This window comes from Aquarana catesbeiana, linkage group LG02 (genome assembly GCF_042186555.1).
Source record: "Aquarana catesbeiana isolate 2022-GZ linkage group LG02, ASM4218655v1, whole genome shotgun sequence".
Classification (NCBI taxonomy): domain Eukaryota; kingdom Metazoa; phylum Chordata; class Amphibia; order Anura; family Ranidae; genus Aquarana; species Aquarana catesbeiana.
The window spans coordinates 444323826-444468004 of NC_133325.1; the positions used below are offsets into that span (position 1 = coordinate 444323826).

At 43.7% G+C, this 144179-nt stretch overlaps 2 protein-coding genes across 3 annotated transcripts; one reads left to right on the forward strand and one right to left on the reverse strand.

Moving 5' to 3' along the window:
- The first annotated feature begins 19284 nt into the window (after positions 1 to 19284).
- Positions 19285 to 76816, forward strand: LOC141128327 (putative transmembrane protein 244). The gene is made up of 6 exons (XM_073615562.1): positions 19285 to 19324; positions 19835 to 19920; positions 29966 to 30039; positions 42538 to 42663; positions 44393 to 44437; positions 75584 to 76816. Exons 1-6 carry the CDS (start codon positions 19289 to 19291, stop codon positions 75673 to 75675), a joined length of 459 nt encoding a protein of 152 aa, XP_073471663.1. The 5' UTR covers positions 19285 to 19288; the 3' UTR covers positions 75676 to 76816.
- Positions 76817 to 89691: 12875 nt separating this feature from the next.
- Positions 89692 to 138735, reverse strand: MECR (mitochondrial trans-2-enoyl-CoA reductase). 2 transcript variants are annotated; one of them, XM_073615564.1, is made up of 10 exons: positions 138548 to 138735; positions 110916 to 111013; positions 108573 to 108704; positions 105261 to 105404; positions 105069 to 105171; positions 103313 to 103415; positions 103164 to 103237; positions 99885 to 99945; positions 95025 to 95097; positions 89692 to 92089 (listed from the first exon to the last, which is right to left on the reverse strand). In XM_073615564.1, exons 1-10 carry the CDS (start codon positions 138640 to 138642, stop codon positions 91923 to 91925), a joined length of 1050 nt encoding a protein of 349 aa, XP_073471665.1. In that variant the 5' UTR covers positions 138643 to 138735; the 3' UTR covers positions 89692 to 91922. The 2 variants fall into 2 exon arrangements, with proteins under 2 accessions (XP_073471665.1, XP_073471664.1); XM_073615563.1 differs by having other exon boundaries at positions 89692 to 92092.
- Between the last annotated feature and the right edge of the window lie 5444 nt (positions 138736 to 144179).

The following is a 144179-nucleotide window of genomic DNA, read 5'->3' on the forward strand; positions in this document are numbered from 1 at the left end:
CATTTTTGTTTATTTTATCATGTATTAGCTTATCTTTCTAGCGCATACACAATTATTTATTTGATTTTGTCACATACACGGTATGAAACGTGGTTAGTGTGTGCAGCTGATTTAGGTATTGGAATTCACTTTATAGGCATCTATCCATTTGTGGCTCACAAGATCTTTGTGCAATTATAGGGACTACAATGTCTTTCCTCTCGCACAGTGATTTGAACCCGAGCATTGGAAAGGACTGGTTATATGTCTTTTTGGGAGGAAGCTTGGCTAAATCTTGCAAAACTAGGTCCCTAAAAATGTTGACGGCAGGAGCTGCAGGTACAGGGGGGCTGAATAAAGATGGATTAGACAGCCCTGAATGTACCATGCCTGAAGAAGCAGCTCTTTGAAATTGAGAAGACGTATTAGAAGCTAGATAACGTTGGATATTAATCTTCCTAATAAATTTATGGACATCTATAAAGGTGTGGAATTTGTCTAATTTAATTTAATTTACAGTACTGTTATTGAGATTGGTTTATACTGCTGCAGTCTTTTGTAAGTTCATACACTTGCACATTTATTCACATTTTTTTCAAATAAGATGGATGTATTCGAATATCGAGCAGCACGCACGGTTAATACTGAGGGCGTGTTCACCGTTGCAGGTAATGATATGGAGATAGGCGGTCTTTTTATGAGACTTAAAAATGCCATGGTCTCTGAGCTACACTTGCAATGGGATGTTGCCTTCTTGGAGCAATACATATCAGAACATATGGTCCCAAGAAGTCTGAGATGGGACATCCATCCACAGCAAGGAGATCCAGACTTGGACTCTTGGTACAAATATTTCAATGATGCGGGTACCGAATTTTTGGGGTTTTTGAATTCCAAGAAGAAAAATAGACTCCAAGTCCTGGATAGAGAGATAAAAGAACTGAAAGATAAGCTTTTACAGTTAAAAAATTCCCAAGAGTTTCATTCTCTTTCCTCTAATCTTCAGTCTTTTCTTGAGAAGGAAGATAGAGAGCAAAAGAATAAAAAACACAAAAAATACTCTCGAGATGCGGGGGATTATAAATCACGGTTGGTTTTTGGTTGGCAAAAGACATTGTTAGCGAACACCAATTCTGAAGTCTCTTCTATGCCTATCGTAAATGGTCCCCATGCTGTCAATAATATGTTGAACACCAGCCATTCCAGTCACACACAACCTAAACCCCCACCTACACCTAGAGGGTACTTACATGAACCTGTAGGTCATTTAGGTCCACAGAGAGGTAGGCATCCTAGTTATCATACCCCTCCACCACCACATCATGGACGGGCCAATAATCGGAATAAGAGGGGAGGTAGATGTCACTCCAGAGGCAACCAACACTACCATCAGACTCCTCATTATGTTGATTATAGAAATTATGGATACAACGGGTCCCCTGTGAGAACCTATGATAATCCACCCCCCTATGACTCTCGTTTTTATGACCATCCGTCAATCCCAGTGTACAACAGATTTTCTCCACTCCGTCATAGAGAGGATCAGTCATATAACAGGAATGAATATAATCGTTCTCCATTAAGTTAAAATCGATATGATTTAAATCCTAATGGAAACCAGGATTTTCGTCAGGGCACACAGGGAAGAAAAAGGTCTTCGGACCCAAAAGAGGTTCTAGAGGGGGGCGGAGAATCCAGAGAAGAAAAAAGAAAAAGGACATGATAGGCAATGGAGTTTTTAATTTAAGCACTAAGGAATTGACCACTCAGGAAATGATGATATTGGACAAGGGTTTAAAATTTGCCCCCCAAAAGAAATTAGACAAATTCCACACCTTTATAGATGTCCATAAATTTATTAGGAAGATTAATATCCAACGTTATCTAGCTTCTAATACGTCTTCTCACTTTCAATGAGCTGCTTCTTCAGGCATGGTACATTCAGGGCTGTCTAATCCATCTTTATTCAGCCCCCCTGTACCTGCAGCTCCTGCCGTCAACATTTTTAGGGACCTAATTTTGCAAGATTTATCCAAGCTTCCTTCCAAAAAGACATATAACCAGTCCTTTCCAATGCTCGGGTTCAAATCACTGTGCGAGAGGAAAGACATTGTAGTCCCTATAATTGCACAAAGATCTTGTGAGCCACAAATGGATAGATGCCTATAAAGTGAATTCCAATACCTAAATCAGCTGCACACACTAACCACGTTTCATACCGTGTATGTGACAAAATCAAATAAATAATTGTGTATGCGCTAGAAAGATTAGCTAATACGTGATAAAATAAATAAATAAACTAAAATGGTTATGATCGAAATAAATAAGCAAATAAATGCGATATTGTAAAATCTATAAATCACAGTGAAAAATATTCAATATTAAATGTTGTAAGCAATAATCAGTGCCATTCGCCTGTGAAAAAAAGTGAATACAATACATATATAAATATATCAACATGCAACATGCAAAACGTGGAAAATCCAGGTTCTAATTGTAAAATAATGCAGTGTCCAACAACTCGAATAAAATCGATTCATAAAAAATAAAAAATATAATATGAAAAATATAAAGTGCAAAAACTAGTGTCCAAAAGAATAGGCATTCCTCATGTTCTTCCTATATGGTGTGCAAATAACGGCATGCTTCAGTGCCCTCCAGTGACCCCCAATTGCTCATGCGCTCACCTCTGAGCGTGTGACACAGTGGTTAAACAGTGTCTAAACACTCAATAGAGCCACTCCTGGGCTCATATAGGATCTGTTGGAAATGATCAGTACCTCGCTCAGATAACCATCAATGGCAACATGTATAGGAAAGAAGGAGACTCCTCTGCTGTCACTTCCAGCAACGTCTGCTCTCTACTTCGTACCTGGAGGTACTTACAACATTTAATATTGAATATTTTTCACTGTGATTTATAGATTTTACAATATCGCATTTATTTGCTTATTTATTTCGATCATAACCATTTTTGTTTATTTATTTATTTTTATCACGTATTAGCTTATCTTTCTAGCGCATACACAATTATTTATTTGACATTGTAGTCCCTCCTGCCGATAATTGCGGAGGCATAGTCGTGCAGGACAGACTGGACTACATTCAAGAAATGTATAGGATATTAAGCGAGCAGGACACATATAGGTAACTTACCAGAAACCCTACTGCCCAATATAAAACAGAGATGGACCAACTAGTTTTAAAAGGTTTTAACGACAGTGAGGGGGAGGGGATGACGTGAGACGGCTGGAAGGGAGGAGCTGGCGGTGGGTCGGTAAACTGGCGTCCAGGCTGCCTCGCTTCTAATGGCTGCTGAAGCGGATGAGGTAGATTCTGAGGTGAGGCGAGGAAGCAGTGCGCGGTGTTTACACCGCAACTAAGCGCCGGGAGCTCGGAGTCCGGGGAGAAACGGGCTCAGCGGCGCGATCAAGAAGGACGAAAGAGAAGCTCTCGCTTCACTCACAGGGTACCTCCCTTCTCTCCTCCCTCCCCCACCCCCCACTGGAGCCTGTCAACGCTAAGGCAAGCAGACGGGACGGACCCGTCAATAAGGGATCAGCTGACCAGGGTTCTCCTTAGGCTGCAGCACTCCTCGAACGTTCTCCCCTTCCGAGAACGCATGTACCCGGCATCAGATCACCTTACCTCGAGAAAAGACGTAGGTTCTGTCGGATGACGGTAAGAGGTGCTTTTTCCTGCTCATATTCGTTGAAGGTAAGAAGAATATTGAAAGTTGACTCCCGCAGGGGGAAAAAAAATTAAAAAATCAAAGGAAAAAATGCTAAGGTATAAGAACTGTTGAATAAAACTACTTGGGCCTCCATAAACAGCCAGGTATATTGTGCGAAGGTTACTGGCAATTATAGATTGAACATTATTTCTGGACAACAAACAATGCTTATTGCTGCTGATGAAATGTGGAAAATGAAATAATTTACATTTAACTATATAACATTGTTAACACACCTGGAAGGAAACTTTAGTCCCAAGTGAGACTTTACAACATCAGCTTGTTACCCAGCATAAGTTTAAACAGGGGAGACGTGTAGGGGGTCTAAACTATCGTTTGCTTGTGCAATCAATACTACATTTGTTCAGTGTCCCTATACAGATGTGGATTGGTGAAGATTTTAGAGCTGAAACATTGGTGTGGGTGAGAAGATGGGGCAATAGGCAATAAAGCATTGATTTGTCTGCCCAGTCATTAACTATTTATCTACCACAAAGGACATCTTCCTGATTGGCATATGGGGTACTAAGGTCCAAGATCATACATAAATAGTCCAAACCATTTCTTACGGATAAGACCCCAAAAATCTACGCATAATAAACAGAAATTCCCGGAATCAGTCCGTCAGGTGGAGACTTCATTACACCGGAGGCAAGGGCTGGAGGGGCATTATAATCTTGATTAGTTCTTAACATATCTTTAATTGATAGAGTCAACAAGTTGCAGTATCAATATTAAAAGAGTGGGACATGGGTACACCATTCGATGTTCATTGTTAACACCATCTAGGTAAAAAAAAATAATAAAAAAAACAAAAAAACAAAAAAAAACAAAAAACTGCAAAGGTTGACGGTAATTAGCGGATGTAAGCTTCTATTGACCCGAGTAATACGACTACATATGTATTAAAGGGGAAGGTGGTCAGGAAGCACTAGACATCCTTAGTCCCTAGTAGTGCTCAAAAGCCTTAAGGTGCACCTTAAAAGTATATCACGATTGTTAGTCCTGGAACCACTTGCGGAGCAACAGAAACATAGATACCACTCACAGCAGAGATAACCATCAGCATAAATAGGAATGGGACAACATAAGCATTAAAACCTGCAAACCCTGGAAGAAGTGGCCAAGGTGAAGAAACTAGAAACAAGTAAAACCTCCAATAAAGTAATTATCTCGCAGATAAACCGATTAATTTTTTTTTTGGTTCCTAACCCGGAGAAGAACTTTGGAGAGAACACAAGAGTAAGAACAAAAAAAAAAAAAAAACAGCCTTGGGGTCGGAAAAAAGAAGTTCTTTTGGCTCTACTCGGATGGGGCGATTAAAACTCTTGCCATACAGTCCCCGGGTATAAATAATGAGTAGAAATACATCAAAACTGGGGAAAGGGGGCCCTCCGAAGACACCCAAAGACAACGTAGCTGGAAGTGCCAGCGGAAGCACTATTAAACAGTACCTAGCCAGAGGGGGGAGCTCGGGGAGCGCCCAGCAAGAAACCCAAACGTCAACTATGTCGGATAAGAGGAAAAAGGGCCAAGAAGGAAGGGGGGATCAGACCCCCACTCAATCCAGAGAGTCATCACTAATTGAAAGTGCGCATGAATCAATTAGTATGATGGAACATAGGCATGAACCAGAATTCCCCTCTAAAAACAAAATTGCAGAGATGTTTAAAGCATTAGAAACCTCAATCAAAACGGAGATAAATATGCTTAGGACAGACCTAGGCAACTTGCTAGCCAGGGTGGAGAGAGCAGAAGATATAATCGAGCAACAGGAGCAGGAAATCTCCGACTTAAAAGAACAAATCAAAACAACTCAACAAAACCAGATGAAAATCTGTTATAGATTAGAGGACCAGGAGAACAGAAATTGCAGACAGAATCTGAGAATTCGTGGTATCCCAGAAAAGAAGGGCTAAGACCTCAGGAAGACCGTGGCGGCTGTCTTCTCTCCCCTTTTGGAGATAGAAGGGGAAGAATTCCCAAAGATTGAGCGGGTGCACCGAATGGGAAGATTTGACAGTAGTCGAACAGAAAGAAGTCGAGGTTCAGATATTACGAAGACAAGGAAAAAATATGGAAAATGTTGAGGGGGCAAACTCCATTGCAGTACGAGGAAGCAAGGATCCAAGTATTCGCAGATCTAGCAAAAGACACATTAGCGAGAAGACGTCTCCTGAAGCCACTCTTGGTACAAATGACAAATCAAAATATAAAATACACATGGGGATTCCCAGCATGTCTACTGGGCAACAAAGAAGGCAGAACTGCCAGGCTAAGTGTCAGGGAATCTAATTGACCAGACTGTGTGGACTGCACAGAGGAGACCAGAAACACATGTAAGTGAAATAATGGTGTTTATTAAACAAGTGATAAATTAAAGGAATATAAACAGTGCAAAACCAACACAACAAACCCACTACAAACAACAATATATACAAGTAAATGGAGATACCGTAATCGTAAACAAAGCCAGGCCAAGGTCATACACAGGGAAGTCAGCAGATGGGTAAGGACGGGAAACCAGCAGGAAGGGGAGAGGATGGATGGTAAAGCTGCAGGGTAGGGATCCAAGGGAATCAGGAGGGACAAGAACAGGATGGGCCTGGGATAGGGATCGGATCGGATCAGAGCAGAGCGGGACAGAACAGGTTCACAATCAGGATACAGGCAGCAAGGTCAAGGCACAGGGAGAAAGATACCAAGGCGAGCATGTGAGGGCTTGCCGGGTATTTATAGGGCTGACTCTAATTGGCTTCAAGTCACACCTGAGCGCAGGGAGTGTTGTCTGCTCCATACTGCCAGGATCCATCTGCTGGTGGACATCAGTACTGCGGCCAAAAGATGAAATGACACCAGCAGGGAAATATTCTCCTGACAGTTCAACACTGCCAGGAGACACCTGCTAGTGGACCCCAGTACTGCATGCCAAATGATATATCTTACCAGCGGATGGACCCTTTCCTGACAGTACCCCTCCCTAAAGGAGCGGCCTCCGGACGCTCCAACTGGTCTTAATTGTCCATGGTCTATGGCATCAGGCAGAATGGTGGAAGAAGGCATTTCAGGCTGGTCATCAGGCACATCCGGCATGTCAGAGTCATTGAGCTGGGCAGCGGACAGGAACAACTTGAGCTGGGCAGCAGACAGGAACAACTTGAGCTGGGCAGCAGACAGGAACAACTTGAGCTGGGCAGCAGACAGGAACAACTTGAGCTGGGCAGCAGACAGGAACAACTTGAGCTGGGCAGCAAACAGGAACAAGCCGAGCTGGGCAGCAAACAGGAACAAGCCGAGCTGGGCAGCAGACAGGAACAGGCTGAGCTGGACAGCAGACAGGAACAAGCCGAACTGGGCAGCAGGCTCCGGGTCATCGAGCTGGGCAGCAGGCTCCGGGTCATCGAGCTGGGCAGCAGGCTCCGGGTCATCGAGCTGGGCAGCAGGCTCCGGGTCATCGAGCTGGGCAGCAGGCTCCGGGTCATCGAACTGGGCAGCAGGCTCCGGGTCATCGAGCTGGGCAGCAGGCTCCGGGTCATCGAGCTGGGCAGCAGGCTCCGGGTCATCGAGCTGGGCAGCAGGCATGGGCACTTCAAGCTGGGCAGAAGGCATGGGCACTTCAAGCTGGGCAGCAGGCATGGGCACTTCAAGCTGGGCAGCAGGCATGGGCACTTCAAGCTGGGCAGCAGGCATGGGCACTTCAAGCTGGGCAGCAGGCATGGGCACTTCAAGCTGGGCAGCAGGCATGGGCACATCAAGCTGGGCAGCAGACACCCGGACATCAGGCTGGAGGGCAGACACCCGGACATCAGGCTGGAGGGCAGACACCCGGACATCAGGCTGGAGGGCAGACACCTGGACATCAGGCTGGAGGGCAGACACCCGGACATCAGGCTGGAGGGCAGACACCCGGACATCAGACCTGGCAGCGGGTACTGGAACTTTAGACTGGGCAGCAGACACAGGCGCTGGCACATCGGGCAGAACAGCAGGTGCTGGCATACCAGGCTGATCAATAGGTACATCGGACTGGACAGTAGTCACTGAAGCGTCAGACTGGAACATGGGCACTGAGATGTCAGGCTGAGCAGCAGGCACTGGGACCTCAAACTGGACAGCGGGCACAGGCATTGGCACAACAGGTTGAGTAGAAGACACTGGCGCATCAGGCTCGGTAGCAGGCACTGGACTGTCAGGCTGGGTAGCAGGCAGAGGTTTGACAGAATCAGGTGGGTTAGTTGGTGTGGAAGTAAGTTGGGTTACTGGCAGGATCGTGTGGGTAGGAAAGAATTTTTGTTTCTTTTTTGGTTTAGCCCGTGCAGTTTTGTATGTAGGTGCAGGGCTGAAAGAAAAGAAAGTAGCTGGATCGAAGGAAGACCAAGGAACTGTAGCTAGAGAGGGGTTTTGTGGGACTGTTACAGGTGGAGGAGAAGAGACAGGTGGATTGAAGGCAGGATAGGTGCTACACTTGGAGACTGGGTAGTAGTATTTGGTAGGGGGTTGAGCAAACTGGGCTGTAGCTGAGGTTGCCATAGGCGACGGGGAGATACATTTTTGGGAAGACAGATGATTAATGGCAGGGCTGGAATATTGTGGCTTAGCTAAAGACAGGAGATCTGACCATGCCTGCAGCACAGGTTGAACAAACGCTGATTCACACACAGCCTGACTAATCAAGGATTGCACCGACTGGATGCAATTAGACAACACTTGCCATGAACAGGAGGAATAATGTTCCATAAAATAGGCTGGATCATCCTCTAACAACCAAACCAGGGATTCAACTTGGCCATAATTAAAGGGGGGCGAAAAATCATCACTTCCCTCGGGAATGCATGACAGGGCTAGTTTTGCACATATCTGGATCAGGGGCTGAACATCTTCAAAAGACATATACCCCTGATCCACTAGGGAATGAGCTGATCGGATAGTTTCCATCAGCTGGTCACTAGTCCACCCCTTTAAAATCTGGCGACAATATTCATCATCCTCTTCTGCTAGCAGAGAATAATAAATGATTTCATTGAAATCCATATTAGCAGACCTGATAACCAGGATGGTTTCCTCAATGCAGCCACGTCTGGTCAGGGATGGCCTTGGTATACTGTCAGGGAATCTAATTGACCAGACTGTGTGGACTGCACAGAGGTGACCAGAAACACATGTAAGTGAAATAATGGTGTTTATTAAACAAGTGATAAATAAAAGGAATATAAACAGTGCAAAACCAACACAACAAACCCACTACAAACAACAATATATACAAGTAAATGGAGATACCGTAATCGTAAACAAAGCCAGGCCAAGGTCATACACAGGGAAGTCAGCAGATGGGTAAGGACGGGAAACCAGCAGGAAGAGGAGAGGATGGATGGTAAAGCTGCAGGGTAGGGATCCAAGGGAATCAGGAGGGACAAGAACAGGATGGGCCTGGGATAGGGATCGGATCGGATCAGAGCAGAGCGGGACAGAACAGGTTCACAATCAGGATACAGGCAGCAAGGTCAAGGCACAGGGAGAAAGATACCAAGGCGAGCATGTGAGGGCTTGCCGGGTATTTATAGGGCTGACTCTAATTGGCTTCAAGTCACACCTGAGCGCAGGGAGTGTTGTCTGCTCCATACTGCCAGGATCCATCCGCTGGTGGACATCAGTACTGCGGCCAAAAGATGAAATGACACCAGCAGGGAAATATTCTCCTGACAGTTCAACACTGCCAGGAGACACCTGCTGGTGGACCCCAGTACTGCATGCCAAATGATATATCTTACCAGCGGATGGACCCTTTCCTGACACTAAGATTCCCGGAGGAGACCGATGAATTCTGCAGGAAATTGGGCCTTCAAGCGCCCGCGATGATAGACTGGACAAATGGGCGATGGATAGATATGGGAATAGGATCGTTATAAAAAGAAGAGGAGATGCAGAGGGAGCCGGTTTGGGGGGGGGGGGAGGGGGGAACTAGTAAAGGAATCTAGGTAGACAGGAGCAGAAAGGTATTGACTAGTACATCTGGTTGCCAGGACATCTCTAACCAGTGAGTCAACTCACCAATAGCCCCACCTTTGGAGGTGGAGACCAATGGAGGGTTACAATGTTTGTGATCCTCATTGGCCTAAAGGTCTACATAAGACCAAAGGGTGGAAAGTATGGAGGGGGGTGGAAGGGAGGGGGGCAAGGACGGGAGGGATAAGGGAGGGGGGTTCACCTTAATTTCAATAGGGAGAACATGGGGCATCTCTCCAGGGTCTGGGGCTAGGTGGAAGGCCAGCAAGTAGAGAAATGACTTTGGATACAATAAAATGTATAACGTATAACGTCAAAGGCCTAAATATGGCCAATAAAAGACGAAGTATATTCAACGAGCTTGGACTGCTTGGACCAGAGGTGGTATTTCTACAGGAAACACATATATCACACCAATCAAGATTAAAATTGTTTTCAGGGGAATACCCGGTCTGGTACCAAGGAGACGCTATTTCAAATAGAACACGGGGGGTTGCCATTGGATTCGCAAGAAGAACCAGGTTTGAATTGGAAGAAAGGCTAGTGGATATAGAAGGTAGATACTTATTCCTCAAAGGTAGATTGAATGGAAGAGATTACACATTAGCAAATATTTATGCTCCAAATAAAAACCCGATGGAATACGTGGCAAAAGTTTTGGGAAAATTAACAGAGTTTAGGAAAGGGCATATGATTTTAATGGGGGATTTTAACTTCTGTATGGACCCGAGTTTGGACAGTACGGCCAGGGCACAGGGGAAGAATTGTATACATTTAAGAAGGATTAAACAAAAACTCCTCAGCCTTCAGTTGGTGGATATATGGAGGGTGCAACATCCACAAAAAAGGGACTATACGTTTTATTCCCCTGTGCACGGGTCATACTCCCGGATCGACTATGGGCTGATGGACCATAGGGATATTGACAAGGTGGTTGATTCCTGGATAGGAAATATAACCTACTCGGATCATGCACCAATGTCCATAAAAATTACAATAGGCGAAGAGAAGGGACATTTTGGGCAGTGGCGCCTAAATGAAGAGTTGATACGAGGGGAAGAGAGTTTTAAAAGAATCAGTAAAGAACTAGAGGATTACTTTGCGGTAAACGATTCGGGAGATATATCTGGGTCGTCCTTGTGGGAGGCCCACAAAGCCTATATAAGAGGAGTCCTAATTGAGCTAGGAACAAGGAAGAAAAAAGAGAGACGTGAGAAAATTCAAAAACTAACAGAGGAGTTAGGGAGTTTAGAGCAGAAACACAAAAGACAAATAGGCCACCTTCCAGCAGAGACGTATAAACAAACTGTCATCAAAAGAGCCGAGTTGAAAACATCATTGGAACAAGAAGTAAGAGCAATAGATAGTAAGATAGTAGGAGGTAGATACTGCTGGGCAAATAAACCAAGTAAACATTTAGCAAAAAGAATACAAAAGGGTAAAGCTACAGTAGGAATTTCATAGAAAAAATTCAGACCAAGGAGGGAAATCTAGTGCACTCTTCGAGACAGGCAGCTGAGGCTTTTAAAAATTATTATCAGGAGCTTTACTCTATCTCCAAACAGGGTATTCAGACTTCCAATAAGAGAGAAAGAAACTATAAGTAACTAAAAAAGGCAGGATTGCCTAAGCTCACAGATAATGAAAGAGAAGGTATGGAAACACCAATCTCCGAAGACGAGATTAGAAATGCAATAGCTGAAATGGCCTCAGGGAAAAGTCCAGGCCCGGACGGATTCACCCTTACTTACTATAAAATATTTAAGGAAATATTGATCCCGAGTTTGTGTCGGTATTTTAATGGGTTGGGAGTGGGTTACGATATGAGCAGAGAGGCCTTAAAAGCTTCCATTATGATCATTTTGAAAGACGGAAAAGAGAAAACATTATGCTCAAGTTATCGTCCCATCTCCCTCCTCAATACCGACACACAACTCTACGCAAAAATACTTGCAAAGAGGTTAAAGGGGTCAATGAATGCCCTGGTCAATCCAGACCAGGTGGGGTTTGTTCCCAAAAGGGAGGGGAAGGACAACGGGGTCAGAACATTGCTTCTGTTGAAAAAGGTGAGGGACGAGGGACCCCCAGGGCTACTACTGTCGATCGATGCCGAAAAGGCTTTCGACAGGGTAGACTGGGGGTTCATGTTCCAGACCTTGGAAATTATGGGGCTTGGCCCCAGAATGATTCAGAGAATTAAAACCCTGTACCATCATCCAATGGCAGCGGTGGGAGTGAATGGAGTAATGTCCCTGCCTTTTGAAATGGAGAATGGTACACGACAGGGATGCCCGCTGTCCCCGTTGCTCTTTGTCCTCTCTATGGAACCGTTCCTGGCAACAATACGTGCAGACCCAGATATAAGCGGCATAAAGATCGGAGGAAAAGAACATAAGGTCGCAGCTTATGCCGACGACGTGTTACTATATATATCGGACCCAGTGGCCACTATGCCCAATTTAATAAAAGTCATAAGGGAGTACGGGGAGGTATCCAATTTTCAAATAAATATGGCAAAATCAGAAATATTAAATATAAACCTAAATAAAACTGAAAGGGAAATATTGAAGAGAGAGTATAGTTTTAGATGGACTACAGAATTAAAATACCTAGGAATCAAGTTGGCTAATGCTACCGAAAAGATATTTAAAATAAACTACCTACCCCTGTTGGATACAGTTAGACTTGAATGTAAAAATTATGCTGGTAAGGCCCTTTCTTGGATAGGCCGTATAAACATCACCAAAATGGTTCTACTCCCAAAGATCACTTATTTATTTCAGATGATACCACTCCCACTTCCGCTATATTATTTAAGAAAATTAAATAAGATAATAATGAGTTTCATATGGAAAAACAAAAAACCAAGGGTCTCCTTTAGGACCTTAAAGCAGAAGAAAACAAACGGGGGTCTAGCAGTACCAGACATTCAGACTTATTATAAGGCCGTAGTTCTGTCTAGAATGATAGAATGGGCAAAGAGAGAGAATGAAAAAAGATGGGTTAGAATAGAGGGAGATTTAAGTAAAGCACCACTAGGAAGAATGATTTGGAACCCTCCACATACTAGAAATTTAGACAAAAATACACATGTAATAACAAGTAACTTATTTAAAATATGGGATGGGATATATAAGAAAGTTAACGGGGAATACAACTCACCTTTGTTGGCACTAACAGATAGTAATTTTTTCATACCAGGACTAGAAATCATAAGCGGAAAAGAAACACTATGGGGTAAGACACAATTAAGACACATAATTAAGGAGGGTAAAATTATGACACTACAAGAACTTAGATTGGGAAGGGTGGACACGGGGTTTAGATGAATGGCGGTATCTCCAGCTGTGCCATTTTGTGAGCAAATTACCAAATCCTATAAGAACAGGAGATAAATTGACGGACTTTGAGAAGCTCTGTGACACAGAGGATCCAAGAAACATAGTCTCAAAGATCTACAAAATTCTTATGAGAATGGACCAGCTGGAGACGCCCCGATTTATAAAAAAATGGGAGATTGAATTGGGCACGAAGAAAGATGAAATCACAATTAGGAGAGTCTTGAAAATGATTGGCAACTCTGCAATTGATGCTTGTATGGCTGAAATGAGTTATAAGTGCATAAGTAGAAGCTATTTAACCCCTGAGATAATAAGCAAATTCCAAAAGGATTCGGCATACTGTTGGCGTGGCTGTCAGGAAATTGGTACTATGGCGCACCTATGGTGGTTATGCCCCAAAATAAAAATTTTCTGGAGAAAGGTACTAGCCTTAGTCAAGAAAATAACAGGGAAAGAAGTACCAGAAGACCCTTGGGTGGTTTTGTTTCATGGGGGAGGTGGAGATATAAATAAATACAAGCGGTCACTGGTCCCCCACCTCTTAAACGCCGCGAAACGTATAATACCGAAGAGCTGGCGGAAGAGGGAGAGCCCAGAGACATGGGAGTGGATAGATGCAGTGGAAGAAACTTACAATATGGTGATTAAGGCAAGCTCGGTGATAGACATAGGAAGTGTGAACTTAGCAGAATGGGAAAGTTGGAAGAAATGTATTTATTTATTTTATTTATTTCAGGTACTTATATAGCGCCGTCAATTTACACAGCGCTTTACATATACATTGTACATTCACATCAGTCCCTACCCTCAAGGAGCTTACAATCTAAGGTCCCTAACTTACATTCATACATACTAGGGACAATTTAGACAGGATCCAATTAACCTACCAGCATGTCTTTGGAGAAATTCAAAAAAACATGGTGCTATGCCAAAGAACTGAAAGCCTTAGACTAGAAGAGAAGAATGTGGTTACCTAGACCTTGGAGAGATGGGGCGGGGGTGGATAGGGGTGGGTATGAGAGGAAGGGGACAAGGGGGAGTTGCATAGAAAAGAATTGGAATAATATCAATTAGCGTACACAACTCCCCGCTAGGAAATGTAATCTAATTCGGGGTGGCCGGGTGTGGGAGTTCATCATCCCGCTCCCTTCTTTTTGTATTTTGTTCTTTTGTCCTGTCTTTTTTGTCCTTCCTTTTGATATGGCAAAGAGTCACGATGATGAGACAAAGGAGAGAGGGATGGAAGTTGAATGAACTGCAAAGTTGATTTTTGCCTCTCTAAGTGTCGCCTGATGTGACAAAAAAAAAAGGTTTTAACGAGCAGATTCTAAATAAAAAAGAAAGGGCTTACCTAGTACCTACTGCACCTAGAATCCCAATCATGTACCATCTGCCCAAGATCCACAAGGATCCTGTTCACCCTCCGGGTCGACCAATCATAAGTGGAATCGACTCTGTAACATCATGTATCGGTAAATATATCGATTTATACCTTCAACCATTGGTCAAAGGCACTCCATCGTATCTTAAGGATATGACTGATACCATTAGGCTACTTGAAAGTGTGGAGATTGGGGATGACCTGCTGATGGCCACTGCAGACGTGGCATCATTGTACACCTGTATCCCCCATACCAGAGGTATAGAAGCGGTCACACATTTTCTGAACAGGGACCATTCCATTACCAATAAACAAAGTGAATATATTATTGAGCTATTACAATTTGCTACCAAACACAACTACTTCTGGTTTGACCAAAAGTTTTTCTTGCAACAGAAGGGTGTGGCTATAGGGGCTAAATTTGCCCCTAGCCTTGCCAACCTTTTTATGGCAAAATGGGAGGAGGATGTCGTCTATTCTGAGCACAGGCCCTCATTGGTACTGTGGGCCAGATATATAGACGACATCCTCCTCCTATGGGATGGTACCCCCGAATCCCTCATGGATCTTTTGTGTTTTTAAATGACAACGATCGGGGGATTTCGTTGACATATGAATTTAGCTCATCTAAAATTCACTTTTTGGATGTCGAAATCGAGATGGTCTCACGCCAATTTAAGTTTAAAACTTACTTCAAAAATACTGACCGCAATAGCTTTATACCAGTTGACAGCTGTCACCACTAATCCTGGTTACAGTCTGTGCCTCATAGTCAGTTCCTGAGATTGCGCAGGAATTGCACAGATGTAAACAACTATTTCACTCAAGCATCAACACTGAGGGACAGATTCATAGAAAAGGGGTATGACCCAAAATCGTTAACCTCAGAAATAAATAGAGTGGCTGCAATTGATAGAAATTCTTTGCTGACACCAAAACCTCCTCGTGAACAAGAAAGCTCCTTTAAATGCTCTATGCTCACCACTTTTTCAGTCCAACACAGAGAAATCAAAAACATCATTTACCGACATTGGGATATACTTAGGAATGACCGTGTTTTAAAGGAAATACTCATAGAACAACCTAAGGTCATCTTTAGAGGTGTGCCTTCTTTGCAGGGAAAAATTGCACCTAATATCATAAATCCCCCATACGACCTTCTTTTTTTCATAACTTAGTGGGTTATTTTCCCTGCAAAAAATGCACTGTATGTCAATACAATTCCTGTGGTAGACGTAAAAGCCTTGAGTTTAAATCGAACACTACAAACTGTACATATCCCATTAAAACATTCTGCACTTGTGCTACCACACATGTCGTTTATCTGATTACCTGCCCCTGCGGGAAGCAGTATGTGGGCCGTACAATTCGAGCTTTCTCTGTTAGAGTCAGCGAGCATATCGCTAAAATAAAAAGTGGTGACGTCAAACATAACGTGCCTCGACATTATAGAGAGCATCACAGACGAGACCCTACTGGTTCTCAATTTCTTGTCATAGATAAATATACACCTCCTTGGAGGGGAGGAGCTAAGACAAGGGGAGTCTCTCGCTTGGAGACTTATTGGATCCACCAATTGCAGACCTACTCCCCTTTTGGGTTGAACATAGACTGGGACATCAATGCTTTTATCAACCAAGCATGATGCCTTTTCTCTATTTCTGGTACTTTAGGGTCCAGTTGGTATTTATTAGAATATCTTTTATGAGAGGTTTTTTATAAGTATTTTTAAATGTTTTTATGAGGGTATTTTTATTAAATTCTTATAACATATATTTTAGAATGTATTTTGGATTTCTTATTTGAATATATACTGGTTTGGTCACTATCACAAATATCAGCTCGATCCAACCAATAACGTGTCCTTTCTGAGAGGTGCCATCATTTGTCACACCTTAGTATCATATATTTTTTATATATGTTACATAATTTTTATTTATTTATTTATTTATTTAGATGCTGGGTGAGAGTGCAGGCCACTACACCACTGCCCATGTTAAGGCTAGAGCAATGTTTGGATGTATTATATTGTTTTTCATTTTTGCTGCCAGAAGGGTGATACCTTGTGACTTAGTGTATTAATATACATGTCTCTATGACAAACAGCGCCATGTTGTAGGTTATATACACCGAACATTGTGCCGTTTTAAGGCACATTGGCCCTTGAAATGTTCCCGAGAATAGCGGTGCCATGTTTTTGGCTGTTTAAACCAGTCACTGTTCCACATGATGTCACATCCTCTTTCACATGTTAAAATGAGGCTTGGAACTCTTGTCCGGGCACCATTTTGGCAGAACCGGGATGTAATCCTCCTCTACATATGAAAACGAGGCTTGGAATGCAAGCCCGGGCGCCATTTTGGAGGAACCAGGAAGTAATCTCCATAATTTGCACTTTCAATCAGACGGAGCTGCCACTTGTTATGGGGGTAACCAGTATCTATAAATACTCAGCCAGTACAGTGGTCCAGCACCCCAGATGATGACTTCTAAGTCGAAACGCGTCGGGAGGATATGCTGAGACCACTGTCTTCTTTTATACAAGCGCTTGATTTTACTGCTAAACACGTGAGTGTATTTCCTTTGCTTTTTATGTATTAAAATTTCCATACGGAGTTACACTATATGCCTTCCTCTTTCTTTTAATGATGGGGCTGACTGCCTATATCTACTGAGTCCATCCATACCTTACACCTGTTCAGAGGTCCATCTGGAGGTCATATCTGGATAGAGCATCTGATCCCCTTGGTATATTATACCACAAAGCTTGATTGACTCACTAGGTGTACACCTATTTGAGTTCAATCCCTCTGGTAAGCAGCTTCTGGTGTCTTTGATGGTGGAGCTACTATTAACTGTTATTACATCATACATATTTGAAGTTAAAGACTGTCACTATATTATATCTACATGTGGTTGAGGATTATCATCACACATGATTGAAGCTTGTCACTGACTTTTTTCTTTTTTGGACATCACACGTCCAAGTTCCTCTGTTTATAGACATCATATGTCATAATAGAGGACTGCTTGGATTATTTTTGAGCACATCATTTATTATTCACGTTTTTTGTACTCATATTATTTGTTATGGTTTATATGATCACATAAGCGCTGCAAATTTCACCCAATTTGTCATTTTTGCAACTTTATCCACTGCTGTGCTGGCTGCTTTAGTTTTTTTTTGAGACAGCGCGGTATATATTTGTTTATAATTTACTGCAAACTGTTTGCAGGCTTTCTTGTGCATCATCTTTGGAAGAGGCTTCCTTCTGGGATGACAGCCATGCAGACCAATTTTATGCAGTGTGCGGCGTATGGCATGAGCATTGATAGGCTGACCTCTCATCCCTTCAACCTCTGCAGCAATGCTGGTAGCACTCATATGTCTATTTCCCAAAGACAACCTCTGGATATGACGCTGAGCATGTGCACTCAACCTCTTCGGTCGACCATGGCGAGGCCTGTTCTGAGTGGAACCTGTTAAACGGCTGTATGGTCTTGTCCACCATGTTGCAGCTCAGTTTCAGGGTCTTGCCAATCTTCTTATAGCCTATGCCATCTTTATGTAGAGCAACAATTCTTTTTTTCAGGTCCTCCTTTGCCATGAGGTGCCACGTTGAACTTCCAGTGACCAGTATGGGAGAGTGAGAGCGATAACACCAAATTTAACACACCTGCTTCCTATTCACACCTGAGACCTTGTAACACTAATGAGTCATATGACACCGGGGAGGGAAAACAGCTAATTGGGCCCAATTTGGACATTTTCACTTAGGTGTGTACTCACTTTTTTTGCCAGCGGTTTAGACATTAATGGCTGTGTGTTGATTTATTTTGAGGGGACAGCAAATTTACACTGTTATACAAGCTGTACACTCACTACTTTACATTGTAGCAAAGTGTCATTTCTTCAGAGTTGTCACATGAAAAGATAAAATAAAATATTTACAAAAATGTGAGGGGTGCGCTCACTTTTGTGAGATACTGTATATTTTCCAGGTTGCAAGCAAATTCACAGATGTACAAACAGTGAACAAGCCAAAACACGGAAACCCACTAATCGCTAGCATTTACCTTGATGGGAGGGCTAAATAACCATTCTACTTCATAATTCTCATCTGTCTTTCACTTGAAGAGTGTCTCTCTTTTAAAACCAAAACCAAAACTCCACTTTTGTTGAGAAAGAAACATTCCCTCCCCCCCACCCCAGGTGATCTATTTGCATTACAAGGATTTTAACAAAGGTTGTTGCAGATTTCTACCTTTTGTTATTCTGAAGAAATCCATTTGTGTTTGTCTGTGTGCATATGGAAAGTTAATCTAATGGGTGTGGTTTCATAATTATCAATCAGCTGTTGCACCTGCATGGCTCTAATGAGGAAAGCTGTCGGGCTTGCATCCCTTTAGACTTGATTTTCTATTGGGACTATCTCACCAAAAATGACATTTTTGTTGCAGAGGATGCCTGAAATCTGACATATTTTAGGGCAGACTTCTGGGAAAATCAGTGAGCCAATCACACAAGTAGTAAATTATGTTTCTGGGGGCGGTTCTGTATACAGTCTGTATACAGAATACCTCCTGGTAGCCATATTGCATTTTCAGAAAATTACAGCGGTTGCAGTTTGAAAGGGAAAGGTCATTTTTAATAACATTCAATTACAATATGACTTGTGTCGCAATTGTATACGCTATATTATTTTTTCTTTATTTGCCTTTTTTTTCCCCACGAAAGTGGAGTTACTCTTTAAAGCTCTGACAGGCTGCAGATGCACTGCCACGTTCTATAGAGTTAGATAATAACATGAGAGGATTGCAGAAAATCCCATAAACCCTTTTGGTCAAGTCATGGACATCAGGATTAGAGCTGAGAAGAGCAGTATGGTACAGTAGAATGTTTAGTTATGTAGCCGAATGACCATTTTTTACATGTATTATTTAAAGTATTGTACTATCTTATTCCCAGTATACAGTATGAACATAACCTTTTTATTTGGTTAGAGGGATTAGTAATATGTAGTCATAATGCCTAGGCCTTACAAAGTACTGGGAAGACTTGGAATACAAGCTCACAAATAACATGCACAGAACCTATACTGATGTGTGAAGAAAACAATCCTAAAATCAGAAAGGCATATAAAACACGTGTACACATAGCAAAAAGGTTGTAATTGAGGTACAGAGCAACAAAAATAAGAACATTTTACATCAATGGTGATTGCCCTGTTAACTTGTTATTTTTATCAGAATGAAATTAAATGTTTCATTATACTGTTTGTATATACATTTATATATTATTTATATACATGATATATTTTGCTTATACTGTTAGATAAGTGTTGCACTATCCAATATGCTGAATGTGCTCACCTATTTTTCTCTTCTTGTTCCTAGAACATTCATCTCTATATTCTCATATGTCTTTTAATATTCTATGCTGTATTTTACATGGCTTCCACTGTGTGTGCAGGATTTTTGAGGTAAAAGAAATGATATTTTTTTATAGTGAAATATATTGTATTTATGTTGACATCTGAAAACTGGAAGTATTAACTTGTGAAAAAAAAATAGTTTTCCTGTTTTCTCGCCCCTTTTACCACAGTGAGCAGAACTCTTAACAGAAACATAGGCAGAAATAAAAAAAAGCTTACTTTTTTTTTTTTTTTTTTAACATAAAGTTTATTTAAAGTTTCACAAAATAAGCATCTTATATCAATTTACAGATACGTACAGACACTTAGCAGATTTGTACTTACATAACCTTACAGGAGTAGTACATTAGCAGCAAATGTGACAATCATTTATTACTTTCTTTTTTCGTCCTCGCTCGACGCCTTTTAAAGTTTATTTTTATTTATGTATTTTTTTTTTCTCTCTTCTCCATCCATCCATCCTGTCGGGTTCAGCCTCTCCCGATTCAGAAGACCCCTCATATAGGCTGTAAATCTCCTGAGGAGGATTACGCTATGTCGATCCTTCTTTCCTTTTGGGGAACCCCTGAATGGTAAACTGTTCTGGTGCTTTGGAGGTGCGCATGGAGGGTTTCTTGCTGTAGCTGATCCTTATAGATGGTGTAGTGGATTATCGCCGTCCAATCATCCCCATTGGCTAAAGGCCCTGACAGGGTTAAGGTTACAGGCTTGTCTAAGCTTGCCTTGTGGTAAGCACATTATTGTACTGGTGTTAACACAGTGGTGCGGTGGAGGAATCAATTAGCTACATAACATTAAGAAGAATCTGATTTATATCTTTGGACCTTTTTCTACTTGCACTCAGATGGACTTTCCTAATGTTCACTTGCAGAGTTGTCGTTTTTACATTTGAATTCACGTGAACGGGGTTTACGGAATAGTCTATCACTATTGTTTATCACTAATGTATATGTCACATTTCATGTTATTATTCACTTATTAATATTGCAATTTTTGTAGTTTATTTAGCGCTGTTATCTATTATTATTTATTTGAACAGGTGTGTATCTCATAGCAGCAGCTTTTTTAGGTGTCACTAGTCATTTATTTTTGTTTGTTTCTCTGGTCAAAAACCTTTTTGGCCATCTTATCACAGTGCGGTATTTTTTGTTTATATTTATTACATTCCTTATGTCAAATTTTCTAAAAAAAAATAAAAAATAATAATAATCCCACAAGCATAATCCCTGAGAAATATAAAAAGAGAGAGAAAGGGGAGGGGAAGGGGGGGAGGGGCCCTGTTGACTGTCTTCCGTGCAATCCTCTCCACCTTCCAGTGTGTAAGATGTGTTTTAAGGACAATCGGTGGAGGCAACACATTCCTAGAGACATTAACGAATATTCTGTATACCTTACTCAATGGTCAGGTGTTTCGCTTCTACCCACGCTGCCCATATTTTATCACATTTTTGGGGGCAATTTCTTCCCAGGTATGTTAGTTTGTATAGCGGTAGTGCTGCATTTACTAGGGATTGCCATAGTTGTTTAGTGGGCGGTTGGGATTGATTCCATTGCAATAGTATTGCTTTTCTAGCATAGAACGCAGTGTAAAAAACAAATAGTTTATTTCCCCAGGGGGCCTCTAGGGAATCGCAAACACCCAGCAAAAGAGGCATCGGGCTGTATGGGACCATCAATTTCCCTATATTGTTTATGTCGTTGAGAACAATCGACCAAAAAACTGCCACTCCAGGACAGGACCAGACCAGGTGAAAGAAATCTGCACCGTCTGATCCACATCTGGGGCAGCTAGCCATACGGTCAGGGTATATTCTCGCTAAACACGCCGGGGAGTAGTATGCAGGATGCAGAAACTTCAGCTGTATGAACCTGTCTCTCACTGAAATCACCAGGGGCAGATATTGCTGAATGCCTTCCTCCCAGTCATCATCCGCCAACCCTGGAATGTCCTTCTGCCAAAGCTTAAACACCTGGGAGACCTTAGACATGTCCAGAGCCACAAGACTATTACACAATGTGGACAGCGTTCTCTCCCCCTCCGGAGAACCAAGCACATCCTCCATCTTGGACATTTCCAGAACTATCGGAGAGGGCAATTGAGAACGGAAGGCATGGCGCAATTGAAGAAACTTAAAGAACATGTGGTTCGGCAAGTTCCAATCCCTCTTCAGAGTGTCGAAGGGGATTAGTTGTCCCTGTGTCACTATATCACCCAGGGTGGTGACCCCATGCCTGGCCCACGCTATTGGATCAGGGATGGAGCGGAAGTGGGGAAAGCGAGGGTTGCCCCAGAGGGGAGTTGCTGGGGACCACTGATGATCCCATAAATTTCCTGTTTACCGTGTCCCATATCTTAAGGGTCGCACCCATAGGTAGGGTTACATGCGGGTTGGATCGGGGGCCTCTATGCACCAAATTCCTCAGTAGGAGCCAAGTAGCGCCGCCTCTAAGGTGGATGCAGGGTTGGCTGGGTTTTCGGAAAGCCACCACTTAACAGTTACTAGTCCCCCTAGAGTAACGGGTAGTTGTAAATTCGATTTTGCTATTCTAGGAGCCTTCCCATTCCAAACAAAGGAAGTAATAATACTATCCAAATGTCTAAAAAAGGTTGCCGGTATAGGGACAGGGGTCTGTCAGAAAAGGTAGGTAAACTTGGGCAATATTGACATCTTGATTAAATTAACCCGGCCCACTGGTGTTAGGGGTAGGGATTTCCAAGTATTGCATCTTTGGGATAGTTGATTTATCACCGGGCTGAGGTTAAGGGGAATAAATTGTTTTAGATCCTGATGTATATAAATACATAAATTGGGAGACTCTCTGGAGCTGCCCATCCGTCTGCGATGAGCCGGCTCCGGAGTGGAGCGGGAAGAGGACTGACTTTCCCCAGTTTATACAAATACCCGAGTATTGTCCAAATTTATTAACAACTGATAGGACCGCCTGTAGGGAAATACCGTCATCTCGAAGGTACAACAAAGTGTCGTCGGCATATAGTGACACTTTTTCCTGGAGGGTTCCTCTGACAATCCCTCTAACCTCAGGTGCAGCCCGGAGGAGATTGGCCATAGGTTCAATCGCTAGTGCAAAGAGTACCGGTGACAGGGGGCACCCTTGCCTAGTTCCCCTGCTCAGGGGAAAAGGTGGGGAGAGAACAGTACCTGTACGCACTCTAGCTGTTGGGTTCCTATACACTGCCCTGACCCAGGAGACGAAGACCGGCCAAACCCAAATCTGCGGAGGACCTCCCAGAGATAGCCCCACTCTACAGAGTCAAAGGCCTTCTCTGCATCCAGGGAGGCCATCACCTCGTCTCCACCATCAACCTCCCCAGAGGCCAGGACAGTATACAGTCTACGAATTTTTATATTAGTTCCCTTCCCCGGCATAGAGCCTGACTGATCTTCATGTATGAGGGTAAGTATTACTTCGTTTAGGCATTTAGCAAGTATTTTAGTCAGCACTTTCACGTCAGAATTAAGGAGGGATATGGGACGATATGATGAGCACAATTGAGGATCTTTCCCTAATTTAGGTATCACCACTATGATGGCTTGCACCATAGATGGAGGAAGATCACTGTCCCGCAGGGCCTTATTAAACATGTCGTGCATTTTAGTGGCTACCTCCTCTATGTACTGTTTGTAGAGTTCAGGGGGCAATCCAACCACCCCGGGGTCTTCCCTGTTTGCAAGGACCCTATCGCCTATTGGACCTCCTCTAGAGTAATTGGGGCGTCTAACCTTTCCTTTGCTGCTGTTGTAAGTACAGGAAATGCCACCCCATCTAGGAAATGTCCTAGCTCCTTCTGAGAATACTGCACCCTAGAGGAGTACAGGGCAGAGTAGTACTCAGCAAAGCAGGCATTTATTTTAACAGGATCTGATACTAGGGTCCCATCACTCCTGCGGAGACGGGCTATGGTAGAGACCAGGGATTGCTCCCTAGAGATCCAGGCTAGAAGCCTACCTGTTTTATCGCCTTGCTCGAAAATCCGCTGTGTTTGGGCCAGTTGGCATTTATTTGCCTTGGCTACTCTCAGCAGCATCACCTCCCTGTAGGCTACATTCATATCCTGGGCCGTAGTAGGATTAGAAGTAAGAATAAACCAAGATTCTAGATCTCGGGCTTTAGCTTCCGCCTCTTCTAGTAAAAACCTGTCATTCCTACATTCCCTAGCTATAGAGGACAGATAGCAGCCCCTGATATAGGCCTTAAAAGTATCCCACACAGTCCCAGCTGTAGAGGTGGTAGCATTAATCCTCCAAAACTGTTTAATTTCTTTGGCCATTTCTATATGTATGGTTGGGTGTTCGATCCAAAACTTTGACAGGCGCCACAGTCTATCCGCTTGGGGGGTAATAGTCTGCAATGTGCATATCAGCGGGGAGTGGTCAGAGATTCCCAGAGGGAGCATTTCAATTCCTGTTATCTTGGGGAGTATAGGTATACTAGCATAGGGGAGATCAATAGGGGATAGTGAGTTATATGAGGAAGAGTGACATGTGTACATACGTTCTGTGGGATGTTTCCACCGCCACACATCTTCCAGCCCAAATACTCGAGCCCATCGGGACAGTGTGGAATCAGTAGCGGAATCGGGAGTCAGTTTGTCCATAGACGGATTCGGAGGGACATTAAAATCCCCTGTGAGTATCACGTTATCTGTGGAGAATTGCGCAATAAGGGTAATTAATTTTTGTAGTAGGAAGAGGTTAGCTGGGGGCGGCAAATATAGACCCACCAACACCACGTCTAACGTGTCTATTATAGCGTGCATCACTACATACCGTCCCTCCGGGTCTATTATTACATCAAGGGGTTCAAAATTCAGGGACCTGTGTATTAGAACACTAACCCCCCGGGCATAATTGGAGTATGTGGCATGGTAGTGATGGCCCATCCAAGGTCTCTTCAGACCCATTATTCTACCTATAGTTAGGGGTAACAAAAGTAATCACCGGGGAACCCAGTGCACCTGAGACCCGGAGGGAGCGGCCCCCCATTCCACAGAGAGTCCCCCCGGGGGAATGTGAATGCAGGCATCAGAGCAGAGAACATGGAAAGACAATCATCACCTTTGCTGACATAGGTCTGTGTGCAATATAAGACACTTAACAATGGAAAAAAAAAACAAACTATGAGAACAAAAAAGAACACCCATCCCATCCCACACCCCGAAAACTGAACCACGGGGTGTTTGAGTACCCAAACCAAACTGAAACCAACTCATAAATAGGAGAGATCTCCTAAGGGGGCGGTGTGTAACAAGCGGCACACCTTGGACTTGTTTCTCAACTTAGGGGTACAGGGACTCCATTGCTCCCATTACCTGGAGGTAGTAAGGAGGTTCAGGAACCATTTAAAACACAGGGCACATGTGTAGTTATCAGCTAGCATCTTACACTTAGAGTACTCTAAGGGCACAAACTTAGTTACCGCAGTTTAAAACATAACCTGCATGAAAAAAAAAGGCAACGTTAGTAAAGTAATTAACCATTACTCCTGCTCCAAACCTGGAGACATCACTAATAGGGAAGATATCTCGCCTCCTCCATCTTTGGCTCAGTCCAGGAGTATCAGCGAAGACATCGGATGCATATCAGGGCCTGACCGTGGCCCTCAAGGAGACCAATCCAAACCCACAGTCTCAGCAGCGTGTCCAGAAAGTAAACAGAGGGCAGCCCCAACCCCTCACCCCCCATCCAAACATCCCGCATGGGGATCATGTCTCTTATTACGTCAGTTGGGGGGGATATGATATCTTCAGAGTACAGAGGTTCTGAGTCCTCCAGAGGACAAGAGGGGAAGGGGGGGGAGGCATGGGGCAGCAGCGTACAGTCAAGCGCCGCTGGGTCTTAAGAGAAGAATTAAGTCTTCATGTCAAGGTATCTGGCTGTCCAGCGTCTAGCACCACAATCCCAGGGATCAGCATATCACTGTAACAGTATATAAGGTATCTCCAAGGGGATTGGGGGATTATAAACCCTCTTGCCTCCCGGTCACATGTAAAGGGTAGGATAGTGGAAACAATGGGCTGTCATGCTTACCACCGGACATAGCAGGCGAATTGCTGCAGGGGGGCACTTGTAGTAGTCTTCCAAGGAAAGATCAGTGGCCTCGAGGCAAGGATTCGATCCATCTGGATGCCTCCTCCGGGGAAGTAAAGAACTTGGTAGTTTTGCCATCCACCACTCTGAGTTTCACTGGGAACATCATATTGTATTTGAGCCCCTTAGTACGTAACTGGGCTTTGACCTGGTCGAATGTTCTGCGTTGCCTCTGTGTTTCAACCGAGTAATCGGGGAACAACATGATCTTTACATTTTCATAGTGCAGTTCTCCCACCTTGCGTGCCTCCCTCAATACCAGATTTCGATCTCTAAAATTTAAGAGGCGGAAAATAAATGTACGTGGTGGCGCACCTGGCGGGCCCCGGACCGAAGGCATTCTGTGGGCCCGCTCCACCACAAAGGGGTTGGAAAACTGCGCCTGGGGGAGAATTGTGCGCAGTAAGCGCTCCGTTTAGGCTTCCGGGTCTCGTCCCTCAGCTCCCTCTGGAAGGCCCACCAGTCGCAAGTTGTTTCTGCGATTTCTGTTCTCCTGGTCCTCTGGTCGGGACTCCGGCGCCCTTACTTTAACCTGCAGAGTGTGGAGGGAGACAGTATGGTCTTGAACTGCATCTTCAGCGTCTCCTATTTTTCGCTCCGCCTCCGACAGCCTGTCTCTGTATTTATCCATGTCCCATCTTATTAGACCCATCTCCTGCTGCATCTGTTCTATTTTAGTGGTCAGCGTGGTTTGGCATCCTGTTATTGCCTGCATTAGCGCCTGAAATTGTTCCGATCCTAGTTGAGGCGGCTCAGCGTGCTTCGTTTGGGATGCCATGTTAGTGAGCGCAGCTCCTCTTGTGCCTCGTATCAGCGGCGGTGATTTAGGAGCCGAGTGCTTCTTCCTGTGTGCACCGGAGCTTCCCCTTCGCATGCCCGACTGCACTCACAGCCTTTCCGACAGCACTGGGAAAGTGTAAGTCCCTGAAGACCAGATGATTATGCCTGCCAGGCATGGAGCTCCCGTCCCAAGCGTCCTGCTAGGTCGCCATCTTGACCACGCCCCCAGCTTACTTTTCTTAAAGTGATGTTATACCCAAAAGCAAAGTGTAAGCTGAAGCTTGGTTTCAATGTATTAGTGTATTTAAACCTGCTAGTTCATCTAATGCTCTCCTCCTCCCAGACTGACAATGCTGTCCATAAGAGCCCCCTGTGTTTTTTCATCCAAAATGGGGGCACTCTAATGCAGGTGAGTTACTTGGCAGATCACCAGGTGAAAATAGAGGGGAAAAGCCTAAAAAATTTAAACTAATGCAGCCACCACATCTAATGATTTGGTAAGCTGCAATATATATATTGGGTTTAATATTGCTTTAATCTGTATTAGGACATTCTGATGCTAAAACATACTTCAACCTCTAGATATATATTCTCATTTCTATTCAGATGTCATACCATTAGTAACTTTTGTCTTTTAGGTGTTAAGCCCCGTACACACGATCGGACTTTCCGCCAACAAAACCGTGGAATTTTGTCCAAAGGGCGTTGGCTCAAACTTGTCTTGCATACACATGATCACACAAATGTTGGCCAACAATTATGAACGTAGTGATGTACTAGACGTACGATGTGGTTTTTCAGTTCTTTAGCGCCACCCTTTGGGCTCCTTCTGCTAATTTCGTGTTAGTAGAAGTTTGGTGAGCGTTGATTCGCGCTTTTCTTTTTGCATTTTTCATTTAGTGCTTTTCAGTTTGCGCTTTTCAGTTCGTTTCTGAATGGTTTGTCAACCTGACCTATTTCGGAGTCTGAGGAGATAACGTGTTATATATTATTGGCCTTGGAGTTATTGCTTTGACATTATTTATTTGGTTGAATAATGATTTGATTTGGTATATTTTCTATATTTTTGGATGCATAGAATGCACTATTTGGTTAAGTTCTATTGGCAGATAGCATGTCTAATTTTTTTTTTAATGCACAATAAAAAAATTGTGGAGAATAATACTTGGCTGTAAAATACTTGGCTGATGTAAAATTAACAAGGGACACCAACATAGTTGTATCTTTGATCTTAAAAAATACAGGATAATGGTGTTATAGTAACTTACCCAAATAAAAAAAAATATATATTATTTTTGATATCATTAGAAAAAAAAGCCTTTGAAAATCCGTTTGCAATAACTCCATCAGTATCACCAGCAAAGCAGCTTCATTATTATCCCATTAAAGAAGAAGAGAATTGTGCGCTGCATTTGGAGATTTCATAATTTGCCTCATCACGAATGTTAATTCTCCATTACAAACGCTAGTTTACAAGACCGACCGCTTCTGCTTCCAAGCATGCATGTTTGTACTTTGGACTTTTGTCTGGCGGACTTGTGTACACAAGATCGGAAAATCCAACAACACACATTTGTTGGCGGAACATTTGAAAACATGCTATCCAACAACAATTGTCCGATGGAGCATATACACAGATTTCAGATTTTCCGCCAACAGCCTGACATCGAACATTTCCCGTCTGAAAATCCGATTGTGTGTACAGGGCTTTACACTTTCCCTTATTATATATTTTATATTGTTATAATACAGGATTTATATAGCACCAACAGTTTGTGCAGTGCTTTACAAAATGAAGACAAACATTACAGTTACAATCCAATTCAACACAATAGGAATCAAAGGGCCCTGCTCATTAGAGATTACAATCTAAGGCCCCTTTCACCCGGGACGGATCCATTTTGATGGACTCTGCTAGCTCAGCAGGGGTCGCTCCGGTGATCCCCGCTGTACAGGCCAATGACAGGTCCGTCTCCGCTCACTGCAGAGATGGCCCTTTCAGTGTCCTGCTGTCCTCTATGGGGAGATTGGATGAAACTGGACAGCCTGTCCATTTTTATCCTATCACATCTGATGCGACCCACTGGACGAAAGGGTAAACGTATTGCTATACATCTGTTTTCAGCGGATTTTGTCAGATCGGATGCGCAGGTGGGTGTTAGCGGACACATGTCTGCTGACATCCGCCTCCCCATAGAGAATAATGGGTGGCCCCGATCGGGTCCACCTGAAAAACGGACAGGTAGACTCGATCGGTCCGATCGTGTGAAAGAAGCCTAAGAGGGAGGGTCGAGTAATATAAAAGATAATTACTGTGGGGGGTGAGCCAATGGACAAAGTAAAAACTCAGGGGTTGATTTACTAAAATTGGAGAGGGCAAAATCTGATTCAGCTCTGCATAGAAACCAATCAGCTTCCAGGTTTTGTTGTCAAAGCCTAATTGAACAAGCTGAAGTTAGAAGCTGATTGGTTGCCATGCACACCTGCACCAGATGTTGCACTCTCCAGTTTTAGTAAATCAGCCCCACAGTATATTAGTTATGAGGGACGAGGGCGTGAGAGAACAGGAGGTCTTGGGAGGACCGAAAATGAAGGATTGGGTTGATATTTTATTCTCTGGGTGAGCAAAAGCCAATGGAGAGACTTGCAAAGAGGGGTGGCAGACACTGCACAGTTGGTAAGGTGGATAAGTCTGGCAGCAGCAGCATTCCATTCATGATAGACTGAAGGGGGGATAACCCATGTAAAGGTAAGTCAAGGAGGGAGTTGCAGTAGTCGAGGCAAGAAATCCTTTTGTATTGTGTAGTATATGCAAAAGACATGTATTCGCACTGCGATTATAAATATTATATCCTACCAGCTTGTGTTTGTATTTGCACACCCATTATTGGTGCGATTGTTCCATTGGAGAGTTTTTCAGGTTAAAAAATTGATGGCTTCTTATCTTCAATCTTATTTGCCTTCAAATAAAATATATATATATTTTTTTTTTTTTAATAAAAAAAAGCCTTTTATTGCTTTTGGGTTAAGGCTAGAACCCCCATGACATTTTCTCTCACTTCTTCTCTTGGGAAAGCATTGTCAGCAGGACAGGAAGAGAGGGTAAACCCCTGTGCCCTAGATAGCAGTAAATACACGTTAAATATGCTTAAAGTCTTCTGCTAAATATATGCTTTCTCTCTTTTTTTTTCTTTTGGTTTTAGGATAGAACATTTTGACTGGACAATACCATTCAGACATAGAATTGTACCATCTTTAAAGAGCTCTGAATATCTTGGTGAGTACTGTACTGCTATTATTATGCCACAGTTAGGGTGTAATTCACAAAAAAAAAAAATAAGTCCACACAAACCTTGATTTGCAGCAAATTGGGTTAATCATTGGTGGATGTTTGTTGTAGGAAACCAATTTGCTGTCTTAGGTGAACCGTGAACCTCAGCTCTGTGGACAAAAGGATCCTCCTATACTCATTACCATGTGCATTTACAAACCCCTTCACATTTCTAATGCACAGACTCCAATTCCATAATTTGCAGAGGATGTAGAGATATACTGTATATATTTAAAAAATATTTCATTGTACTTCCCAGTGTAGCTCATGAATATGCATGCCTAGGCATTAAAGGCATTTAAACCACTACTAAATCACAAAATACCAGGTGGATTCTCAAGAATCACCCAGCAAGCCAAGTCTTGGTGTCTGTTCCACTAAACCAGGACAAGAGGTATTTTGTTCACGTTTAATCTCTAGTATTCACACTACACTACTTAAAGCTGACCGTTAAGGTCTGTATTAGGCCTGGGTCACACTAATGCTATTTTAGATGCAATTCGAGTCTCACAGTGAATAAGTTCTCAATGGAACTTATTCACACAACCAATATTGCTCCATTGGAAAGGCACAAATACATAGCATAATACATACATCATATGTAAAAAACATGTGTGTATGCAGTCTTGAAAGCTCGGGGCATTTCAGTGATTGTTCCACCTCATCAGGAGCAGGTGCATACAAAATATCTGTGAAGAAAAAATATATATAAAACGAAAATGGTTTAATAACAGCCCCATTAACAGGGAAAAGAAAAGAGCAAGAGAAGCCAGGAGGAGGGAAAATATCCATCCTCCTACTTACTTGGAGGATCAGAGTGTCAACACGTGATACTGAGTGGATGAGAGCCATCTCGAGTGTCTGTCCCGAGAGTTGTGGTGGTAGGGACGCTGACTGTGCACAGTAATGACTCCATGTGTATTTTTTACTAAAGACAAATCCACTCTGCACTACAAGTACACTGCAAGTGCACTTGGAAGTGCAGTCGCTGTAGATCTGAGGGGAAGATCTGAAATTAGGGGAAGCTGATTTTATCATCCAATCATGGGCTAAAATGCTGTTTTTTTATTTTCCTTGCATGTCCCCCTCAGATCTACAGCAACTGCACTTCCAAGAGCACTTTCAAGTGCACTTGCAGTGCAAAGTGGATTTTCCTTTATTAAATAACCCCCCCAAGTGTCTATAAAATAATGAATATGTGTGGCTGTAGAGAATTGAATGGTGGATAACCATAATTTGTAGACCTATCATGAATGTTGACTAGCCACACATATTCATTATTTTATAGACACTTGGAGTCATTATTGTGCATGATCAGCGACAACAGCATGGACATCCTGATCTCTATGGAGAGCTGTGGGCTATCCTGGGGGTAAAAAGAAGGAAGAGTGAGTAGCGCCACTCCGAGTGCAATATGTCAGTGTAAAAACTTTATGTACTTCAAAGGTAGACTCATATTTGAGTAGTGGCAAACATGCAATTGTAGTGGCAAACAGGCATGCGTGCTCCTTCATCAGGCATGATGAAGGAGCACGCATGCTCCGAACGCGAGCTCAATCACGCCCCCCCTGTTCACAAGTGCCTGACGTGCCTGGTGATATGCCTTGCTGACGTGTCTGCTGTGATACTCTTCAGCCCCGGAGCTACGGACACCACCGGAGCGGCCAGGGACTGATTCATCACCACTGCCCAGCTGGAACCGAGGGAACACCCAGGAACGCTAAAGAACCCTAAAACAAATGCTTGTTTGCCACTACTCAAATGTGAGTCTAATTTTGAAGTAAATTCAAGTTTTTACACTGACATATTGCACTTAGTGTGGTGCTGCTCTCTCTTCCTTCTTCTCATTGATATAGAGTCTCTTCTGCTCTCCTGAGCTGGCTGCCGCTACCAACACTGACCAGAACCTTTAACACAGGTCTGGATCCAGAAGGAAATGGACTTAGCCTCAAAATACTAACTGGAATTTCATTATTGTTTTATATATATCTCACTAGATGCTCCTGCTAGTGCTCCATTCTACCCTCCTTACTGTCTATCCTGGGGGTCCCTACCCAACAAACACTCGAGATGGCTCTCATCCACTCAGTACCGCGTGTTGACACCCGGAGCCTCCATGTAAGTAGGGGGATGGATATTTTTCCTCTTCCTGGCTTCTCTTGCTCTTTTTTTCCCGTTAATGGGGCTAATATATCAGTACAATATCTTTTCAAAACACATTGGCTCAAAAGTACAATAGGTGGAAAATAGAGCAGGTACATGAATGTACGGAGTAAACAACAGACCGTTAACACGTAATGCAGAACTGCCTACAGGTAATGCAGAACTACCTACAAGTTATGACAATAGGTAAAATAAGGTAAAACGGTAGAGTAAAAGAAGAGAACAGCAAACAACAACAAAAACACAAAAGAGCATACTTTGCAAGTTGTACAACATTTTTTCAAAAGGATGAAACCTATCATGTGCTTCTATGACAATATAAAAAGCGGACAAGCTTTTATCCAGACATAGTAGCCAGGGCTACTGATTGATTGGACCATGGGCAAACATTGCCTTTGGGCCCCCCCACCGACTTAAAATCAGGTCAGGCAGCAATTGAGATTGGTTGCCAGAGGTTACAGCATATCATTACTGCTCATTGACTGGATGCTAGAGGTTACAGCAAACATTACGACTCATTAATTAGTTGTTAGAGGTTACAGCACATCATTTCTGCTAACCGATTGGTTGCTAGAGGCTACTGCACATCCTCACCGCTCACTGATTGGTTGCTAGAGGTTACATGCTTACCGCTCACTCATTGGTTGCTAGAGGTTACATGTTTACAGCTCACTCATTGGTTGCTAGAGGTTACACGTTTACTGCTCACTCATTGGTTACTAGAGGTCACAGCACATCAATACAGCTCACTGATTGATTGCTGAAGGTTACAACACATCATCTTCTCACTGCCTGATGTGAGGGGACCCGCCAATAGACAGAAAATTCCTAGAACTTGCTATTAGCAATAAGCAGAGCAGAGCACACACAGCTATGAAGGTTAACTGAGTGCAGCTAGGAACAGAGCCCAATACGAGCAGTATCCCTGAGGACTGACTAACAGAAATAAATGACTAGTTAAGCCACCTGCAGTAGAGCAGTGTGGAGGGGTGAGTTACGTATAGAGTGCAGGGTTAAGGGGTGCACTATGGACAGAGTGCAGGATTTAGGGGTGAGCTGTGTACAGAGTGCAGGATTTAGGGGTGAGCTGTGTATGGAGTGCAGGATTGAGGGGTGAGCTATATACAGGGTGCAGGATTTAGGGGTGACCTGTGTACGGAGTGCAGGATTGAGGGGTGAGCTGTGTACAGAGTGCAGAATCCAGGGGTGAGCTGTGTACAGAGTTTAGGGATGAACTGTGTACAGAGTGCAGGATTGAGGGGTGAGCTATATACAGAGTGCAGGATCTAGGGGTGAGCTGTGTATTGAGTGCAGGATTGAGGGGTTAGCTGTATACATAGTGCAGGATTTAGGAGGATCTGTGTACAGAGTACAGGATTTAGGGGTGATCTGTGTACGGAGTGCAGGATTTAGGGTGGATCTGTGTACAGAGTGCAGGAATTAGGGGGGATCTGTGTACAGAATGTAGGATTTAGGGGAGATCTGTGTATGGAGTGCAGGATTTAGGGGGGATCTGTGTAAAGAGTGCAGGATTTAGGGGGATCTGTGTACGGAGTGCAGGATTTAGGGGGGATCTGTGTATGGAGTGCAGGATTTAGGGGGGATCTGTGTACGGAGTGCAGGATTTAGGGTTGTGTACATCCAAGTCCCCCCCCCCCCCAGCACAGAGCTCTCCTCTCCCCAGATTCCAGTTTGGAGCTTACCCCCGTCAATACACAGCATTTCTCTGGCATCAATCCCCCCCCTTTCAGTACTGAGCACATCCGGAGTCCTCACCAGCTAAATAAAGTCAGAGTGTGGCTGCAGAAGAGCAGCTGTAACTTACTGAATGTCCGTGGCTTGGAGCAGCTTCTGCCTGTGTAGATCTCCTGCCCCCCCCCCCCCGGTCCGAGATCGAGAATATGTTTTTCAGAGCAGGGAGGGATGTGAACGGATGCCGGGAAGAGAGCACTGTCACTTGTAAATACAGAAGCAGTGCTCCTGTATTTACAAGTGACAATAATGGGCAGCTCAGCAACCAGTGCCAGATTCCGGAGGTGGAGGAACTCCGGCTGAAAAAAAGCTGGCGGGCAGCACAGACTCCAGAGCCCCGGGGCCTTTCCTCTACCCATGTCTACACGGGCACTGATGAGCCAGGCAGCAACCAGAAAGTGTTCTTTAACCCTTAAGTTCTGCCCTAAGCCCATGGCTTTTGGCCCACCTAGAAACACCCCTGTCTGTGGCTAAATGAGTGTGTTTGAAGTTGGCAGTTACCTTTTTTGGGGGAAGATGGCCTTCGTCCCTTGCGGTGGCTTGGCTGGAGCATCCTTTTTTTGTGTCTCCCTGTTGAAACATAAAAAAGGCAATAAGTACAAAATAGAAATAAATGTCCAAAAACATGACCAAATTAGAATCTTCATATATGCTTTATATTTACCTTCATCTTTGGAATCCTAAGTCATACAAACAAAGATTTTCTATTCTTATATAGAATTCTATATAGCTACTTTGAGCAAGAACATATACAGACAGCTAATTTACACATATACATATTATTTAGATACAACTATTGCTTACTTTTTTTAAGGATATGATGTATGTGCTCCAGCTGGTCTTGTTCTCGATGTTTAAGATCGCACCATCGTTTCCGGATTTGATCCTTTGATCGGTCCACCGAAAATTCTTTCTTCAAAACAACGATTACCTTCTCCAAAATGCAGTCTTTTCGACTGTTGGGCCTCTGATAATTCTGCAGATTGCAATCGTAATTGTACTTCTCCAGAATGCGCACCATCTCCACCATCTCACCCTTGCTCAACAGTGTGGCTTTTCCCCTCTTATGAGCTCCACCACCGCGGGGCTGGCTGCAACTCGGCGAATCCGCCATGTCCGCCGTGTGTGTCGCATGCAGGATAGGAGAGGTGTTCACTCCCCAGCGTCGTGACACACATGAGAGCGGAGTTGGACGCATGCGCAGTGTATATTAAGTCAGAACACACGTTCGAAGGAACGATCTGTGAGTGGAGGACGATCAATCAGCAACGTGCGAAAGGTGGAAAAAAACGAAGGTACAATTGGAAATTGGGGCATAGGTGGTTAGTGGTCTATACTGGTTAGATTGGGGCTGACATGGAGGATTAATGGGCTATACTGCTTAGATTGAGGCCTATATTTGGACCAGCTTATGGGTTAGGCCAGACATTATGGTTTGTCTTGTGTTCTGTCTTGCAAGCATCATATCATGAATGACAAGTCACATCACCGGACTTTCTGCCCCATTTTATTGATATGTACCGGCAGCTGCCCTGTCTATGGCGGGTTAAGAGCAAAGACTACTCTAATAAAAAACTAAGGTTGGCAGGATTGGAGAAACTGGCCCAACTGTGCAAACCAGTTTACCCCAAGGCAGACCCCAGCCATGTCTGCCAAAAGATTGCTAACCTCCGTACCACCTTTAAAATGTAGCTTAACGGGGGGCGTGGCCCAATGTGATCGAGGCAGCACGTATCTCTCCACAGCTCCGTGTATCCTGACATAATCCGCTGCTTTGGAGCGTCTTAACCCGGCCATAAGCAGGACCAGCTTCTGGGGGAAGGTCAGAGGAACGCGGGGATGCAGTCATCTGCTTCTAAAAAGCCACAGAAGCTCACAAAGATCAGCGCCAGACCCGCTCCACCAAGGAGATGGACCGAGACTCCGCCCCCCGCCATCTTGTCTTCACGGACAGCCGAGGAGCGTGCCACACACACACAACAGGCCAAGATGGCGCAGATAGGGAACGCAGTGGAGCTGAGTGCTGACACTGACCCAGCAGATGACCAGCTGTGGACAGCTGAGGCGATCACAAGGCCAATCCTGGAGGCCATTAACGCTAGTAAGTCAGAGTTAATGGGGAGAATAGACCACTTGTCATCTGAATGCACATTAACCAGACATGACCTGGACAAAAATAGAGGCAGACTTAACACGGTTGAAGACACGTCCCACACACAGAGTACCCATATTGATGAGTTCCGTGACCTGTTGCCCTCCCTTCAGCGTAGAGCAGACGATGAAGAAGACTGCCAGAGAAGGAACAATATCAGGGGGGTGGACCTGCCAGAAGGAGCGGAAGGAGACAGACCAGTACTATTTGCTGTTCAAAAATCTACTCTCACTGAAAGATTTACCCCCCCACTTACGTAGTGGAAAGAGCGCATAGGGTCCCTACTGGTGAAAGACCCCCAGGAGCCTTCCCCAGACCATTTTTGCTCAGGTTCATGAACTACAGAGACAGGGACATGATATTGGCACAATCCAGGAAAAGTACAGAGCTGAAGCACGAAAATGCCAAGGTAATGCTGTTCCCTGACTTTTCAGCTGCCACACAGCAACAACGTCGCTCCTTTAATGATGTACGCAGAAGGCTCTGTGAAAAGGAGGTACAGTACAGCATGCTATACCCAAGCAGACTCAGGGTACAACACAAAGGCAACGTAAACTTCTGTGATAATCCTGCAGAAGCGTGCGACTGGCTGGATAAGGAACTTTCCTAACTACAGTCTGCTTAAATACACTCATGGTCTGCAGGAGGTAAGAGCAAGGAAGACTCAGGATTCTGATTGCACCCGTTGTGCAGGTTATGAATAGCTGCCACTGAACCCACACAAGGTTTTCTAGGACACATATGCAGAAGAAATGTTACTTGATCATTTAAAGGCAACACTTCACAGAGGCCATTAAGGTATACCCAGCAAAAGTCTTGTCCCGGTAATGGAAGGGTGTATGCCAAATCCAACATAGGCTGGATGCACAAGCGCGCTGGAGCTTCCCGCCGGGATCGAGGGGAAGGAAAAGGTATACTCTTTTAAGGGGCTGCCATTATATTCCTGACATTTTATGGCTCTTTTCTGTTTGACCCCTAATTCCAGGGGCTTTTATATTTTCTCCTGAACCATTTGTTTCATGCGGAGTATCATCTTTTTCTGGCCGTTTTATCCCATTTTTATTTTTGGTCTACTCTCTTTTTCTAATTTTTTAAAAATTTTTATTTTTCAATTCTATACAATGTGCCTTCAGGTTCTAAGGGCAAAAGGTTACTCTTGTAGCTTCATATAGTAGGTAAAGGCCTCCAACAGGGTTAGTGATTCCACTGGCCCTTATACATGTTTCAGCGTAAACTGATTTGCTTCAACGCTCCACCATGTGTACTGATAGGAGCACATGGAAGCTGAGATACCACCGAATAGACTCTGCCAGACTTTTGATCGATGCGGCCGAAACTCACCACAAGTTTTTGTTTCTTGGTTTTTGGGATGAAGCGACATGCCAGAACTTTTTGTGTTTTTTCGTTTTTGTTTTTTTTTTCTGGTATACTAGTGGGGGGGGGGGGGAGACATAGGTTTACCTGTCACAGCTCATATATTTGATACTACTCTAGGATTTAGTATTCCAGAATGCATTCAATTGGAAATGGTCATCAATGCAAAGGAGGGAGGAGTTTCATCCAAATACTGTAATGACATCCATACCGATGAAGCTGAAAAATGGCAGACAAATTAAGCATTGTATCTTGGAACGTTAGAGGCCTGAATCATATATTCAAAAGGGCCTCTGTGTTCCAATACTTAAAGCAGGCAAAACCACATATAATGTTTTTGCAGGAGACACATCTGGATGGAAGCAGGGTGATGACTCTGCGTAAACCGTGGATACAGAGAGCCTTGCACTCTACTTATTCCACCTTTGCCAGAGGCGTATCCATGCTTGTAAGCAAGGCAATCCCATGCAATGTCCACCAAGTTATAATTGATCCTGATGGAAGATATGTGGTGGTGATAATGAATGTGTATTATTGTCGGTTGTTACTGGTAAATATCTACATGCCTCCTCCATTTCAGGCTCAGTTGTTATATGACATGCTGACCCGACTGGCCCAGTTTTTGCACCTTCCCCTGCTCCTGATGGGAGATTTCAATGCCGTCTTGGGTGCAGCATTGGATTCTTCCAATCCTGGTAGGATAAGTTCGGCTGACCTAAATGGGTGGGCATCAATTGCTGGTTTGGTTGAGCTGTGGAGATGGAAACATCCAACATCTAATGCTACTCTCATGTGTCACTGACACACAGATCTGCAGAATTGATCTGGTTTTTGGCAATAATAATATTTTTAAATATGTGGAAAGTATTGGGTATTTAGCAGGTGGGGATCAGGTTTCGGATCACAATCCCCTTTGTCTCACCCTGTCCTTTCCGACCGAGGCGAGAAAGGGAAGCTGGCGCCTCTCTGTTGGTTGGTTACAAAATGAACAAGTGGCAGCCCAAATAGAGGAAAAGATAAAGACTTACTGGTCTACTAATGTAGATACCGTAGAACCACCAATGGTATGGGATGCCTTTAAGGCGGTAACTAGAGGTGAATGTATATCAGCCATAAAAACAGCGAGAGTCAATGAGAATGAGGAATTAAATACTTTAAAACAGAACGAGAGGCAGTGTGCGGAAGCTCATGCGGGATCCCCTACCAGGGCCTCGTATGAGAAGCTGCTGGAGGCGAGAAGGCGCCTTTCTCTACATATTAATAGTCTGAGGAGCTCTGAATTGACAAAAACTGCACACACAGTGTTCGCAGAAGGGGACAAGAATTGTAAGCTCCTGACCATGTTGGTGGCAGACCAACGACCCATCACTCATATCCCTGTCATCAGGGATGGGCGAGGTAATATGGTCACCGATCCATCTGACATTATGAAGGAGTTTATTGATTTCTTCTCATCCTTATACTCACCCGTCCCCGAATATGACTTAGAAACAATGCACTCGATGTTAGCGGGGTTACCTGTTCCGAAACCGACTGAAGAAGACTCTGATATATTAGAAGCTAAGATAACAATCAAGGAAATACAGGCAGCAATATTCGTCTTTCCGCCCAACAAGGCCCCTGGGCCGGACGGGTTTCCCGTAGATTTTTACAAAGCAAATGTAGAACAGCTGGCAATACGACTCAACTGGTTACTAGAATACTGCTTAGACAAATCCTCCCTACCAAACTCCATGTTGGAGGCATACATGATCCTCTTACTGAAACCAGGGAAAGACCCGACGGACTGTGCATCATATCGCCCCATAGCACTTTTAAATACAGACTTTAAGATTCTAACTAAACTATTAGCGACCAGATTGGCTACGGTCATCCCATCAATAGTCAATATCGACCAGACGGGTTTCATGCCGGGAAAATCGACGGATACAAACCTTAGGAGACTTTTCACCCACATGCAGCTACCGCCCACAGACTCAGATACCAGAATTGTAGTATCGATTGATATAGAAAAAGCCTTCGACTCTGTCGATTGGAACTATATGTTTAAGGTTTTGGAGGTTATGGGATTCGGTCCACAATTTAGAAAATGGATATCTATGCTGTACAGGAATCCCAAAGTGGCCATAAGACTGGGGTCAGCGGTGTCTGACTTTTTTGAGGTGGGCAGAGGCACCAGGCAGGGTTGCCCGTTGTCCCCATTCCTTTTTGCCTTTGTAATGGAGCCCTTGGCCATAGCTCTGAGGTCCTCCGGTGATGTACGGGCAATAAAAGTGGGAACAATTCATGAAACCTTGGCCCTATATGCTGACAACATACTACTATTCATTGAATTTACTCCCACTGCTCACATTTCTCAAACAGAAAGTGCATGCCTGGATGAAATTACCTCTGTCCTTGGTGGGTAGAATCAGCCTTCTTAAAATGAAGGCCCTCCCAGTAATTTTATACTTTCTCAGACATGCCCCAGTGTGGATCCCAAAAACATACTTCAAACAAATAGAAAGAATAGTAGAATCATTCCTCTGGGCGCCTAAACCCCCTAGGATAGGGTCCAAAGTGCTGCAGGAGCTGGGTGACCAGGGAGGGTTGGCTCTGCCAGATTGGCATAAATATTACCTGGCTGGGCAAAAGGTATTAGCCCATCGATGGCTTATATCAGATGATGGGGATGCTGCCACAATTTTAGAGGCGGCCCATCTGGTGTCCTATGAAAGCTTGCGTCTGGCCTTGTTCAAGGGTACCAAATCAGACTTGCCAATCACCCTAACGATGCTAGCCACAATTAGAGCATGGGGTCTAGTGGTTAAATTAGCATCTCCCAGTTACCAACGGATCTCCCCATCTTCTTCATTATGGATGAACCACACACTGTCTCAATTCTATAAATTGCCAGATCCAATGATTTGGGCAGTCAAAGGAATTAAAACACTTAAAGATATCACATCCTATGGTGAACTTCTGACTTTTCCCCAACTAAAGACCAGACATGACTTACCTAACTCCTATCTATTCCGGTATCTTCAGCTCAGGCACGCCTACCAGAAGCAGTTCAAAGAGTTTCGAGTGGAATCCCTGCCCTCAACACTTGAATCCATGCTATCAGAGAAGGACTTGACCAAAACTCTCTCACTGTCATACAAAGAATTTTTTAAAACAACACCTAAGGCAGTAACTAACTGTAGAAATAAATGGGAGGCAGAAGTTCCAGACATACAGGGTGAGGATTGGGATGACTTATGGACCCAGCCATTCAGACACTTAGTTTCAGCAAGGGATAAACTGATACAATTTAAATTTTTACATAGAAGCTGCTACACACCGGCCAGGCTTGCCAAGATATATGGAAATGACTCGGCAAAGTGCTGGAGATGTTCGTTCTCTCCAGCTAACGCTGAACACATATTCTGGTCGTGTCCGCCAATTCAGGATTTTTGGAAAGAAATCACACAGTGTATCTCAGCTCGTTTGTCGTTGCCCATTCCAATGACAGTAAAAGTATGCTTGCTGGGGTTGGTGGAAGAGGTGGTCCCGACGAGGGCTCTCAGAACGTTACTCACCATCCTCTTGTTCTATGGCAAAAAGGCCATTCCCTCTTAAATGGAAAAACACCAATGCTCCAGAGATTAGTTTCTGGAAAAAGTTGATTAACACTATGTTACCATTTTATAAATCCGCATACAGGGCAAGGGGGTGTGGAAAAAAGTTTGACAAAATATGGAAGGCCCGGTGTGAATCTGACACTACGGTGGGATAGGGGATGAGTACCTTAAAATATCTTTTTAAAGAGTGAGTTACAAATGGGCATGCCATACGATAAAGTGATGTTATTAAGGTGACATTTCTACTGACAAAAATGAGGGTGTGAAGATTAGTAATATATTATTACAACAAAGTATTTAGTGATGACCAGATGTAACATCGATGACAATGTATCACTGTTATAATTGAGCTGTGACAGGGCGGGAGGCGGGAGGAGGGGGGGAATCGGGAAGTTGGAGTGTTTATACAAGAGGTAGGTGACTATGTTAGTCAGGATAGTCATGTCCAGCCCTGCGTGGCAGGTTATTCTGGGTATTTGTCACGTTGCCATAACCCAGGTGTCTGTATGCTTTGATAAAAATGTTCAATAAAAAGAAATTTAAAAAAAAAAAAAAAAGGTAGCTTAACAAGATTCGGGAATTGGAGAGGTCAGGAGCAGCAGCAGATGACATCTATGTACTGAGGCGCTGGTACTATGACAGCCTGCGGTTTCTGACAGACAAGCTCATAACAAAGACCTCATTACCAGCTATTCTAAGTCAGCTAACTATAGTTCAAAGGCCCTTGCAGTGCATTATTATTACCATCAACAGAGGGCAGACAAGTTGCCCCATTATTGTGCCAGCACTGTGAATAGTTTGAGTTTACCTTGAACCCTGTCTGACCTGAACCTGAAGCTCACCTCTATTGAAGAACAGTCATTTACGTTTACTGCACCTAAAAATGTCTAAACCAGGGGTCTCTAAACTTTCTAGGCAAAGGACTAGTTTACTGTTGTTCAGACTTTGGGAGGGTCGGATTGTGACAAATGAAAGTAGAAAATGCCTTAGATTTGGTGATCAGAGGTGGTAAAAAAAAATACATAACGCCGCCTGTGGGCAGTAGAAGGAGGAACAGTGCTGCATCATTGGTATTAGTGGGAAGAATAATTTCCATAGTTGGTGTCAGTGGGAGGAATGGTGCCCAACTGTTGGTATTAGTGGGGGGAATAGAGCCCGATCCTTGGTATCAGAGGGAGGAATAGTGCCTTATCATTGGTATTAGTGGGAGTAGTAATGCCCAATTATTGGTATTATTAGGAGGAATAGTGCCCCATCATTGGTATTGTACTAAGCCTTTTCCCACTTTGCAAATTTTTCCAGCCGACCCCTTTTACAGTAGTAATTGTTGCAATATGAATCTGTAGAAGTTATCGAAGTCTCAGAAATTTTCATCTCATTGTATTTTTACTATATCCACAGTGCAAGTGATTTCAGCGGAAGTAACATTTTTCTGCAGTGGCCTTCTGTTTGTGCCAGTTGTTGGTTCAAGAGTGTGGGATTACTCAGCCACAGTAACCTTTCTTCACATCATTATTTGCTGCATTGGTAGGTAATCAACGCTATAATTTTCTTACTGGATTGTCCTCAGAAATATATTGATCAGCGTAAAAAAATAACAGGTGAATTGTTAAATGTTCCAAAAATTTGAAATCATTTAATTTCTTTCAATTTATTTACCCCCTTTTCCAGAAGATGATTCTTATTGTTTTTGATTTAGATCAGCTTGAGTTGGTTTTTCTGTATTGGTATTGTCAAATATTTTGCACTTTTTAAAGGACAAACGTTTTTTTTTTCCAGGAAAATTGAAATAGTAATGTGTCCCACACTTGCCTTTCCAAATATAAAGGACAATTTCTTGATATCCTGTAACTTGGAAGCAAGTTCGAACAAATAATGATGAGCAAAACATGCATGGGTTAGATTCACGTTCAGGGAACTCATCATAAAAATTGCACACTGTTCTCAATGGGGTTGGCATTAACAATTTTATTTTTTTCTGTAAAAAAAATGGTGGACCAGCATCAGCTAAACAGCAACAGACGTTGTTGCTTACACAGACAAAAAGGTAGTCCTAATCAGCACTGTGGGGTCGAGTCACTTTGAATATAAAAGTTGGTACATAAAAAAATTTAACCTACTACAATGCAATTCACAGTAATGTAGCACTGCTGCCTCTAAACAGCATAGTGAATACAGCGGGGTACACTCCCCTCTCTGTAGTGCACCAAACTAAAAATCACTGTAATGTAACAGTGGAAATATACAGCAATGAATATAACACATACACATAAGTTTGCTGTTTGAGTAATCCCCAAACAGGTACATTTTGCTGCAACTGCAACCCGGTGGCAAACCCAAACCTTCTGCCTACTAGCAACTAATGTTTGTTGACGTACCTGTAATAGTTAAAAGTAAATCATAAATGCATGTGACTTTTCACACAGCTACAATAAAAGGCCTGAGAAGAGTGAGAAGTGATATGTTCAAACAGGGCCGGAGCTACCACTAGGCAAACTAGGCAGCCGCCTAGGGTGCACTGCTTCCTAGGGCACCCGGCCACTGGTGTTCCTACTCTCTTCTCTCTGCAGCAAGCAACTGAGTCTCAGCATCAGCAGGCAGCCACCTCTCTGTTTGCACATAGTGTCAGAGGTGCATCGCCTGGCGGAGGACTGTGTCTGTGTCCTGACATCCGAATGAATGGAAGCAGCAAACATTAATTGATGGGCACTGGTAGGCTGCATTGATGGGCGCTGGTGGGCTGCATTTGATGGGCGCTAGTGAGGCTGCATTGATGGGCGCTGGTGAGGCTGCATTGATTGGCGCCGGTGAGGCTGCATTGATGGGCGCTGGTAGGCTGCATTGATAGGCGCTGGTAGGCTGCATTGATGGGCGCTGGTGAGGCTGCATTTGATGGGCACTGGTGAGGCTACATTTGATGGGTGCTGGTGGGCTGCATTTGATGGGCGCTTGTGGGCTGTATTTGATGGGCTCTTCATTAGGAAGGTGGGGTATACATGGGCATGACAAAGGGGATAGAGTCAGGGTTTGGAGCCAAGGAGGAAGGGGGGGGTGGTGGCAAAATTAGGTTTAGTCTAGGGTGTCGAAAAAAAGTTTATTCACTGAGAAATTTCAACACCTAAACAGTAGTTCTACCTACAAAAAAATAACCTAGAGTTCTGTGGGGAAAATTGTACAATTTTGTGCTTTGCTTGTAGGTTGATGTGAAAATATGTTACACTGTTGATAATACTGTTTTTATCTCTCACATCTGTAGTTACACAAGAATTTCCTGGGATGTGGCAATGGTGGTTGCAAATAGGTAATTCTAGTATTTTCTTCACATCTTCTGGTTATGGGCATATTTCACTGCTTGCATTTAAAAATCAATGAATGGAGGAGGTGGACCTTTCAATCATATATCCGTCCTCCATTCATAGATATTGTTTCATTGTGCTGATTTATTTTTCAACAAACGTTAGGCTTTAAACTATCTGAATTTAACCTGGTATCAGTCTTTTGCAATCTACTATACAGCAGAACTTAAAGTTGTTGTAAATCTCAGTCATAGATTCGGAGCAAAGCACTGACTGTATATCTGTAGTGTTTACTTGTCTCTCTCTAAAGCTCCAAGTGTAACTTTTCTCTGGTGCTTCGTTCCTCTGTTATCAGCACGAGTCACTTCTGACAAGTTTTCCTGACACATGAGATAAATTTGTGTTGGGAGGGAGGGGCAGGGGCAGAGTTTAGAACAAAGCTTGTCTATGCAGAACACAGTTTTTCTGCTGTGTGAAGGGGGGGGGGTGTTTCTTTCCTCCAATCAGCTCTCACACACTGTTACTGCATCCCCTCCGCCCTCTGTGCTCCTGACAGATGAAGAAAGATTGTAGGGATGTAGGGAAGAGAAGACAGCAGATAAACAAGTAACACCTATGAAGGATGATGTCATCTGAGGCTGTTCACTTCACTGGGTATATGTGAGGGTTTACAACCAAGGAGGAAGGATAGGGGGAAGGGGAAGCATTAGGGAAGGAAGTGGGGGGAGCCAGTCCAGTAGACTTGTGTGCTGAGGTTCAAGGAGCGATGCTGATAGGAGCAAAGAGTGACAGAGCAATAAATTCATTAGTATGCATCTTCTCCTTTCACTGTCCAGTCACAGTTCTCCTTACCAACCCACTCCCAACCTGTAAAGCCGTGTACACACGACCGGACTTTTCCACCGTACTGGTCCGATGGAAGAAATCCGTCGGACAATCCAACCGTGTATGGGCTTTATCGGACCTTCAGCTGACTTTTTCTGTCGAAAATCAGACGGACTTTAGATTTAGAACATGTTTCAAATCTTTCCGACGGACTCGAGTCCGGTCGAAAAATCAGTTAGTCTGTATGCTAGTCCGACGGACAAAAAAGGATGCAAGGGCAGCTACTGGCTACTGGCTATGAACTTCCTTATTCTAGTCCCTTCGTACGTCATCACGTTCAAACCAATGGACTTTCAACTGAACTTTAGTCCGTTCGTGTGTGGGCAAGTCCGGTCGTTCGAAAGTCCATCGTAACTCCATCGAAAGTCCGTCGGAAAGACCGTCAGACCTTTGATGCTGAAAAGTCCGCTCATGTGTATGCGGCATAAGTGAAATTATTTGTTTAAAGAAAGAATAGTCTCTAGAAGGTTATGTTGCTAGGGAAAGAAATCTGATTTGTCCATCCAATGTTCCAGGGCTGTAAAAAGAAGGGGACAAATCTGATCTGGCTGTTATGCACAGCATAGGGTGAGGCAATACTCTCAGACACAATAATGAGGCTCATTGTCATTTATTCCATTTATAAACTTGCCAAGTATGAGATCTTTCATTTCAGACTGAAAACTCAACTTTTCACAGATGGTATACAGTACTATTATTATTATAATTATTATTATTATTATTATTAATAATAATAAAAAAATATATACAAATTGTGCTTGTGTATTGTGGGAAAAATATAGTACATTAATAAGATACGAGTTTTGGATAGAGCTGAGCTAGTAGCTTTTTATATAGTTTGAGGATTTTGATGTTATAGAGGCACGTCACCCTTATAATTTTTTTACAAATACTGTAGCTGCTGCCTTTCAAACAGGTACTTACCAGTTTCTGGAGTCCAGTGCTGACTTCCAACAGCCAGTTCTTCTCACTGCTGCAGGTGTTGCCAACGTCAGTATTTTAACTGCCAGCCAGTAAAAAACTGTCACTTTTCTCCTGCCAGTAAATGCCAGTAACAGTAAAAGGTTGCCAGTAAAAAATATGGTGCTGGCCGAGATGATCCGAGTACCTGCTACAATGTGTTCAGGGGGCGCCGGTGTGGCGGAAGCGGTGCCCGAGTTGGTCGTGTGATGTCATGGTACAAGGAAGCTGAGCGGAGCAGCTGGAGCCTTATGTGCAGGTCTGCAAGACGGGAGCAAGGCAAGCCGGGAGCGGGACTGTCAGTGCTGTTTGGACTGGAGTGGACTGAAGGGACCATCTGGTGCGAAGAGAGGCTGTCAATGTAACTTAGGAGGGGACATGTCATATCGGTGAGGTGTTATCATCTGTGCTGCTGCACACTGCTGTCAGTGTCACTGTTAGAGTCAATTTCATGTGTGTGTGCCTGCCCATTCTAAGGCCTGGTTCACTCTAACGCTGCGTACACATGGTCGGAATTTCCAACAAGAAATGTTCGATGGGAGCGTGTGTAGACAATTCCAATGCACAAAATTCCACGCATGCTCTGAATCAAGTACGAGACGGAAGCGCTCGTTCTGGTAAAACTAGCATTCGTAATGGAGATAGCACATTCGTCACGCTGCAAATTTTAAAATCTTTTAATGCAGGTCATTCTCTTCTTCTTTATAATGCTAGAATAATTAAGTTGTTTTGCTGCTGATATTCACACACAGTTCTGACAAACTGATTTCTTTATTATTTCTCGTGATCTCCTGAATAATATTAGTTATTTTTTTCGCCAGATCTCCATAATAATGTTTTGTATTTATTTTTATAGTGTTTTTTTTATCAAGATCTCCTGTTTTTTTTTTTTTCTAGTGATCTCCATAATATATATATTTTTTTGCCGACACCACCGCTAACATCACAATACTATTAAACACCTTATAGTTGTAATAGTATGACCCTGAGTTGGGGGGTGGGACTATGTGGATGTGTTTCCCATCAATTGCCCCTCCGCAGTAGGGAAAGTCCCACCGCTGGGCAAATTGAGATGCCACAGTCTGCCATTCCTGTGGCGCTGAAGGAAACTGTGGGGTCAAATAAGAAAATGAAGAATTAGTAATTTTGCACATAAACATTGCAAGCAGATTAGACACAAACATTCTTGGCCAACATCAGTATATAAAGTATACTTATCAGATTCCTCACCCTCTCTGATGGCCCATTGTAAAAATTTTAGGGGGGGGGGGTGTTTTGGATAGGTAACCCTCTCCACTTCATTGAGAGCTGAATGCATAAATAATGTGTGTTACTTTGGCCAGCCCCTCCTTACTTACACTATTGGCAGCCCACTGGACAGGTAAGAAGTGTCATAATCCAAAAATATGAATATGCACTGTCAAATTGAAGCACATTTTTACATTCTGCAATTAACTATCAAGATAATAGGAGAACAAAACTTTAAACAGTACCATTTGAAAGTATTCAGGCAGGCCCTTTCACTACATGCTTTGGTGAATTCATCCACAAAAGAGGTAGGTATAGTGTGTATGGGTTTGGTAAAGTCAGCAGATAGAGGATTGGTACCAGTTGACTTAGCGGTTGGGGGGGAAGGAGGGTACAAAATGATTTTGGGAATCCAAAAAAAAGCCCCTTGCACTCTGGCTGAATTTAAGGACACAAATAACATTTGTACACATTTTAGAAGGTATGGAGAGTGTGAAGCCTCACTGTACAAATCAAGCAAAGTATATATGTACCATTGTCCAAATTAATTGAGGAGAAAATTTTGGGAGTACGGACCCCACCCCCGACTTACCAAAGCAGAAATAGCAAGTGGACTATTGTGGTACAAAAAGTGTAGCTAATTATACAAATTACTGATAAAAATTTCACAAGATTTATTTATACAAAAATAGCAAAAGAAAAGCAACAAGACATATAGTTAAAAGGTTCAGATGACATGATATTTCGACATATTTTGCGGTTTTACCGCTTCATCAGGGCAATACATCTGTAAAAATATATCAAAATACAAAATACAAAGAATAAATACCATATACAAAATTTCATACAGTTATATAATGGGGGAGGTGAAATAAAGTGATGGAACTGCTTACCCAAACCTCAGGGGGGTGTGCAGCAACGAGGTAACGTAACCTTGTCTAACATTTTAGAGGGCGTTTAGAGTAAAGCAGTACAATGGAGCTGAGAAAATACATTGTTAAGTGACTAGGCTAGGTGTGTATGGGCCCAGAATAGCATGCTGGGTAGGTTAGTGAAGGCAAATATGCATGAAGGACAAAAAAAGGAAGTTTAAAAACTTCCAGCATGCATGAGAACAAAGGGGACATTCACAGCATATGCCAATCATGGTAATTAGGGAATGATGAAAGAAATACAATACATTAGCAAACATTAAATACATGGAATGTGATGTTAAAGGAGAAATCTTACCCTCATATAGTCCTTCTGCAGGACCTGAATGATGGCAGAACAGGTCTCTGGAATAATGATGCCCAGAGCTTGGGGGGAGATGCCTGTAGAGAACTTGATGTCCTGCAGATTTCTCCCCCTCGCCAAGTACCACAACGTGGCGACGAGCCTCTGCTCGGGAGTGATGGCTTGCCGCATGCAAGGTGTCCTGTTTCGTAACATAAGGGGACAGCAAAGACAACAGACGGTGAAAAATGGGGTCCGTCACCCGGTGATAATTCCTGAAATCATCAGGATTATTCTCGCGGATGTCCCACAACAAAGGCATATGAGAGAATTGGTCACGCTGGAGCAACCAATTCTTCGTCCATGAACTCCTCCCCGCCCTGTTCGTGGACTGGGCTTGGGTCAAAGTAAGAACCCCAACACCAAGCCCCTGCATAGCACGAACTCTACGATAGAGTACGTACCTGCAACAAGGCTAGAAAATGGTCGGCTGGTTAGAATGAACAGAACGCACTGAAAATCAGAAAGGCCTGAGAAGAGCGAGCTGAAAATCAGAAACAAGCGGACAAGAATGCACTGAAAATCAAATACGTACTATAACATACGCACTGAAAAACAGATGCGAACTGACTACACGCACTGAAAACCAGATACGAACCCACAAGCACAAACTGAAGAGCAGTAACGATCTGAAAAGCACGAGGCTGAAAAGCGCGAATCATCTCTCACCAAACTTCTACTAACATGAGATTAGCAGGAGGAGCCCAAAGGGTGGCGCACTGGCTATTAAGCTTCCTTTTTCTAGTCCCGTCGTACGTGTTGTACGTCAGCGTGTTCTTGCCGATCAGAATTTCCAAAAACATTTGTGTGACCGTGTGCATGCAAGACAAATTTGAGCCAACATCCGTCTGAAAAAAAACATGGATTTTGTTGTTGGAATGTGCGATTGTGTATACGCGGCATAACAGTTTTTATCGTGCAACTGGTCGGACCAGCTGTCCTAACCATCTGACATTAGTACAGCTATCTCCCCCATTGAGCTGTTGTGTTCTAACAGGGGGAACCCCCCATGCCAGAACACTCTTATCAGCGCCAATCAGGAGTCAGTCGGCTGCTGGTTTTCGAGCATGCTCATCTGACAGCACTTGGCCAAACAGCCAGCTTCTGCCAGACAGACAGACACACACGGGCCAAATGTTGGAAGTTTTGTTTTTTAAACGACCAATGTCTCCCGACATTCTGCCTGTGTGTGTCAGTCTGTCTTGCAGAAGCTGGCTGTTTGGCCAAGTGCTGTGGGATGAGCATGCTCGAAAACCAGCAGCCGACTGACTCCTGATTGGCGCTGATAAGAGTGTTCTGGCAGGGGGGTTCCCCCTGTTAGAACACAACAGCTCAGTGGGGGAGATCGCTGTACTAATGTCGGATGGTTAGGACAGCTGGTCCAACCAGTTGCACGATAAAAACTGTTATGCCGGGGCGTGTCCAAGATGGCGACCGGGATGGACGCATAGTTGGGAGGCTCTGCTACCCTGCCGGCTATTAATCCTGTTTCCCAGCGGAATTTCATAAATCTGGAACTACCCAGGCACAGTTCCGAACTCACAGACCTGGTATGCCCTATAATCGCCGCTCCACCGCCCACAAAAAACCCTCTACGACCCGCACTACTTCCAGTGGCGGGAAGGCTCAGAGCAACCAGACGGCTAACATGGCGTCGCAGACCGAGGAAGCGGATCCTGATCTTCGAGAAGCAGACCACTTCACTGCACTGATGCAAGCCATCGAGACATGCCAAACCACACTGACAGGCAAAATCGATAAAATCCAACTAGAGATGGGTCTAATTCGGAAAGATATGGATAAATTCAGGACCCGGATGTCGGAGGTGGAACGCCGCGTGGGGGACACTGAGGACGTGCTGGGTGAGCACACATCATCTCTCCGAACCCTCACTACTAAAGTGAGGGCACTAGAATATCGTGCGGAGGACGCGGAGAACCGCAACAGGAGGAATAACCTCCGAATCATTGGATTGCCTGAGAGGGCTGAAGATCCTGATCCAGCCGGATTTACTGAACGCCTTCTGAGGCAGCTATTCCCGCAGGCGGCCTTCTCCCCCTTCTTCACGGTGGAGCGTGCTCACAGAATGCCGGCGGCTCGTGGACCTCCTGGGGCCCCGCCTCGCACATTCATCCTTCGGCTACTGAATTACCGAGACCGGGACGCTGTGCTACGGGAGAGCAGGAAGATGGAGACCCTGCGATTTGAAGGATCCCGCCTGATGATCTTCCCGGATTTCTCTGTCGAAACGCAGAAACAGCGCAAATCATTCGACCATGTAAAGCAAGAGCTACGCAAGAAAGGCCTTAAATATAGTATGCTTTTCCCGGCCAGACTGCGAGTCCAAGACGGAGAAACACACAAATTCTTCACTACCCCTGAAGAAGCAGTTAACTGGCTAGAGATCATCCCACAGCGTTAAGAATAAACCCTGACTGCTACATGTTTTATTTTTCTCTCTCCCCGGCTGGTGAGTTCTTATTTGCAGTAACGCACTTTTAATTTTCTTTTTTCTTTTGTTTGGGTCATCAATAGCTGCTAACTACATACTACTGCCCTTATAACTAGTGAAGCAGGCCAGTAATCTGTGACATATTCGTACACCACACTGTGTGGCAATGAATGGCATAATATATCCCAGGGGGTGAGTCTCTTCCTGCCTCAGCACCCCCCCCTTTCCAATATTGGCTGACCACAGCTGCCATGCTACACGGTGCTCCACCCCTCCTGAAGGTGAACCTTAAGCACAATAAGATGACCCGGGCCAAAATCAGCAGCACACATGCGCAACAGCATTCACCATTTAAAACAGCAAATTTACTACATAGATGAAGTGGCTGCGGTGCACTTTGAGACTTTGACCCGTGAAGAGGTACCTCGGAACTCGCTCTCTCAGGAGGAGACTATGGGGGGTTGAGATTCTACACTCCCCCTTGTTTGCACTCAGGTGAACCCTCTACGCCGGCTCGCTATAACATACAGCGGTGGACAGGCTTAATCTATTATAATGGTGGCATAATCCTTCCGCAGAGAAAGAGATTCCCTTTTTTCACTTTGTTTGATGTTTATACCCTGAAAAGGGGTAGCTGGCACACATCACGACTGCTAAGCGGTTGTGGACTTCCTTATTGTGCCTCCGAGGCGCCCTATTGGTGCACTGACTCCAAGGGACTTTTAAAAGTCATGTTTTGTTTGGGTAATCAAACGCACCCAAGTTTGGGGGGTTGCGTAGGGAGGGGGGGTGGGGGTTTTGTTCAACGGTACGCCAACAAATCTATCTATGTTGATGCTCATATATCAGTTCTATCTTTTACATATGCAACAGAAATATGGAATCTAATTGACAGCAGGTCGGGTATGCTGGTCCTACGCCTGGGTCTGGATGGGGGTCCGGTAAACAGATTAGCTGATATATATATTTACCCACCAGTATGGCCCCTATTAGAGTGATATCCTGGAATGTGCGGGGGCTTAACTCCAAATTCAAACGATCCCTTGTATTTTCATATTTAAAAAAATATCATCCGCACATTTGCATGCTCCAGGAAACCCATCTTACGGGCTCCAGAATACTTTCTCTTAAGAAGCCCTGGGTGGGATCATATTTCCATTCCACCTATTCCTCCCATTCCCGAGGAGTTAGTGTTCTTGTACATAAGGCACTTCCCTTTGTGCTTCTGGACCTTCATCTGGACCCGGACGGGCAATATGTGATTTTACACGCACTTTGTGACAGATTGGAAATGTTAATAGTAGGTCTATACTTGCCACCACCAGCTAAAATGATGGTATTGCATAAACTTCAAACTATTATTGCCAATTATAGTACCCCCAATATAATTATAGCAGGTGATTTTAACATGACTCCAAACCCTAGTGTTGATAGGTTACACACGGGTCAGACAACCGATTCAGCGCTGTCCCGTTGGGCGGAGGTGTATGGCTTTACTGATACCTGGAGATGGAAAAATCCACAGAGTAGACAATTCTCTTGTCACTCTGCCACACATGCGACACTATCGCGCATTGATCTAATTTATGTTACTGACCCCCTGTTGTCCCGGGTGTCAGCTGTTTCCCACCTGCCGCGTGGCGTATCGGATCATACCCCGGTTATGCTGGATCTCTCTACGGGCTCAGCAGCTAGTGCGGGCCTGTGGAGACTATCCAGATACTGGATCACCGATGAGAAACTGGAACCAATAATGCAAATGGAACTGGGGGAATACTGGACACATAATGACCAATCGGCCTCTCCACCAATAGTATGGGATGCATTTAAGGCGTATGCCAGGGGTAGATATCAGTTTAATATCTCTAAGGTTAGGAAAGAATCGAGACTGGAGCTCTCGACGGCAGAACAAAGGGCAATAAGATTAGAGACTCAATACACTGCCTAACCCGACCAGGGCACGCACTCCGATATGCTCACGGCATATAGGGAGGTGGCGCTCATCCGGGCAATCTCTTGTCGTCGTTTCCTCCTTGCCCAGACTCACCGTATATTTGAGCAGGGCGAGCGATCGGGTAGATTGCTAGCCTGGTTAGCTAAGGAACGAGCTGGTAGCCCCTGTATAGCTAATATTAGAGATGACGATGATACTGTACTCTCTGATCCTGCGCGTATTAATGCGCGGTTCGAGAGGTATTATCAGCAACTCTACACATCCAGAGCAACGTATTCCCCTGAGGAATTGAAGTCGTTCCTCCTAAAGATAGAATTCCCTACTCTAACACTAGAGGCGAGTCAGGCACTGGAAGCTCCTATAACACTGAAAGAAGTCCAAAGAGCCATTAAGTCACTTCAGGCGGGTAAAACTCCGGGACCTGACGGATTACCCACAGAATTTTACAAAACCAACCTGGATATAATAGGCCCCTACTTTCACACTATGCTCACTAAAGCATTAACTCAGCAGTGCCTCCCGCCCTCAATGATGGAAGCAGTAATCGTTGTCTTTCCCAAACCGGGGAAGGACCCAGAAGTTTGTTCGTCCTATCGACCCATTTCTTTACTGAACGTGGATGCCAAGATCCTTACAAAGATCTTGGCGGGCAGGTTAAACTCGGTGATACTGTCCCTCATACATGGTGACCAAACCGGATTTATGCCCGGCAAGGGCACGGATATCAATATCCGCAGACTCCATACTAACATAGCGCTACCCCGGGATCCTAAAGTGGGTGGTGTGGTGGCCTCGTTAGACGCCGAAAAGGCCTTTGACTCAGTTGAGTGGGCCTTCTTGTGGGAGGTAATGTCTAAATTTGGATTTGGGAATAAATTTATCAACTGGGTCAAATTACTTTACCAATCGCCAACGGCTAGAGTGCGTGTAGGTGGTCTCCTCTCTCCTCCCTTCCACTTGTGCAGGGGGACAAGGCAGGGATGTCCACTGTCCCCAGGGCTGTTTGCCCTTGCCATTGAACCTATGGCTATATTACTCCGCTCGGCCTCTGCGGTGAGGGGATTAGAGATAGGACCACTAATAGAACGAATCTCACTATACGCGGACGACACGCTTTTATACCTGGGGGATGATACCCAATCTTTAGTTGCGGCGCTTGAAATTATAGATCATTATGGCGTATTCTCCGGGGTCAAAATCAACTGGAGTAAGTCTAACCTGTTCAATCTGACTGACAGTGACTCCCCCAACGCCGACCTGACCCCCCTTCGCAGAGTTACCCAGTTTAGATATCTTGGTATTGAGATATGCAGGGACCTAACCCAATATCTAATGAACAATTTATATCCCATCCTCCAAAACCTTATTGCGAGATGTCAGGCCTGGAAGTCACTTCCATTAACACCAGTGGGAAGGGTGAACCTATTAAAAATGACGTTCCTTCCCAAGTTTTTATATATTTTCAGGAACACCCCAATCCCAATCCCCGTCTCTTTTTTCCACAAACTAGATGGGGTTATCTCCTCTTTTATATGGGGAGGGAAAGTCCCAAGAATAGCGAAAGTCAAGCTACAACTTCCCCTATCCTCGGGAGGCCTGGCACTGCCATGCTTCCAGAAATATTACTGGGCGGCAGTGCTGGTCACTGTTCGATGGTGGTTCAAACAGACTAGATCAAACCCCGCGCTAAACCTTGAAGCAGCCATAATGGGTTCATACTCAGCCCTTACAAATGTTGTCTATAGAGGTGTAAAAGCCAGCCCACACATAACTCTACCAATGCGCACCACAATACAAGTATGGGATAAAGTCACTGCAGCTATAGCAAGTAAGGATACTGTCTCACCTCATACCCCACTATGGGGTAATCCCAGACTTCCACATTTCAGGTCCATCCCAGACCCCAGTATATGGGCTAAATATGGGATAGTGAAGATTAAGCAGATTATGCCCAATGGGCGAATACTCCCATTCCCAGAACTCAAAAGGACATATCAACTCCCTTCATGGATGTTATTTCGATATCTCCAAATAAAACATGCTACGCAAGCACAATTCCCTACAGTAGTCACAGTGGCGTCGAATGTGGTGGAGAGCTTCCTTACCTCGCGGGGGGTAGATAGGATACTATCTTCCATATATTTACGCCTTACCTGCGATGACGCAGAGAAAAACCCACATCTCCTACAAATGTGGAAATCAGACATAACTGATCTCTCTGACGAACAATGGGAAACAGCGATTCAAAACTACATACCGACAGTGATCTCGGCTAGGGATAGATTTATCCAACTCAAGTTCATACACAGAGCGTACTATACGCCACAAAGACTAGCGCGGATATATCCTTCACAAACAGATCAATGTACAAAATGTCAGCAGGCAATGGGGACGTTCTATCACGTTATCTGGGAATGTCCTATCATTCAGGAATATTGGAGGAAAGTGGTTGAAGAAATTAATAGTGTCACCAACATGTCTATGCCCTTAGATCCTAGAATCCTTATTCTAGGGGTTACAGAACTAATTACTCATTCTACGTATGAAAAGCTACTATTGTTTTATCTGTGCTTCTATGCAGGGAAGGCTCTCCTCCAACAGTGGAAACTAGCGGCTCCCCCCACTGTGACTCAATGGCGTGCCCTGGTGGATGCGGTGTTACCCTTATACAAATTGACGTATATGGGACGTAAATGCCCTCAAAAATTTGACAAGGTGTGGGAACCATGGGTGACCGCGAGACCACTTTTGGACTGAGGCTATCTTCGTGGACAGCTTTAAAACTAACGATACTGCTGGCCTACATGTATTAATTACCCGGACCTAGAAATATAGTTAAATGGAAATAATGTGGATAATCCTGACTTGCATACCTACCCTAAATTTCGATGTTGTGCTGGTGTAGATGGAATGGGAAACCTCAGGATTTATGCTTGAAACCCTCCTCCTTCCCCTATGACTATGTTTGACGGGTGAACCCTCTTCCTAATATGTATTCAACCAACTAACCTGATCGACCTGTCAGGGTCGAATATAAACCTAAAAAAGATGCAATAGTACAATTGGGTCCGATGTAACCCCCCCTCCCCTCTTCTCTTCTCTTCCCTTCTCTCCCCCTTCCTTTCTCCTCTTCCCATCTCCCCCCTACCAACTATAAACTATGGTTATAACCCAGCACAAATGTTAAGCAGGCATACCAGGCTCCGACCCATATTCTAGAGTACTCTTATGTAGCATCATCATTCATTCTAATTTGAATGTGAGATAATATTTCTAGATAGCATATATTGATATGATATATTCATGATGTACCGTATTTGTTTTCTTTTGTACTAATTTTTTATTTTTGTATTTGATATAAATAAAAACTCTTCTGTTAAAAAAAAAAAACTGTTATGCCGCGTCCCATGGCTTTCTCCTGCTCCGATCTTCTGTTATCAGCATGATAACTTCTGACAAGTTCTATGACACGTGATAAAACCAGGCTGAATTTTGTGTCAGGGAGGATGCTATAACTAGATTAGCAGAAAGCTGCTTTACTCACAGTAGAGCTCTGAAAGTCTCTGCCTATCGGAGGGGGGGGTGCCTTTCCTCCAATCAGCTGTCTCCCAGTGTAATCCAAGACTTCACTCATAGTGCAGAATGAGGAAGTGAAAATTCGAACATGATCTGCACTTTCTAAGCAGTATATAAAGCTGAAGACAGCAGATATACATGTAGAACTTATGTAGGAGGATTTGTTTCATCGCTCTGTATCATCTGAGGCTGTTCACTTCACTGGGTATATGTGAGGGTTTACATACACTTTAATATCTACCTTAAACGGAACTTTACCCATAACAACTTGATAAAAAATCATGTTCTTCAGCAAGGAACATACATTCCACGTTAATATTTATGCTACCAAAATTAAAAAATGTGTGTGGTTTAAATTGCCTCCAGCATAGCTCCTGTTTCTTCTTACTGGAGGCTGCCATTTTGCTGAAGCCCAAAGCCCCAATAGTAAATCATAAAGCTGGTCTAAACCCATTGATTTACCGGTTTTAAAAAACAGTTACATTCCTGGAATGTTGCAAATGAAAACTGTCACATTTGATTGTGTCCTCAACCATCAAATGCCTGGTGTCATAACTCAGTGTTTCTCAACTCCAGTCCTCAAGGCGCACCAACAGGTCATGTTTTCAGGATTTCACTCAAATGAAACGGCTGTGGTAATTAGGCAGTGAAACTGATTAAATCACCTGTGCAAAATAATGGAAAGCCTGAAAACATGACCTGTTGGGGCGCCTTGAGGACTGGAGTTGAGAAACACTGTCATAACTGATCATGTGTGCAGCACCATGGCAGTTGCAATTCAAACAGAAGCAGCTTCCTTGGCTGTAAAGGATAGGAGGGCTTAATTCTGCTTTAAGAGCCCTTTCACACTGGGGTGGTAGCAGTTTTACGTTGGCACCGCTATTCGGGCAGGTGCGGGGAGCTTTTAACCCCTTAGAAGTGCCCGTGTAGCGTCACTGCCGAATCGCTTTGCAGGTGCTTCGGCGGTGCTGCCCATACATTCCAATGGGCAGGGGCGGTGGAGGAGCGGTGCATACACCGCTCGCAAACCACCCCAAAGACGCTGCTTGCAGGATTTTTTCTAACATCCTGCAAGCACACCGTCCCAGTGGGAAAGCACTTGGGCTTTCACACTGGGACTGCAGATAAGGCCTTTTTTCAGGGGCTTTACAGGCACTATTTTTAGTGCTAAAGCGCCTGAAAAATGCCCCAGTGTGAAAGCGGTCTAAGGCTGTCAGCAGATCGGCCTCTACAAACTCAGCAGTGCCTAAAAATGGAGAACAACTGAGCATTTGCAGAGCAGGGTGAGACAGTGTATTACTGGATTTCAAACAGTATAGGCACTTATTTTTAATGTTTTACATAACTATACTTGCAAAATGGGCCAGTATACAGTGATGTAGCAGGACTTAATTTTCTGATTAACGTTCCACTTTAAATCACATTGCTGATTGTATATTGTACTCGTTTGTAGCCTAAATGCTGAAATTTGCACTTAAAACTATAATTTTGTAACTTTTGGAAATGCCAGTCAAAACATGGCTGTGGCAGTAAATTTTGGGTGTCATGTCAGTAAATTTCGATCTGGTAGGCTGGCAACAGGCCATCATCCCCATCTTGGATTTAGTAGCTGGCTGTGACATCCTGAGGAATCACAGTCGGCTCCCCACATAAGTGAAATCACACCTGGGTCAAAATTGAAGAAGTGGGAGCATGTACCTGTCAAAAAAGATACCTTCTCCCTGTAAAAAAACAAAAAAGAAATGAAAAAAAAAAAAAAAAAGACCTAAAATGGGTTAGCAGTGTGCAGAAGGATTCGTTGGATTCGTTACCCACAATAACATTTTCCTTTGGGAGGAGCAAGGAAATCTTATGAGGCAATGTCACACCCTCTGACACACCAAAGGCTAAAGAGGTAATGTTTATTTGTACAACATACTCAGCAAATCAATAAAGAAAATGGTAATAACAGTGAATGATAACAAATACAGATTTTGGATAACACCATAAGTAACGGGAGGACCAAGCATCTCTGCCCCTGAAATGTAAAATCAGAGTAGTCCTAACCAAGGGGCTGTACTGGGAACCAAAGGTCTGTCAGTCTCTCCAAACCCCTCCCACTGTCCAGTGTATTGGTAACTGTTGGGACCCAAAGTTCCGGTGATTGAATGTTCAGATTTGAGTGGATTCCAAACTGCATCCTAAAGCTAGGTGACACTGTTCCTTTGAAAAGTGGACAGGAAGTTGTGGCCAGCAGCCTCTCACCACCAAACCATCTGTAATTACATCTCCTCCCGATCTCTAGCATCTGGAACTTGTGGCTTAGACTGTAACTCGGGACTCGGCTATGTTGATCTCCCACAGAACCAATGATGTCAGCAGTGACTTAGGACCTGGCAGTGGCTATCTCTCACAGCTTTGACCTCTTTTGTAGATGTGGAAGCAGAGTCTCTCAATCTCTGGTTTCCTGGGACTTGTAGTCTCATCTCATCCTTGGCCTAACAGGAATAAGTCTCCTAAGGACAACATTTCACCTAGTCCCAGCAGTCCTCTTTTCTCCCAGGCTGCCCAGCAACCAATCAGTGGCCTGTGATATCCTGGAGAGGTGAGTGGGCTCTCCTCCAGCTCACAGTGGCTGCAAAACAGTTTTACAACTTTCCTGTATCCTCTCTCTCCTCCTCTCCTCAGTGGCAGTCATTGAGTTGGAGAACAGCGGCATTGGCAGCACCAGCTTTGTGTGTGTGTGTCATTTCAGTGACAGCCTGGTCCGTGCAGCTGCCTTCTGCTGGTGCTGTGGACCCAGGGCTACACACTCCCCCTACCAAAAGTCTTTGATCTCAAAAGAGGCAAAGGTGACCCAGTAAATATGACACATTATTAACTTGATATAAAAAGATGCAATGCTCTAACAACCAACTAAACAAGCCTACCTGGAAATGAGCTTATCTTATGATGCATTTTCTTGTAGGTTATTTTTTATTAAAAATTTCAGCTGAAAGGTACAAAAGAAAATGTAAAAAGCCAATTCTAGCCAGTACAGATATACGTATATAGTATAATTGTCTCATAGCCCGATACCAGAGAAGCAGCAGGAAGAGAAGTTACAGAGTAAGAGCTGTATAACCTGAACTGTGATTTTATGAAGACAAAAGGTCTTTTCAATCTAGATCCATCAGGTCATGAAGCCCATTAGGTAAGACAGGGTGAGGTCAATTGTGGGCAACTGAACATAAAAAAGGTTTGGGCTGAAAAGGGCTGGGGATAAATTCAAAACAAATGCAACCAGACAATAACAGTGGGATAGTGAAGGATAAAAAGACCCAGTAACAAAAAGATCATCCAGCAATGTAAAAAAAGAAAAGCAGGCTATGGCACTCACGGGACATTTAAGCAATGTCTTTGCTGCAAGATAATATCACAAAGACCTTGTCACTCTAAAAGTGGGAACCAAGTAAGAAACAGCGAAGGCAGTTGTATTATCTTATATTGAAGGGAGATTATTGATGCAATACTGCAAGGAAAGGAATGGTAGAAGAAAAGAAGAGGAAAAAAGAAAATAGAAGGGGAAGAGGAAGCAGAAGAGGAGTCAGAAAAGAGGGCAGGAGAGTAGGAGGAAGAGAAAACAGGGAAAGGGAAAAAGTACCCCAAAGTCCGCCAAGGTTAACTAGAGTGCAACCATGGGTCTCTGCTACAAGTCTAGAAGGCCTACAGTGGATTGAGAGGGCAAAAAAGTCAAGCCATAGTCACCAAACTTTTAAAAATGTATCACGTGTATTAGTAAGGATAGCTGAGAGCTTCTCATTGACGAACATGCCCCGAACATGGTTCTTGACTTCAACAAAATTGAGAGTGGATGACTTCCACACCAGGGCAATTGTTTGTTTCATTTCCATAAAAATATATGTGATCAGGGTCGATGCCATTGATGGCATTATGCAACAGAGCTCCCCAGGGTCCCTGTCTAGTTTAGCCAGGGTAGACAGTACTGGCATCTCTGAAAACCTTCTGGCTGTAGACCTAGTCTCTTTCAAACATAAGGCCAAATAGTCTAATGTCAGCCTCACTGGTGGGCATATTGAACTTTTGGCTCTCTGCTCCTTAGACCCTTATGGGCCTTCTTCTGGGGACTCTTCTTCAGATTCAAGGGCTGGTTGAGGGGTCTATTTCCTCCTTGAATGGCAGAATAGAAGATTCCTCCTGTATTTCTTTCTCTTGAACCTGTAATATTATTCAAAAGCAAAGAATTGGGGATTTTTGCAGTGCCAAATACAAGGAGACAGAATTTACTTTCATCAGTTAAAATGAAAACAAAGTTTTATTGCATAGCATAATTAAAAGAACATGCCGTTTTAAAGCAATATAGAATTACAGGTATTTGGTGGTCATAAATAAAGAGATAAATCGCAGATCACAAATAGGGATATTGCACACTAGCCCGACATGTTTTGCTGTTAGCTTCCTCAGGGGATGTGCAAGGCTTAATTGAAACCACTAAACGGATGAGAAAAAAGGTTATAACATAAGTCTAAAAGCATACAGTCAGAATATAGATACAAAGTATTTAGGTAAGGTATGAGCTTGGTTGCTAAAAAAGAGCGTGGGTATGAACACTTACCCAAACAACTGATAGCACCCGCAAACCACCAGGCTGGATCCCAGACAAAAGCCCAAAGGACCCGATCCGAAGGAATTAGTCAGGCGCGGCCATAGAGGGCAAATAGGGGGACACTGGAGGACAGTGAGAGTTCATAAGGTTAGACTAATAGAGAGGTAACTAAATGAGTTTAAAAAAGGGGGGACAATCATCTCTTAGAGTAAATACTCACAAAAAATGTTTGTTTGTCTAGTAGTCCATGAAGGGGATGCACTTAATTGAGTCTGAGATGGGGCTCTGTGGACTAGGCTGCAAAAGGCAGACTGGAAAAATAGATAATAAGAATCTGTATAAAACTATGCTTGGGGTCTGGGGAACATAAACAAAAATAGAGGAATGTGTGAAGAAATTTTGGTGAGAGTAAGCCAGAAAAAATGACCGGAAAAAAGAAATTGCAGGAAAAACAAAAATAAAAGAGCAATAAGATACATGAGGGGGGAAAAACCCACAGTAAGTGCCCTTATAATGAAGGGAGGAAGCGTCAGTGATGGAGGGAGTCATTATGAATGGGAAGCCAGTGAATGAATAAGTGATAAAGAGAAAGGTAGGAGGCAGAGGCTAAGGAAAAAAGCTTACAGTTTTAGGTATCCCAGTCAAACTATATAGTAGCTTACCGGTCAAAAAATTGCCACTGTGTAGATGTGTCTCCCTCCGGCTGAAATGACAGTCAGATAAGCCGGTTTAAATATGCCTTCCGACGAGCCGGCGTGTGACGTCACTGGCTCGAGGCGGACGAAAAAATGCCTGTGCACATGCGCACGGGCAGCCTGCATCCTCTGACTACACTACCTAGGAGGCTGCGCGAGGAGGGAGGGACCAGGCACGTCCAGGGGAAGGACGTACATGGAAAAACTCCAGCCTCGCCGCCGCACTCCGGGGTGTGCAGAGATAGTAAAGAGGGAATGGGATCCAAGGTGGCAAAAGCCAACCTGGGAACAAAGGAGTACCCGGCGCTGCCAGGCGTGAATGAGGGCCTGCTACATGGTGGATAGGGCAAGCCCTGGGCATCCGTATGGCCCGCCAAAGACATTTCCCAGGATCGGGGCAAATGGGAAACAAAAGTCAAGGGCCAGCACTGATGGGCCGGGGGGAAGGGTGGAATAAAGCAGAAGTAGGGATAACGGAGCAGGACCACAGGACCGCTCCGGCCAACCAAGTGTCCAATAGGCAACCAAGTTCATTTACAGTAAATGTACATGAAAAGCAAACAATAACACAAGTTGTCTATCAAGGAAAATAAACACAATAAACAAAACAAAAAGTAGTATATAAATTTCAAATACTGTAGGTAGGTATATATCATGATCGATTTATAGGTACGTTGTCGATCGCTGGTGTGTCCTTCCCCCCTCCTCAATCCTTCAAACCTAAATCTAGACTCTTTCCCCTTCTAAACACTAACCTAGACATATGGGCATTGATTCAACTAACAACATAAGCAGTTGAGAACCTCAAAACTTCCACTACCAGGACCTCTAATTTAACTTTAGAACAAAGTGATGCTGTTAAGTCTCTGCAAGCAAATTCCGACATAATAATCAAGCCCTCTGACAAGGGTAGAAATTTGGTCGTTATGAACATTTCTCAACATTTGACTGTGTCAAAAAATTCTAAAAAATCGCAGTTGGAACCGCCCCATCTCGAAAACAGTGATCAATAATTTTGATGCACAGTACCGTACAATTATTTTTCGAGCTTACCGTCAAGGTGTTATTGACCAGAACACTTTGAATTTCCTAAACGTTAGAGATCCAGGGATGCCTACCTTCTACGCACTACCCAAAGTGCACAAATCACTGACCGAACCCCCAGGACGTCCCATAATTTCTGGATGCTCAAGCCTTACTGAAAATGCCAGCTCTTTGGTAGATAGCTACTTACAACCCCACGTAACGGCACTTTCATCATACATCAAGGACACCATTGACCTTCTGAGTACAATCGAAGGTATTTCCCTCCCCCCTGATACCTGGCTAGTAGCACTTGACGTAGAAAGCCTTTACAACGCCATTCCACACGACTTAGGAATTAAAGTGACACAACAACATTTAAATGAGAGGAGTCCATCTTTCGCCAAATACAATGCTTTTGTACTTGATCTACTAGATTATATTCTGAGACATAATGTGTTTATCTTTAATTCCTCCCACTACCTCCAGGTGCAGGGTGTCGCAATGGGGACCAAGTGTGCCCCCTCATATGCAAACCTGTACCTGGGGGGTGGGAGAAGGAGGTCCTCAGCAGGGAGGATCTGAGCCATCTCCATGACAGAATTTTGGCTTGGTACCGTTTTATAGATGATGTCCTTATTTTCTGGTCTGGAACCCAAACCGAACTGAATGAATTCTTACAAATTATTTAGAACAGCAGAACAGCATTAGTTTCCTGGACTTGGTTATCCTGGACTTGGTTATCTCCATCAATGCAGAAGGCAAACTTGACTCGCCCCTCTATAGAAAGCCCTCAGCGGGAAACACCATTCTCCACGCTCAAAGTTCGCACCCCACTTCCCTAATCAGAAGTATCCCCTACAGTCAGTACCTAAGGCTTAAACGTAACTGCAGTAAGGACTCCGACTTTAGAAGTGCAGCTAGGGACCTATACAGTAGATTGAAAGTTAGGGGTTATAGCCATGCTTGTCTTAAAAAAGCCTTTAACCGAGCAAATTCTGAAAATAGAAACTCATTGATTTTTTCCAATAAACAGGCTAAAAAATCTGATACTGTAAGAATCATTACCCAATACTCATGCCAACACCAACAATTTAGACGCATATTAACGAGATTCTGGCCACTTTTATCTGCAGACCCCACTGCAAGTAAATACATAAAAAATGTTCCTGAAATCACCTTTAGACGAGCTCCCTCTTTAAGGGAGTCACTTCGAAACCACACAACCTCCTTCAAAACTAATCAATTGTGGTACCTTCCCCTGTAGTGCATGTGATGTATGTGAATACGTTGATGCAAAAACAAAATTCAAGCTTCCTAACGGCAGATGGCATTCCATTCAGTTTAGGGTCACCTGCCAGACACCAGGCGTTATATATTTTGCCCAGTGCCTGTGCGGTGGCTTCTATATAGGTAAAACAAAAAGACAATTTTTCAAACGCATACGAGACCATATTAAACCTATAAAGAAAAATAAAATGGATACTGCCATCAGCCGGCATGTTGGCATATATCACAATTTCAATCCGCACTTTATCAAATTTTTGGCACTCGAACATATCCCCCCAGACTCTCGCGGTGGCAGCGTCAATCGCACCCTGCTACAGCTAGAGGCTCGGTGGATATACGACCTTAAAGCTACATCTATCCCTGACTTCAACGAAAGCCTTAGCTTCAAGTCCTTTCTTTAGTCCCAATGAATGCTAATCACCGGTCCCTCCCTCCACTTATGTTGTGTTCCATGTTTCTATTTTAAATTTTTCCCTTTTTCTTTTTTCCCCTTTATTCTCCCTTCCCTCCCTCCTTTTCCCCCCTTCCCCCTTGTTGCCCCCTCCCCTCCAGTTAATTTCCTTTTTCCAATTTCCCATTGGATAAGGTGTTTATCTGTACCTGTATCTGTATAAATCGATCATGATCTATACCTACCGATTTGAATTTTATGTACTACTTTTTGTTTTGTTTATTGTGTTTATTTTCTTTGATAGACAACTTGTGTTATTGTTTGCTTTTCATGTACATTTACTGTAAATGAACTTGGTTGCCTATTGGACACTTGGTCGGCCGGAGCGGTCCTGTGGTCCCGCTCCGTTATCCCTACTTCTGCTTTATTCCACCCTTCCCCCGCCCATCAGTGCTGGCCCTTGACTTTTGTTTCCCATTTGCCCCGATCCTGGGAAATGTCTTTGGCGGGCCATACGGACACCCAGGGCTTGCCCTATCCACCATGTAGCAGGCGCTCATTCACGCCTGGCAGCATCGGGTACTCCTCTGTTCCCAGGTTGGCTTTTGCCACCTTGGATCTCATTCACTCTTTACTATCTCTGCACAACCTGGAGTGCAGCGGCGAGGCTGGAGTTTTTCCATGTACGTCCTTCCCCTGGACGTGCCTGGTCCCTCCCTCCTCGCGCAGCCTCCTGGGTAGTGTAGTCAGAGGATGCAGGCTGCCCATGCACACAGGCGTTTTTTCGTCCGACTCGAGCCGGCGACGTCACACGCCAGCTCGTCGGAGGGCATATTTAAACCGGCTTATCTGACTGTCATTTCAACCAGAGCCGGAGGGAGACACATCTACACAGTGGCGATTTTTTGACCAGTAACAGACAGCAAACACGGCAGACCAGCACTCCCAGGCTCACCTGGTGTGAAAAAAATGGTGGAAAAACCTCAAAGTGTGGGACAATGTGAAAAAAACAAACAAATGTGGATGCAATAGTAAGAAAATAGGAATAGGAGGGGGGGGGGGAAGGGGGGGCAAACTAGAGGGTAAAGTGGTGGAGGGGGGAAAAAAAGATGATTGGTGGTCAACCAGAGGTGAAGGTGAGATCCATAGTAGAGGGTCAACACCAAAACGGCCAGTGTGGGGGAGAGGAAGAAGTGGGAGAGGCTGGGAAGTGGTTGCCGCCATTGGAAGCGCCCTCTCTGCCTCTACCCGGGTTCTTGGGTGGAAGTTTACCCATACTCCCCCAATTTTGTTATTGAGTATCTACACATTTTTCATTACAGACAATTCGCATATCTGCTCCTGAAGAGCGGTTTTAAGCCACGAAACGTGCCAAGCTAATTGATGTTGTGAACCATTTATACACCCATTATGTTATGAACGTTTTTACAATTCTACCTATGAAGGATCTAAGAACTATTGACTGTGCAGTTGTTACCTCTTGAATGTTTTTACATTGCATGAACACTGGCGGACTCCCTAAATTTTACTATTTTTGTACATGATTGTAAACATGTTATTACCAGTTGTTGCTACTATAGAGTTTGACGCCTAGTTATGGGTGCATCCTCATGTATGTGCAATTTTAAGTTGGTTAAAAATGTATCTATGCAATATTAAACAATTTTTACCGTCCACCACTTTGTTCTTTTTGTCACCACGAGCTTCATTTAAAGTCCCACCTCTCTTGCTACACTTTGCTGCCTTGGCTGCTTTAGTGTATGTTTCGCCATAGTTGACAGGGATGGAGGCACATGGTTCTACCCAGCCTTAATAGCCTTATTTAAAGTCCCAATTTCCCAATTCCCCCCTTTTTTGACACTCAGCAGATAAGAAAAAATAAAGTAGCAAGGATGCAGGAATTAATGGGCTTGTAACCATTTTATTGTAAACAAATTGTATCACTCACACAGAAGCTGACTGTATCCAGCTCACAGCGCTGAGAGATAAATGATATGAGCAACCAAGAAGGATCACTGATAAGTAAGCCATGGTACACAACCTGCTTGAGTAGGATGTCAGCTGGTGGCATGCACGGCTCTACTCAAAGAACTCCATGGACAAAAAAAGTCTGCACAGAATTGCAGAAAAAGGGAAGGGCAGTAACATGTCTCTGGGACTCCGTCCCCTTTGTCAAGCCTGCCCGAAAGGGAGAGAAAGACGTCTTATAAGCGCAGCTTAATGGGAAAAAAGGTGTCGCATTTTTAAACTTTTTTTAGGCATTTTTTTTTTAGGCATTTTTATATGCACGTTTATGAGCATTTTTGTACAGTGTTTTTCAAGTGTTTTATAGACTTGGAGTTTTTGTATTTGCCAATAGAGACAATTATCATCTGTTATATCATTTGTTGCTATGTGTTTCTACTATCAGCTATTTAAAAAATGTACCAACCTGCCCAAATCGAGCTACAAAAGTAGCTCAAAACCTACAAAATGGCCTAGGGCAAAACTTACTTTTAGAAACATAGAAAGCTATATACAGGAAACAGTCTTTTAATTTTATACTAAGCTGTGTACAAGTATGGCATCTACAGAATTACAGCAGAAAAATACCAGATGATCTATCAAACCTGCATTTTAAAAACATCTTTACCTGAGGATATATTTGTAAACATGTACATATGTTGTAAAGTTTTCTTTAACCACTTGCCTGGGCACTTTCACCCCCTTCCTGCCCAGGCTAATTTTCAGCTTTCAGCGCTGTCATGTTTTAAATGACAATTGCGCAGTCATGCAACACTGTACCCAAACAAAATATTTATAATTTTTTGAGACAGATAAAGCTTTCTTTTGGTGGTATTTAATCATTGCTAGGTTTTTTATTTTTTGCTATACAATGAAAAACACAATAGTTATTTTTCTCCTTCACTGATGTGCAGTAATGAGGCTGCACTGATGGGCACTGATAAGGAGGCACTGATGAGGCTGCACTGATATGCAGCACTGATAGGTCCCTTTTTTTTGGGCACTAATAGGTGGGCACTGATAGGCACAGATTGGCAGCTATGGTGGGCACAGATTGGTAGCACTTGTGGGCACTGTTGGTGCTGCACTGATCAGGACATTGATGATCAGTGCCCTGATTGTCAGTGCAGATGTCCCCTGTGTGAATTTGCCGGTTTTCGGCTCTCCTTCCCTCGTGCCCTGTCAGCGTGAGGGGAGGATTGCCGATAAAAAGCTAATCCTGTTTACATTGTGATCAGCTGTGATTGTCAACAGTTGATCATGTGGTAAAGAGCTGCCGTGATTTGACTCTTTACTCTGATCACAAATCACTGCCAATGCTCACCACAGGGGGCACGCAGGCAGCGCGAGCATGGGAGGACGTCACACGATGGCCTCCCTGCAAAGTGCAGCCACGCTGTGGCCATCATTCAGCTATAGCGCGGTCGTGAAGGGGTTAAACTAAAATCAAAAACATGTTATACTTACCTGGTCTATGCAAGGGTATTGCACAGAGCGGCTCCAAACCTCCTCTTCTAAGGTTCCCCACCAGTGCTCTCAGCTCCTCCTCTTCTCCATACACCACCATAGGAAGTCGATTCCTATGGGGAGAGCACATGTGGGCTCACTCCTGAGCTGGACTGTGTGCATCCATAGACACAAACAGCTTGTTTTAGCCCTGCCCCCCACTTCCACCTCACAGACATTGACTGACAGCAGCAGGAGGCAATAGCTCACGCTGTTCTCAGCCAAACTTGTGAGAGCTGAGAGATGGGGGAGAAAAACTGCAGATGGGTACAGCCCTGGACAGATTCTGGACTCAGGCAAATATCTAGGAAGGTAGGGGAAGGAGGGGGAGGGGGGGGGTGTGATCAGTGGCAATTCTGGGGTGTTAATGGGATCAGTGTCAGTGGTGGGAGGATGGGATTAGTTAGGAGGCAGTACACTGTGGCAAATTCTGAATCATGTAGAGCAAAGCTGGAAATAATTTGCAAGTATATAGTGGGGAATTCTACACTAACCACTGATGTAATGGGGAATTTACAATGACCACCAATGTGAGGGGGCATTTCTAAACTGACACCAATGTAATAGGAGCATTTACACCAACCACCAGTGTAAGGAGGAACATATAATGACCTCCATGTAAGGGTGAATATACACTGACAACCACTGTCAAGGAGATTTGTACTGACCACCAATGTAAGGGGGGTTACACTTACCACCAGAGTAAGGGTAATTCTGCACTTACCACCAATGTAAAGGGAAATGGACACTGGCAACCAATGTAATGAGGAATTTACACTGACAACCAATGTTATGGGGATTTTACATCGACAATCAATAAAGGGGGATTTCTACACTGGCCAGCAATGTAAGGGGGGATTTACACTCACCACCAATTTAAAGGGGGCCTACATGGACCACCAATATAAATGAGGATTCGAAACTGACCGCAAATTCAAGTTTGGATTTTTTTACTGATTACCAATATGAAGAGGAGTTTCTACATTGGTCACCAATGTAATGGGGATTTACACTGACCACTAATGTAAGGTGAATTTACACTGGCCACTAATGTAACTGAGACATTTAGACTGCGTTCACATTTGTGTGTGTCGGGAACGCATGCAAAATCGCTTTCATGACACCACAGAAATATGCTGCCCTTGAGCAGATACACAACAGTGCCATTAATTGTTAATGACACCCTCACGCATCTGCTGTGATGTGCATATTCACATGTACCAAAATCCAGGATGCTGTGGCACCATGTTATTTTGAAAAAAGGGTTCCACCTCCAATTTGCTTACTTTTGCACAACAGGCTGATGTTAGGCTTAATGACCACAGTTGTAGGTAGGGCTTTCAAGCATGCCCCTTTACCTCCCCAGTGGGCAGCATTCAGCAGAAGTGATGGTGGATATGACCTCAGAGGGGCATGATATACATATGAATGCCGCCTCTATTTACATATCAATGCAACCGTTCTGCTGCTATTTACATAATAATGCAGCCGCTATTTACATATCAGTGCCAGTTATTTACATATAAACACAGGGTCTGCAGGTGAGTCATCTGTACACAACAATAGGGCAGAGCTGGGTGGCACTAGTAACAGAACTTAACACTGAGATATCAGGACACAGCATGGGACTAAAATTTCAAGGCACAAGGGAATTTAAAATAGGATAGTTGGCAAGTATGAGGCAGCTGCTTTGGGCCCCACAACAATGATGGGGCCCAGGGTAGCCGCCCCTTTTGCCCTGCCTTAAAGACGGCCCTGAAGGTAGCATCAAAGTAAAAAAACCTTTTGACTTTAAAACCACTTTAAATTCACTTACTGTTGATTGACTTGCATTGCCAGCTGGAAGTATGTTGCAAGCATTCCCTACTCTTTTGCTAAAATAATACTTTATAATGTCACTCTGGAACATTTTTTCCTTCTAGTTTCAGGTCATGCCCCATATTCTGTTTAATATTATGTCCAAGTAACATAATGGTTAGCTGTACTTTTAATGTTGCAGGATACAAAGTAGACTGTCCCTGAGACCAAACATAAAACAGATTATAAAGGCTATTGAATATGCAACAATACGGTGTATCGCCCTTTTCACTTAGTCGTTGAAGCTACGAATGTCTGAGGAAGGCTCATCTTTGCTTGAAGACTTGACATCAGCCTTTCAGTTTAATATCAAGAACACATTCAAGGCTGTGAAGAAATCCATTCCATTGTTATTCTCCTTCTCCCACAGCTTGGCAAGCTGAGACAGAACAAAGCCCTCTTAAACCTCTTGAACAAGGCTTATGTTTTTCAGCGGTCTTTTACATGAAAACTTGGATGGAGCCAAGAGTAAGGGACACAACACTTTGATCCTTCTGTAGGAAATATATATACTTTAAATATCTCATCCATCTCTGCCACTACCGGTTTAAATGTAACTATATCCAAAATGTAAAAAACGTTTTGGCTTTAGAAATTGTAAGGAGTTTTACTTCTCAACTACATTTTTTGCTGCCTGTGTCCTGCTGGAGAGATTCCCCTGCATATCTTGTGCTGGAGATGCCACAGGCAAAGAGAGAAAATCTCTCTGAAGTGAATGAAATTCCCATCTTAGAAAGTTGTTAATGAAAAAGGTGTCCCAACTGTGGGGGCTTTCTATTCTAGACATGAGCTTGTTTTAAGCCTTTGATTGTCATGTGTGAGATAAATCCTTGGTAGTAAACCTGAGCAAAATTTTCTTTTACTTTTTTAACTTTAACACCAATACAAAATATGAAAATGTGGTAACAAAGTCACTAGAATGGGAACAGATATTAATAAAAATCTGCAGCAGTTCTAACCCCTTTAAACTCTATGTAGACTATATAAGTACAGCTAGAGTTGGGCTTTAAGTTTTTGTGAGTCCTGACTATGGAAGGCCCTTGTTTTAGGCTGGATTCATAATGTTTATTGTACATTGCAGTGTGCATAGTACCACACATACCTAGGTGTGAATGGGCTCATATAGTTCTCCATTTCCTTTCACAATTAAACTGCAGTGCTTAAATATGAATTAGCCCCATTTGAAAAAGTGGGTTATCTACCTGAAATGCAATTTCATGCAACAAAATATGTGAGTTGCTGCGGCATAAAAAGGGACATGTGTGATTAAACTATTACTGTTCCACTTGCAGCAGTGGAATCCATGTTACTGGTAGGCGTAATTTTCTGCTTTATGGTATGTATGTGTGATGATATACATTGCCTTGAAAAAGTATTCATACCTCTTGACATTTTCCACATTTTGTCATGTTACAATCAAAAACGTAAATGTATTTTATTGGTATTTTTATGTGATAGACCAGGGGTTGGGAACCTATGGCTCGCGAGCCAGATGTGGCTCTTTTGATGGCTGCATCTGGCTCTCGCCTCTCAATCCGTGGATCGCGTGGTGTGCCAATCCGCAGATTGAGGCCATAGGAAAGGTCGCTGCTTCGGCCTAGCTCCAGAGCGTCGGCCATTTTGGTACACCCGGCGGCAGCCTAGGCGAGCGGCGCGCTGACATCATTATCACCCGCCTTAACTGCTCGTGGATCTGCCTGCTTGTGTAGTGGTAAGCAAGCAGACAATTGTAGGGGAGATGTGGATATTACAGTGGGGGAGATGTGGATATTACAGTGGGGAGATGTGGACATTACAGTGGGGGAGATATGGATATTACAGTGGTGGGAGATGTGGACATTACAGTGGGGGACATGTGGATATTACAAATAAAATTAAATAAACTGCGCTAAAACAAAGGTTATATGTGTTGGAGTGAGTTAATAGTGTGACCTAACACCAACAAAAATATAAAAAACGAATCCAGTAAATAAAAGTCCAAATTCCCAAAGTAGTAGGTATTCAGTATAAATGTGGATGCTGTTCCAAATGAGCTATGATTGCTCTTACCAGAACTCCAAAGGTATAAGCGGATGGCAAAAAACCCTTGCCAGGGCCTCGGAGGTATTGGACCAATCAGCACCGTCCGTGGTCAGATCAAAATCCCCTCAATGAATGCAGGAGAGAAGCAAACACAAGAAAAACTGGCCATAGTGTAGTATGTTAAATGCTAAACATGGACATACGAACATACCAATCACCCTGGTGTGCACATAAAAACAACCAAAAAGAGGGGGAGGGAAGTGAAAAAAAACCCCACCACCGTGGCTGTAGATTGTGCTTACCGACTCACGGTGATAAACAGGTTCTTAGTAGGTTAGGAGCTGACATAGAGCACCTTGATACGTCCTCATTAACCCGAAGTTCACATCGTCAGTAAACCACCCAGAATATAAAAAATAAACTCTTCATGGTGAAGTACGTTTAAAAACAAATTTAATAAATAAAATATTGCACTCACAGAGTAAAAGCACTTATATCGCATAAGTATATGTCGCCGGCCGGCATACAAGCATGGAAGCGAAGCTCGTCCTACTTCCTGGTCTCGTGGATATTACAGTGGGGGGAGATGTGGATATTACAGTGGGGGGGACATGTGGATATTACAGTGGGGAGATGTGGACATTACAGTGGGGGAGATGTCGATATTACAGTGGGGGAGATGTGGACATTACAGTGGGGGAGATGTGGATATTACAGTGGGGGAGATGTGGACATTACAGTGGGGGAGATGTCGATATTACAGTGGGGGGAGATGTGGATATTACAGTGGGGGGGACATGTGGATATTACAGTGGGGAGATGTGGACATTACAGTGGGGGAGATGTCGATATTACAGTGGGGAGATGTGGACATTACAGTGGGGGAGATGTCGATATTACAGTGGGGGAGATGTGGACATTACAGTGGGGGAGATGTGGATATTACAGTGGGGGGAGATGTGGATATTACAGTGGGGGAGATGTGGATATTACAGTGGGGGAGATGACATGGATATTACAGTGGGGGAGATGACGACATTACAGTTATAATTAATCGAAATTAGTCAATTAAAAAAAAATCGATTAATCGAACACGAAAGGTCGCATTAATGGTAAGAAGTACGTTATTCATCATTGGTTAGCAACAGCATAACAATGTTATTAAAAAGGATTCAGAGACTTATTGTACTTTAAAAGTGTTGGTCTTACATAAAATGCACACATTTACTTGTATTTAGTTTTAAACATCTTGTATGGCTCTCATGGAATTACATTTTAAAATATGTGGCGTTCATGGCTCTCTCAGCCAAAAAGGTTCCTGACCCCTGTGATAGACCAACACAAAGTGGCACATAATTGTGAAATGGAAGGAGAAAGATAAATGGTTTTTAAATTTTCTTACAAATAAATATGTGAAAAGTGTGGCGTGCATTAGTATTCGGCCCCACTGAATCAATACTTTGTAGAACCACCTTTCGTTGCAAGTCTTTTTGGGTATGTCTCTACCAGCTTTGCACATCTAGAGAGTGACTTTTTTGCCCATTCTTCTTTGCAAAATAGCTCAAGTTCTGTCAGATTGGATGGAGAGCATCTGTGAACAGCAATTTTCAAATCTTGCCACAGATTCTCAATTGGATCTAGGTCTGGACTTTGACTGGGCCATTCTAACACATGAATATGGTTTACTCTAAACAATTCCATTGTAGCTCTGGCTGTATGTTTAGGGTCGTAGTCCTGCTAGAAGGTGAACCTCCACCCGTCTCAAGTCTTTTGCAGACTCTAATGCCCCGTACACACGGTCAGACATTAATTGGACATTCCGAAAACAAAATCCATGGATTTTTTCAGACGGATGTTGGCTCAAACTTGTCTTGCATAGACACGGTCGCACAAAGTTGTCGGAAAATCCAATCGTTCTGAACGCGGTGAAATAAAATACGTACGTCGGGACTATAAACGGGGCAGTAGCCAATAGCTTTCGTCTCTTAATTTATTCTGAGCATGCGTGGCACTTTGTGTGTCGGATTTGTGTACACACGATCGGAATTTCCGACAATGGATTTTGTTGTCGGAAAATTTTATAGCAAGCTCTCAAACTTTGTGTGTCGGAAATTCCTATGGAAAATGTGTGATGGAGCCTACACACGGTCGGAATTTCCGACAGGGTCCTATCACACATTTTCCATCGGAAAATCCTATCGTGTGTACAGGGCATAACAGGTTTTCTTCTAAGATTGCCCTGTATTTGGCTCCTTCCATCTTCCCATCAACTGACCAGTTTCCCTGTCCCTGCTGAAAAAAAGTCTCCCCACAACATGATGCTGCCACCACCATGTTTCACGGTGGGGATGGTGTGATCAGGGTGATGTGCAGTGTTAGTTTTCCACCACACATAGCGTTTTGCATTTAGGCCAAGAAGTTCAATTTTGGTCTCATCTGACCAGAACACTTTCTTCCCCATGTTTGCTGTGTCCCCTTCATGGCTTCTCACAAACTGCAAACGGGACTTATTATGGCTTTCTTTCAACAATGGCTTTCTTCTTGCCACTCTTCCATAAAGGCCAGTTTTGTGTAGACAGATTCTCCCACCTGAGCTGTGGATTTCACCTGAACGAGTGGCGACCCATCCATTAGGGGCACCCAGGTGCCGCCCCCTCTCTCCTCCACAATTTGGCCACTGAGTGTGCTGTAATGGACTGTATTAGCATTACTTCAATAATACACTAAGCAGTGCTGTGATGTCATCCACATGCCTTAATCTTCCTTGTTTTCCTTGGCCTTCATGATGCTGTTTGTTCACTAAGATTCTCCAACAAACCTCTGAGGGCTTCACAGAAAAGCTGTATTTATACTGAGATTAAATGACACATTATAATTAGGTGACGCATACTAATTAGGTGACTCCTGAAAGCAATTGGTTCCACTAGATTTCAGTTAGGGGTATCAGAGTAAAGGGGGCTGAATACAAAAGCACGTCACACTTTTCAGATATTTATTTGTAAACAAAATTTGAAAACCATTTATTATTTTCCTTCCACTTTGCAATTATGTACCACTGTGTTGGTCTATCACATAAAATCCCAATAAAATAGATTTACGTCTTTGGTTGTAACATAAGAAAATGTAGAAAATTTCAAGGGGTGTGAATACTTTTTCAAGGCACTGTAATACCTTGCTGTGTCTGCTCTTATCAGTTTCCAGGCCATACACATTCTAAGCAAGTGTGTAATGACCAAAAAGCATATCCTACTGACAGTAACAACAAGTCTGTTATAAAATATATGAACCTGTAACAAATAAAAGGATTTATGCAGAAATGTTACATTTCAAAGATATAACAGTGTCCTTTAGGACTGTTAAAATCTGCATATAAAATAGTCTGCAATTTTGTAGCATGGTTTCTTACAATTTTTTTCCTGTTTTTACAGGCTGTGGATTGCCTCTCATGATTGCATCTGGTCAAACCCTTGCGTACTTTACCTACAGAAACTCATATCAAAGACACAGAACAACCCTATGATACATTTTTGCTTATACAAAGTTTACAAGCATATCAAAAAACAGCCAGTAACTCACGCCACACGCAAGATCTAATTTATTGTTAATCTGGGATGCTAGAGAAGTTAAAATGCATTTCAGAAAATTTAATGCATTCCCCTGGATCCAAATGCTCATGACTGAGAAAGGCCACTTTACAATTTTACAATCCGGGAATGGTTACAGCAGCTACTCAAATAGGAAACTTAATGCAGAATGTTTAATGTCACTTTAGAAAGTTTCTGGACAAAGCTCGCCCAAACAAGCTACTTCCATTCCAGAACAATTTGGCCACTGAGTGTGCTGTAATGGACTGTATTAGCATTACTTCAATAATACACTAAGCAGTGCTGTGATGTCATCCACATGCCTTAATCTTGGCCAATCAGAGGAAGCCTTGTATCCATTGACAAAAATACAAGGTTTCTGCTGAATGCTGGAGCACTAAGCCCAACTCTGTTTATATCCGGCAGCAGACAAGATGTTGCCTGTACTGCCGCTGTACACAGCGCCGCTTTTTGTACAAGACTGCACATGTACCGGTCTGATGAGTTTATGAATATTGAAAAAAGGTGTAGCTTCAGGGTACCAACCATCTGAATGCAATTGTCTCCCAACTGTTGTCCTTGCTTGCCTTTATCCAGCTTAATAGTCACTGTTCCTTTCACTGATACAAGGCACTATTCCTCACTCTGACACCAACGATGAGGCACCATTTCTTCCACTGACATCTAACAGTGGGATTTAATTCCTCCCACAGACACCAACAATGGGGAACTATTCCTTCCACTGACACCAATGATGAGGCACTATTCACTTCCACTGACACCAATGATGGGGCACTATTCCTTCCACTGACACCAACGATGGGGCACTATTCCACCCACAGGTGCTATATAATTTTTTTAAACTCATTGACCACCAAACCTGAGGCATTGTTTACTCCTACTAACACTGGGGCATTTCTAACCCAACTGGCCACTTTCCAGCCCCTCGAAAGTCTAAAGGACAGTAAACTGCTTAAAAAGTTTGGAGACCCTTGGAACAGAGGTTGAATAGTGTTATCAGTCGGGCACCTGAAAACAAGGTTATATTCAATGGAAATGCATGATCTCCAGATAACTTCTTAACATCAAATTATGCTGTTAAAAACAAATTCATCTTTGAAATGTTATATGGAATATATAGTTAAATGTATGTATGATATTCTTTATAATGGATATTACCAGCTTCACAATGTATTGGTGTTTTTATGGATATATTTTAGTCAAAGATAGCAATAAAATTATTGATTTTATGAAATGTATATCTTGTTTACTTTTAAAGTACCAACACTAAAAAAATATTTAACTGATACCCAGGTGGGCAGCAGTGCTTTATGGACTATGGACTTTTCAGCATTAGTCATCTAACAGATCTGGTAGATTGTGCCTTAATAGGTATAGCCTTTTTTTTTTGGGGGGGGGGGGGGAATAAGATAATGGATATTGCGCTAAACCCATAGGTAAACAACAGAACCTCTGCTAAATGGAAGAATAGGTTTGATAATAAGGTTGGCAGTGCCTCCACCCAGGACACGGCCTTTGTAAGTAGAGGGGTTCCCTTCCTAAGAAATTAACCAGTAATCTAATCAAAATAATTTGGAGCAGATTAACTACTGCAACCAGCATATAACACTTACCATAATTATATAGATGCACACACATATGAAAATAGTACAAGCTTTATACAGTATAAGAAAATATGACTAATAGTACATACATACAATGTACAAACAGGTAATATCATCAAAGATGTGGAATTGTGCACATATACCCGGATATATATACATTAGTTAATAATATAGATTCCTCCACATGAATGATGCAGCAAAGTTGAGTTTCAGGGGCCCATCGGGATGATCACGATTCGGTGTCTGTCTTGATGCTGAAGACCTGAAGACAAGATTAGCAGTGATGGGGAAAGCCTCCAACAGTTGTCTAACCATAGTTTTTATTTATTTATTTCAGGTACTTATATAGCGCCGTCAATTCACGCAGCACTTTACATATACATTGTACATTCACATCAGTCCCTACCCTCAAGGAGCTTACAATCTAAGGTCCCTAACTCACATTCATATATACTAGGGACAATTTAGACAGGATCCAATTAACCTACCAGCATGTCTTTGGAGTGTGGGAGGAAACCGGAGTACCCGGAGGAAACCCACTCAGGCACAGGGAGAACATGCAAACTCCAGGCAGGTAGTGTCGTGGTTGGGATTCGAACCAGCGACCCTTCTTACTGCTAGGAGAGAGTGCTACCCACTACACCACTGTATACAGTATCTCACAAAAGTGAGTACACCCCTCACATTTTTGTAAATATTTTATTATATCTTTTCATGTGACAATACTGAAGAAATTACACTTTGCTACAGTGTAAAGTGGTGAGTGTACAGCTTGTATAACAGTGTAAATTTGCTTTCTCCTCAAAATAACTCAACACACAGCCATTAATATCTAAACCGCTGGCAACAAAAGTGAGTGTACCCCTAAGTGAAAATGTCCAAATTGGGCCCAAAGTGTCAATATTTTGTGTGGCCACCATTATTTTCCAGCACTGCCTTAACCCTCTTGGGCATGGAGTTCACCAGAGCTTTTACAGGTTGCCACTGGAGTCTTCTTCCACTCCTCCATGACAACATCACGGAGCTGGAGGATGTTAGAGAACTTGCGCTCCTCTACCTTCCATATGAGGATGCCCCACAGATGCTCAATAGGGTTTAGGTCTGGAGACATACTTGGCCAGCCCATCACCTTTATCCTCAGCTTCTTTAGCAAGGCAGTGGTCGTCTTGGAGGTGTGTTTGGGGTCCTTATGTTGGAATATTGCCCTGCGGCCCAGTCTCCGAAGGGAGAGGATCATGCTCTGCTTTAGTATGTCACAGTACATGTTGGCATTCATGGTTCCCTCAATGAACTGTAGTTCCCCAGTGCCGGCAGCACTCATGCAGCCCCAGACCATGACACTCCCACCACCATGCTTGGCTATAGGCAAGACACACTTGTCTTTTCTACTCCTCACCTAGTTGCCGTCACACACGCTTGACACCATCTGAACCAAATAAGTTTATCTTGGTCTCAGACCACAGGACATGGTTCCAGTAATCCATGTCCTTAATCTGCTTGTCCTAAGCAAACTGCGGGCTTTCTTGTGCATCATCTTTAGAAGAGGCTTACTTCTGGGACGACAGCCATGCAGACCAATTTGATGCAGTGTGCGGCGTGTGGTCTGAGCACTGACAGGCTAACCCCCCACCCCTTCAACCGCTGCAGCAATGCTGGCAGTACTCATACGTCTATTTCCCAAAGACAACCTCTGGATATGAAGCTGAGGACGTGCACTCAACTTCTTTGGTCAACCATGGCGAGGCCTGTTCTGAGTGGAATCTGTCTTGTTAAACTGCTGTATGGACTAGGCCACCATGCTGCAGCTCAGTTTCAGGGTCCTGGCAATCTTCTTATAGCTCAGGCCATCTTTATGTAGAGCAACAATTCTTTTTTTCAGCTCCTCAGAGAGTTCTTTGCCATGAGGTGCCATGTTGACTTTCCAGTGACCAGTATGAGAGAGTGGGAGCGATAACACCAACTTTAACACACCTTCTCCCCATTCACACCTGAGAGTTTGTAACACTTAACGAGTCACGTGACACCAGGGAGGGAACATGGCTAATTGGGCCCAATTTCGAAATTTTCATTTAGGGGTATACTCACTTTTGTTGCCAGCTGTTTAGACATTAATATGCTTATCCATCAGAATGCATGTGCCTCCACTGTGGGGACACCCAAATTTTAGTGTTAGGACCACAGATTACAGGGTGTCGTGACGTGGCTCTGTGGCTTACGCATGCGTTTGCAAATGCGTACGGACTGAACCCCTCTTTTTAACGCATACTGTTAGGTTAATTGGTTGTCTGCGAGCTGGTGGTAAGTAGGCTTGGAGTTTTTTCCTGGGCATTCCCCAGGTTTTGTTGTTATCCATTAGACATTAATATGGCTGTGTGTTGAGTTATTTTGAGAGGATAGCAAATTTACACTGTTATACAAGCTGTACACTCACTACTTTACATTGTAGCAAAGTGTCATTTCTTCAGTGTTGTCACATGAAAAGACATAGTAAAATATTTACAAAAATGTGAGGGGTGTACTTACTTTCATGAGATATTGTACATGTATAGTTATTGTCACGGACTTTGGGCTGCAGGAGAACCATTCCCCGAAGAACTTCTGTTTTAGTGTGTTCTTAATTTATCCAGACAGGGCTGGTCACAAATTGCTTTTGTATTCCTATGGGGGAGCCGGACTGCCTAAGGTGGTCATTGTTATGATAATAGGATTAGCTCTACTGACTAAGGTGACTATTGTCTGAGATCATGGGAGTAGCCCTTATTCAATGGTTTTCTGTCTAAATTCAATGCGTTTCTAAAATAAAGCAGTTTTTATTCTTGTGTACTCCAAGACTAGTGTTGTCTGGTTCTTGAGGTTATTATAGCTGGATCCATTGGTCTCGTGTTCCAGAACTTGGGAAGCAGCTTCTTGGCAGAAATACCGAACAGGGTGTCCGGAGTCCATCAAATTTGGTTGGCAGTGGTGGGACGCTTCCTTGTGCCTGGAACATCCAAACCACCAACGGGACCTTGTCAGATGGATCTTTGCTACTCCAGCTTTAAGCAAAGCACACTCAAGGATTTGCTGGAATCAAGGGGACAGAACCCCAACAACAAGTCAAAGGCCACCCTAATTGCCGAGTTGATGGAGAGTGACCAGGCCAGTGACTGAAGCAGAGGGCCAGCTATGGAGCGGCCTGGGATGTCTAAGCTCCAGCGAGAGATCCAGTGGTGGCTGTCGCTCTAGCGGCACCACTTCCCCCCCAAGAGGTGATCACCCAGATTATTGCAGACACGACCTGCCTGAAATGCTTGAGGTCCAAAAGGATATCGGGGGTACTGCAGCTACAGAACGGGGTAGCCACAAGAAACTTTCCTACGCAGCGTTCCAATCCCTCCAGGATGGGGTGGAGGAAATTGACCGATCCCTTCATATCTTTGATAACCAGTGCAGTCTCCAGGGAATTGAGGAAGCTGACTGGGTCACCATCCTCATCAGCAAGCTGTCTGGTCGAGCACTGGATGCTTTTGAAGCCATACCGGCGGAAGACAAAAAAGACTACGAGCGAGTTAAAGTGATTGTAAGGCTTCGTTTTTTGTTTTTTTTATATTAACAAACATGTCATACTTACCTCCACTGTGCAGTTCGTTTTGCACAGAGTGGCCTTGATCCTCAACTTCTGGGGTCCCCTGGTGGTGCTGGTAGCTCCTCCTCGTATCGTATAACCCCTAGGAGAAGCACTCTCCCGAGGGTTACCTTGTGTGCATCTGAGTCCAGCATTCGGCATCCATAGATGCTGAATGTAGTACTCGGCCCCGCCCACGCATCGTTGGATTTGATTGACAGCAGTGGGAGCCAATGGCTGCGCTGTTATCAATCTATCCAATCAAGAGCTGAGACAACGGGAGAGGGGAAGAGTGCGTCTCCGGCGGGGGAATGTAGGACTCAGGTGAGTGAAATGGGGGGTGAGGGGGGGGGCTGGTCAGTGACAGAAGTTTCACCTTAATGCATAGGATGCATTAAGGTGAAAAAACATGAGGGTTTACAACCCCTTTAATGAGCAGCTGCTGGCAAGGTACACAATCACTCCTGAAGCTCATCGTTCCAAATTTCGCAGCCTACAACAGGAAGAGGGCCAGCCCTATATAGAATGGGATCATCAGATGTCCCGTTCGGTAGATGCATGGTTTTCCAGCTGTCAAGCGACTACCTTAGCGGATGCTGCCCAACTGATCCTACTGGAACAGTTTTATAACTGATCCCCTATTGAAGTGAACCAGAGAGTCTGTCCAAGTCAACTTGCGCTTTAGCAGGGTCCAGTCAACTACAGGGCTCTTCCAAGCAATTGCAATAACTATCTTGGCCACTAAAAATATAAAAATAAATTAGGATCTGTATATGTCCCAGGACACCATCTACTGGCATGTTCAACAGTGCAATTCGAGCATCATAACAATATTAACTATTGTGACAGAATGTATCAAAGAGTGAACACATCCCCAGAACTGTCAAACCTTTCCCAGTAACTTCAAATCTGCCATGCAACCAGACCTCTAACTACCTTTGGGCCCTTGGATGCCTAACTGGTATTGCTGAAACTTGGCTTCATTCCTCACATGACTGGGCTACTAATATTCCTGGCTTTGCACTCTTTCGGAAAGGTGGCGGGGTCTGTCTCTATGTGAGAAGTGATCTCAAAGCAAGTGTGAATGAGGACCTAATTGATGGAGCACAAGTGTTATGAGGCTGAAGCATTATGAGTGGAACTACATATAGATGTGCGTAGTTCAAAGTTAATCATTGGAGTTTGTTATAGACCACTCAATGTTAATGAGGAGGAAGAGACTCAGCTCCTTGCACAGATGGAAAGGGTTGCAAGGGCTGAGACAGTGATAATGAGGGATTTTAACTACCCAGAAATTGACTGGAGTAATGGCACTGCTGGAACAGTTAAAGGGCAAAAATTAATAAACCTATTACAAGACAATTTTGTGGTCCAGTTTTTGAAGCCCCAACTAGGAATGATGCTCTGTTAGACTTGGTAATCACAAACCATGCAGAGCTTATTACTAATGTTCATATAAAGGAACATCTGGGTAGCAGTGACCATAACATGATTTCATTTGATGTTAGCTGTAAGCAAAAAACACACACGGGAAAGATAAAAACACTTACATTTAAGAGAGCAAATTTTCCAAGGATGAGGGCTACTCTCCAGGACTTAGACTGGGAGGGAATATTAGCATCGAAGAACATTTAAAAGGCTAAAAATAAAATGTGGCTCACAGCCAAAGTTAAAAAAGCTATAAACAATATGAAGAGAGTTTTTAAAAAATATAAAAATGAAGGAACACTAGTGTTGTTTAAATATTACAAAAAATATTACAGAATATGTAAAAAGGAAATCAAGGATGCAAAAATTCAAAATGAAGGACAGATTGCAAAAGATAGTAGGACAAACCCCCAAAAATTCTTCAAATTTTTTAATAGTAAAAAAGGTCAGGTCTGAATATGTAGGCCCTTTACATAATAATATAGAGTGGGTAGATTTATTTATTAAATACATTCTTCAGTTCTGTGTATACAAAGGAGCATAGGGGAGCTCAAGTCCATAATGGAGGTGGTATTGACACAACCCCAAATGATCCACAATGACTTAGGAGTGATATGGTCCATAAATATTTAGACAGAATTAAGGTCGATAAAGCACCTTGACCAGATGGCATCCACCCATGGATCCTAAAAGAAATAAACCCTGTCATTTCAAAGCCATTGTTTCTAATTTTTAGGGACTCATTAATGACGGGAATAGTACCACTGGACTGGCGTAGGGCCAATGTGGTGCCTATATTTAAAAAGGGAACAAAGTCTTTACCAAGTAACTATAGACCTTTTAGTTTAACTTCTATAGTCGGGAAGATACTGGAGAGTTTAATAAGAGACTACATAGATGAGTTCTTGCTGGAAAAAAATATTTTAAGCAACAGACAGCATGAATTTATGAAAGACAGAAGTTGTCAAACAAATCTGATTTCTTTTTATGAAGAGGCAAGTAAAACCTTGGACAGAGGGGTGGTTGTGGATGTGGTATACTTGGATTTTGCAAAATCGTTCGATACAGTTCCCTACACACGACTAATGTGTAAGGTAAAGTCTACAGGCTCGGAAATATCAGTTTGTAAATGGATAGAAAACTGGCCAAAAGTCAGAATTCAGAGAGTAGTGGTTATGGAGTCTTACTCTTAATGGTCTAAGGTTATCAGTGGTGTACCCCAAGGTTCAGTGCTGGGACCCTTACATTTTAATATCTTTATAAATGATAGGGTCTGGAATTAAAAGTACCATTTCAGTCTTTGCAGATGACACCCAATCATGCAGTGGAATAACGTCCTTTCAGGATGTCTCCAATTTACAAGCTAACCTCAATGCACTGTCTAATTGGGTGACTAAATGGCAGATGAGGTTTAATGTTGATAAATGTAAAGTTATGTACTTGGGGGCTAAGAATATGCATGCATCATACATACTAGGGGGAGTATAACTGCTGGGATCTGTAGTGGAGAAGGATCTGGGGGTTTTGGTAGATCATAATCTTAATAATAACATGCAATGCCAAGCTGCGGTTTCCAAAGCGAGCAAAGTCCTTTCTTGTATTAAGAGAGGTATGGACTCCAGAGAGAGAGAGAGAGATATCATTTTACCCCTGTACAAATCATTAGCAAGACCTCATCTGGAATATGTATCGGGGAACTGGAGAAATTGCAGAGAAAGGCAACCAAACTGATAAGAGGCATGGGAGGAACCCTGAGGAAAGTTTAGAGGAACTGAATTTATTCTCTCTTGAGAAGAGGAGATTAAGGGGGGATATGATCAACATGTACAAATATATGAGGGGTCCATATAGTGATCTTGGTGTTGAGTTATTAACTTTACGGTCAACACAGAGGACAAGGGGGCACTCTCAACGCCTAAAGGAAAAGAGATTTCATCTCCAAATACAGAAAGGTTTCTTCACAGTAAGAGCGGTGAAAATGTGGAATATACTCCCTCCACAGGTTGTTCTGGCCAGCTCAGTAGATTGCTTTAAGAGAGGCCTGGATTCTTTCCTAAATGTACATAATATAACTGGGTACTGATATTGATAGGTAAAGTTGATCCAGGGAAAATCGGATTACCTAAATGGTGTAACAAATAATTCTGCACTGCCTACAGGAAGAAAAGCAGCTGACACAGCAAATTAGATAAATGTACTAAAATGGAATATAAAAAGTGTAGCGCTAATATATGAAACCACAACAAATATCAAAAGAAAAGGGTAAACACAATGATGATAAAATAAAATAAAAATGAGAACATAAGAATGTCTAAAAAATACAATTATATTAAACCCAGTGAATGGCGATAGACATCCAAAGTCCAAAAAATGAATATCAAAAAATAAATATAAGTTCCATGTAAAGATAAAATGAAGAGTGAAAAACTTCATGTGGAGGTCATAAAAGTGAGCCGACCATAAGCTTGAAGTGAAGGGATACCACCACCAGAAGTAGGGAGGCTTACCGAAACGTTTGAACCCAGAAGAACGTATGTTCAGTGGATCAAACGGGCTTTTGTTGTATAGACAACCAAAGGAACCAAGCACCGAAATCCTCAGAAGACTCCAATTGGAACTCTCGGTCGTCTTCAGAATAGTGGGTGGTTATAAGATATCTCACATGGAAAAGGTGACCCGATATACATGGATATGGCAGATGGATATATACTGGGGAGAACAAAAGGGGCACACAGCGTGATTCCGTAAAATATGCAACATCCAAAACAATCCAAAACAACATGTAAAGCAAAGTCGGGAAACATCCATGATTGCTACACAGTGGCAGATACTGTGACTGCCTGCACCCCTGCAGGGGAAAGAAAATCCGGTGAGTGCAAGCAGTATCAGAGCATGCAGATAAGGCACTAATAAAGAGCCAGCACCTGGATAAGAAGTTTTCCTACAGAAATTTGCTTCCTAAAGATTGAACACCTTAAAACACTTCAAAAGAACTTTTTTTCACAACTAATGGAATTTTTCCTATCCAAAAACACTGGTTAAAAACACACCAGTCACGTTTCATGTTTTTACGTTTGATATTGTGTATGATTTGTTGTATGACTCAGCACCAGTCACTTTATTGCATTTTTAGCACTGTTTTTGCACCAAAGCACTTTGTTGAAATAATTGAGGCACTTTATTTTGCAGTTTTACCTTTATTATAATGAGATTACCAATAACCTAACACTAGTCACAGATTTTAGTCATAACTTTTTGGCACATATAAGTTTCTCTCATTTATGATTTATCATTTAGAAGTAAAAAACTCTATGTATACCATGCAATATATAGAAGAATAGTTCACTATGGGAAAAAATCCTTCTAACTCCATAAGGGCAGCGCCACATCTACTCCTGCTTTTCACCAATTTCCAATACATTCCACCTAGGTGGCATTGTATCTGTAGAGGCAGCAGCCCCATATCCCAATCACATTTAACCACTGCGTGGATTTACCCCACACATCTAACAAAAATGAATCCTGTTAACTAAGAGCCAAATACTGGTCCAGACCAGACTGTAGGAAGGCCTAGTAGGCTTTCCAGGTGAGATGGTAAATCCTACGAGGTAAGGAAACCCATTTCCTAAAGGATAAGTGCATTACCCATGCAAATTTTAAAGCCAGAAATGAGGCACTGAGGGCCCTGTGACAGGAAGTCTTGCCTGTTTGGCAGAGGCCAGACCTTATCCACCAGGAGTCTGCGTCTACATACAAAGTTCTCCTGGGCCATTTTGGAGGGACGAGGATCAGCAAAATGTGTTTTCTCCATCTCGTAAAGCAATCGAGGGTGAATCACTGGGGGGGGGGGGGGGGGGGGGGAGAATACATACATACATCAATCTGCATTAGGACCAAGGAATCACTAGGGCATCCACTGTGAAAGCTGGGAAATCCTTGAACCTGGCCATAAACCTGTTCAGCTTTTTGTTGAATATGAAGTCTATGATGTTCACATTTGATGTTCCCCATTTCTGCCTCATGGTGAAAAATTCTCTCCATGATTAAGTCACAAGGGGCGTGAAGAAACATGTTGGGGGCACAGCTACATGAAATCATCATGCAAGAGCCAGAAACCAGAAGTGTATGTGTTTCTAATACTGATGTGATGCCAACGAGACCTCTTAAGGGGCAAAGCTCTATTAAGGTGACCCGTTACTTATGGTGCACAGGATTATCGTGCACTTCTTTTGTGGTGGATTTCCATTTGTTTTACTTATGTGTGAAAATGAGTTTTAATATATACTACACAATGAAGGATTTTAACCAATAAAGTGGTGTTTTGGAGTCGGTTGAAGTCTGGAGTTGGATTCATTTTAGAGGAATATCTATAATACATTTGGAGAATTACATGGAGCTGTAAAGCCCTATTGAAAAGGGCAAAAGGTGCATATTGAACCTATTTAGAACATAGGTCCATGTATTAAGGTGAGCAGGTGGTGCGATTGGTGACAGAGCACTTGGAGGTGTTTTTATTTTATTCAGGAATCACATGAACTCAATATCATTTTAGCACCTTATTGCAAAGTTAACACGTTTTTATTGCATATAAACTGATTTCTTTGTGTTACGTACATGTATTTCTAAGAACTTCTTACAGGACTCATCACTGAGGACCTATACAATTAACTTTTTTGACTTGATATTCATCGGTTATTTTGTTTGGAGATTACCAATACTTTTGTGCACATCATTTATTGGTATGGGTGGTGCAGTATTACAAATTAAATATACTGCCATTGATATTAAATTGGTACATTTTTTTTTTTGTGTTGCTTATCCAACTAGTGGTAGTGAGATGAACATTTTCGTTCTTTGTATGTCCTAATTTCTGACAGAGCATCTAAAATATCTCAGGGTGAAGGGACCACTCCACGGAGACCAAACATCGGCGACTCAGAAAGTCCAGTTTTTCACTCCCAGTATGTATTTAATGGAGAGAGTTGGAACATGGCTCTCAGCTCAGGAGAGAATCAGGCTTTTTGTTTACGGCTGGCTGACTTCTGGCACCCCTTGATAGTTTATGTAGGCTACAGCCTTGGCATTTTCTGACTGTACCCTTACTAGTGACCATGTAGTAAAGTCAGTTTTTTGGCTCTGTTCCAGAATGTTGATGGGGACTTTGGACAGTCAGGAAATTGTAGACCCTCAAGCTTGTCCAACGTCACCAGCCTCCATGGAGAAAGAAGGATTTCCTGCTTTCTAGGGCTGAACTGGAAATCCACAAGGCCAAGAAGATTTTTGCCTAGCTTTACAGTAGTAGTGGTCGATCTAGAGAAGGTATCTGCCTGTCCCACATTGTAAAGGATGTTGAAATGCAAAGGGCTTGAGTGGAATGGAGAAAAAGTAACCTCCTCGAAGGGGGCAACTTTTAGGCCCAGAACCCTCACGCAGAAGCAATTCAAGGGGTGCCTGGTTGATCTCAAGTCCAACAGTTGGACCTCAGAAGCAATCTTTTCCAGAGGAAGTGAAATTATTGCCTTGCCTGTGTCCAAGAGCAGCCCCAAGTACTCCAGGCGATTTGAAGTCTAGGAGGGCAAACCTCCTGAAGTTGATCAGCCATCTAAAAGTTTGAAGGAACTGGACAGTCTTTTGGATGTTGGAAGACAGAACCATGGATGAGATATCTCTCAGCAGAAAGTCATTCAGTGATCCTATGTCCTGGGTATCCGGAGATCTGAGCAGGGCCACGAGTTGAGCAAGCACCTTTGTGAAGACTCTTGGTGTAGAGAACAGCCCAAATAGCAGGGAAACATGAAAGTGTTGGTTTCTCACAGCAAAGCATAGAAAACATAAGAAACAGTGTTGGTGTGTGGGAAAGATGGAAATGTAGAGATAGTCATCTAGACTATCCACTCATGCCAGAAATTCCCTTGCTCCGAGAAAAGCGATGACAAATCTTGCAGACACCATATGAAATTTGGGGACATACAAATGCCATTCAGGGATTTTAGGTCCAGGATGGGCTGTGAATAGGTTGGAGTAAAACTCTTTAAATCTTTCCTTTACAGGAACTGGGATTTACCACTCTGGGTCTGAAATTGAACTCAGGGCAGTCCGCAAATCTTCCTGTGTTTTGAGGTGCAGCTTTCAGGGTAGGAATCGAAATGGGCAGTGGGAAAAATTCTATTTTCTAGCCCCTGAAAATGATAGATTGGACCCAGAAGTCCAGGAGATCTCTGATCCAGCAACTGCTAAAAACTAATGAGAGTTTTGCCACCTTCTTACGCCAATGAAAGGCAGTATTCTCCCATTAATACTATTCTTCCCACTGATGCAACAATGTTCTCCCCACTGACAGCAATAGGGCACCATTTCCTCTACAGACACCATCCATGGGCAGTATTTCTCCTCCTGACATCAATGATTGAACACACCCTTCTTCCCACTGACACCTTGGGCATTTTTCCTTCCACTAACCATCAACACTGGGCCTTTTTTTTTCTGCCACAGACTACCAATCATAAGGCATTTAGTCTTCCAACGACCACTAACACCTGAGTATTTTTTTTTCCCACTAACCACTGACACGAACAGCAGTGTCTGCTATTTTTCTTCCACGGACCACAAACATCAGGACATGTTTTCTCTCAATAACCACCAACTGAAGCTGAAATTTTTCCTCCAAATTGACCACTGTTGATTTTTCTTCCCACTGACAACCAATGCTGACAAAACTCTTTACGCTGACAATCAACACTGGGCAAATAAATATAATGGAAGAGTTTGAGATTTAATTTTAAAAATGATATTTTTTGTCTTGATGTTTGTGTGTGCCCGATTTCCCCTAGTGACACAGTAATTATGGGGTATCTTGTGGGTGCAAGGGCTGTGATTTTTGTATGCAGTCTGTACAGTAGGTAGAACCAGATTCTAAGCATAAGCTGCACTGCGGCACACTTTCTATTTCCTCTGTATCCAAAATGTGCCCCCAAGTCTGCCTCTCTACAATGCTGGCAATTGCTGAAGTCCACGTTTTGTAAGAGTACTAACTTTGGTTGATGTATGTGTTTTAATCTGCTGATAGCAAGAGGTGTTATTTTACTACAGTTTTGGGAAGTTTGTTTTGTAGTTAGAAGGTAAGGGCTAGTTTTGTCTGTACTGCTTTATTGACTTTTGCCCTGTTGAGATAACCCTATCACACAGTATTTAACTTTAGCATATGCAACCCCAATATAGTCTAAAACCCAGTAGTGCCACTAATAGCAGCTTTTTTTTTTCATAATTCTTTATTTTAAAGGGTATGCATCATAACAAGACACAATGAAATTCCCATCTGTTAAAAGTCATACGCCATCATGTACAATGTAGGTCAAAGTGCACACATCTCCAGAAAAAAAAAAAATTGATGACAATCAGTGTTCATAGAGACAGAAAGTGACTGCATTAGATGAACTAACAGGTCATGTACAGTGTGGCAAAATATACGCTACCCTGCATTTTCCAGCTTTTAAATACAGAGAGAGGGCAAGGATAGGGTGTTTGAGGGGATACCCCAGAATGGAGAGAAATAAGAACCACAAAGAATAGTTTAACCTCTTCTGGACTACTACTGCAGCAGGGCGGCCCTCCTGGGCGAAATCACATACCTGTACTTCATTTCTAGTTCCAGGTCTGGGGTGCGCACACGTGCGCTGGTGACTTGCTCCCACTGTGATTGGACTCAGCGGGTCCGGCGGACCCGATGTTCACCAGCACCCCGCGATCGTTCCCGAGAGGTGCAGAACAATGGTCTGCCTATATAAACAAGGCAGATCGCTGTTCTGTCAGAGGGGAAGATGGAGATGTCGTGTTTCTGCTAAGCAGGAACACAGATCTGTCTTCTCCCAGTCAAAGCACCCCCCCCCAGTTAGAAAGCACTCCCAGAGAACACATTTAACCCTTTGATCGCCCCTGATGTTAACCCCTTCCTGCCAGTGTCATCAGTACAGTAACAGTGCATATTTTTTTTAGCACTGATCACTGTAATAATATTACTGGTCCCCAAAAAGTGTCAGTTAGGTGTCCGATTTGTCCTCCGCAATATCGCAGTCCCGCTATAAGTCGCTGATCGCCGCCACTACTAGAAAAACAAAAAAAGAAGAAAAAAAAAAACAAAAGAAAAATATCCCATAGTTTGTAGACGCTGAATACACATTGGCCTAAATTCATGAAGAAATTTGTTTACATTTTTTTTATTGGCTATGTTTTATAGCAGAAAGTAAAAAATATTGTTTTTCTCTGAAAACTGTCAGTCTATTTTTGTTTATAGCGCAGAAAATAAAAATCACAGAGGTGATCAAATACCACCAAAAGAAAGCTCTATTTGTGGGAAAAGCAAAACATCAATTTAGGTAGTGTCGCATGACCGTGCAATTGTCAGTTATTAACGCAGTGCCGTATAGCAAAAAATGGCCTGGTCATGAAGGGATAAAAATGGTCGGTGCTGAAGGGGTTATACCAATGGTCACAGAAATAGTTCAGTGACCATTGAAACAGAAATCTCAATTTTCAGTCTTTCTTCAAATTTTCTGTTACAGCAGGTAAATAGTGACAGTGCAGTTCAATAACCACTAGAGCTTATCCTTGCTGCTCAGTGAGCTTAATTACTTAACCAACCTAATCAAACATGCCCCCTCACTACAAGTGAGGATGCTTGTGATTGGGTTGTGGCTGTTACTGATCTATGGCAGCATAGATCACTGGAGTGGGGTGAAGGAAACACAATTTGAGTTACAACTTAAAAGGTAACGAACTATAGGACCATAAAAAGGAAAATGCACATGAAATTTCAATAGACAGATTACAGAGAAAAAAATAAAGTATCTATTTCAAACAAAAAGGTCAGTTTATTGACTGAGACAATACGTTTTGAAGGCTTTACGAAGCAATATATACAGACAGTTAAAAATACAACAGTATTTATAATGTAATCACATTTCACATTTTAGAATAAATATTTAAACTTGAGACATCTGTACTTACTAGCATAAAAATATCTATAAAGTACATCTATAAATATACATTTTCCGCTATGGTAATAAAATTAAAGACATACAGCCTAAAGTAAAACTTTAGGCAAAAGGTATTTTTTTCATTTTTGATAGAGAAGGTTATAACCAGTCAGATTTATTTTTTTACAGCTCTGTCCTATTGCAGAGATTTTCCTTCACTTCCTGTCCCATAGCCAAACAGGAAGTGAAAGGAAATCCCTGCAAATTAAGAGAGTTTCTTTGGAACCCACAGGTCACCAGAACTAGTGTCCCCATTGGAATATTTCCCCTCTATTACTGTTCTTGGGACAACCCAAAATTTGGGATTTTCTTTTACTTTCACGGATAGTGGTAAAGAGGACAAATAGAAAGGTGAATCACCTTAAAAGGGCGCACAGACAGCAGTAAATAACCAACAAGCACTCTAATCCCTCTCCATCATTTCCAAAAAAAACAAAAAAAAACAAACAAGTTTTGCCTTTAGGCTATACTTTAAAGTAAATTAATTCAGTGCCTCACTGCATAGTCAGGATCTGTTTCCGAGATAGAAAAGGAGTCTGGGCAGCACGTAATGCCTGGAGGAATTCTTCTAATGGCCAGTGGAAACAAGGGGGAGGAACAAGCCTTCCTCTACGGATCAAATCACAGAGGTCACGAACCATCTTGGTGATTTCCTCACGATCTACTGAAGACCAGGGTACAAAAGAAAAAACAAGGTCATGCAAAATGAAAGACAAAACTCGGATAGCCATTAACCTTTTTGCTGCTGCAACTATTACGTCAGTGACTGCGCTAACATGTACAAGACTTCTTACGGGCGGTCATTTACTTTTTTACTCCCAGCTGCTGGAGTTCTTGTAAAAAAGTGATAACTTCTACATGTACAGTAACCAATCTCCCAATTTCCTCCCCACTTCCTCTACACACAAATACACACCTGACAATGTCTCCTCTCCACCTTTATCATATATCTTGGGCTCACCTGTCCCTCCTGGCTGCCCAGGACCTCCATGGTGGGTGTCAGGATGGAGAGTTACAGAAGATCAGCAAACATCAGATCGTTGATCTCCCATAGGTAGTTTGAACCTGGGAGTGCTCAGCTCTGTGTGTTTTCAGCTTCAGGGAGGTGACAAACCCAGGCTGCTCTGCCCAAGGTTAGAAGCGGATTAAGCACAGTCTCTGCTTGACCAGCTTTAACAGGTCGTCTTGAAAAAAGGAGACATCAGGGGTCCCCTAACATCACACCTGCACTATGCCATCACATTGGAGGCTTAGGAGCAATCTTGTAATAGCAATAAAAAAAAAAAAAAAAAAAAAAAGGTTTAATAAATTGAAAGTTTATTAAAATAAACTAAAAAGAATGCCTAAAAATATTTTCAAGCCCCCACACTGCATACATACAAAAGCAAACACACTTGCCTGGTGAATCTGGGTACAGCAGCAGGCTGCCCAGTAGCCAGTAGGTTCCAGGAATCAATCCACACCTGATACTATTTATTAGGAGGGTATTTAGCACCTCTAACTTTCCGCAGTGCCTCAGCATTTTATCCTGTGCCCCAAACATCCTGATCTTGTTGCTCCTGTCCTGATCCTGCTTCTGTACCCACTACCCTATCCCTTGCTGCTTTGTACCTAAAAAGGAACAAGACAGGAAGAACAAGTCCAGGCTGTTTGGCACAAAGGGAAAAATGCTGAGGCACAGTGGTAAGCTAGGAGGGGCTAAATACTCTTCCCAACAACCAGCATCAGATGCAAACTGCTGTTGGACACCGGAACTCAACTTTTAGGTTTTAAGACCACAGTGCCACTAGCCCTGGTTCCCTGGAAAAATCCTTTTTCTTTTTTTTTTTACTGGACACAGAAGTAATCTAGTACATTCGGTTATGCAGCTACCTTTGGGAAACTAGATACTGACAAATGATATGTAAAGATAGCTCAGTATAGCCACGCCCCCTCTCAGCATACCTCAGTTTTGTAGCAAGTAGCAGTAGGAGTAGATAATAAGAAAAACAGATGGAAGGGGTCTGTATCCCTTACTATAAAAAGGATTTCACAGCAAGTCAAAAATCTTGCTTTTTTTTTCATAATTTTTAATCAAAGAGTGTTCAGGTACATAGGGACATCTGAAAAAAAACAGCAAATGAAGACTAGCATGCTCATGGGAACCAACTGTTTAACAGAGGGGGCTCAACAGCCTACAGAGCAGCCTGAAGAACCTTACGACCAAAGCTAGCATAAACTGAGGTCTGACTGTCCATCTGGTAACATTTAAATAAAGTTTAAACCAAATACCAAGTAGCAGCCTTGCAAGTCTGAGAAACAGATGTCGGCTTTGTCAGACATGCATGCTGAAAAACCAGTAGCCGACCGTCTCCCGATCAGGGCTCTCAGCCAATGGCTGAGAGCCCTGATCGGAGGGTTCAAGCAAGGGGGGGGGGGGGGGGGGGCTCCCCTGTCAGAACACAACAGCTCAGAGGGGGAGATCTCTGTATTAACGTTGGATCGTTAGTACAGCGGCTCCGACCGGAGAGTTTTTATTTCCTTCAACCGGCTGGGTTGGACGAAAAAAAAAAAAAAAAACTGATATAGGGCGTACACACGGTCGGACTTTGTTCGGACATTCCAACAACAAAATCCTAGGATTTTTTCCGACGGATGTTGGCTCAAACTTGTTTTGCATACACACGGTCACACGAAGTTGTCGGAAAATCCGATCGTTCTGAACGCGGTGACGTAAAACACGTACGTCGGGACTATAAACGGGGCAGTGGCCAATAGCTTTCATCTCTTTATTTATTCTGAGCATGCGTGGCACTTTGTCCGTCGGATTTGTGTACACACGATCGGAATTTCCGACAACGGATTTTGTTGTCGGAAAATTTTATCTCCTGCTGTCCAACTTTGTGTGTCAGAAAATCCGATGGAAAATGTCCGATGGAGCCCACACACGGTCGGAATTTCCGACAACACGCTCCGATCGGACATTTTCCATCTGAAAATCTGACCGTGTGTACGGGGCATTAGTGTGTACCAGGCTTTAGGAACAAATGTCTAAGGGAGCTGTAGCTGAGAGATATTTTATGTTATATATAACACCCTTGTGAAAGTCCCTAACAGTCCCATTGGCTATTTATTAAGGAAAACGCTGGATCAAAAGACAAAGAGCTCCATTTGTTGTGGAATTCCACCTCCATAGGGTGAAAACACCTTCTCTGGGTGAGCCTACTGGCATACATCATTCCTTGTAAGTGAGAGTGCACTGAGCAGTGACTTTAGGAGAAGAGGAGTCCGACTGTGGTAACTTTAGTTTGGTGCACACCACAACCCAATCAATAGGAAGCCCACTGTAGTCTTCTGTGGCTGAGACAACCCTGGACTCCAAGATTCCTCCTAAAAAGGCTTCTTTCACAGACACTAGCTACAGCCGAGGCTTAGGTAAACTTGTTATGCCTTGGTGGAAATTTTTGCCTTTGACCAGTGTCTATTTAGCTGAAGGTGGCAGCATAACCCAAGGAACCTTGACAAAACTCCTGTGATTAAGAAATGAAAAAATGACTGGCAGCAATCGGTCTGATAATCATAAAAACAAAAAGCTACCAAGACATTTAGGTACTCACTGTGTTGTCGGTCTCTTTTCCATTGAGTTACCCAAAAACCACATAGCCTGATATTTTTAAATATTAGAGCACTCTGAAACAGATAATCAACAGAAAAAGTAAAATTACGGTTGTCAGTGATTTTGTAGTCTCTTTTGAGTTGCATTAATTATATAAGGTATTTAACAGATTAGGCATTAACCACCTCCATACTTCCACATTGTACAAAATGTTAGGGAGCGCATGTGCATTACTGAAATACTGGTTATAAACGGTGCTTCAGAAAACATACTTGGGGGGGGGGGGGGGGGGGGCAGTGCACTCATGAATGGCCATGATCTTATCTGTCATTGGAAAGCTCAGTATACAGTCATGCTTTTTACCTTGTGATTGCTGTGAATCATTCAGTGGGTGTCTAAGTGCCACTGACAACATGATGTATCTGGATTTTGCAAAAGCATTTGATACAGTTCCTCATAAACGTTTACTGTACAAAGTAAGGTCCGTTGGCATGGACCATAGGGTGAGTACATGGATTGACAACTGGCTACAAGGGCGAGTTCAGAGGGCAGTGATAAATGGGGAGTACTTGGAATGGTCAGAGGTGGAGAGTGGGGGTCCCCCAGCGTTCTGTCCTGGCACCAATCCTATTTAGTTTGTTCATAAATGACCTGGGGGATAGGGTAAACAGTTCAATCTCTGTATTTGTGGACGATACTAAGCTAAGCAGGGCAATAACTTCTCCGCAGGATGTGAAAACCTTGCAAGTAGATCTGAACAAATTAATGGGGTGGGCAACTACATGGCAAATGAGGTTTAATGTGGAAAAAATGTAAAATAATGCATTTGGGTGGCAAAAATTTAAATGCAATCTACTCACTAGGGGGAGAACCTCTGGGGAAAATCAAGGATGGAAAAGGACCTGGGGATCCTAGTAGATGATAGGCTCAGCAATGGCATGCAATGCCAAGCTACTGCAAACAAAGCAAACAGAATATTGGCATGCATTAAAAAGGGGATTAACTCCAGAGATAAAACGATAATTCTCCCACTCTACAAGGCTCTGGTCCGGCCGCACCTGGAGTATACTGTCCACTTCTGGGCACCAGTCCTCAGGAAGGATGTGCTGGAAATGGAGCGAGTACAAAGAAGGGCAACAAAACTAATAAAGGGACTGGGAGCACATTAGTTATGAAGAAAGAAAGCACTGAACTTTATTCTCTCTGGAGAAGAGACGCTTGAGAGGGGATATGATTTCAATTTACAAATACCATACTGTTGACCTCACAATAGGGATAAAACTTTTCCGTGAAAGGGAGGTTTAATAAGACACGTGGCCTACTATTAGATAAGCACCTGAACGACCACAACATACAGGGATATAAAATAATACTGACATATAATCACACACATAGGTTGGACTTGATAGACTTGTGTCTTTTTTTTCAACCTCACCTACTATGTAATATAGGACAATGGGACTGTTTCTTTTTAAAGGTGGTGGCGATTTAAAGTGCCACTGGTCACCAATGAGTGTGGGGTTTATATTAATCCACTAACTGAAATGTATTTAATACTTCGTAAAAAATCCTTTGCTGGTAATGACAGCTTCAAGTCACCTCCTGTATGGAGAAACTAGTCGCATGCATTGCTCAGGTGTGATTTTGGCCCATTCTTCCACACAGTCTTCAAACATTGAAGGTTCTGTGGGCCTCTTCTATGAACTCTGATCTTACGTTCTTTCCATAGATTTTCTACTGGATTCAAGTCAGGCATTCTAGCAGCTTTTTTTTCTCTTTCTTCAAAACCTAATTGAGAGTTTCCTTGTCTTTCGGATCATTGTCCTTCTGAAACATCCACCCTCGTTTCATCATCATCTTGGTAGATGGCAGCAGATTTTTTTTTTAATCAAGAATGTTTTGGTACATTTTTCCATTCGTCCTTCCTTCAATGCCATGAAGTTTGACAGTACTGTATGCTGAAAAACAACCCCACACCATGATGTTCCCGCCTCCAAACTTCACTGTTGGTATGGTGTTTGTGCGGTGCTGTGCAGTGCAGTTTGACCTCCAAACATGGCGTGTATTTTGGCATCTAAAGAGTTCAATTTTGGCCTCATCGGATCAGACTATAGTCTCTCAGTATTTCACAGGCTTGTCCAAATGTTGTGCAGCAAACTTTAAAACGAGTTTTAACATTTTTTCTTCAGCAATGGAGTCTTGCGTGGTGAGTAAGCAGCAGGCCATGGTGGTTTAATGCATTACTTATTGTTGTCTTTGAAACAATTGTACCTGCTAATTCCAGGTCTTTCTGAAGCTCTCCACAAGTGGTCCTCGGCTCTTGGACAACTCATCTGATAATTCTTTTCACTCCTCTGTCGGAAAGCTTGCGAGCAGCACCTGGTCAAGGCCATTTTATGTTGAAATTATGTTCTTTCCACTTCTGGATTATGGCCCCAACAGTGCTCACTGGAACATTCAGAAGTTTAGAAATCCTTCTGTAACCAATGGCATCAGTATGTTTTGCAACAATGAGATTGCGGAGGTCTTGAGACAGCTCTTTGCTTTTACCCATCATGAGATGTTTCTTGTGTGACACCTTGGTAATGAGACACTTTTTATAGGCCATCAGTTGAGACTAAGATGGGCGTGTTTGCAACTCCACGTGCCCGTGGCCGCCAAGAAGCTGACACTGTTCAGCACTAATCACAGGCAGTGAGACATTTCCCGATTCGCGGCTGCACAGATCGAGAAATGTCTCACTACCTGCGATTAGTGCTGCGCACCTTTAGAAATATATTTACCTAGAAAAATGGTGCCCACCCTCTTTGCTGCTGCACATGTGCATTAAAGTGGTGCCAAGAGGTTAAAGGTGTGGGGGGGGGGTTAAAGTGCTACTGACCACCAAAGATTGTAGGGCAGTTTTTCTTGGAGAAAGAAGAAAAAGAAGGGAGAAAGGAGAAAGGAGAAAATGTAAGCAAACAGTTTTGGTATTTTTTTTCCCTTTCAAAAACAAAAAAAAAGGTAGTAATTAAATACCAACAAAAGAAAGCTCAAAAACCGGTATAAAATTAATTTTGACAAAGTGTTGTATGAACGAGTAATTGTCAAGCCATCAAAAGCTCTAAAAACTGAAAAATAGCCTTGTCATGAATGGGTTGTTATAAAACTAGTACTCAAGCAGTTAAAGGAGACATGGTCAAGGTACTGGATACTGGGGGGCCTCAACTGGCACTTCTAAAATTTTCAAGGGATAGCAACATAATATTCCATATATGCAAAGCTATAGAGGATTGTCAGAGACTGCTAACAGACTGCTAGGGATGTGGTCTGTAGTAAAAATGGGGATAGATTATGTGAGACTGCTATAGATTACTGCCACTTCAGCACCTTACCAAATCAATGCTTTCACTACTAGCTATTGGGGTTATATCAGAATTACCAAAGGTATACAAGCTGAGCACCAGGGCATTGAAGTGAAGTGAATTAAGTGAATATACTGAAATCAAAAGCCCTCTATCTATCCCTGCAGAATTATTTACCATCAGTCTTGGTATCAATTTAACCAAAACCTGCAAGTTTACCAAGCCAATTACCACCCTATGCTCACCAAACTAACCTCCCTAATGACATGTTGGGCCTGCATTTTATGTCTCATGGGTTGGCAGAATTATGGCAGTCAAGACAACCATGTTAACCAATATCTTTTCTATATTTCAAGTTCTCCCAGTTCCAGTTCTGGGGGGGGGGGGGGGGGGGAACGGGGGACGGGACTCCCTAACTACAAAACATCATGGCAGGCAGTTATCAGAATTAACTTAAAGTGGATGTATTGGGTAGGACTCTAAGCAGGATTGCGAGCCTGTATGTCTGTTGACAAGATTTTATGGTTAAAACCACCACCACATAAACACAACAGTATCTCAACAGTATCTCTAATCCTATTACTCTACACTTACTGACCTTATGAGATTGAATTAAGCAAAGTACTGGACTTCCTTTATTGCATCTACTTTTAAGCCTGCCATAGATGATTCGTGGGTTGCAGGTCAGAAAATTGCTCAATTTCCTCCCGCAAAGCTATAGTGTCTCAGGCAGGAGAGCACACAGTGATTATTGTTAGCAGCTATAGCCACTGGCAATAATCGCATGAATAATCCAACAGGCTGGTTGCACCCAAGTTGATCGATTGATCAACTTGAGTACAATCAGCCTGCCCATACATGGTTTAAATTTCAGCCAGTCTCTACTGAACCGGCCAAGATTCAAACTATGGCCGGCTTTACCCTCTCTCACACAAAATCCTTCATTTTACCCAGGCTATGTGTCCTCCACCTCCTTTGCAACCTGGTCTTCATTGAACCGGACCACATTACATTAATTAGCCAGAGCCAATGGAATCAAGAACACACAGACCCCACTCTTCGACCAGTCTCTGGTGTCAAGGGGTTCTACTACACAGAAAAGCTTCAGCAGAGAGGCTCAGACTAAGTAAAGTGCAGCTTTCTTCACTGTTATTTTTAACTCCCCTCCCCCCTCAACAAGGTTGCTTCAATATATTAAAGGCTCTAGAGGCTCCTAAATTGGGCTTTACTGCAGTAAAAATATATTTGAGATCGAGATCTATAGATATATCTCTTACAAGGACTTTTCCTTTTCACACTCCAGTCTAGTGAGCCATTAATACAAGTCTGACTGACCCTAGATTTACCTGTACACATGCATTACATTGCAAAACTGTGGGCAGGCACACATCCTCAAAGCCCAACTGCAAAACTTTTTTTTTTTTAATTCAGTAGTGTGAGAATGAGGTAGAAAACAATAAAATTCCTCCAGAACATACATACATTCCACATTAAATATCAGGTAGTAGATTACTCACCACAGGAACAGTAACAGGCTGTTTAGCCATTCCTCCATAGGTCACCATAGTACCACCATAACTAAAAGCAAACAACAAACACGGTCACTCATTTCTACTACATCTGAAACAAAGTCCTGAGCAATTTAATGGCACTTTAATTTACAATTTACACATATATTTTGTAACATATGTATAATAATTGGTAACACAAAGGGAAAGGAAAAAAGGCATGATCAAAACTGGGGTCCGTCATGTCAAAAAAAAAAAAATAGGTTGTGCTTTGTAAATGACAATAGAGAGAGGCAGAACTGGCATCACAGATCCTATTTAGAGGCTGCTGGGAGCAAGAAGAACAGCTCCAGCTGTAGGTCCCAGCAGCAGCTTAGTGGAGCTACATACAGCTACTTAAGCCGGATACACACTACTGATTTTTTTCGTACAATTTTTCCTATTCTTCCTTTTATAGCAATGTATATTTTACTATGTATAGGACTGATCCATCTGTGACTCCAGTAAGTCCCATGCGGTGGGGCCTGGTGGACGACGGCATCGTCTCACACATTTTGCTTTTATACTGGGTAACTGTACTTTCTCTTTGGACAGCCTATGCTAGGTTAGTTAATATCTTTATGTAAGACTGTATGAAAATTGTATATGTACTTAATTATCTATATCCATGTTTACAATTAAATGATGTGCATCATCTATATCCTACATAAATAAATGTGTTGAACCTATTTGTTAGAACCCCTGAGGAAAAGACTATATCTCAAAACGAGTCAGATGTCTTCTTGGGGCTAGGTTTCAGCATTTCCGTCTATACATTCTGTTGTCCACTATCGGTTACCATGAATTTTGCATATTTTAATGTATGAGGTTTTAATGGATACAAATGAAAACTTTAAAATATTCTCTATATTGGCTTTCTAGAGATTTTGCGGCATAGAGTCCCTACATCTAGAGGGTAATTTCTTACTGTTGTATATCATTTGAGATGATTGCAGCCTCAAAAAGGTCCTTATTATAGTATTTTTTAAAATACAGGTTGCTTGACTATCATACTGGGACCTCTGGCTAACACTTTCTAACCCCCTCATATAAATTCAGAATTAAGACACACAGTAATTCAGTTATTCCTTTTCTGTATACTTAGAGACTATTGTAGCCATAAAACTACACTTTTCAAGAGGTTAGTCATTGTACATCATGCATTTATCTCAAGAGTTTCCTTTTAGATAAGCAGTTGAACAAATTAGGATACCAGCTTTTTAAGACCGAGTAAGAGTACCGATACTTTTCCTCAAGTACTCGCCGATACCGGTTTTCAAATTATTATTTTAATTTATAAGTTTTTTTGGTGGAGAGGTGGGGAGGGGGTTGTTTAGGGAGGAGCTTATTGTTTAGGGTGTGGAGGTGGGGAGGGGTGTTCTTGTTTAGGGTGGGAAGAGTGGGGCTTATTGTTTTGGGTGGAGAGGTGGGGTTATTGTATAGGGTGGAGAGAGGGTTATTTAGGGTGGAGGTGGGCTTATTGTTTAGGGTGGAGAGGGGGGGTATTTGGGAACCCAATCACTGCACTACAACACCCAGCAGACCTGCCCTCCCCCTCCAAGAAGTTATGCAGCAGCAAAGCCTGGCTCAGTGCAGGACACACACTACTCACCAGGCAGGCAGATCTGTCACCCTGCAGCCACCCGCAGAAGAGCCCGAGGAGGAGAAGCACATCGCCGGAGGACACAAAAAATGAAAATCGGTGCGAGAGGGCGGAGCCAGGGCTGGTCCACTGTGAGGAAGGGAAATCCCCACTGACAGCTGAAGCGTCACTGGTTAAGGAGCGGGGCCGCCATGTCCTTAACAACTAATGACTGCCTGCATTCTTTTGTATACATTTCATCTGTCAGTGGAGAAATCGCTCTGACAGATGAAAGAGCCGAACCTGAAGATATCTGGTTCAGGTATCGGCGCATTTGCACGAGTACCGATACTTGTGCAAATGCTTAGTACCGGCACCATTACCAGTATCGGTATCGGTGCAACCCTAATGTAAACCTGGCCTTAATCTACCAGCTATAATTTTTAGATCGTTTCTTAGAATGTATGATACGTGGTTACATGTTTAAACAGGCTGGCTGCATTTGACTACACTGTAGTCTCTTATTTAATGTTTTGTATTCCTTCCTTCCTTTTTGCAAAAAGCCACAATTAAACTTTACAAAAATATTTGTTATGACCATTTTTATAGTTTTATCTCTTGGTAAGCAAGTGAGAATTTTGAAAGTCATGTAGTATTTGTGTGCAATATTAACTCTTATGAAACAAAATCAGTAGCGCCATTTCCTATAGGCTCTGAGCATTCAGAAATTACATGGCTTGAGGATATTTTACAAACTTTAAAAGCTGGAAGTGAAATTAAAGTAGAACTATAGGCAAACCCCCCCAACCCATTTCAGAGTAAGGGAGGGTTTTAACCCCTGTGAGGTTAATTTTTGCCATCTGTGTCCTGTTGGGGAGATTTAACTTTACTTCCTGTCCCATAACCAAAACAAGAAGAGAGAGAAAATCCCTGCAAATTAAGGAATCGCTTGAGGACCCGCATATCACCAGAACTAGTGTCCCAATTAAAGAGTTCCCCTCCATTACTTTTCTGGGGGCAACCCAAAATTTGGGATTTTCTTTTATGCAGCGTACACACGGTCGGACTTTTCGACCGGACTTGTCCGACGGACAATCCGATCGTGTGTGGGCTTCACCGCACTTTTCCAGTCGCAAATCTGACGGACTTTAGATTTGGAACATGCTTCAAATCTTTACGTCGTAACTCCGCCGGACCCAGAAATTCGCTCATCTGTATGCTAGTCCAATGGACAAAAACCGACGCTAGGGCAGCTATTGGCTACTGGCTATCAACTTCCTTATTTTAGTCTGGTGTATGTCATCACATATGAATCCGTCGGACTTTGGTGTGATCGTGTGTAGGCAAGTCCGTCCGTTAAAAAGTCCATCGGAAGTCCTTCAAAAATCCATCAAAAGTCCGCTGGAAAGTCTGTCGGACCAGTCTGGTCAAAAATTTTGCCCGTGTGTACGCGGCCTTACTTTCACTGATAATGGTACAGGACAAATAAAAGAAAAAAAAACTGACAGGGGTTCTAATCCCTCTCCACTCCATCCAAAGAAAAAAAAAAAAAAAAAAAAAGAGCTAAGTTAAGCATAAAAGGTAACCGATAATAAAAAAATGCCACCTAAAAAGTGAAAAATGGGAGGCTGAACCCTGTAATAAAAAAAAGAGTTAGGGCTACTTACTCTAAATGACGCAGCATTTCAGTTGTGCTTTTCCCACCAACACAGTTCAATGCTAATCGTGGGCGGGGGCAAGTCTGCAAAAGATATAATTACGGTATCACAGACATGGAATCAGCAATATGTATAATGGACAGGATAATTGGTCTTACCTTAAATAAATCCTTCATCTCTGGCTTGCGCAGCTGTTCCTCTGTGATTACATGATCAGCTCCCAAATCATGAAGTCTCTGCACCAGGCTCTGAAGCTCTGGCCTGCAGAAAAATTGAAATCTCTCAGAAGGCTTGTTATCCTCTACGATATCAGAGAATGCGGTAATCAGAATCCAACAGTTCTAGTAGTGCTTTCTTCCTGTGACTACACTGAGCTAAAAACCTATTACTACAGCTAGTAATAGAAATAATACCCTTTTCTGTCAAAACAACCTTTACATTTTAGAGGATCTTCATGGGGGTATCCATAGTTTCAAAAATGTCAGATTTTGATGCTGAGGGGGTCATGTGCTGCATATAGAAGTGTATTGGGACGTCTTGAAAGCCAGAAGTAGTAATTTGATCAGGCTATACCGCAGCAGTATTTTTTTCTAAACATGTCATTAATCTAGAAGGCTCAAATAGTTTCTTATAACTATGATTGATGTATCTTTTATTAAACAAAAAGTTTATCAATGAAAAAAGGCTGTTTGTATTGATTGTCAAGTGAGATTTGCACTACTGTGACTTTTTTGGATTGATGATGATGATTGAGGGACACCTAAAACATAATCTAATCCTAAACTAAAAACTACACAAGACACATTATCTGGCCTATTTTATAAAACAAACTGAGAAAAAAAAAAAAGCACTGCCTCAGGAAACATTCAGATGCCAACCAGATTCAAGCAGGGCAAAGGCACCCAACTCAATGATTCTGCTGGCAATGGAGCAACTGATGGAACAAAGACTCTCCTTTCTCTGCACTGTGCAGGACCAAAGCTGTCAAACTGACAGGCTAGTCCTGTAGTTTACACTAGAACCTGGCTCTCCACATGTAATCTGTGGAGCTCTGTTGTCTGTTTGACAGGCACTACTGATACACAGAGAGCAGTGCACAACTGCCAGTGCTCTGACAAATACATTGGGAGAACAACTTTTTTCCGCTGTAATCTGAAGTGCTGAGCTGTCAGTTTGACAGCCACTTCGCTTTGACTTTTTCTTTCCCTGGCAACACTTGTACCGTTTTCTCTTTTTTTAAAAACAACTTACAGCATTTCATTGTTCCAGAAACATACATTTTTAAAAAAGGGACCAATCACAAAATACAAGTTGCACTTTGATGAGTTAGACACTATTTTATATCCCAGAAGCAAGAATGAATTTTGGTTAAAATAATGACATTTTAACATGTTGAACATGACTAAAACACACTTTAACCGCATCACAACATCTTCCCCGTATCTTGTTCTGTTGTCCTTGGACCAAAATATATTGACTCTAGGGACAGTGGCTGTCATTTCTGTGCCCTGCACTGGCCTGACCACTGTATACAGTATGTGGATGTGAAAGTTACATCTGCCTCAGCTTGGAGAAAGGAGGGGGGGGGGGGTTCTTATTTTCACCTTTGGCACTAGAGAATCTTTCGGACCCTGGATCAAAGTTTCCTTCCTTAACTATAATCTTGCAATGCTGATTGGTTATAAATTGCCCAAGACAGGCACGTCCTATTATTTAATAAAACTAACTGAATATCCAGCTAAGCTCTAATGCTGCAGTCTTTAATGCCTAAGAGGAGGTATACATAGCTGAATTATATACAGTATACAACTTCTGTATGTAATGCAGTGTGAAAAGACAGTCATTTTATTTCGATTCAACGGGAGCGGTCCTACATTACAAATATCTTATTACATAATATATAGGTGTACATACCTATCCCTTACTATGTTAATGGTGGTGATGCCCAATGATGCTGCAATCTGTATAACAGCCTGACCAACACCACTATTGCTGGCATTCTGTATAACTGAATCACCTGTGAAAAAGAAGGAAGAACAAATATGAGGTACACTTTGTGAAGTGTTTTTTTCCCCATCTGTGATAGCACTGTTTCTCAACACTTACCTGGTCGCAGAGTCTCAAAATCAGACAGCAGTCTGTATGCAGTACAGGGGTTAACGCTCAGAGTCGCTGCTATTTCTATGGATATGTCACTTGGGACTCGTACTAGTGCTGCCTCACTGAAAACTCCTTCTGAACGCCATGTGCCTGGAGAACAATATTTGTGTAATATAGTCACAGTAGAAAAAAAAAATATTTCCCCTTTTTTTTTGCAAAATAACACAGTAAGTTATATATACAGAATGCCTAAACAAAGACAGGGGGGGGAAAAAAGGAAAAAAAAAAAAAAAGGAAGAGATGAAAATATGGAATACATGCTAAATGAAGTGAATGTTTAGAAAAATGTATGGCTATCAGATTTTTTCACTGGATATAACAAAAGCTTGTGCAGTATCTTGTTTAAAATTTAAAAAAACAGGACAGTTTTTTTTTTTTTTTTTTTTGCGTCAAGAAACACCCACCCTGTGAGGCCCTAAGATATTCTCAAAGTGCATAGTTTTCATTGTTCATTGTCTACTTCCAACTAAAAACACAGATATGACGTTCAAGTGTAACTAAAAGCAAAACTTTTTTTGGATAGCGTGGAGATGGATTAGAGCAGTGGTTCTCAACCTCAGTCCTCAAGTACCCCCAACAGGCCAGGTTTTGGGAAACTCCCTTAGATAAGAGCTATTTTATCAATACCATGTCATTGATATTGGTTTAAAGCACCTGTGCAAAGGAAAACATGGCCCGTTGGGGGTACAGGGGGGTCCCCGGGTTACAAACAAGATCGGGTCTGTAGGTTTGTTCTTAAGTTGAATCTGTTTGTAAGTCGGAACAGGTACATTTTTTAAGTGTAGCTGTAGCCAAAAAAACTATTTTTAAGCTTTTTGAATAGCATAGGGAAGGGTTAACACCGCTGTAACATTTTGTTTTGCTGTGTGCCCCTGTTCAGAAGATTTCCTCTCACTTTCTGTCCCTATGACAATTGGATTTTGAAAATTTTAGGTTGTTGTGGAAACAAGCCTTGGTGATAAAGCATCAGTGGAGGTACCTTTTTCCCATATTAACTCTTACAGGAGTGAATTTCCCTTCCTAGGGGTAGATTTCCTCTCACTTCCTGTTGTCTCCCTCCGTTTGTAAGTAGGAGTCGTTTTTAAGTCGGATGTTTGTAACTAGGGGACCGCCTGTACTTGAAAACTGAGGTGGAGAACCACTGGATTAGAGCACCTATTAGGTTTTTATTGCTGTCTGTATCCCTATCAAGGAGATTCACCCTCTCTATTTCTCCTGTTTACCATTATCATTGAAAGTAAAAGAAAATGCCAATTTTTGGGCTGTCCCCAGAAAAGTAATAAAAGGGAAATCTTACAATGGTTACACTAGTTCTGGTGACCTGGGGGTCCCCAAGGAATTCCTCTCACTTCTTGTTTGGCTATGGAACAGGAAGTGAAATCTCTGCAATAGGACACAGATGGTGGAAAAAAAACATCTGACAAGATTATAGCCCTACCTTAGGCCTCTTTCACACGAGGGATCCGTATGTCCGTTTTTCATCCTTCCGTTTTCGGATGAAAAACGGACATACATTCATCCCTATGGAGCGTCGGATGTCAGCGGTGACATGTCCGCTGACATCCGACCCCGCTCCGATCCGAAAAGTGTAACGGAGGAAAAACCTACTTTTCCATCCGTTTTCGGATCGGATCGGGTGACGACGGACACTACGGTCCGTCATCATCCGATCCCCCCATAGGGGAGAGCGGCGCTCTGACAGGTCCGCCGCTGCACAGCGTGCAGCGATGGACCTGTCATCTTCCTGCTCAGCGGGGATCGGCGGAGCGATCCCCGCTGAGCAAGCGGGTGTTCACGGGGCGGATCATCACTGATCCGCCCCGTGAGAAAGAGCCCTTACTCTATCCAAAGTGGAAAAAAAAAGGTTTATACATATATACAAAACAATAATAATAATAATAATAATAATAATAATAATAATAATAATAATAATAATAATAATAATAATAATAATAATAATAATAATAATAATAATAATAATAATAATAATAATAATAATAATAATAATAATAATAATAATAATAAATATATATATATATATATATATATATATATATATATACACACACACACATACATACATACATACATACATACATACATACATATATATATATATATATATATACACACACATACACATACACACACACACATATATATACACACACACACACAAACACATACACATACAGGTACCTTGAATAACTCCTAAACTTACACAGTTTAGGACAGTGATGGCGAACCTTGGCACCCCAGATGTTTTGAAACTACATTTCCCATGATGCTCAGCTACACTGCAGAGTGCATTTGCATCATGGGAAATGTAGTTCCAAAACATCTGGGGTGCCAAGGTTCCCCAATCCCTGGTTTAGGAGATATTCAGTATATGTGCTGCTTACGTCATCGGTGCATGCGCAGGAGTGACGCTGTGATTGGCCGGTGGTGCAAACCCGGAAGTAACTCCGGTGGAATATGTCTGCGATGTACTCGGAGGGCCAATGCCGATCCAGGGAATCATTCTAAGGTAAGTATTTCATAATGAGCTAGTATGCGATGCATACTAGCTCATTATGCCTTTGCCTTGCAGGGTGCGTTTTTTTCCACTGAGGTTTACAACCTCACTCCATGTTTTAGTGAGCTTTAAATAGTTTGTTTGGACCAAGCTGGTCCAAACGTATTCTTTCCTTCACTAAGACATGCAGCAGCTGTCAGCGCTTTATGTAGCCTCAGCTACATACAGTATACAGCGCTGTGTTCCGGCAGCGGAATGTGGAATTCCTGTCCTGCTCCCAGAACAAAATTAAGCCAGCTAAGTGCTGCCAAGCCACTCACTGGAAGTTTTCTATTTCCTGAATGAATACAAGGCTTTCTCTGACACGTGGTTAATGTCATGATCTTTGTCTCAGCCAAAGGAAGCTTTGTATTTATTCACAAAATACAAAGCTTCCTGTGAATATTTGAGCAGCACTCAACCAAACTTGATTTTGGTTTTGGGAGCTGGAAGTCCACACTTGCTGCCAGAATATAGTTCCATATGCTATGTGTAGCTGAGGTTACGTACAATTTTTACACTGCCGACAGCCGCTGCAGGTGTTCGTGAAACAAAACGTTTGTTTGGACCAGGCAAACTAGCCAGAGTTCACTGAAACATAGAACTAGGTTCTAAACTTTCAGTGTAGCAAATGTCCTAATCTCTTCTGCTAAAAATAATGATATTCTGTTAAAATGCAGAAAAGAAAATGGATACTTTCTTACCTAATCCAGCATCCACTGGGATGACCCAATCTCCAGGCCTCAATGAAGACACATGATGTCCAACCTCTGCCACCACACCCACTCCTTCATTTCCCCCTACAGCTGGTAACTGGGGCAGCAAAGCATAAGTTCCTGGGAAAACATATGTTATTGCACAATGTTATCACTTAGAAGGTTCATGACAATAAAGGCCTTACGGCATGACATAAAAGGCTTTTGTTTGCTTGAAATAGATTTTGAATATCCGTGCAAGTCTATGGGAATTAAAAACCTGCTTAAAGCGGTCATCCTTTTTACCAACTTCAAATACACCTGTCAATGAATTCTGAATGAACTCAAAAGCATGTCAAACTAATAATAACTGACTGGCATCAACACAAGCACAAAGCCATTGACACAGCCTTAAAGTGGTTGTAAACGTCAGACATGAAATATGAACAAAGCTTATCCCTCTATAGCAGGGGTCTCCACACTTTCTAAGCAAAGGGCCACTTTACTATCCTTCAGACTTTAGTAGAAAATGTCCTGGTGTCGGTAACAATGCCTCAGCATTGGTGTCCATGAGAGGAATAGTGCCCCATCGCTGATGTCAGCGGGAGGAATAGTTTCCCATCGCTGGTGTCAGCGGGAGGAATAGTGCCCCATTGGTAATGTCTGTGGGAGGAATTGTGCCCCAACGGATAAAGGCAAGCAAAGGACCGCAGTTTGGAGACTACTGCTTTATAGTGTATACTTGTCTCAATGCAGAGCACTAAATGTCATTTCTGTCTGCTGCATTGTTTCTCTGCTATCTGCATGAATCACTTTTGATAAGTTTTCCTGACACCAAGAGAAAAATGGCGACAGCAGACACCTTCAGCTCTGTTCCTGTGTGCTGTGTGATGGGGGTGTGTCTCCCCTCCAATCAGCTCTCTTCTCACTGAGCTATTGGCTCCCCACCCCCTTTTTTTCTGAACTCAGACAAGCTTTATAAATTCTGGGACTTTGAACGGATCTAGAGAAAAGAAGACCGCAGATAAACAGGTACAACTTATGTAGGTGGATTTGCTTCATCTCTGTGTATCACCTGAGGCCAGTCATTTCACTGGGCCTATGTAAGTGTTTAACTACTTTAAAAACTCTGCATATCAAGCCTAAATCGTGTGTATAAAGAATCAGTTCGCCCAAAAGTGATGGAGCTCATTGTAGCAGTCCCTGGCTTTATACACTATATGCCCTGGATGCTCCAAAAGCAAAATCTCCCTGCTAGAATTACCCTTCCTGTTGAAGATAATAATAATAATAATAACAATAACAACAATAATAATAATAAAAAATAGTAAGCTTGGGACCTCCTTGCAATGTCCAAAGCAGATGTGCAGGCCGAGAATAAGACTACTCTAGGATAAAAAAAATAAAATAAAAAAATCTTCCACGGGTTTCAAAGCTCACCTTCAGACACACAGATTAAATTTGTATATGGGGGTTGTTTTATTGGCCAGGGATTTGTATTTGTTCATCCAGTATTAAGATTGTCTCCATGCTGCCACACAGCAAAACCCTGTTTGGCAAGACAGGTGACTTAATTATTCACTAGCAGTTAAGTAACAATAAAGCCTGGTACACACTACAGTTTTTTTCCATGCAACCCCAAAAAAACCCAAAAAAACTGTCAACTCCAACTGGAGCCGCTGTACTAATCATGCAGTTAGTCCAGCAATCTTCCCTGCTGAGCTATTTTGTTCTGACAGGGGGACGGCCCCCTTGCCAGAACACACCGATCAGCACTCTGCCATTGGCCGAGATCGCTGATCGAGAGTCAGTCAGCTGCCAGTTTTCCAGCATGGATGTCCGACATAAACATGGGCAGAATGTCGGCTGGTATTTTTTGTACCGGCAAATTTCTCCCGACATTCTGCCTATGTATATAGGGGTTTTAGAGGTCTTGTCCCTCTCCAGCCTGTGACAGGACAATGAATGAAAAAGCAGCAGACGAATGAGCTCATCTGCCTGTCACATCTGTCTTCGTCACTACGTTCTCTCCTCCTATTCGTATGCTCCCTGTCCAAGTCTGAGCTCTGCTGTACAGTGGACTGCTGATACATGTCAATTTCAGACCCGTACACTGCTTGAAAATTAAAAATACATGATGACGTATTAATAAATACAGACTTGAATCAATTGCTTTCTATATTTGTCTGAAATTCAACTTTAACTCTCTTTATCAAAACTAGAAATATCTGTTTTTTGGGTGGAATGATCCTTTAAAAAATGGTAACATTTGCATATGGTGTACGTTGCACATTTTTAAGTTAGTTGCATTTGTACGCTCAGAGTTCACACTTGCTCCACAAGATATCTTACCTTGAATCATGTTTATGTCAGAAGGGTTTATGGGGGCAGCCAACATTTTAACTGCCACTTCATAATCTGCTGGTGAACCAACTTCTAGTCTCTGCAAACTAATTTAAAGAGAATGAGTGTTATTTATTTACTTACTGAATACCGTATTTATTGGCATATAACACACACCTTCATTTTAGGAGGGAAGTTTCAGGAAAAAAAAAAATCAATTTTAAATATAGAACTTTGAAGCAAAATAAGGGTTAGTGCCCATCAATGCAGTCTCCTCATTGCCTATCTGCAGCCTGATCAATGCCATCTGCAGCCTCACAATTGCCCATCAATGCAGCCTAATCAATGCCCATCTGCAGCCTCACAATTGCCCATCAATGCAGCTTGATCAATGCCCATCTGCAGCCTCACAATTGCCCATCAATGCAGCTTGATCAATGCCCATATGCAGCCTCACCATTGACATGAATGCAGCCTGATCAGTGCCCATCTACAGCCCCACCTCAGATTACTGCTGCCTCGGAGGGGACAGGGAGGGGGGCGGGACGAGTGCCATCAGATTACATACAGCGAGAATCTGTTTACTCGGCAGCCTCTATAATACAAAGTCTTGCCTCCTGGACCGGCTTCTATGATAGAGAGAACACTGGACCAATGCCGGCCCAGGAGATGGGACTTCCTATTACAGAGGCCGCTGAGTAAACAGCAGATTCTCACTGTATGTAAACTGATGGCGCTCGTCCCGCCCCCCTCCCTGTTCCCTTCTAGGCAGAGCTGTCTCTTGGCCTAGGCCAACAAGGCCCAGGCCTAGGGCGGCACACTGCGGGGGGGGGGGGGGGGGGGGGGCGGCAAAAAGCCGCCCCCCCCTGCAAAAAAAGTCCCCTCCCTGACTCGTCCTCCAGAGTCCCGACTCCCGCATGGAATAAAAGTGACACTGGGAGCAGTCCTGAATGCATGGGACATGGGCGGACTGAGCCGCGGTAGTGCTGGCTCGGCTCCGCCTCCACCTGACTCCTGGTCACTGGTGACATCACGGCAGCGTGGAGGGGCTCAAAGCAGCTGCCTGGCCCCTTGAGCTGAGCCCCGCCCTTTTGCATGGTCCTGGAGAGTCCGCCGTTGGTCCGTTGGCGGTGGGGTGCAGGGCAGCGGCATTTTCAAAAAGCAAGAGGGAGGCCCCGGCAGCTGGGAAGAGGCTGACAGCTTGCCACAGCCAAGAGCCCGGGAGGGAGTGAGAGAAGACTACCCTTCACCGCCACCCTGACTTGATCAGCATCCCCGACTCCTTCTCCAACTCTTCTCCAACTCCTCTCCCTCTCTCTCTCTCCCACCCCCACACACCCGCCCCCTCTCTCGCCCCCTCCTCTCTCTCTCCCGCCCCCTCCTCTCTCTCTCCCGCCCCCTCCCACCCCACACACTCACCCCCTATCACACCCTCCTCCTCTCTCTCCCCCACCCCCACACACCCGCCCCCTCTCTCTCCCACCCCCTCTCACACCCTCCTCCCCTCTCTCTCCCACCCCCACCCCCTATCACCCCACCCCCCCCTCTCTCTTTCTCACACCCCCCCTCTCTCTCTCCCGCCCCCACCCCCCCTCTCTCTCTCACACCCTCCTCCTCCTCTCTCTTCCCCCACCCACCCCCTCTTTTCCCCACCCCCCTGTCTCACACCCCCCTCTCTCTCTCACACCCCCACCCCCTATCACACCCTCCTCCTCTCTCTCCCACCCCCACACACCCGCCCCCTCTCTCGCCCCCTCCTCTCTCTCTCCCGCCCCCTCCTCTCTCTCCCGCCCCCTCCTCTCTCTCTCCCGCCCCCTCCTCTCTCCCACCCCACACACTCACCCCCTATCACACCCTCCTCCTCTCTCTCTCCCCCACCCCCACACACCCGCCCCCTCTCTCTCCCACCCCCACACACCCGCCCCCTCTCTCTCCCACCCCCTCTCACACCCTCCTCCCCTCTCTCTCCCACCCCCACCCCCTATCACCCCACCCCCTATCACACCCCCCTCTCTCTTTCTCACACCCCCCTCTCTCTCCTGCCCCCACCCCCCCTCTCTCTCACACCCTCCTCCTCCTCTCTCTTCCCCCACCCACCCACCCACCCCCTCTTTTCCCCACCCCCCTGTCTCACACCCCCCTCTCTCTCTCACACCCCCACCCCCTATCACACCCTCCTCCTCTCTCTCCCACCCCCACCCCCTCTCTCCCACCCCCTCTCTCTCTCCCACCCCCTCACACCCTCCTCTCTCTCCCCCACTCTCTCCCACCCCACACCCCCCCTCTCTCTCTCTCCCACCCCCTCTCACACCCTCCTCTCTTTCCCCCACCCCCACACACCCCCTCTCTCACCTTCCTTAACCCTCTCTCTCCTCCCCTCTCTTGCATGCAGGCAGGGGGAATCAATTGGACACTGACTGACAGGTAACAGCAAGTGAGAGTTACTGAACCCACCCCCCCCCCCCAAGCACTGACATTTCACCCACCCCCCAAGCAAAGATACGGAACCCAACCCCCCCCCCCCCAGGCACTGCCACTGATTCCATCCTCCTAATGAAGGACTACAGGTTCCAGCATGAACCCGTGAGATCTAAAGGGTTACATCTCTAGATCTTAGAGGTTCATGCCGGGACTTGTAGTCCTTCAATTTTGGAGGGAGACACATCCTTAGATCTAAGGAGCTCATGTTGGAACTTGTAGTTCTTCACTTTTGGGGGATGTGACCCCCCCCCAGCATGTGCCCCTCAGAGCTGAGGATGCGACACTCCCCCCCCAAACTAGTGAAGGACTACAGGTTCCAGCATGAACCTGTAAGATCTAGGGATGTGACCCCCAAAAGTGAAGGACTGCAGGTCCCAGCATGAACCCCTCAGAGTTGAGGATATCACCCCCCTAAAAATTAGTGAAGGACTACAGGTCTGAACATGAACCCGTGATAGCTCAGGGGTTCATACTGGAACTTGCAGTCCTTCAATTTTGGAAGGAGTCACATGCATTAAACAGGAAGGGGTGGGGTAAATTTACATGGGGGGGGGGGGGCGTCTGATTTTAGTCTTGCCTAGGGCAGCACAAAACCAAAATACACCACTGCTTCTAGGCAGCCCAAATTGCAGTATCGGCGTATAACACGCACACACAATTTGCACCTGATTTTCAGGGTGAAAAAGTGAGTGTGTTATTTCAGCTCACAGAAAGTGACAAGATCATTGCTGGCAAGATCAAAGGGTACTTTTTGCATTGGCTGAAAAAAAGAAAACAGCAACCACGTTTTAGAGCCCTTTCACACTGAGCCGCATAGGACGTCAGCGGTAAAGCGGCGCTATTTTTAGGGCCCCTTTACTGTTGTAGTGGTGATATTTGGCTGCTAGCGGGGCGGTTTTAACCCCCCACTAGCGACCGAAAAGGGGTTAAATCCACCCACCAAATGCCGCCGGAATCGCAGCACTGCCCCATTGATTTCAATGGGGAGCAGCGGTGAGTTCACCGCTCCTTCACAGCTCCAAAGAAGCTACTGGTAGGACTTTTTCTGACGCCCTGCCAGCGCACCACTCCAGTGTGGAAGCCCTCGGGCTTTCACACTGGAGTGAATGGAGCTGCTTTTTTCAGGCGCTATTTTTAGCGCTGTAGCGCCTGAAAAATGCCCGCAGTGTGAAAGGGGTCTTAGGACTGGTAAACTGTAATATATTGTATTTGTTTTTGGGTTTAAATACACTTTGGTAAAAAAAAAAATAAAATAAAGAAGCACACAACCTGGAAGTTGATTCAGACCACAGATATCCATGCAAAACTAAGGCATAGCTGTCACATTCCTTCCAAAGTATTTCCCAAGGGCAATGGTTTAGAACCAGCCCAACCAACTGCATACACCTATACAATAAGTAAGAAGGGAAAGGCCTGCCCCTAGAGAACAGTCATGGTAGGCCGCAGGAACATCAAACCACAGTCAGACTGAAGCCCCATGCCTGGTTTCTCCACTACTGTTATTAAGTACCCTCTCACCCATTTAGAACTAGTGTACATGGACATTTGCGTTTTGCTTTAATATTTTTAACAGAGCTTAAATTGGCTCATACAGTTTTGTTTTAGTGCTTGTGCGGCTTTGATTTTGCACTTATGTGTTTGTCTCTCCCAATAGGAATGTATATTATCAGTCTCAAAGTAATTACAGGCTGATCTAAAACAGCTTTTACAAACATTTCTGTGTCTACATTCCTTGAATCCTAGCTAAACTCCAGAGCTGATACATTTTTCATATTTACATTGGGCCAGCTTACCCAATGAGAGTATGCATATATGATAATCGGCCTTTATGGAAGCTGTAGATCACTATATTAGCCTGAGCTACTACAGTGATGGCCCCAATCCTCAGTGGGTCACTCACTTAGCACAGCTGCCATTCAGAGAATGCCTTGCATTCTTCTCAATGAAGTGAAGCGTTCTCGAATTGGACAAGATGGAATGGAGGGGCAATGTATGCATAATTGCTGGAATTCAGCTTAGAGCGGTAGTAAACCGCGGCTGTGGAAAAAAACAAAACACCCGCAAGGCAATGGCATAATGTGCTAGTATGCATCACACCATGGAACTAAGCCTTACAGCACTGTGCTGTCACCACTGAGAGGGCTGACATCTTTCTCCAGTATTTCTTCTGGGATCACTTGCTCTGGCTGTGTGACTGGCAGAAGCTGCAATGGCGTCACTGCCACGCGCATGCGCATGGGAGGCCTCAGTTCCAGCATGAAGCTCTAAAAAGGTGTGGAAACGTATGCCGGACCACCAGAGCACATCTGCCGGTGACATAACTGGCTGCATCCAGGTGAATAACTCTTAAATGGTTCATGTTTAGGAGATATTCATTTTACCTACAGGTAAGCCTTATTGCAGGCTTACCTGTAAGTAAAAATGACCAAGCGAGGTTTACTACCGCTTTAAGGCCTCATGCACACTGCACGTTTTTACAGCTGCTGTTTTTGGCTGCAGCCAGTAAACTCCCCAGCAAATTATATTATGTGTCCATACACACAAGCTTTTATCAGTGATTTTTCGGCAGGGGCGTTTTCTGGCTGGAACCCCCCCCAGAACTAGTGGGTTTGAAGAGGAGTTTTTTAGCTATAAAAATGCTCTAATTTTGAAAAGCGCAGCTATTCGTCATTTATGAGTGTTTTTGAACCATAAGCTTTTGTGGGATTATACAGTATCTCACAAAAGTGAGTACACTCCACATTCTTGTAAATATTTTATTATATCTTTTCATGTGACAACACTGAAGAAATGACACTTTGCTACAATGTAAAAGTAGTGAGTTTACAGCTTGTATAACAGTGTAAATTTGCTGTCCCCTCAAAATAACACACAGCCATTAATGTTCAAACCGCTGGCAACAAAAGTGAGTGAAAATGTCTAACTTGGGGCCAATTAGCCATTTTCCCCTCCCCAGTGTCATGTGACTCGTTAGTGTTACAAGGCCTCAGGTGTGAATGGCAAGCAGGTGTGTTAAATTGGTGTTATTGCTCTCACTCTTTCATACTGGCCACTTGAAGTTCAACATGGCAACTCATGGCAAATAACTCTGAGGATCTGAAAAAAAAAAAATAGGATTTTTTAAAACAGCTTACCTGTAAAATCTTTTTCTTTCGAAGGACATCACGGGACACAGAGCCACAGTAATTACTGATGGGTTATATAGGTATCACTGGTGATTGGACACTGGCACACCCCATCAGGAAGTTCAACCCCCTATATAATCCCTCCCCCTTGCAGGGATACCTCAGTTTTGTAGCCAAGCAATATAGTGTATTAGAAGAGGGGTGGGACCTCTGTGTCCCGTGATGTCCTTCGAAAGAAAAAGGATTTTACAGGTAAGCTGTTTTAAAAAATCCTATTTTCTTTCTCGAACATCACGGGACACAGAGCCACAGTAATTACTGATGGGATGTCCCAGAGCAATGCTACCTGAGGGGGGGAACCACGACCAAGTAGGGTGCAATCAGACCTGATGACCCTGTACCGCTGCCTGCAGCACACTACGCCCAAAGGCGATATCCTCATGCCTTCTCACATCCACCTGATAGAATCTGGTGAATGTATGAACTGAAGACCAGGTTGCGGCCTTGCAGATTTGAGCCATAGAGGCCCGGTGATGCACTGCCCAAGAAGCACCAATAGCCCTTGTGGAATGTGCCCCGATCTGAAACGGAGGAATCTTCTGTTTCAAACCGTAAGCTTGAATGATCAACTGTCGAATCCATTTAGAAATGGTAGCTTTTGACGCTGCCTGTCCTCTATTGGGACCCTCTGGCAGCACAAACAAAACATCCGTCTTGCGGATCTGAGTAGTTGCCCCTAGATAGGCCTTAACTGCTCTTACTACATCCAACGAATGTAGAGATCTCTCTTCCGGAGAACAGGGATCTGGAAAAAAGGAAGGTAGAACAATGTCTTGGTTTAAATGAAAATCAGAAACCACCTTCGGTAAAAAACTAGGATGAGGGCGTAGTACCACTCTATCCTTGTGTATAATCAAATAAGGCTCCTTACAGGAAAGAGCTGCTAATTCTGATACTCTTCTAGCAGAAGAGATGGCCACCAGAAAAATTAATTTCCTTGTCAACAAGACCAAAGGAATCTGACTTATTGGTTCAAAAGGCCGTTTCTGTAACACAGCCAGGACCAAATTCAAGTCCCAGGGGTTTAGGGGCGCTTTAACCGGAGGATTAAGACGCATCACCCCCTGCATAAAGTTTCGGACCAAAGAATGCGAAGCAAGTGGCCGCTGAAATAATACTGATAAAGCAGAGACCTGGCCCTTGATGGTACTCAAGGCCAGCTTCATCTCTAATCCCATCTGTAGAAAATCAAGGATTCTACCTATGACATATTTCCTGGGATGCCAACCTCTGGATTCACACCAGGTTATATAAGCTTTCCAGACTCTATGATAAATCATCCTGGAAGCTGGCTTCCTTGCATTAATCAAGGTAGATATGACAGGACCTGAGAGCCCACGACTCTTCAGAACGTGGGTCTCAATAGCCAAACCGTCAAATTTAGCGTTTGTAAGGCAGGATGGAACACTGGACCTTGAAATAACAGGTCTGGGCGTTCCGGTAGTGTCCACGGGGAACCTACCGTCATCCTTACTATTTCTGCATACCAAGTCCTTCTGGGCCAAGCGGGGGCCGCCAGAAGTACCGACTTCCTTTCCTGCCTGATCCTGCGAAGGAGTCGTGGTAGTAGCGGAATAGGCGGGAATGCGTAAATCAGTGAGAACCGATGCCACGGAATCACCAACGCATCCGTCCCGCATGCAAGAGGATCTTTTGTCCTTGCCACAAATCTGTCTATCTTTTTGTTGAATCGGGATGCAAAGAGATCTACATCTGGAACCCCCCATCTTTGGCATATGGCCCAAAAGACGTCGGGATGCAGAGACCATTCCCCTGGAAGTAACTGCTGGCGACTTAGATAGTCCGCCTGCCAATTCTCTATTCCCGGGATGAAAACTGCCGATATGCATGGCACATGCATCTCTGCCCAGACTAAGATCTGGTTCACCTCTTTTTGAGCAGCTCGGCTCCGGGTGCCTCCCTGATGATTGACATAAGCCACTGCTGTGGCATTGTCGGACTGGATCCTGACCGGACAACCCTGTAGCCTGATAGTCCAGGCTTTTAGAGCTAGATGTATCGCCCGGATCTCCAGAATGTTGATGGGTAAGGTCCTCTCTGTCTTGGACCATACTCCTTGGACCGCAGCCTGTTCCAGAACTGCTCCCCAACCTGACAGACTGGCATCTGTTGTTACCACCGTCCAGGTAACCGGTAGAAAGGATTTCCCCTTCTGCAGGTTTTCGGGTATGAGCCACCAATTGAGGCTCTGACGCACCGCATGCGACAGGTGCATCGGAAAGTCTAATGCCTGAACCTTCTTGTTCCAGGTCGACAGAATACTGTGTTGCAGCATTCTTGAGTGAAACTGAGCATAGGGAACTGCTTCGAATGAAGACACCATCTTCCCTAGTAGCCTCATACAAAGGCGGACTGAGGGACCCTTCTTGGTCCTTACTGTCAGAATCAGCTCTCTTAAAGCAGTGATCTTTGCCTGGGGTAGAAATATTTTCTCCTGGCTTGTATGTATAATCAGACCTAAATATTCCAGTCTTCTTACTGGTTTTAGGAAAGACTTTTCTAAGTTGAGGATCCAACCCAGGTGTTCTAGATACCTGACCGTGGTCCTCAAGTTTCCATTCAAAGAGGCTACCGACCGGTCTATCGAGAGCAGGTCGTCTAGGTATGCTATGACAGCTATACCCTGAGCCCTTAATCTGGCCAGAGGAGGAGCCAAGATCTTTGTGAACACTCGAGGTGCAGTGGCTATCCCAAAGGGCAGAGCCATAAACTGGAAATGGTGCCCTCCTACCTCAAAGTGCAGAAACTTCTGATGAGCAGGAAAAATGGGCACATGCAGATATGCATCTCTGATGTCTATTGATGCCAGAAATTCTCCTCCCTGCAGGGTGGGAACTACTGTTCGAATTGATTCCATGCGGAAGGATTGAATCCTTAGGAATCGGTTCAGATCCCTTAAGTCCAAAATGGGCCTGACATCCCCATTTGGCTTTTGGACCGTAAAAAGGTTGGAATAGAAGCCCAATCCCTGGTCCTTTGCGGGAACTATCACAATGACCTCCTGCGACAAAAGTCGCTCTAACGCTAGAAGGAGCGACTGCTTCTTCTCTGGGTCTCTGGGAACATTTGATCTGAGGAACCGAGGAGAAGGGAATTCCTGAAACTCCAGCTTGTACCCTAAGGTTACCGTGGAGACTACCCATCTGTCCTGGAAGTCCTCCTGCCAGAGCTCTGAGAATTGTCGCAGTCTTCCCCCCACTCGAGTGAGCGGGGGCGCCCCCTCATGCAGAGGTCTTAGTGTTTTGCCTAGTAGGCTTCTTTCCCCAGGACTTCTTTTGTCCCTGGGGTTGACTCTTGTCTCTGGACCCCGATGGAGGCGGCCGTCGAGACTGCCTGGAGGCTGAAGCCCCCGGCGCTGGGGAAAGAGTCCGTTTGAAAGAGGGACGCTTACTCTTCTTCTTGACAGGTAAGAGAGTGCTTTTCCCACAAGAGATTCTCTTGATATAGTTATCCAAGTCCTCTCCAAACAACCTTGCACCACGAAATGGAAACCCAGCCAGTAGCTTCTTACATGGTGCTTCGGCTGACCAATTTTTCAACCATAGGATTCTACGTATATGCACCAACCCCAGTGAAAGACGGGAGGTTTGCACGATAGAATCTCTAATGGCGTCAACCACAAAGCATAAGGCCGCTGGAAGGTTAGCAAACCCCTGGGCCTGCTGTTCAGGTAATACTTTGATGACCTGCTTAACATGGTCTCTTAAGTATTGACAGACTCCAATCGCTGCTATTGCAGGTTGGGCCACTGATCCTGCTAAGGAGAAAACATCCTTCAATAGGGATTCCATCCTTTTATCTACAGGATCCCTGAGCATCTGAGCATTGTCTACAGGACAAGTCAGGCTATTATTTATGGAGGAAATGGCGGCATCAATAGCTGGTATTCCCCACATTTTAATAAACTTTTCTTCCAACGGAAGTGTTGAAAACTTTCTCGGCGGAAAAAAACGTTTGGGTGATCCCACTCAGAATAAATAAGCTTTTCAAGTAAAGTATGAACAGGAAAAGCATGTGCTGCTTGGAAAGGTTTCAGTGACCCCAAAGCAGAAGAGGATTCTTTAGCAGTTTCAGGTATGGGCAACTTAAATGTGGAGCGGACCAATCCAGTGAGGATCTGCACTAAGACTTTCTCCTCTTGGGAAGTCGCAGAGGGTCCCTCTCCACCTGAATCCTCCGAAGAGGAATCATCCATCCCATCCCGATCCTCTGAAAGGGATTCATCTCCTTTATCCCAGAGCTCCTCTGTCTGAGGGTCTTGGGGAACAGAGGAAAGCCTAGTGCGTTTTCTTCCACTGAGTGAAGACGTAATCACGGCCATTAATCTTTCCTCTAGACCATTAATGGTTGAGGAAAAAACCTCTTGTGTAATATATACAGGGGCTGAAGTGCCAGAAGCAGGTGTAGCCCCTGACCCCGATGGCTCTCCCTGGCTAGCCGTCCCTGGCCCATCTTTAGGGGGGAAGGATGCTGCCGACAGGGGGCCCTCAGAACCTGAACGAGATCCCCTAGTGTCTCTGGTTCCTGGGGTGCTTGAACCTCTTCTACCCATAGTGCAAAGCAACAAGGTGTGAGGTATACAAATGAACACTGTCCGCTGAGCGATGTAGTCTGGCTAAAAGCCTTGCTACCCAATGCTCAGTCTGGTGTTACTTCAGTAAATGCTGCCTAGGAGAATGCCTGTGTCCCACCTTACATGCGACCGTCAGCTCTGTGTCTCTCAGAAGGCTGAGTGCACCTGTACAGAGTGCCTTTAATAGCCTGCAGCTGGCCTGAGTGGGAGTCTAAACACTCTGTGCTGACATCCCGCCCCCTCCTCTACCGCCCCCCCCCCCTCGAGTTTTGAAAAAAACGAGCGCTTCCCGCACTGCCGACTCTCCTGTCATGCTCTGGAGAAAAGGCTGGGGATGGGGGGGAAGGAGGGAGACTGGTAACAAGATTTGCCTGAACGGCTATCTTCAGAGATGGTGGCCATTAGGCCACAGAGCCCGGGTGGTATAACCACTTTCTAGACCCCTGTGGCCCCTCTCTAGCCTGGGGGGGGGGAACATTCAAACATGAGAAATCCCCCCATCCACCTTACCTGCTTGCAGCCTGCTTGATACGCTGGGACATACACAGCGATTACAACACCTGAGACAGACATTCAGCATGTGTAGGTTTGTGCTCTTGGCAGCCCCCGGTGGTCACAATAGGCATAGCATGCATTTACCTTAAAGGAGAAAAGCCACTAGAACTCAAAAATTCTGTGGAATCTCCTCTTACCTTATCCAGCCACAGGGTGCCGTTTACACAGACCCAATCTTCACCTCTCACGGTGGGCTCCGTTTGAAAAAACCGTCAGACTGGGGCCCCCATCAGTAGGGGGATCCAACAGTTCTGGGACCGTAAAGCACCTCGCCAGAAATTAGGAAGTTTAAAGCCATTTTCTGATCTGCGGGGTCCAGCTCTCTAAAAAGAGAAGCATTACGGGTAAAACCTCGTTTCTTCGGACACGAGGCCCGGGTACCATTCAATTCGGCCATGAAAAGACACTTTGAATGGATCCGGTTCGCCTGGCTTGCCCCAGTATAGGATCTTAGGATATTCCCTTTGGAGCTCAGCACAGGACATCTTTACACGTCCATCACCTAAGACACTGGCGTAAAAACTGAGGTATCCCTGCAAGGGGGAGGGATTATATAGGGGGGTGAACTTCCTGATAGGGTGTGCCAGTGTCCAATCACCAGTGATACCTATATAACCCATCAGTAATTACTGTGGCTCTGTGTCCCGTGATGTTCGAGAAAGAAAAAAGAATTGTTGCTCTACATAAAGATGGCCTAGGCTATAAGAAGATTTCCAAGACCCTGAAACTGAGCTGCAGGACAGTGGCCAAGACCATACAGCGGTTTAACAGGACAGGTTCCACTCAGAACAAACCTCGCCATGGTCGAGCAAAGAAGAGTGCATGTGCTCAGTGTCATATCCAGAGGTTGTCTTTGGGAAATAGACGTATCAGTACTGCCAGCATTGCTGCAGAGGTTGAAGGGGTGGGGGGTCAGCCTGTCAGTGCTCAGACCATACGCCGCACACTGCATCAAATTGGTCTGCATGGCTGTCTTCCCAAAAGGAAGCCTCTTCTAAAGATGGTACACAAGAAAGCCTGCAAACACTTTGCTGAAGACAAGCAAACTAAGGACATGGATTACTGGAACCATGTCCTGTGGTCTGATGAGACCAAGATAAACTTATTTGGTTCAGATGGTGTCAAGCATGTGTGGTGGCAACCAGGTGATGAGTACAAAGACAAGTGTGTCTTGCCTACAGTCAAGCATGGTGGTGGGAGTGTCATGGTCTAGGGCTGCATGACTGCTGCCAGCACTGGTGAGCTACAGCTCATTAAGGGAACCATGAATGCCAACATGTACTGTGACATACTGAAGCAGAGCATGATCCCCTTCCTTCAGAGACTGGGCCGCAGGGCAGTATTCCAACATGATAACGACCCCACACACACACCTCCAAGACCACCACTGCCTTGCTAAAGAGCTGAGGGTAAAGGTGACGGACTGGCCAAGCATGTCTCCAGACCTAAACCCTAATGAGCATCTGTGGGTTATCCTCAAACGGAAGGTGGAGGAGCGCAAGGTCTCCAACATCCACCAGCTCCATGATGTCATCATGGAGGAGTGGAAGAGGACTCCAGTGGCAACCTGTGAAGCTCTGGTGAACTCCATGCCCAAGAGGGTTAAGGCAGTGCTGGAAAATAATGGTGGCCACACAAAATATTGACACTTTGGGCCCAACTTGGACGTTTTCACTTAGGGATGTACTCACTTTTGTTGCCAGTGGTTTAGACATTAATGGCTGTGTGTTGAGTTATTTTAAGAGGACAGCAAATTTACACTGTTATACAAGCTGTACACTCACTACTTTACATTGTAGTCATATGAAAAGATAAGATAGATTTATAAAATAAAATATGTACAACAGGGGTGTTTTGCTAAAAATAAAATGCTAAAAAATGCAAGCGCAAAAAAAAAAAAAAAAAAAAAGCTACTGCAAAACTCATGCTACAGCTACAGCTGACACTACTGGCATTTTTATAACGTCCAGTGTGCATGAGGCCTTAAAGTGGAAGTAAAAGCTACATATAAATCAGCATTTACCCCTTGCTCTTATCTGTACTGTATACTGCTAGCAAAAAATGTGTGTAAATACCTTTTTCAATCCGCTCCGGTCACGTGATCCATAACCTTTGGCTCTCCTGTGTCATGGAGCAGCTGCTGCAGGGAAGAAGGAGTGCCAACAGTGGATAGGCAATGGAAGCTGGTGGGTAACATCACAGCTCATGGAAGTCAGCGTCATTGTCGAGTGCTTCATGACACAAGGTGGCTAGAGCATATGCATCCTGTGACTGGAACGAATTAAAACAAGGTATATATACACTTTTTTTTTTTTTTTTAACCAGCCATAGACAGCATAGGTAGGAGTGGGAAAGTAGTGTTTTTAAGATTTATATATAGCCTTTTGCTTTAATTTTAAGCCCGTGTACAGTAGGGCCTTTTAGCTGCTTGCTACACTTTTCTCTTTCTGGTTTATTTTCAAAGGACTTACAGTGCATGGTATAGTCTTTTTTTTGTTCACTTTATTCTTTAAAAGCAGAACTAAACTTAAAGTGGCTGTAAACCCGATTCATTAAATTTGAGCTGGGCACATATCTGCAGTGTTTTCTTATCCCTCTTCAAAAGCACAAAGTTCCATGGCTTGCTCCTGCTCCATTCTTCTGTTATCAGCATAACTTCTGACGTGATAAAACCAGGCTGAATTTTGTGTCAGGCGGGTGCTATAAATAGCTTAGCAGAGAGCTGCTCTACTCACAGGACAGCTCTGAAAGTCTCTGCCTATGGGGGGGGGGGGGGGGGGGGGGGGGGGGTGCCCTTCCTCCAATCAGCTGTCTCCCAGTGCAATCCAACACTGCACTGCTACTGCTGAATGAGGAAGTGAAAATTCTAACACGATGTGAACTTTAACAGTATATAAAAGGTGAAGACAGCAAATATACATGTAAAACTTATGTAGGGAGATTTGTTTCAACCCTGTGTATCATGAGGCTGTTCACTTCACTGGGTACAGTATATGTGAGGGTTTACATCCACTTTAACCTCCCTGGCGGTATTCCCGAGTGTGGCTCGGGGTGAATTTTTATTACCAAAAGTGGTAACCCCAAGCCGCACTCGGGATCGCATCGCAGGATCCATATACAGCTTACTTACCTTGGCCCCAGGATCCTGCAATGTCTCCCCGCTGTGTGTGTGAGCTGTGTCCTCAGCTTGATCTATCACAGTGCCGGGCTCCGTTCCCAGCGAGCATCGCATGGGGACGGAGCCCGGTGCTAAATTCAAAAAGTGAAAAAAAAAATAAAATTAAATAAATAACAAAGTACACTGTAATCTTACAGATTACATTACTGTATCAAATCTTTTCACATCCCCTTTGTCCCCAGTGCTTTGTCCAGTACCCTGCATGCAGTTTTATATTATATATACTGTTCTTTCTGCCTGGAAACTGGAGATTGTCCATGGCAACCAAAAAGTGTCCCTTTACGTCAAAAGCGGTTTTAGACCAGCTAGAAAATAGCAATAATAAATTAGAATCACTTGCAGAATTGAGAGATACTGATTCGTGGGGAAATTCGTCAAAACACTAAGGCTGCATTCACACCTGAGCGTTTCAAAGTTGCACTTTTACCGTGATTTTGCCGTGTTTTTGTTCAGGTCACCAATGTAAAAGGCAGAAAAACACCTGTAGTCTGCCCCAAAGAAGCTTGTGTTTTTTTTGAGCTTAGGGCGTTTTGCTTCAGGTGACAAAACGCTAAGATGTGAACAGGTGCCATGGAAATGAATGGGATTTTGCTTGTTGGGTGTTTTTTCGGGCGTTTATGAGCTGAAAATGCTCAGGTGTGAATTCAGCCTGAAAGTAACGACAGCGACAATTCAACAACTGAGCAAATTTCAGTGTTTTTGATTTGATTACATTATTGAATAAATTTTATTATTATTATTAGTTATAATTATATTATAATTTATGATTTTGTGTGTCAAACTTTATCATACCCGGGATATCTACGAGACTCTTGTTTGGACAGATTTAGGTGTGTGTTTTTCCTAAGAATTACAGGCCTACAATATAAAACGCCAAATTCCATGCAAAACAATATACCGCTTTGAGCATCAAAAATCTGACAGAAACCATACCGCCAGAGAGGTTAAAGTATAACTAAAGACAAATTTATTTATTTTTTTAGTTTTGTGGGGTTAGAACCCGTCAGCTTTTTTTTTGTGCTGTCTGTCCCCCATTCTCTATTGGTCCTGTTTACTATTATCATTGAAAGTAAAAGAAAATCCCAAATTTTGGGTTGTCCCCAAAAATTTAGTAGCGTACAAATCTTCCAATGGGGACACTAGTTCTGGTGACCTGGGGGTCCCCAAGGAATTACCTTAATTTTCAGGGGTTTCCTCTCACTTCTTGTTTGGCTATGGAACAGAAAGTGAAGCGAAATCTCTACAATTGGACACAGATAGCGGGAAAAAAAAAATCTGACAAGTTATAACCCTTCCTTACCCTACCTAAAGTCACAAAAAAAGTTTTGCCCATAGTTGTTTTTTAGCCTTATACACACGATAGGACTTTGTACAAACTTTACCATGGATTTTTGTACAAAGGGCGTTGGCTGTAAACTAATTAAGCATACACACGGCAGGACTTTTTCATCCAACTTTCACCAAATCACATACTTTTTCAGCTCTTTACCGCCACCCTTTGGTCAACTTATGTATTGTTGTCTGATCTTTTGCATTCGTTCTGAGCATGCGTGATCGTACAGTAGGTGACTGCGATATTGTGTCAATCTTGCCGCTGTTATCGGGGAGATTTGACACCTGCGGGCCCCGTCGCGGGAGCCAGCTCACTTATCCATTGCCAACAGGTGTTTGGTATGAATCGAGAGGGAACTCCACGCCAAATTTTAAATAAAAAAACGGCATAAGTTCCCCTACAGGGATTTTAAGGGGAACCCCCTACGCCGAAAAAACGGCTTGGTGGTCCTCCCCAAGATCCATACCAGACCCTTAACTGAGCACACAGCCTGGCCGGTCAGGAAAGGGGGTGGGGACGAGTGAGTGCCCCCCCTTCTGAACCGTACCAGGCCGCATGCCCTCAACATGGGGGGGTTGGTGCTTTGGGGCGGGGGCGCTGCCCCCCCACCCTAAAGCACCTTGTCCCCATGTTGATGAGGACAAGGGCCTCTTCCCGACAACCCTTGCCGCTGGTTGTCAGGGTCTGCGGGCGGAGGGCTGATCACAATCCAGGAGCCCCCTTTAATAAAGAGGCCCCCAGATCCCGGCCCCCCACCTTATGTGAATGAGTATGGGGTACATTGTACCCCTACCCATTCACCTGGGGAAAAAAAAAAAAAAAAAAAAAAAAAAAAAAAAAAAAAAAAACACACACTAGGTCTTCTTCTGACTTCAGGGGGTCCCTTCCAACTTCTCCAGGTGTCCAGTTCTTCTCCCGCTCTCCGGCCTCTTCTCCAGTTTTTCTTCCGCCGGGCTCCTCCGCTATCTTCTGCTTTTTTGCCGCTCTCTTGCTAGCGGTGGCCCGGTCTTTTCCATCGTCTTCTTCCGATGTTGACACAACGCTCTTTCCCATTGTAATGCTGTGTGCGAGGTGCGCAACGACTTAAATAGGCATGGGGCGTGGTCATCGGGTGATGTCACCCGGTGACCCCGCCCCTTATGACGTCACAGTCCCGGGTCATGATGGGACTGTGACGTCATAAGGGGCGGGGTCACCGGGTGACATCACCTGGTGACCACGCCCCATGCCTATATAAGTAGTTGCGCACCTCGCACGCACCATTATAGTGGGAGAGAGCGTCATGTCAACATTGGAAGAAGAGACGAAGGAGAAAGACGACGGAAAAGACCGGGCCAACGCTAGCATAGATAGCGGAGGAACCCGGCAGAAGAACCGGAGACCTGGAGAAGAGGCCGGAGAGACCCCCGAAGTCGGAAGAAGACCCCCAGAGCGGCCTAATAAATTACTTTAAAAACCTGTCTAGTGTGTTTTTTTATTGACGCTTTTTTTCCCCCAGGTGAATGGATAGGGGTATGATGTACCCCATACTCATTCACATAGGGTGAGGGGCCGGGATCTGGGGGCCCCCCTTATTAAAGGGGGCTCCCGGATTCCGATAAGTCCTCCGCCCGCAGACCCCGACAACCAACAGCCAGGGTTGTCGGGAAGACACCCTTGTCCTCATCAACATTGGGACAAGGTGCTTTGGGCTGGGGTGCGCAGCGCCCCCCCCCCCCAGCCCCGAAGCACCAACCCCCCATTTCGAGGGCATGGGACCTGGCACGGTTCAGGAGGGGGGGGGGGCGCGCTCGCTCGTCCCCACCCCCTTTCCTGACCGGCCAGGATGCATGCTCGGATGAGGGTCTGGTATGGATTTTGGGGGGGACCCCACGCCGTGTTTTCGGCGTAGGGGGTTCCCCTTAAAATCCATACCAGACCTAAGGGCCTGGTATGCCCCAGGAGGGGAATTCCCCCTCGCACTCGCTGCAATAGGAAAATTTGTTTTTCCTATTGCAGCCAGCGCAAGATGTACAGTACCCTGTTGTGAGAACCAGCGCGATAGGATCGCGCTGTAAACATTCTCGCGAGCAGGTACTGTAATTTGTACAAAAGTCCGATGGCTTTGTGTACACATGATCGGACTTTGCTCCATCGGACTTTTGTTGCCGAAAAGTTTGTCCGTTCGCACAGCCAACAAAAGTCTGATGAAAACTGGAAAAGTTTGTCCGATGGAGCGTACACACTGTCGGATGTTGCCTTAAAACAGTTAAATTTGCATGTTTGTTGTCAAAAAGTCTGATCATGTGTACGGGCCTTAAGGTGTGTAAAGAAAAGCTGCATGCATGCAGCTTTTTATTACAGAAGATATGTGCTGTGTCTCCTCTGCAAAAACACACATCTACCTGCCTGCTCGCAGTCTATTGAATTTATATCAAGCATGCGCATAGGCAGCTCAGCATGCATTCCTAGCTGTGTCAAAATGACTGACTTCCATTGGGTAACATTTCCCCATCAGCCATTCAAGAAGCCAAGAATCTGGTACCCAGAAAAAGCTGGGAAAAAGAGGACAGTGACCGGTGAGGGATGTAACCTATTTTTTGGATTTTATTTCTGCTTTAAGGGCAAGCAAAAAAAAAACCACAATGAAATGAAACTTTTTTTTTTTTTTTTTTTTTTTTTTAATAGTCTTTGAAAATTGTGACCGTTTTTTTCTCTTTCAATACGTTTTATCAAAGCTTATAAAAGGATACAGAGCACAATCTCATATGAGCAAGACCGAAATATCAGCGAGTTCCAAGGCAGTATTCATCAAGTTCCAAAAGGAAATGGAATAACTGAAGTACAGAACATTAAGTATATCAGCTAACATACTAGTAACGGAAATTGTAACCGTTTTCTACTAGATGCACCAAATGCAACTGAAAATGTTAAAGCTGATCTCCAGCCAACAGGTAAATTCACAAATAAAAACTCACAAAAGGCAGATGCTTTGCCTGCCAAAGGATTTAAATTTATGTCTACAACTCTGCCACACAACAGTGCCCCCTGTCTAGCAAAGAAGACATGATCGTTCTCTGCTGCAGTTTTATAACAAGCTGTCCATACACTGATTGAAATTCAGTAAATGGCTAAATTTGGATCACTGTGTGGCTGTCCTCACTTGACAAAATTCGATCATTTGATAGACTTCTGATGAAGAGACAGGTTAGAAAATTTGATCATCGGCTGCAGTGGATGATCAGTGTATTCTGACAGCTATGGGTGCCGCTATTAGAACACAATGGGAAGGGGTAAGGAGGCGGATTCCTTCATCCACTTGGTTTATGTGGATAGTGAACAAAAATTTAAAAAAATAAAAGGAATCGTGTATGGACAGATATACAAGTTTTGCCCCCTCCACCACCCCATGACTGCACAGTGAAATAAGAAGCAGCAGAAAGAGGAGCTCATCCTCCTGTCGGCTCTCTCTTTCCATAATTGTGCTGCTTAGCCTGCAGCACAAATGATTGGCTACTTGTGCTTTTCCTCCAGTCTGAGCTCTGCTGTAAAGAAAAAGCAAGAGGATGGGGTACTTGCACTGCATTTAGAAGAATAGCTATACATAGCTACATTACATCTTTTATAGCTGCCTGGAGCTCAGCTTTAAAGTGAATGTACCTTAACTAAGACTAAATCTGTTTCAACCCCCTTCTAAATTCTATACTAAATTACCCTGTAGAAGGAAGATGCCTATACTTACTATTGTTACCTATTCTCAGGATGCTTTGGTCTAGTCATGTGATCGGCTCCCAGCAGCTGGCTTCAGGGGAGAGTAGTGACAACAGTTGGAACGCCTGGGTAGTGAAGTCACGCATTGGCTTACTATGGGGCATCCATTGTCAGCTGTCCCTTCTCTACACGGATGGTGGTGATGGAAGTTGATCATGTGACCAGACCGGAACAACTTCAGAATAGGCAAGTATAAGCATTTTCCTTCTACAGGTTAGTTAGTATAGGAATTGGGAGGGGGTGGGAGCAGATCTTAAGTGATATTAAAACACACACTGTTTTATTTACATTGTCCCTTTTATTTCTGTATGTGGATGACGACACTATAATTATTTTAATAAAAAAACATCCAAGTACCATTTTCCTAATCTATATACAGCTGTCACATGACCTAGCTCTTTCCCAGCCTGTCTGCAGGGAAACAAGCAGGAGGAGCTTCTCGTCCTCTACTGCTGGTCATGTAAAAAAAAAAAAAAATATATAAAATAAATAATATCAATTAACTGTTTTAAATTGTCATACAAATATATTTTTAATAAAATCTTTATTATTTTAGTGGAAATAACATGGTGTGGGTGGACTTCTGCCAGTCATAGGCTGTGTCACACCCCTCCAGCCTGTGTCTTACAAGAGGGAGGTGAAGCCACTATAAATCTACATGCAATATCTCCCCCCAATTGTGTTTAGCTGGTTAATGGGCATGGAGGAGGGAGGGAGCTGGCTATCATTTACCACTGTGTATACACCCACATGTGTGACTCTAAAGTAACGTGGGCTGCTCAGATGTGATAGGGAGGAAATGCTCAGCATAGAAACTTACTGAAAACTGAGCATGTTGCCACCACAGCTGCAAAATCCCTAGCTGAATGGACATGAACAGAAACAACCAGGTATTTTTCAGATTACAGAAAACAAATCTCATGCGCCCACAAGAAGGACATCATAGGCCATCCAGTCAAGATCTTAAAGGCACCGCCCGGCCGTTATTCTGCTATAGGCCATGCGGGAAGGTGTTAAATAATAAACATGTTATACTTACCTGCTCTGAACAGTGGTTTTGCACAGAGCAGCCCCGACAATCCTCTTCTCGGGTCCCCCACCAGCACTCTTGCTCCCCCCCCCGCCCCCAGAGCAAGCAGCTTGCAATAGGGGCACCCAAACAGGCTTGTTCTTGAGTTGTATGTCCATTCACACAGAGCTGTGGCTTGCCCCACCCCTCTTGCTTCTCATTGGCTCACTGGCCATGATACACAGCAGCAGGAGCCATTGGCTCAGTCAATAAGAAGGGAGAGTCCCAGGAGAGTTGAGGCTCTGGTGGACATTGCTGGATTGAGATGGGGCTCGGGTAAGTATTAAGGGGGGACAAACTAGAAAAAAAAAATGTGACCCTCAAGATACTGTCCTTCAATGAAGCTATGATTAAATTAGCAGAACAAAAATATAACAGAAGGGGAGACAGGAATTGGAAGGAGGAATAACCTAACAAATATTCCCCATGTATAGAGGTGGGAGCTATCTGTAACAACCTGTAGCTAAAACTGAGATATAAAAACCAGATTTTGCTCAACCAACCCTCAAGTAATTATCAAAAAAAAAAAAAGTAAAGAAAAGTTTTCAACTTGCTGAACTATATGGAAAAGGTTTGATCCAAAATCATTTGCTATGAATAAAAAACACTCATACTGTTAAAACCCAAACATCCGCCTTTCTTACAATCTGGCCGATGGCCATAAGTTGCAACAATGTAATAAATAACTTGTAGAATTAAAGTGACCTAATGATCCTACAGGATCCAATGGATATAGAGTGCTCCTGCTCAAAAAATTGAATATCGCAGGTGTAGATAATACATCACTAGTCTGCCATTGTAGGGATTATAGGATAGTGTGAGATCCAAGCTTTGATGTTAATAGGTGGAATTGACTCCGTGATGGATATTAGTGTGCACGTAATACACAAACAGTAGCAGTGGTCTTGAGGGGGCCCCCTGTCAAAGCTTAGTATAGTGTAAACCAACTGGTTATGCTAAGATGACAGGAATCAAAGATTCACATGTGTGTAGAACTGCCAGGAATTGTGGGGGTGGTCAAAGCATTGATGGACAATTCCTGGCAGTTCTACACAAAAGTGAATCTTTGATTCCTGTCATCTTAGCATAGCCAGTTGGTTTACACTATACAAAGCTCTGACAGGGGGTCCCCTCTGGACCACTGCTACTGTCTGTGCATTACGTGCAAGCTTGGTACTCACGCTATCCTATAATCCCTACAATGGCGGACTAGTGATGTATTATCATCTACACCTGCGATATTTCAATTTTATGAGCAAGAGCACCATATATCCATTGGATCCTGTAGGGTCATTAGGTCACTTTAATTCTACAAGTTATTTATTACATTGTTGCAATTTATGGCCATCAGCCAGATTGTAAGAGAGATGTTTAGGTTTTAACAGTATGAGTGTTTTTTATTCATAGTAAATGATTTTGCATCAATAAAAAGATATATGTGGCACTCACTAACCCTATCAAAGAAAAAAAAAAAATACCTACAGTAATCATAAGACTGCAATAAATATATCACAAAATGCAGTGAAAAAAATATTACAAAGCAATAAAAACCATCATAGGTGTAATGAAGTGCAATAACGCTAAAATGTAGAAATGCTAACGCACAATGTAAGGTGAAAAAAACTACTCATCAAGTGCAATAATAAATATTCAAAAATACAATACAGTAAGGCATATAGCTGGTAAAAATTAATAAAGTCGCGCTAATATGAGTGTAATGGAAATTAAAAAGTAAAGTGCCTCAAATAATGATGACATATATATCTCAATATTGAGTACAGAAATTGTACACCTTAAATCAAAAAACGTGCAAATATAAATTGATTAGAAAAATGTCCATACAATAGACGTACAGGGAAGTGAGATAATGAAAGTATTTAATAGAAAAATCCATAAAGTGAAAAAACGAATTCCAAAGTGATGAGTGATGTAAATTTTCATAAAGTGCCAAGTGCATTGATGGGACCTCCACCTTAGACAAACACTGCCGCTTACCAGAGAGCGATGGTCCCTTATTACAGGGGACCACGCTAAGCAGATGGCTGTAACCCCAGCCCGGGATCTCACAGGCAGGCACCAGATATCTCAGTGTCTATGGGGATCCTCACCAGTCACAGCAGGGTGATGTAATTACCAAAAAATAAAACACATAGGGTGCTCCATATAGCGTAAATCCTTTTAGATTTATGAGATTAGTAAAAGTCAAATGGACACTTACAATAGGAAGATGTATAAACAGCAAAACAGATTAAGAACGCCAGCCGGCTTCGGATCAGCCCATAACTTCCGGGACTGGACGTACAGCGGTGACGTCAGGACGTGGCTCCTCCTCCCTACGTCGTTTCGTCACTAGCGGACGTGGTCACGGGACGCTATGTGGAGCACCCTATGCGTTTTATTTTTTGGTAATTACATCACCCTGCTGTGACTGATGGTGAGGATCCCCATAGACGCTGCGATCTCTGGTGCCTGCCTGTGAGATCCCGGGCTGAGGTTACAGCCATCTGCTTAGCGTGGTCCCCTGTAATAAGGGACCATCGCTCTCTGGTAAGCGGCAGTGTTTGTCTAAGGTGGAGGTCCCATCAATGCACTTGGCACTTTATGAAAATTTACATCACTCATCACTTTGGAATTTGTTTTTTCACTTTATGGACTTTTCTATTTAATACTTTCATTATTTCACTTCCCTGTACGTCTATTGTATGGACATTTTAATCAATTTATATTTGCACGTTTTTGATTTAACCTCCCTGGCGGTATGATTATTTCGGATTTTAGGTGCTGAAAGCGGTACAATTATTTTGCATGGAAATTTGGCGTTTTATATTGTAGGCCTGTAATTCTTAACAATAACAGACCTAAATCTGTCCAAACAAGAATCTAGTAGATATCCCGGGTATGATGAAATTTGAAACACAAAAACATAAATTATAATATAATAAATAAATATAAAGAATTTAAAAAAATAATATAATAATAAAATAAATTTCCCCACGATTCACTATCGCTCAATTCTGCAAGTGTTCTAATTTACTATCGCTGTTTTCTAGCTGATCTAAAGCCACTTTTGACATAAAGGGACACTTTTTGGTTGCCATGGACAATCTCCAGTTTCCAGGCAGAAAGAACAGTATATATCATATAAAACTGCATGCAGGGCATGGGCCAAAGCACTGGGGACAAAAGGGATGTGAAATAATTTCATACAGTACTGTAATCTATAAGATCATAGTACTGTATGTGTTATGGTTTTTAAATTTTTTTAAATTTGCCGCCAGGCTCCGCCCCCGTGCGTCGCGCCGCTCGCAGGGAACAGAGCCTGGCATGGAGAGGCTTCGGAGGAGACAGAGCCCACGGACACTGCGGGGGGACATCGCAGGATCCTGGAGACAAGGTAAGCAACGCTGCACCAGGATCCTGCAATGCAATCCCGAGTGTGGCTCGGGGTTACCGCTAATGGGGCTGAAATTTAACCGTCAGGGAGGCTACGGTGTACAATTTCTGTACTCAATATTGAGATATATATGTCATCATTATTTGAGGCACTTTACTTTTTAATTTCCATTACACTCATATTAGCACGACTTTATTAATTTTTATTATTCTGATTGGCGTCGTATAACACTGGGTAGTTGCAGCTATTTTCCACTTATTCGTTGTTTTTGTTGTTAGCGCAGTATTTTTTATACACATATAGCTGGTAAAGTGCAGAAAAATATATAAAGTGACAATGTGCAAAGGAGAAAGCGTGACACACTGATGTGTGTAATGAGTATCCCAAACAAACAATAGTGATCATAAAATGCTAATAAATAATCCCATAATTAGCGCAAGTCCCAAAAAGTAATAAACTGCAACTCCCAATAGCAGCAAGATCCGATCTTCTAGAAATTATGGCGGATAGAAGTGGAAGTGCAAAAGACAGTCTCTGCGATGAAACGTGTCCCGGATAGAAAGAAATAGTCAGATTATACTCCAGAGTGCAACATCTGTTTCCCCCAGCCTCTCACCTGCAGTAGCGGCCCCCGATGGGCCGAATCAAGCATGAGCCAACGGGTGAAGCACTCCACAGAGGATCTGGTTGTAGTTGCAGCGCACGGGGACACTCGATATGTAGTTCGCAATTAAACTCTTCCGCTCTCAATATATGTCATCGGATATAAGGTGATAGAAAAAAGTGGGCTCCATAGTGTAGTATTTAAAAATTATTGGAAATAAAAACAAATAGTAACTTACATGAAAGTAAGGTAATAGCAGCAAATAAATGAGATGCTTCTGGGTTCAGCCGTACCCAGGAAACAGCGGCACCTGGGTTTGACCCTTTGAGAAAGTCACATGGTGGTGACGCAACGCGTCAGTGAGGAGCCAGGTGCCGCTGTTTCCTGGGTATGGCCGAACCCAGAAGCATCTAATTTATTTGCTGCTATTACCTTACTTTCATATAAGTTACTATTTGTTTTTTTATTGCCAATAAATTTTTAAATACTACACTATGGAGCCCACTTTTTTCTATCACCTTATATCCGATGGCATATATTGAGAGCAGAAGAGTTTAATTGCGAACTACATATCAAGTGTCCCTGTGCGCTGCAACTACAACCAGATCCTCTGTGGAGTGCTTCATCCGTTGGCTCATGCTTGATTCGGCCCATTGGGGGCCACTACTGCAGGTGAGAGGCTGGGGGACACAGATGTCGCACTTCGGAGTATAATCTATTTCTTTCTATCCGGGACACGTTTCATCACAGAGACTGTCTTTTGCACTTCCACTTCTATCCGCCATCATTTCTAGAAGATCGGATCTTGCTGCTATTGGGAGTTACAGTTTATTACTTTTTGGGAATTGCTCTAATTTTCGGATTATTTATTATCATTTTATGATCACTATTGTTTGTTTGGGATACTCATTACACACATCAGTGTGTCACGCTTTCTCCTTTGCACATTGTCACTTTATATATTTTTCTGCACTTTACCAGCTATATGCCTTACTGTATTGTATTTTTGAATATTTACTATTGCACTTGATGAGTAGTTTTTTTCACCTTACATTGTGCATTAGCATTTCTACATTTTAACGTTATTGCACTTCATTACACCTATGATGGTTTTTATTGCTTTGTAATATTTTTTCACTGCGTTTTGTGATATATTTATTGCAGTTTTTTGATTACTGTAGGTATTTGTTTATCTTTGATAGGGTTAATGAGCGCCACGTATATATTTTTTATTCTTTTTTGAGTTATGTGAGTACACTTTTATGTAGGCAGCTCCTTTCCAGCTTATCTGATCATTGTGGTTGTGCGCATTAGCAATTTTTAGATCTGATTTTGCATCAATAAAACCTTTTCCATTTAGTTCAGCGAGTCGAACATTTTTTTTTTTTTTGATAATTACTTAAAAGTTGGTTGATTGTTTGAGCAAAATCTGTTTCTAACATCTCAGTTAGAAGTATTAGGGGGGGGCTAAGGGGGGGGGGCACACAGGTGTTTTTTTCAGGAACGTCCTTTACTTTGTGCAGTGATATCTGAATGATGCCTGCAGCTACAGACATCATTCAGATATTGCCGTTTTCAGCCGGTACCATAAAAACGATCATAGCGGCTGTTCCGCCGCTTGATCGTTCTTACGGGTGGCGGAGGGGACGCCCCGCCCCTCCCGCTGCCCTCTGGTGCTTCTACCAACTCACCGCTTCCATCAGTGTGTCAGAGAATGGATCTGCCGGACCCGGATAATGATGATAGAGATTTCCAGCGGACCAGATGGTCAGCGGAGTCTCTATGATCATTCGGAGGCCGGGTGCGATGTTATGACGTCACGTCCAGCCTCTGCATTCAAAAAACTGGCGCCGCCATGGCTGGGTTTTTTTTTTTTTTATTTTAGGCTTCCCAGCCTAGAGGTGAGATGTAGGGTCTTATTGACCCCATATCTCACTGTAAAAAGAACAGATAGTGCCATATTCCTGTTACAAGGGATGTTTACATTCCTTGTAATAGGAATAAGGCCCCTTTCACACTGGGGCAGGGGCTGCGTCGGAGGTAAAGCGCCGCTATTGTTAGCGGCGTTTTACTATCGGTATTCAGCCGCTAGCAGGACGGTTTTACCCCCCGCTAGCGTCCGAGAAAGGGTTAAAAACCACTGCAAAGCGACTCTGCAGAGGCCGGCGGTATAGCCGCGCTGTCCCATTGATTTCAATGGGCAGGAGCGGTGTATACACCGCTCCGAAGATGCTGATAGCAGGACTTTTTTCCCCCATCCTGCTAGCGCACCGATCCAGTGTGAAAGCCCTCGGGGCTTTCACACTGGAGAGACAGCAGCAACTGTTTCGGGTCGGTTTGCAGGCGCTATTTTTAGCGCAATAGCGCCTGCAAACCGCCCCAGTGTGAAAGGGATCTAAAAGTGATCAAAACTTTTATTTGTTAAGTGTCAAACAAAAAAAAAGTAAAATTAACAATAGAAAACAAAAACATTTTTTTAAAGCGCCCCTGTCCCCGTGTGCTCGCACGCAGAAGTGATCACATACGTAAGTCCCGCCCACATATGAAAACGGTGTTCAAACCACACATGTGAGATATCGCCGCGAACGTTAGAGCAAGAGAAATAATTCTAGCCCTAGACCTCCCCTGTAGCTCAAAACATGTAACCAGTAAAAAAATGTAAAACGTCGTCTATGGGGATTTTTAATTAACAAAGTTTGGCGCCATTCCACAAGCGCGTGCAATTTTGAAGCGTGACATGTTAAGTATCTATTTACTCTGCGTAACTTCATCTTTCACATTATGCAAAAAAATTGGGCTAACTTTAATGTTCTGTTTTTTTTTTTTAAAGCATGAAACTGTGTTTTTTTTTTTCCAAAAAAAGGTGTTTGAAAAATTGCCACGCAAATACCGTGCGAGATAAAAAGTTGCAACAACCGCCATTGTATTCTCTAGGGTCTTTGATAAAAAACATATATAATGTTTGGGGGTTCTATGTAATTTTCTACAAAAAAAAAAAAAGGGATGAATTTTACATGTAGGAGAGAAATGTCAGAATTGGCCTGGATGCGAAGTGGTTAAAGCAACGCAGTGCCGTACCACACCGCAGAAAAAGGCCTGGTCAGGAAGGAGGGGTTAATCTTCAGGAGCTGAAGTGGTTAAAATGTTACCATTGCAAAACAGATGCCCCCAAGCAGAAACACCTGTGCAGGGTGCTGCAAAGACATAGCAGCTTAGTTGCTTGCAAAAGTAAATGCAGGAAAACTCCAGAATGGATAGGTTGGGGTTGTCCCTGGATTGCTGGCTGCTACCACCTTATTTCTTGGCATAGCTGTCACCCTATATCCACCCCCGGCTTAGCTATGCACTCATTGAGCTATACATCTACAGCGTCATCACCAAGCCAAGGACACCAGACACCAAGCCACGCCCCCTTCTCCCATACGATGCTCCTAACCACGCTCCTTCCCATAATGCCGCGCTCCTCTAGGACATCTCACATGGGAGTCAATGTCTCACCGAAGCACCTGCGCCGGTTCCCCGTGCTTCTCGTACACCAGCCCCCGGACCGCCGAGCTCAGCTGGCGCCGAATCATCCTCAATCCCGGCCACATGTCTGTTCACCTTCCTCCGGAGCACTGATCCGTGACGCGCAGCCCCTCCCACAGCCTGTATGTCACTCTGCCACGCCCACTGCTGACTAAGCGCTAGACCGCTGTTAAGTCACATTAGGCGACCCGTCAGAATTTGTAACGGAACGTGACGTTATCGCCATCTTGCTACACCCCAACTCGTCCACAGTAAGGATACAGTGTGAAGTGGGCAAGCGGACATCTTGTTACACCCAGCAGGGTTTTGCATCTCACAGTTATTTTTAACAGTAAACGCAGATAATAAGGTCAAATACAGTATTTAGAAATCCGACGGACTGTTTAGATGTTGAATTTTAAAAGCAGTGGCAAACCTGCTGAGCTCACAGGTTTGATAATCTGACAGAACACCTCTGATTTTATAATTCATGTGTATTCAGTGTATGCTGCATCAGACAATTGTTGTTGTCCTTTCCGCCAACAAATGTTGGCTAGCAGGTTTTCACATTTTCCGTGGACAAATGTGTGTTGTCGGATTTTCCGAGCGTGTGTACACAAGTCCAAAGTACAAACATGCATGCTCGAAAGCAAGGACGAGCCGGTAGCGGTCGGTCTTGTAAAACTAGCGTTTATAATGGAGATATCACATTCGTGACGCGGCAAGTTATGAAATCTAGAAATGCAGCGCATTCTCTTCTTCTTTATAATAGTATAATAATGAAGCTGCTTTGCTGCTGATGTTGAATTTTAAAAGCAGTGGCAAACCTGCTGAGCTCACAGGTTTGATAATCTGACAGAACACCTCTGATTTTATAATTCAACACATAAACAGTCCAATGGATTTCCAAATGCTTTATTTCACCATATAAGCTCTGTTTACTGTTAAAAATAACTGTGAAATGCAAAACTCCAGTGGGTGTAACAAGATGTCTGCTTGCCCCTTTCTCGGTGTATCCTTACCATACCTCCCAACATTTTGAGATGGGAATGAGGAACACCTACTAAAGCCTTGTACACACGATCGGATTTTCCGAGGGGAAATGTTTGATGTGAGCCTGTTGGCTGTAAATCCGACTGTGTGTATGCTGCATCAGACAATTGTTGTCGTCCTTTCCGCCAACAAATGTTGGCTAGCAGGTTTTCACATTTTCCGTGGACAAATGTGTGTTGTCGGATTTTTCGAGCGTGTTTACACAAGTCCAAAGTACAAACATGCATGCTCGAAAGCAAGGACGAGCCGGTAGCGGTCGGTCTTGTAAAACTAGCGTTTATAATGGAGATATCACATTCGTGACGCGGCAAGTTATGAAATCTAGAAATGCAGCGCATTCTCTTCTTCTTTATAATAGTATAATAATGAAGCTGCTTTGCTGCTGATATTCATAAAGTTCTACCAAACATATTTCATTTTTTTTCTAGTGATCTCCAGAATAATATTTTATTTATTTATTTTTTTGGGGTCAAGTTACCACAACACCATTATTATCTCATATTTTTGAAACTGGTGTCCCTTGTAAATTTGACATTGTATTTTTGAAATGTACCTGCCTACTCAAACTGTCCTTTTTTAAGTAAAACACGTAGCCAAGTAATTGTCAAAAAAAATATTTTTTATTAAATAGGGAGCACAAGCTCATATAAAAATCAAGAGGAAGGCAACAATTGAGAAACAGTTGGAATTGGTGAAGCGTTTGTACCCCAGGGCAGACATCAATTATGTGAATTTCAAAATTGGTAACCTGAGGAGTCCATTCAATAGGGAGCACAATTCGGTCCTGGACTCTGAGAGATCAGAAGCAGCAGCAGATGACATATATGTCCCGAGGCTGTGGTCTTCCAACAGCCTGCGTTTTTTGCCAGACCAGACCGAACCCAGGCCATTGCTCTCAACACTTCCTTCCACACAAATAAACTAAATTAACTAAAAAATGCATTCTCTGCACAAAAAAAAATAAAAACAGCATATGAATTGTACTGTTGATAATCCCCAGCCCAGCGGCCTTGTTGGGGGTGTTGGGACTGCACTAGCCACGGTCCGCCATGCTGCTGTGGTGGGTGGGGTGGCTGTGGTGTCGGTGTCGGTGGTAGAGGATTATGCTCTATTTTGCGTATGTGCATTTTCGGGGTGATTTGGCCCCTCTTCTCCTTGTTGAGGAGCTCAAGGATCCTCTCCTTGCACATGCTGCATTGGTCCTCTTCCATGTCCTTTAACTTGTTTGCAGTCATGCAGCCAAAAGCCTCCTGGCCTTGCTAATGGCACTTGTGGCATTCCTGAGGAAGGCAGCCGTGGCATCATCCAGGTTTCTGGACTTTCTGGCCCTTTTAGTTGGAGGGCGTAGGGGAGGAACCTGGGATTCAGTCTGGCTGCTGGGCACGGCCTCCTCTTGGCTGAGTCTTTCCTGTGTATGAAAAAGGAACATATTTTTAGGTTTTTGGTCATCAGTCACATACAATTTTGAGCTCATGGCTGTTGCAAATTAAGTCTGGGTTCACACATGTGTGGTGCGAATTCCAGCTCCGTTTTCTCTGCGAAGAGAAAAAACAGCTGTTCAGCGGTTCCTCTCTGTTGTAGCTGCGGATCAGTGAGCAGGGAGGGGGGAGAGGTGTAGTGAGGAGAAGGAGAGAATTTGTGTTCAGAACGGAATGAATGTGCGAATCAGATGCGTTCGCATAGAAGATAATGTGATTGTAATTCGCACCGCAATGCCCAGAAAATGCACACGTTTTTGGGCAATGCGCAGTGCGAATGCAACGCACATATGTGAACCAGATGCATTCAAATGAATGTATTTTAAAATTTCCTGCGAATTGGATGCGGTGTAAGCTGCATCTAATTCGCATAGGTGTGAACGGGGCCTGAATGTTAATAAATAGAAAAGACTATCATTCTGACCCCAGCATTTTTCATTCTTGTCCCAATCATTTTTGGCCACTACTGTCTATTGATATGTAAACCACTTTGTTAGGGCAGAAATGTGGGATCAATAACGTCTAGTTAACATCATTCAATTTTTGTCAACAAATATGTTCAACAATGCTATACCTGGGTCAAGCTGGGCTCCTCCACATCTTCTTTCTGTGTTGAAGGACCAGGGTGGATCTCAGGAGCTGTGGCCTCAGCCAATGTGGAAGGAAGCGTTGAGAGTGATGGGCATGGTTAGGTTTGGTCTGACAAAAAACGAAGGCTGTGTAGTACCACAGCCTGGGGACATATATGTCACCTGCTGCTGCTCCGGATCTCTGGGATTCCATGACCTTCTTGCGCTCCCTATTATATGTGCTCCGCAGGCTACAAATTTTGGCTTTCAAAGAATTGATGTCTGCCATGGGATACAAAGGTTTCACCAATTCCAACAGTTTCTCCATCGCCACCTTCCTCTTGATTTTATTGGAATAATCCCTGTATTCGACTTACCACAGACATGGCAGCTCCCGGTATTGCTGGATAAATTCCAGTAAAAAATCTGGGGCTGTGAATTTATCAACCATTTTGCCCAATGGCGTCCCTAGGGGGGGGGCCAGAGGGGGCCCTGACCCCCCCCCCCAACATTATGCTGTGCCCCACCATGTGCCCCACCCAATAAAAAAAAATTTAAAAAAATTATTATTTTTTTTTTTTTACAAAAAATCAATGTCTAAGAGGGAGAGAGTTCCCAGTCAGCTCCTGCGGGTGATTCCTCCCCCTCCCTCTGCTTGCTGACACTGCATAATGTGAGTGCTCACACAACCACGGCCGCCCGATCTGCTCCTTCCCCTGCATCCTCATTGGCAGGGAGAAGAGTGAGTTGCAGGAAGGACTCCACCAGGACTCTCAGTTACTGAAAAAACAGACTGATTTCTCCCATCCTTAGGACAGGAGAACAAGCCTGTAAATTCCAAGAGATGCCAGACCAGAGCAGTCAATAGCAGGGGCAGGACAGCAAGAGGAGGCTGGGAAACCCCACAGTGGCAGAACACCAGGGCCCGGTGGCAAGACAACCTTTGCAATCCTGATAGTTCTCCCACTGCTTTGGATCCTTATATTTTCTTGGTATGCTGGTGACATATATATCTTGTTTTCTGCCTCCCTGGGGGGGGCCCAATACAGTAGGAAGGGAGCTCACTGCAGAACATGTGAAAGGGCCGTTGTGGGGTCGTAGTAAAGGGCCCCAGTATATATTTCTATCTATCTATCTATCTATCTATCTATCTATCTATCTATCTATCTATCTATCTATCTATCTATCTCTCTCTATATATATATAGAGAGAGAGAGAGAGAGATATGCATTTTATAGTTGCCCTCCTACTTTTGTCCCTGTCCCCCCATGTGCCCCCCCTAAATATGAAAGCTGGAGACGCCACTGATTTTGCCTGCAAGACACAACACAAGACAAATCCTAATGTCAGGATAAACTTTCATAATCTGGTCCCGATATAGGCCTCAATCTATCGGTAGTATAGGTAACTAACCACTGATGCCCCAATTTAAAATTGCACCTTCGTTTTAGTGCTCCTTTGTGCAATTTAGATCTTTCGACCTCCACTCCCAGATCGTCCCTACGGCTGTTACATCAACCGCGCGTTATGGCTTTCTATACACCTCGCATGCGTGAAACTCTACCCCTGTCCTTCTTTCTAGTGTATTCCCCGCCTCTTCTCTTTTGGGGCAGTGGGAGAGCAAATGGCGGCGAGACAGCAGGTGTGTGCTGAGAGCAGCAACAAGGAAAGCCCGGAGCAAGAAACATCCAGATCCAGGACGAGATATAAGGCCTCAAATATGTGTTTTGAAGAAATGGTGGAGATGGTAGACATCTTATTGAGGACAGACTATGATGGGAATCATGGACCTTACAGAAACCCAAATGCCAGAAAGGCCAAGATCATGGCTAAAGTTGTGAGAAGTCTGCACAGGAATTTTGGGGTACGACGATCCAAGGATCAGTTTAGAAAACGTTGGTCAGACCCTAAATTGAGAGAGGAAAATCAGCATAGAAAGATCTGGAAAGTGCTGCAAAAACGTAAGTATTTGTCGTGTGTTCCTATTATTATTTCCATTTTGTGCTGGTCCACGTTCTTTTCTTTACTGTTCTTCAGTTTAAAATGCCAAGTTTTCGAGGATGAGGATGTGAGGGCGTGAAGCGCCTCATAGAGGGAGGGGCCTGACCTTGTAGCCGACGGAGTGCACGAGGGGACTTGGGGAAAGCCGGGAAAATCCCGCTGAGTGAGAAGCAGCGGTGTTTTCTCAGATGAAGACCCACCACTCCCTCGGAAACCTGCCGGTGTGCCTGCAATCAACCCGAGTGTCAGGCAGTCTGCTAGGGTACGGCGGAATGCTGGAGGACTGAGATCCGCGGCCGCCCGCCCCCCCTACCCGCTCCCCCACTACCTACTACCGGCTCTTGCCGGACGGAAAACGATCCCGGTTCAGCGTCAGTTTAAACAGATGCCCGGGCTAGGCAAAAGGCAGCCGGAGACGTGAGGAAACAGCAGCACGGAAGAACCCCCAGAAGTGCTAGGACCTATGAGAGACACAGCAGATGGCTGTGTATTCGACCAGAGTTGGCAGCAGGTGGAAAAGCT

Bases quoted from the DNA above. Each gene is read 5' to 3' on its own strand.
- LOC141128327 (XM_073615562.1), top strand. From the start codon at position 19,289: ATGGACATCAGGATTAGAGCTGAGAAGAGCAGTATG. The intron at 42,664-44,392 runs GTAGGTAATCAA...TCACATCTGTAG, and splicing joins CATCATTATTTGCTGCATTG to TTACACAAGAATTTCCTGGG. The intron at 44,438-75,583 runs GTAATTCTAGTA...CTGTTTTTACAG, and splicing joins GCAATGGTGGTTGCAAATAG to GCTGTGGATTGCCTCTCATG.
- MECR (XM_073615563.1), bottom strand. From the start codon at position 138,642: ATGTGGCCGGGATTGAGGATGATTCGGCGCCAGCTGAGCTCGGCGGTC. The intron at 105,172-105,260 runs GTAAGTGTTGAG...TCTTTTTCACAG, and splicing joins TTTTGAGACTCTGCGACCAG to GTGATTCAGTTATACAGAAT. The intron at 95,098-99,884 runs GTGAGTAATCTA...TATCTGTTTCAG, and splicing joins AGCCTGTTACTGTTCCTGTG to AGTGCTCTAATATTTAAAAA.